We start from the raw sequence: 144,179 nt of genomic DNA, 5'->3' as shown, positions 1-144,179 counted from the left end.
TCCCACTATTCGTTTGTAAAAGAGTAGCCCAAGAGTTGGCGGTGGGTGGTGATGACTAGCTGCCTTTCCTCTAGTCTTACACTGCTAAATTAGGGACGGCTAACACAGATAGCCCTCGAGTAGCTTTGTGCGAAATTCCAAAACAAAGAAACAAACCAAATCTTCTGTTTAAATAGTTAAAACTAATCATCAGTTAACACCAAGATGTGAGAGAAAATGCTTTATAAATAAACAAATTTTATTATGTCGCTGTATGTTTCAGTTCATGCATCCCTACAGACTTCAGTTTGAATTTCGCGCAAAGCTACACAAAGACTATTTGCGCTATCCGTCTCTAATTTAGCAGTGAAAGACTAGAGAGAAGGCGGCTAGTCATCCCCACCCTCCGCCAAATTTTGGGGTACCCTTTTACCAACGAATAGTGGGATTGACCATCAAATTATAACACCCCCATGGCTGAAAGCGCAAGCATGTTTAGTGTAACAGGGATTCAAACCTCCAACTTGCAGATTACGAGTCGAGGTTCTAACCACCTGTCCATGCCGGGCTCTACCAACACATTGAAGGACGTCAGGAGTTTCTAAAATAAAGATTAACTTAGAGAAATAATGCAGGACAAACTTGGATTTCATGAAAATGTTAAACAGTACAGTTCAGTGAAAATTGAATTTATTATATCTTACGCTTTTCAATTTTTTTTTTTTTTTTTTTTTAAGGTGACAACAAAATGAAGCTTTGAACTCCTATGTCATCCAGATTTTCCAGTATTTAGCGAATCATTAGAGCGTTTCACTTAAAAAGATATGAAAACTAGTAACACGAATATCATATAGCAATCATTCTTCCTTTCCCAGTAGTTCAACGGTTTTGTTTGTTTGGAACTGAGCACAAAGTTACACAATGGGCTATCTGTGTTCTGCCCACCACGAGTATCAAAATCCAGTTCTTAGCAGTTTGAGTCCGCAAGCTTACTGCTGGAGGGGAATCTCAACGGTTTGTCTGCGGATTTATAACACTAAAAATCAGGTTTAGATACTCGTTGTTGGGTAGTTTTGTGTTTAACTAAGAAGGAACATGTAACAATTTCTTCTGTTAACTAACACATTGCTAAAGGTGGCTGAAAAGTTATTTGTTAATACCAAAGTCGCAAAATAACTTCTTGAAATAAGAAGCTTTTCGTAGAAATGTTTTGTGTCAAGGTTATCTTTCATCAACCATCTGTTTCAAACCAAATTTTTTTCGCAATAATAATTTACTTGCGTAAATTAAGGTTATTTAATTTTATTTGAATTTCTTTTAAAACGTAAATAAATATATAAACGCACGTGAGAATTTTGTGCGCTGTCTGTAATAAAATCGTCATTTGGTCGTTATTAAGCGCGGAACTACATAATGGGCTGTCTGAGTGATGGCCTCCTCGGGTATCGATATCCGATTTTTTAGCACCGTAAGCCTAAGACTTACTGTTCAGACCCGGTATGGCGAGATGGATAGGGCACTCGACTCGTAATCTAAGGGTTGCGGGTTCGAATTTCCGCCACACCAAACATGCAAGCCCTTTCAGCCGTGGGAGGCGTTATAAATGATGGCTCATCCCACTAATCGTTGGTCAAAGAGTAGCTCTAGAGTTGACGGTAGGTGGCGATGACAATCTGCCTTCCCTCTAGTCTTTTACTGCTAAATTAGGGGCGGCTAGCACAGATAGCCATCGTGTATTTTGAGCGAAATTAAAAACAACAACTTACCGCTCACAATTTATTGACTACCTTGTCACTACTGGTATTATACCCCGATTTTTACCTGTATATGCCCGAAAACTTATTACTGAGCTACGGGAGGGCTTTTAAAAGGAACTTGCATAAACGTAGTAAGGAAAACGTTCTTTTCACATAGTATCAAAACTGCTGCACTTTTTTCCGGTTTACATTATTTATGTCTTCAATGTCCCCCGCTAGTACAGCGGTAAGTCTACAGATTTACAACGTTAAAATCAGAGGTTCAATTCCCGTCGGTGGGCTCAGGAAATAGCCCGATGTGGCTTTGCTGTAAGAAAACACACAACACACGTTTCTTCAATAGACAAATATATCTATTAATAAAATTAAGCCTAAAAGAGATCGTTTGGTAAATGCTTAATTTATCTTGTAAGAATAAGTGATCTGTATTGTAATTTTAGACAATTAGTCCCACAAGTACACATAATTAAATAAATAAGAGGATTTAAAAAAACTTTAAAAATGTATACGAGAGAGCTATTTTTCAGAGTCGTCCTCTGGCGACCGTTTAAGAAATTATTTTGATGGATGTAGCAGGTGATAAGAGATTGAGATTTTGAATTTTTGAAGATGTCACCAGTAACATCATACATAAAAGTTACATAATTAATACAGGACATTTTCATTAAAGTACGGCTTTTAGCTATTTCTATTAAGTTCTAATTAATTATTAATAGACTATATTTTAAAAAAATCTTATACATATGAAAGTAGAAATAATATATTCGTTAAGGTAAATAAAATATTTTTGTAACGATTTTGAAGATTGAATAAACACCTGCACCATCAACGTGATTTTATGGTGGGTAAAAATAGCGGTTTTCTAATAAGCAAATATGATACTAAATTACGAATAGTATTTATTAGAAAAAAAAATGGAAATGCTATGACCTTTCAAAAAAGTATTCTATTGAAAATTTTGAGCCAAAATATATATATCAATATCAATAATCATGTAAAGATCTCAATTTTGATGTCCATTTAAGTTCAGTAATTCTAAAGATATTAAAATGTCCTTATAGAAGAACATTCTGGAAAGTTTCCTTGTCCAAACTTTCAATTATTGTCGTTTTTCGAGTAATGTTTGTTGTCACTGAAACTTCCCCAAACCATTAAAAGAATATTGAGATTGATTTCCGATACAATCACAAAATCCTAATTATTGTAATAGAACTTTACGAAACGTATTCTATAGTATGGACCGTGTGCATCCTAGAGTGTGGATTTCAGTTTCTGTGGTTGCGGCCACATGGACAGTACTTTAAGTTCACGAATAGTGAACAACCAGATAGACTTGGAAGACGTGTATGGATGATATTTTTTTTTGTCTTCACTAACATTGTGATAATTAAGCTGTGATTTCCGTACAAAGAACAACAATATAAAGTAATATTATTAAAAGATACATTTTCTTCATTTCCCGTTTGTTTCCGCCTAAACTGGTTTCAACCAGTTAACTATTTGTTAACTAGAAGATGACGTAAAAAGGTCGAAATGTTGTTCTGTACTTTATTTTAATTAAAGTTTTGAGAATACATTTTTACTTCAAGTGGGTTTCTAGTCATCACGAACAGTCTCAATCGATTTCCGTGGATGTTTTTCCAAGCTCATAGGTGAAAAAATAATTATAATTATCAATTGGAAATAATCAATCTAAACATTTGTAAATCCAGTATCACTGTATTAACCATAAACGAACATAGTAATAAAGATATAAGTATAACATAAGAACGAATCCCAAATAAAATTTATACCTTGAAGAAGATCTCATTGCAGAAGTTAGAACATCATTCATTTTCATTGAACAGACAGTTGCAATTCATTAAAGTTGTCATTCCTACACTCTACAACAATAACAACTATTTTGCTGCTTTATTTTAAAAAATACAATTGTTTTTTTTTCTTGGTAATTTTCATTGACATAACGACTTATAAATAAATATTTAAAGATGGTATGGCTGTAGTTCACAACTACGCACGGAATATGGCAATAAAGCTTCCTCGTTGATTTAAAAACAACAAATCTTCTGTGTCTCGAGTCCATGAATTAAGTACTCATGAAAAAATATATATTTTTGCGCATGTGCCTAAATAATTGCCTACAACAATTGGACGTATATTTAGTCCACCAGTCTCTCACTGCTCGTAGCAACAACCTGCATTATAATTAAGATACCTACACAGAATCTGATGAATTAAATTAGAACAGTTTTTTGAATTAAACATTTTATAGAATATTCCAACACTCTGATAAAAATATTCTGTTATTCGGTCTAACGATTTTTCACTAAAAACAGTATCAACGATGCAACTTTAAACAGGAAACATTTCACAAAGCTGCCATATTAAACACTCTTTAAAATCATGTTAAATTTGAACAATACGTTTCATACAGGTTCGGGCTCGACATGGCCAAACGTGTTAAGGCGTTCGAGTCATAATCCGAGGGTCGCGGGTTCGAATCCTGGTCGCACCAAACATACTCGCCCTCCTAGCCGTGGGGGCGTTATAATGTTACGGTCAAATCCCACTATTCGTTGGTAAAAGAGTAGCTCAAGAATTGGCGGTGGGTGGTGATAACTAGCTGCCTTCCCTTTAGTTTTACACTGCTAAATTAGGGACGGCTAGCTCAGATAACCCTCGAGTATCTTTGTGCGAAATTCAAAACAAGAAAAAAACAAACAAAACCATACAGGTTCAGGGTCTAAGAGCCTAATGAGTTAATCATAAACAAGATAAGTAAAAAAACAGGAATATTAAAAACTTTATATAAACACAGCTGAATTACTTAAATAAATAATGTGTACATTATCTCCAGCCATGTTTACTTACTGTTTTTACCATCCCTATTTGCAGGTTTTTAAATTCCAAATATTCTATTTATTTTATTTCTAACTAGTGGTAGTTAACTTTATATATTATGATGATAATAAACATAACTAGTAGTGATATGGTTTATGATCATTTCCTGTAGCTATTGACTATTGTTTGTATTACTTCGAGATGTAAAATTCTATGTTGTAGCTGGAAATTTATTTTAGTGTGTTTGTTTTCTTATAACAAAGCCACATAGGGCTATCTGCTGAGCCCACCGAGGGGAATCGAACCCCTACTTTTAGCGTTGTAAATCCGAAGACATACCGCTGTACTAACGAGGGGCAGGAAATTTATTTTAGAATATTCATCGTTTCTGTGTAGCTAAATTATCTATACATATAATACATCGCAAGGGGAATATATGCCTAGACAAAGAGACAAGCTCCACTAAGCGCTTATAAAATTTTACCAGTGTGTGTTTTCTTATAGAATAGTCACAGGGGGCTATCTACTGTGTCCATTTAGTGGAATCAAACCCGTGATTTAAGCTTTGTAAATCCGAAAACTAAGCGCTGTTTTAGAGGGGTCGATTTTACCTCAAGGAAAGCAGCCTTTTTAAATGAATAATATACGTCTAAAACATCACTTTAAATAAGTCTTTGTATATTTTAAAATAATTATTCTACGAATGTGTATAATAAAATTTAATATTATGTGTAATGAGTTTTCTTTTACACCTTCACTTTATACATAATGTAGCGGTTAGCTGTCTAAAGACATCGATTGTATTGTGTACAAAGTATTGTGTATCTGCACTTTACTGTTGTCTAATATTCATTTATTATTGGCTAGTAATTTCTATTTCACGCTGTATTTTTTAAAGGAACTCCAGATATTCGAAAGAAAACTAACTTTAAAATGTAATGATAACATTTTTACTCTATAATTATGATATTTTTTGCTTATTTATAATATACACGAAACAAATGAGCTTTGCAATACTCCTATGACCTCTGTAGTATCTTATAGTTCTTAAAAAAACGTTTAGGAGCAATACATCAAATCGTTTTTAACGAATTTTCTTATACTTGAGGCCCGGCATGGCCAAGCGTGCGACTCGTAATCTGAGGGTCGCGGGTTCGCATCCCCGTTGCGCCAAATCTGTTCGCCCTTTCAGCCGTGGGGGCGTTATAATGTTACGGTCAATCCCACTATTCGTTGGTAAAAGAGTAACCCAAGAGTTGGCGGTGGGTGGTGATGACTAGCTGCCTTCCCTCTAGTCTTACACTGCTAAATTAGGGACGGCTAGCACAGGTAGCCCTCGAGTAGCTTTGTGCGAAAATTCAAAACAAACAAACTTTTCCTTGAAAATCTAACATATGCGCTTTTTTTCTGAATTTGTATTTGCGTATATCCTTAAGAGTCAACGGTAAAGGTCGCAAAGTGTTATCTGGCCTGAATCTTTTCTGTTCAATGTGCTTGTTACCCGAACGTTCTATTAAGGTTTGTGCAATTCCTTGTTATCTATAGTGGTTCGTGTTGTATATGATATATAGTGACTTTGTTTTGTAATCAAGCAGATTCAGTCAGTTTCGCGTGCGCTGCCATCTATTAGTTATAACCAAAAGCACTTAGGTTAAGTATTTGATTAAAGGAATTGCCTATATATCTTATCATCACCAATGACGTTCCCGCATGTTCTTAAAAAGGCAAAAAATTAGTCTAGGAAGTTCAGCGATATTTATATAGGCCATACATTGGTAAAAGACTGTATGTAGACTAATTGAGACGTTCTATTTGTTTGTGGCTCTCTGTGTTCCGCTAACCTTTGGAATCGAAACTCAGTCTTTAGTGTTGTAAGTCTTAACAATTACATTGAACCTATGAGGCAATTGAGATGTGGTGTGAAAATTAATGATTTGCTACTCTTTATGTAACAACACTTTACAATGTACATAAATATATGTTGTTTTTATTTACAATTAATATTTATTTATTTATATGCTATAAAAACAAGCCACTGGCTGTTTCTGCACGAGGTTAACGAGTCGCAACAGTGAACCCGAAGATTCAGGGTTTGTAGTCTGTTGCTGATAAAACTATTTCTTCATTTTAGAGAAATAGGTGTGTTATAAGAGTAACAGTAAACTCCAACTTTACCAGCAGAAAATAGTTACTCAAACGTTGGCGGTGGTGCTCTTCATTTAGCCCATCAACTCCACATGGTTGTGTAGCTTCACTCAGAAATTTAGAAACAACCATCAAAGTTTCTAAGTAATATTCAGCAGCGAAAATCATTCATTGCCAGCCATACAGTATAGTGCGGGAGAGACTAGAGATTCGACTGAAAGCTTAATTATGGCTCGTACGAAACAAATTGCAAGAAAATCCGCGGCAGGAAAAGCTTCACGAAAACAACTGGCCTCTAAAGCTGCTCGAAAGAACGCCCCAGTCACAGGTGGCGTAAAGATACTTCATCGTTACAGGCCTGGAACTGTAGCCCTCCGAGAAATTATTCGTTACCAGAAGTTAAGTGAGCTGCTTAGACGCAAATTCCATTTCCAGAGACTCGTGAGGGAAATCGCACCCTTCCAGGTCTTCAAGACCCAAATTTTGATAACAGTATTTATTGCGCCATCTAGTCGCTAGAAAATAAAACATTCTGTCATTACAATTTTATCAGCTTCCCTTGCTAAAAAAAACCTATAGTTTGATTGAATTAATCCTAAAGATAATTCCTTCAAATGCTCTTATAGAAATCTAATAAACTGAGAGGAAAGGTTGCCTAAGGACATTTTAACTCTCTTTTGTAATTATTGTAAAAATAATATAAAATTTGGAAACTTTGTCTTTAGGTTAAATAATCCTTCAAAATGTCGTATACAAGGCTAAACTAGTAAATTGATTGTAACAAAGTAACTGTAGTGTTAATGGACACTACTCTAACGAATTGCGGGGCTGAGCGTCGTCTAGTGTTTATCATGTTGGGCTGCGGATAGAAGTTCCTGGAATTCGAGACGTACTTCCAATGAATACGTTTGCACTTTCAGCTGAGAACGCGTTATAAAAATGACAGCCAATCTCATAATTCAGCTAAAAAAATTGAACAAGACTCTTGTGACGGTTAGAGCTGGTGCATACTTGTCTTTTCTCTCCTAAAAGTATCTGACATTGGTTTTTAACCCACACGAACATAAGGTGTTGTTCGGGTTTAAAATTACTGTGGGTCAAGAACAGCTGATAGAGTACAAACCATGAACTGTTAATAGCTAAAGTATAACTCCAGAGAACAGCATGATCCCTGTAAATATTATGACAGGCAAAAATCAAACATAATTCTAAAAGCCCCTGATTAGTTACAAACAAAATCACGATTATGTTTAGGATAATTAACCCTCAGAATCGCAAAGTTATTCACCCTATAAAATTCGGAAATAACTGACACAAATTAAGACTTATTACATTGTAAGTGAATATTAGTGTTAACCCTTCTGTTGTTACATTTAACTGAAGTTTATGTTTATCATTGAAATTGTTCTACCTACGTTTTATTTTGTGTTGTCTGTGGAACTTTATACAGAGGGAAAGTAAATTACTATCCTTATAAAAGGCGCAGGTTTAAAAATGTAATAAAAACCCAATGTAAAAAAACGAAATAAACCTTATAATCTGAGTGTTTTCAAAAGAAACATTTTGTCTCGCATAATCCTAGTACTTATATCACTCGACTAGCAAAGTGTGGATGGCGGGTTTGAATCTTGTTCAAAACATACTATTCCTTTCAGTCGTGAAAACGTTATGATATGGCGGCCAATTCTATTTTTCGTTGTTAAAGAGTAATCTAAGAGATGATTGCAGAAGGCGTTGACTAGCTGCTTTCCTCTGAGTTATCACTGTTAAGGTAAAGACGAATAGTATAGGTAGCCACCGATTAGTTTTGCGTGAAATTCAGCGAAGTAAACAGTATACCAATTTGACGGATCATCGGATCATCAAAAGCTTAAAATAACTTTAAATGGTTGTTTTGCCATCTGTTTATTAAACAGAAATTGTACGCCACAAATTTAATGGAATTTAGGTTATCGAAGAAAACGTAAGTGCAATGATACAAAAAAAATTCAAACGCATGCTATTAGTCTGATTATATAGTGCCCCCCGCTAGTACAACGATATGTCTCCGGATTTACGACGCTAAAATCAGCGGTTCGATTCCCCTGGTGGGCTGAGCAGATAGCCCGTTGTGGCTTTGCTGTAAGAAAAACACACACACTGATTATAAAGTAAACGCTTGGAATTCAGGTTATTAAAGTAACTAAAAGAATGTTTAATATAACAGGAAATATACAATCAATTTTATTTCTAGAACCTAGGTTATAAGAAAATAAACAGAGCGCCACATAAACGGAATGGCTACAAGTAGCCTATTACTAAATTGTAGAATATCCAAAACAAAATACGTATCTGATAAATAAATACACGAAAAATGAATCGAATCAAGGTTTTCGAGGAAATTACAGATCCGGGTCTATAAGCAACTCATCACTAGAGACCAGGTTATCAAAATATATATATAGCTATCTCGAATGAATTATTTCAAGGAGTAGAATACACATTTGAGATTAGAAACCGCTCATTGTCTAGTACCCTAATTATCAGACAAAATACGCATTTTAATACTATAGATTGTCTACTATCAGGTAAAATACATAAAATACTTGATAAAGAAAAATTATAACAAAGAGTGAGACAACAGTTCAAAGTAACTTTCAAAAATGACGGTTTAACCCATTAACTGCTGATCCGCTGGATACGGTGCAGCCTGCCTTCAGCAGTTGAATGCGAGTGTACTGTATACGGTGTACAATTCGCCAAAGTTCAGCGCATGATTTAAAACAGTTGCAGTAAAAGCATTATTTGTTTGTTTTTAGTTAAATACAAAGCTACACACAAAATAAGGTATCTCTGCTTCGCCAGTATATTCCACAGACTTACAGGAAACCAGTAATTTGTTTCTTTGTTTTTGAATTTCACGCAATGCTACTCGAGGGCTATCTACGCTAGCCGATCCTAATTTAGCAGTGTAACACTAGAGGGAAGGCAGCTAGTCATCACCGCCCACCGCCAACTCTTGGGCTACTCTTTTACCAACAAATAGTGGGATTGACTGTCACATTATAACGCCCCCACGACTGAAAGGGCGACCATGTTTGGTGTGATGGAGATTCGAATCCGCGACCCTCAGACTACAAGTAACCTAGCCTTAACCCACCTAGCCATGCTGGGCCTGGAAAGGAGTGGACATCAATAGATAAACAATCTGTGATTCTAATTGTGTTAACTACAGATGTTTTTCGTCTTTCTTTTTGTTAATTTACATTCCTGTTCACTTGTCTATTATGGATGTGAAATTAGAAACGTATAAAAATATCATTTCAGATCTAACAAAGACACACGAGACGCAACTGAACAAATTACTACTACAAATGAAAAAAGCCAACACAATTTCACAAACACTTTATTCCTACCTACGTAAAACCGACTCACGCACACCGCAAATATACGGCATCCCCAAACCTCATAAACCAGATTGTCCATTACGACCAATAATGTCCACATTTCAGATCTATCCTTTGTTTCCCACAAACCACTGACAAAGAGACCTTTCGTGTAACACCAGAACTCGTCAGTTGGGCTGGACGATGAGTGGCTAAAGTTTCGCTGAAACACTCTTTATTTATTTACGTAGTATAATAGTTTAAACGTCACGAATTCTGAAAAACAAAAACATAACATGTCCAGTAAACATGATTTTTATCACATCTTTTATGCCTAAACCAGTAAACATGATTTTTATCACATATTTTATGCCTAATCCAGTGAACATGATTTTTATCACATATTTTATGCCTAAACCAGTAAAAATGATTTTATCATATTTTTTAATACTTAATCCAGTGAAGTTTTTTTTTATCACGTATTATATGCCAAATGACTTAAGTTTATGATGACTGTGTTATCACAAGGCAGAACAGAAGACGAATTTATATCGGATACTTTAGCGGGTACTGATAAGAACAAAAAAAGCCCTTTTTCATTAGCTATAAAGCCTCAAGTGAGTGAAGTTATCGGGTACTATAGCCTTTTATTTTATTATAGTTATAGGATATCAAGTTTCAGTTAGTGAGCGTTTTATTGGTCGTTAGTAAACTGTGGAATAAGTGACATAGTACAAACGTTTGACAGTTTACAATTTGTTATTGGCATGTTTTTTGTTGTTGTTGTTGCTGTTTAGCGATAATCAGAAGTAAAATTAATAGTAATAGTAGTTACCTAAAAAATTTATCATATTTAAGGTTATTGCTATTATCTGAGAATAACTATTCTAAAAGTATTTTTTAGGGCAAAGCCACATTTGGCTATCTGCTGTGTCTACCGCCGGGAATAAAACCCCGGATTTTGTGCCGTATGTTAGTTATCACTAACTCACCGCAGGTAACTAAATGTACGATATATTACATTGTTTTCAAATGAAGGAACTTTACTCGTTCATGGTTTCGGTCTATTTATTTTATTTATATGTTTTTCTTCATAAAGTAGGTTTGCTTTTCTTTGTTTGTTCTTAAGCACAAAGCAATATGTGCTGTGCTCTTCAAGGGTATGTAAACCCAGTACTCAGTGTTTTAAACCCTCAGATTTACCACTGAATCGTTAGGAAGATGTCGATTATTTTATTAAACCTTTGTTCCAACAAAATGGCTTAGAAGGAACAAATGGTGCGTAGTGCAATTTATTTGTTGTTCAGTTAATTTCTATACATTACACATACTTGTATATATAAACACAATGCAGTATCTATATATGTATATATATATATATATACGAAACAACAATTTAACGTTTTTTAAATTGTATGAACTTTCACGTAAACAACGTTATATTATAGTTATCCAAGAAAATATTTATCATAAACTCTAAGAAACATTTTAATTACTTTAATCCGCAAATTAAAGTAACGACTCTAACAGACATTTCCTTTAATATAAATAATGCTGTTACGTTTACTTAAACAATAAATTCACGTTAAGATCTCTGATCATCTGACATTAAGATCCGTATCCAGTTTAGAGCAACGAACATTACTACTTATTGCCGAATTCTTTTTGAATATTAAAGTATCTCGTTACATACTCTGTAATATATACCGTTACTAGCTTTTAATGAGAAGAAAAACATGTTTTATGAAAAACAGAAACGACAGGCAAACATGTAATTGATTCAGGCGGTAGTGATGTTTAATAAGAGAGACAAGTTCCAAATGTATTATATATATTTATATCCATCAATCGCAGCTGAGATAAATTAAATGTTTACTGTAAATGTCGCGTTCCTACATTTTTTCCCTTGTCTCTCTCGAGATGAACAATAAAAAGTACCGTTCAACTGTCTGAGGTTTATGGCATCGTAAGAAGAAATAATCACCAAATCAGAAAGCCTGCTAAATCTGATGCCGCTAATAGGTTTTGCTTCTTTATCTAACAATCGCTTGAGCATGTATTTTCCTCTTGTTGATGTAAAACAATCTCAGACCGCTGTAACCAGCGGCTCCAAACACCATTTGTGGTTTGTGTTAGGCCTGGGTACACTTAATTGAACTTGGCCGCCGCCTCGTCAGCTAACTGTCGTTAGTAGTAAACACACGTGATGGCGCTTCCGTCGAGGTGATGGTGGTCTTGCACTATGACGAGTTGGCGACACATGTACAGCTTGTTGACGAGACCGCAATTAGTGGAAACAGTACGTCGGTGGCGCTTTACGCTTGAAAACGTTAGTTGGAGGTGTGTCTCTTGTGCTCCCATGAGAAACGACCCAAGTTGATTGGCAAAATGAAGTAGTAATCCGTTAAAATATAATAATACACATCTGAAGTTATATCTATAATACGGGTTTCCTAGATCTTATCATGGCAACATCTGACATCGAACGTAGGCTCTGGGTTGAAGAAATTTAATCGTCCATCACAAAGACGGTTTTGTTTGGACGACGAGACAAAAGTTTCGTCATTTGTACTACAAGATGTCAGCTCACATTAAACAACACAATCTTATCTGATGATACACCTATTTCTGCACACAAATTAACGGATATGAATATTAACTAACCATATTTTTAAACACATTAACTTAAAGTAAAATCAGGCTCGGATGTGTCGCAAGTTTTTACAGTGTTGAAAATTCAGAGCTCACGTCCCGTTGCCACTAAAATGCGTGACCCACATTGGGTATTTGATAAGCTTGAGGTGGCATTACGATGCTCACACATCACTCCTCAGTCAGACAAGACTTGGGTGCCAATGATTAGCTGCCTTCTCTTTAATCCATCAGTTCACAATTAGTGACTACTATGCGAGTTCAGTTCTTGTGTATCTTCGCGTGAAAATCTGAAAAACGAAGAAACAAATGCATAGCGTTAACCTGGCATGGCCAGGTGTGTTAAGGCGTTCGACTCGTAACCTGAAGGTCGCGGGTTCGAATGCCTGTCGCACCAAATATGCTCGCCCTTTCACCTGTGGGGGTGTTTTAATGTGACGGTCGACCCCACTATTGGTTTGTTAAAAGAGTAGCCCAAGAGTTGGCGGTGGGTGGTGATGACTATCTCTTCCCTTTAGTCCTTCACTGTTAAATTAACGCAGATAGCTCTCGTGTAGCTTTGAACGAAAGTCGAAACAAGCATATGTGGACCCTAGCGGTAACGAACAGTATTAACATTGTAACGCATTTACCGCTATACTTTATTTTAGTACCTACGCTTGTTTCATTATAGCTTTCTTTCTTGCCTGTGACTTATATTGTTGGCTGTGTATTGCGCAAGTCCCACCTGTTCTCGAAATTAGTAGAAGATTCTTGAGAGTAAGAAGCAACAATATTTGCTACAGTCAGTATACTGTAGGTCTCGGAAGCTATAATCGTGATTAACGCCCATTAATCAGAAAAACTACAGAACTGGACCAGGAACGTTTGTATATTCCGAACATCACGCAACATTTAACTTCAGTAAATTAAATTCGGATGTTTGTATTTCTACGAGAACCTTAAATATCTTCGATAAAAGTCAGCTTGTAAAGATGCGAGGCCAATCAAGCTAGCTGATTGAAGCGAGGTGTGACAATTTCAATACGAGTTCATTTACTCATCGTAAGACTGATCAATAGACTGATAATATATTTGAGATTTGTTTCCCAGATGGGGCCCGGCATGGCCAAGCGTGTTAAGGCGTGCGACTCGTAATCTGAGGGTCGCGGGTTTGCATCCCGGTCGCGCCAAACATGCTTGCCCTCCCAGCCGTGGGGGCGTTATAATGTGACGGTCAATCTCACTATTCGTTGGTAAAAGAGTAGCCCAAGAGTTGGCGGTAGGTGGTGATGACTAGCTGCCTTTCCTCTAGTCTTACACTGATAAATTAGGGACGGCTAGCGCAGGTACCCTCGTGTAGCTTTGCGCGAAATCAAAAAACAAAACAAAATTATATTTATGGTACTACTGCTTCAGATAAAAATTTATTTAATTAAATGCTGCTCAAAAGAACATTATTTAAAGGGACTTGTTATAACCCTCACATCCAAAAGAAAGTAATAACAACAAATTACCACATATGGTAATCAAAGCCTTCTGAACTTCTCCAGTGTCTGTAAACACTTAAAAACTTCAAAATTCGATAGTACTTTTTTTTTTTAAACACAAAGGTAGCTCGATGTAATTTAGCTAAAATTTAGGGAAAATAACGAGCGCTTTTAAAATCATAGATACGTATAAGGTATGCTGTTTTACCAGAAAAAATTGTAGCTTGCACCTCACTTGCCCCCCTTCACCACCACCACCAATTTTTGGTGCTGGCGTCGCCACTGTTTGTTGTCACAATAACAAACATATTTGTCTCTAATGCCTTAAAATTCATGTAATACACAATTGCAAATTGTGATACAGGATAGGTTTTATATGAGCTTCTATTTCTTAGTACTAACTTGTAAGATTACTTATAAGTACAATAAATTATTTTATATATCATAAAGAGAGAAAAAGAACTTTTGAGAACAAAGTTCAGAAAATAGAAGAGGAGAGAGTTTGGTTTATTTATTTATTTTTGATTTCGCACAAAGCCAGACGAGGGTTATCTGCGCTAACCGTTCTTAATTTAGCAGTGTAAGACTAGAGAGAAGGCGGCTAGTCATCACCACCCACCGCCAACTCTTGGACTACTCTTTTACCAAATAATAGTAGGGTTGACCGTCACGTTGTAATGCCATCATGCTGAAAGAGCGAGCATGTTTCGGTGTGACGGGGATTCTAACTCGCAATCTTAGGATTGCAAGTCGAGCGCCTGACCTCTTGGTCATGTCGGGCGAGGGAGAGAGAAGAGGAACACATCATCAGGAGGTATATGATGAAAACAGAGATATATATCCTCACGGAGTAGGAGAGAGAGAAGGGGAATACATCATCAGTAGGTAATCACTGGCTAATTTATATCATTTGTTTTTCTTGATGACGAGAAACCCGTTTGAAATAAAAATATATCTCAGAATGGCTGGTATGGGTATTAACACTTTTACTGAGAAGAAGAGAACAGCGTTTCGACCTTCCTAGGTCATCTTCAGGTTAAGAAAGAGAGAGTTTGCAACTGACTGTTGACGTACACATGTCTTAGGAACGAGAGTATAAACGGGTACGAGATTATAGGAGGCGATGCAGGTGGATGCTAGGTTGCTAATTAGTATAGGTATAAAGGTGTTCCTTTATATTGCTCTATAAGTAGGGCTTCTTTGACTTTGCGTTTGTTTATATTTTCCTACTTGATATCTGGGTGGAGAATTCTGTGGATTCTCCAATATAGAAGTCGTGGAAGTTGTTGCATTGTTTTTATAAATAATGTTGGTGTCGTGTTTGTCAATTAGTTTTTACATAGTATGGACTTTAGTTTTGTACCTGGTTTTTGAATAAACTTGGTGTTCACTGAAATGTTGTGTTTTGTTATAAACAAGCAGGAAAATGGAAACCAGATTCAAAGAACAACACCAAAAAAAAAACAACACTTTCACACGTTTTAAAACACTGCAAATCTAATAAACAAAACATAACCATAGAAAACACACAGATACTAAGTAGGGAAACAAATATAAACAAACGTAAAATCAAAGAAGTCCTACTTAAACAGCAAGTAAAACCAAAATTAAACTAATATAAAGGAACACCTTTATACCTGTACCAATTTATAACCTAACATCCATCTGCAACGCCCCCTACAATCCCGTACCCGTTTATACTCTCCTCCGTAAGACATGTGTCCGTCAAATATCACATTGAAACTTCCTCTATCTTAACCTGAAGATGACCTAGAAGGGTCGAAACGTTGTTCTCTCCTTATCAATAAACGTGTTAATACCCATACCAGTCGTTCTAAGAAACATATCATTTGTTTGTTTTAAAACGTACTCTTGCTTTCTAAGCAACTGATTATATTTTGGTGAGAAACGAAGCTTCACATAGACATACGCTGCATCTGTCTGTCTATATATACATGTATATATACTAACTGACGTACACGTTCAACACACGAGATTAACAGAGTGGTTCAGTCTTGAAATAATGTCTCAAAACCGAAAGCTGAACCACCTATGGCACTCCCCGTGGGGCCCTAAAAGGACATGCCAGGTTTAGTGACAATCGGTGCAGTAGTTTGACAGTTATAAACGGACTCTCCTACAGTCACACAGACTTTTGTCAACTGATGGTTTAAATGAATGTGTGTATACGTTAATGCATGCGTTCTTTCGACGTTTAACAAATTGCACTGCAACAGCAGTAAGTAAGCAAAGTAAGATCTTAAAACGCATGCTGAAGTCATCTCTCGCACCATACATTCTTCATGGCTGGTAACAGTTTGTACTGGTGCGTCGCAATAGTTTGCAAGGCATGATAGTTGGTCCATATTTCATTATTTTTGTAATATAACTGGTAGAGTTACCCATTATAGATACGCTCTCTGATTACTTCAATAATATTTAATTGTAAACTTCATATTTAGTTTTATCTCACTGTGTCGTTTGTTTATCAGAGCTGGCCCGGTATGACCAGGTGGTTTGGACGCTCAACTCGTAATCTGAGGGTCGCGGGCTCGAATCCCTGTCGCATCAAATATGCTTGCCCCTTTCATCCGGGGAAGCGTTATTATGTTTCGATCAGTCGCACTCTGCGTTGGTAAAAGTGTAGTCCAAGAGTTGGTGATGATGATTAGCTGTCTTCTCTGTGTACCTTTGTGTGAAATTCAAAAACAAACAAACAATTAATAATATTATCTCGAGTTCCTTAAGTGATATAATTACATATATATGATTCTAACAAAGAAGATTTGTACTAGCTTTGTTTTCTAGTGACTTCTTAGGGGAACTTGTCTCTCAAACTGGCCATAAACTTTTAACTGTCTTAAAACTGGGCAACTCAAAAGCTGTTCAGCGATATATTATCACTTGAAAGCTCAAGGATACAAATATCAGTGGTTTTCTCGAAAGGTATATCAGTTTGCACTTGCATTAAGACAACTAGTCCCCTTCAAAACCTACTTTATGACCAGTTGTCACATTACCCCCCTCTTCAGTGATATACATCTAAGTGAAACCATTGGTATTTGTATGTATAAACCTTCACGCAATAGCATTTCGCTGAACGACTTTTAAGTAGCTCAAATAAAACTTTTAACTGTTATCTGTGTAAAAGTTCTGCTTTTTCTAACCCTTATTTCTTGAATGCCAGTAGCAAAGATTTTGATATGATGAAACTATTGATTCCTGTTGTCATGATAAAGTGTTCATAATAGTTTGTTTGTTTTTTTAATTTTGCGCAAAGCTGCGTGAGGCCTATCTGAGCTAGCCGTCCCTAAATTATCAGTTTAAAACTAGAGGGAAGACAGCAAGTCATCACCGCCCACCGCCAACTCTTGGACTACTCTTGTACCAAAGAGTAGTGGGATTTACTGTAACATTATAATACTCCCACGGCTGAAAACGTGAACGTATTTGAAGTGACGGAGATTCGAACCTGCAGCTCTCAGAATACGAGTCGAGCGCTCTAACCACCTGATCACGTCAGGCCGTTAATAGTCAATCAGATATTATGTTCGAGCTGAAATGATCATTTCTTCTCGAGGTAAATGTTTCGTCTTATCTTACACTGTGATCTTAAGTTTTAAATAATGTATGTTACTAATGAACAACCTATGTATTGGTGTTGTTTATTAACAGTTATTACTTTATGGGTTCTTTTTAATATGTTAAATTAAACAATCACGATGCCACCCACAAAATGAAATCCGTAAAAGACGACGCTCACATCCAAAAAGCAATTTGATCAAGACATACTTTCTAATGCACAATAATTTAATGTTTAGGAAGATTCCAAAATCTCCAGCCACCCCTCAAAATCAACTGGTATTTTCAAGTCTCCCGTTGCAGTTCCAATACAAATTTGTGCCTTGGAAGAAAACATCCATGTACAGGGTAAACCTGTGAAAGTGTTTCAAGATGTTTGGTCTAAGACAAACTTCATTCTTCCCCACTGAAACTTGATCCAGTGAAACTGTAGTAATTAGATTAAGCACGATTAATGATGGAGGAAACAGTTCTAAATACAGCACAGGACCCGATTATTCTTATGAAATACGATTAACCTTCGGTGCATGGATAACATCACAAATAAAATAAAATGGCGAAATTCCGTTTTAGGATTACAGGCCCAAAATGAGTGAAAATTTATCTGTCATAACGTAACCTGATACGAGCAAGTTTTAATCAGTGACGAATCCAGGATAATCTGACAGGTGCAGGTGAATAGAGGTCAGATGTTTAAGCCTGCATGGCATAGACAGGTGATTAGGTAGCTCGGCTCACCATCTGAGGGTCGCGGTTTCGAATCCCTGTCACACCAAACATGCCCTCGCCTTTTCAGCCGTGGGTACTTGATAATGTGACAGTCAATCTCACTATTCGTTGGTAAAAGTGTAGTCCAAAAACTGATGGTGGGTGGTGATAACTAGTTCTTTCCCTGTAGTTTTTCATTGCTAAATTAAGAATGGCTAGTTCGGTTAGCCCTCGTGTAGTTGTGCGCGAAATTGAAAACAAACCAAACAAACCCTGCATGGTATTGGAGTAACCAGCCGCTGATGGTACGAGTATATTACAATAATTACACTATGTAACAAAATATTTACTTTTTTTTGTTCTTGTGTAGAAAGTGTTATTTTCCAATTGCTTATGCCTGAAGTAAGTGGAAAAGACCTATTTTTTCTTCGACATTTGCTTTTATGACCCGGGTAATGAAATTTTCAAATTTATTTCTTTTCTAGAACATTCCAGGTAGATTCAGTGCTGAGTAGCTGATAGATAATTTTTCGAACTTACAAGAATTTTCAAGAACTTTCTAGAATGTTGTAGATAATTTTCTAGAACTTTCCATAGTAATATATATACAGGGGCTCACTACTCACAACTTCACTTTAGTTCTAGCTGCCTAAGTGAACACATAGACCTATCAAGAAGCTGCAAGCATTCTCAAGGCTCATTCTGCTATATATGTGGCCAATTTATCAAGAGAAGAGCAAAAAAGTACTCTGAGTGCATCTGCTAAAATGTGAGAAGCCTACAAAGCATATTTCAGCATGCCTGTAGGAGATCAAGGCATCTCATTTTACCTGCGAACAGTGCATTCGCTATTCCAAGAATTGGCGTGAACCCATTAACCACTCAAGCAATTGCTACTTCTGAATGGTGGACCCTTTCAAGCGTCGGGCAATTCATCTGCTAACATGTATCCGGACCTTCCATTATCCGTCGCTCCAATGCTACACTACCCTGAGCTCCCTGTACCCACTTTGCCAGGGAGAAATAAGTCATCCTTAGAAGAGAACAGCAAATCAGAAGAGGAGGTAGGCGTTGAAGATCCAGATTACAATTTCAGAGGTGCAACTGGTGAGAGAAACCCATACTACCCAAACCAAAGAGACCTCAATGACTTGATCAGAGAACTTGGTCTAACAAAATCGAATGCCGAGCTTTTGACATCTAGGCTCAAGGAGTGGGATTTGTTAGATGAAAGTGTGCAAGTCGCAAGTCAGAGGAGGCGTCACTGACATTTTTCAAGCTTCTTCACTGGTAAAGATGGGCCACAATGTATGCCACTTCTTCCCTAAGCTGCCTGAGGCAAAGATCAAAGCTGGTGTCTTCGTTGGACTACAAATAAAGAAGATCCTGAAGTGCACAGAATTCCCCAAGAAGCTCAGTAGGAAGGGAAAAAAAGCTTGGGGCAGTTTTGTCTCAGTAATTCGGGGTTTCTTGAGAAATTACTAGACCGAAAATTATGTGAAACTGGTTGAGGCTCTGATGAAGAACTACGGCAAAATGGACTGCAGGACGTCCCTGAAAGTCCATATCCTTGACGCTCATCCTGATAAATTTAAGAAGAACATGAGAGCATACTCAGAGCAGCAAGGTGGGAGCTTCCACCAAGATACACTGGCTTTTTAATGACGCTACCAAGGAGCGTATAACGAAAACATGATGGAAAACTATATTTGGGGGCTGATACGTGAAAGTGATTTACAATCGCAAATCTCTAAAAACTACTCACTTCTAAACATTTTTGTATAACTTTAGTATAAATACATGTAAATCTTAATTCATATGTTGTTTCATTCAGACCTTATGTAAATGAATATGTGCAAATTTGCCCATTTTTACATAGAAAATAGGTAGTTTCTAAATTTCATTATCCAGGTCACAAAAGCAAAGTTTGAAGGAAATAGTGGCCATTTTCTGCACGTTTACAATATATGAACGAAAAATAATTTGGTGTATACTTACACAAGCTTAATGAATTAATATTTGGATTGATGGCTAACTATTCAAATGCCCAGCTACGTTTAGCGCTCAAGTTTGTCAGATATTTAATAAGCAGAAAATTTTCAAGATTCTAAAGGTTATGTGTACATAAAAGTAAATAAATCGTGTGTTTGAGATTGCTTAACATTATAGTTTCCACGTGTAGATTCGATTGAAATGTTTTAACGGAAAATCTCACACATATCAGACCAGAAGTAAGCTTTAGTGACGGAACACACAGTATATACAAGACCAGGAATAATCTTAAGTGACGGAACACACAGTATATACAAGACCAGGAATAATCTTAAGTGACGGAACACACAGAGTTCCAGACTATGACAGGGCCGGATCACCGTTTTGTAGACCTGACACCAAATAAACGATTTGTGAGCCTCCATTTTTGCATGTTCTGTTTATATCCTTGTTGTTCGGGTAAGATGGAAATATTCTATTTATTAGTTTCTTGGATAAACAAATTCCTCATGAACTGTTGTAAACTACAGCTGAAGTTTGACCAGTCTTATCAGTGAGGATGAGAGAAAAGATTACGTCGAAGCCTTTGAAGGTCCTGAACTAACATTACTGTCCAGAATTCAAAGTACAAGTGAAAAACTGACAAAAGTTAAAGATTTTAAAAACAATTAATCAAGCAGAACAACATAACATGAAAATATATAAGCAGAAACAAAGAGCACAAATACAAAAGAACATACACACACTTTTCTACTTTTAAACGTTATAATGAAATTATTTTGAAGCCTCACGATAACATTGTAGTGAAAGATTACACGCCTGGCCATACTCTGTATGATAACTGTGCACCTTGACAACGGCCTATAACGTAGGTTTCATTGCTTAAGGCTCCGTAGTAAGGTTGTCATGCTCAAATCACATCCATCCTCCTGACAGCTTTCCATAATTAATCTAGTGGACGGGAATGATGTTTTTCCAGTGTCCATTTTAACATACAAATTGCAGAGAAATCCTTAGATGCTGTGTTCGAAAACATTACCAGTATGTCTCTATTTCATCTCTGACTTTTTGGGACATACAACAGTAGAATAGATATGCTACAGAAGTAACTTGTGTGAGCATAATTTGTGTTGCTTTTCCAGTCAAAGACCCTTCTTGTTTCTCTTATATACTGATGTCTGGAGCGATGGACAGCTATTTCCATTGGTTCTTTTGTTGGTTGACTATCACATGTTCAAAATGACATAATTTGCTTACTATGGATTTGGTATGACTTGTTGTAAACCCCTTTTAGCGTGATTCTAGTGCCCCAGCTTGATCATTATTCATTTTTTCTCGCAATGCCATTAAGTAAAGCGATATCTTCGTCTTTATAACCTGTGTATTCAAAAGGGCTATTACGTACTTTTCCAAAAATACGTCAATTTTTTGATGGTATCAAAACATACAAGCAACGCCAAACAATATAAAAATGTAGTTCTGATAAATTCCGTTTAACAGCAGTTTTATACAGGCTGTGTTTGTTGCGTGACTTGTTGATTTGTATATTAAAATTTGTTTTTGATATAACATAATTATCCATGTTGGAAGTGGTTGTGCCACGCTCCATCCGAAACAAGCAAGACACATCTATTCCTGTTAGTCCAACAAGTGAATCCCCCAGTAAGTCAAAGGTCAGATTACGAACTTACAACTCCAAAATTCAGGGTTCAAACACAAATAACTATTTGTATATCTTCACAAACAATAACCCTGTAACGAAAAACTCTCCAGACAAACAACACCTCAAATGGCGGACACACCGTCTGGTTAAGTACGCAGAGAATTTGAAAATATATTCGATTTATCACTTCCATAGGCCTAATTACATTCTTGAAATATACGTGTCTTTAATGAAAATTCAATGCAATGTATATTTTAAAAATTGGAATTCGTCATAATAGACCTCTTGTGAGTGTGGGCCTTGCGTCATCATTAATACTCACAGATTCAGGAGGAACACGTGGCGTGTAATACATCAGTAGTGAACTTTAATGATGGAATACGTTGCGATATACTAATATTTTTTCCATTTGTTCAAAAGGGGTAAACTTTAGGGATGGAACACTAGCAGTATGATAATATTTACATTTGCACTTGATGAGCTTCGACCTTTTAAACAGTGTAAACTTTGGGGAAGAAACACGTGATAATATGGTACTATTTTTATATATTATCAAGTTGGAATAAGTTATCTTATAGTAACGTTTGTGTCCAAGTCTTTTCGAAGCCTGTCTTCGTTAGCATGATGCTTGCTGTAGGCTTATTTAGATGTTATTATCTTATAACGAAATAGACATTTCATTTTAACTAACTTAACGTTGATACACGAGGACAATAAAACCACGTGCTAAGAGCAGCATGAGCTTATTCCTCACCAAAGCAAAGGGGTTAAGAATCCACTAAAAATTAATGTGGTTCTAATTCATTCGCATATGGCACTGAGATTCCTCCGGCGCGGCAAGCTTTGGCTCCCAGCGACCGAAATTACCCGCCCCGGCGCCACTGGTTCTTTTCCCCGCTTGTTTCCAGGGATGTTTGCGGTTCCGTAGAACCGAGAATGTCTTGACAGGAATAACTTTCAGCGTGATTCACATATGATTTTGATTTAACGGCATCTTCATTCCAATTCACTGCATTTATCCCCCACTACCGCCACCACGTCACTAGCAGAAGGGTAAGTTAATTGGAATTTCTCAGACTTGTCATTCCAGCTGTAGAAATCGTAACCAATGAGCATACACAGTTTTTCTTTGTTAAGAGTAAATTTAGCTACCGTTTTATCCTTTTTAGATGGCTGGCAAAAACTGTGGAAAATTAAATTCTTTGAGACTTTGGAAAGTTGATAAAAAAAAGACAACTGTTTCGTATTTCGCATCTTAACCACACGATGTAAAAACTGTACGTTGCGGTTTTATTATTTTACGCGAAGACACAATACAAATATTTGGTTATTGTTAAATCTGAAGCCACACAATGCTGTGTCTGTACTCTCAATGTTACAGGTATGGAAATCCAATTTTTTATTATAAATCCTCAGTGTTACCACTGAGCAACCTGGAATCATGGGTTCAGTTTTCGCTTATTCTGTATACATCCTCAGAACTCTCATTATGTTTTCCTGGAGGTTTTTAGTTCAAGTGATACCTTAGGTGGATAGATGTATAATGTTACTTGAATAAAGAACCAACCTTGGCAATTGATATCAACTTCCGATTAGAACGAGCGAATTTCTTAAAGCAGAACTAAAAACAGTAGAGTCAAGTTTTGCTACATTAACTTTTATCTTATTGTGTGTGTGTGGGGAGTTTCCTTATAAACTCAACAATATCTTATTTTGAGTACAGGTTTGTATATACAGTGCCTAACTGTTACAGGCGCTGACAAGTGGCCACCCATACCAGTAATCTTCTGTGTCACCTGTCTCATTTATACTGCTGACACAAACACGTGAAGTTCAAGCATTTTTGACAATATTTGAAAACTTAACTCAGATTAGAATGGCCCAGTTTTGTAGTATACCAGAATAATGCATATAAAGATCAATTCTGAAACTGGTTTGTTTTAGTTGTTATAGAAACAGTCGATGGTCCAGGTTATAAGAACGAGTTCATTAGGGACACTATAAAGATAATGTCCTTGGAAACTTCATGTTTATTCGTTTTAAAGCATCTGGATTTAAATTTTTAAAATTTAAAATTTACCGATGCACACTGTAGCTACGAGTTTGTATCCATAAAAAAGCGGACAATGAAGTTTGGTAAATTCTGTTAGTTTGTTCAGTGTAGATGTATTTGTAGGTATATAATGCTATGGAATTGTAACACAACCATGTGTATGGAAATAATTACATAAATTTGTTTAAGAAATATGTAAAGGTTGCAGTTATTTTTAATTGTCGTTATTTATCGGCTTGTAGTGGAACTTTTGCTATCGATGAAGAGCATTTGGTTTCTGATTTCAACAAAATCTGAAGCACAAGAAAATATATTGTGTAACGAAGCTGTCATTAGCACAAAGAGATGTGCTGTTCAAATATTACCTGATTCCCGGTATCGCTTCGTTCGATAATACGGTGCAGGTAAGTAATATAATTTTTAAAAACTGTGATATTTGGAAATTAAAGCTTGTATGTTGAAAACGGTTTCTTTATAGCTTAAAATAAGTTAATAATACACAACAACTATGATAGACATAACTCATACACATTAACCAATATATATAAGTTTTTTTTAAATATTTTTATTTTTGGGGCCACTGTGATCTAATAACTGGCGTGTGGAATTATGGATCTGTTGATTTTGAATTTAAATAAATAAATAGTTTTTGGCTTTTAGGGGCCGTGTATGTATTACAAGGGTAACAGTCAAATTCCACTATTTGTTGGAGAAACGTTGCCGGTCGATGCCCCTAACTATATCTTTTCCCCCAATCTCTCGATTCAAATTCAGATACGCTTAGTTTGCGAATATCCAAAAAAACAAAAAAAAAAATAAATTGGGCTTTATTTTACAATGCAGTAAATCCATTCAAAGCTCTGGGCTAAAACTGAAGTATTTTTATTGTTGTATGCAGGATGTACCTCGTTGTGGTTTTGTAGCACTTTGACATCTTGGATTTTTTCAATATCGACTTTTCATATCATCTCGTCTAGTATCATGATGTCAAAATATACTGATGTTCTTGAAACCAGGACAAAGCTGTAACCGAATCGAAGTTATTTTTATAAAAGATTACTTCATATAATTTTTCTGTTGGTCATTTATCAGAAAACAAAGTTCATGATTCAATATTCAGAACCGAAGGAAATGTTCCAAACGTAGGTTTTTTCTTTGAAACATTATTAAAGCTATAAAACTATTATAACATAAAATAGAGCGGATAACTCGCTTAAAATATTTTATTTAGATTTATAATAAACAAAAGTGCAGATTTTTAATGCTGTAAGTCCTTAGTAAGTCAGCAGGCGCAAGATAAATAAACTTAAGTGTATATAATAACATTTAAAATTTTGTCAACAGGAAGTTGCTATTATCTGTCTATAGAGTATACATGTCTAAAGGTGCTTAAACATGCAGATAAAAAGGCCTGGCATGGCCAGATGATAGGGCGATCGAATCGTAATCTGAGGGTCACGGTTTTGAATCTCCATCACACTAAACATGTTAGCAAATTCAACCGTGGGAGCGTTATAACGTGACGATCAATCCCACTATTCGTTGGTAAAATAATAGCCCAAGAGTTGGTGGTGGGTGGTGATGTCTAGCTGCCTTCCCTCTAGTCTTACGCTGATAAATTAGGGACGACTAACGCAGATAGCTCATATGTAGCTACATAGTTACACCGTTTTGTCTGCTCTTTTAGGGCTTTAAATCACAGAATTTGGGATATTTTATTTCATATTCAAACCTAGAAATTAGCCACTTACTGATAAAATAATACAATAAATAAATATAGTTCATCTTCGCATTTATACGATGACTCAATAACCGTCTTATTGCTTGAATAATAAGATAGCTGAACAAAGTTCACCTTTGCACCACTTCCTATTCATAAATATTAGTAAACCTGAAATGTAAGCAGAAAATAATCAAAGCAAATGATAAATTTAAAGCTTCGCTGCTTTATCTGAAGTTTAAAGTGTAATGGGATTTAGAACATAACCATAACCTATTTATTGGTGTGCTATATAAAACCAGAAATACCTTTAACAAAATTACAAGATCATTTAATTCACTGTTTTGCTGATTGCCATAACATCATGTAACAATATATATATATATATATGCGTATTTTGTGTTGTATTTTTTTATTCAGGATACTTGAGTTCATTCAAAAATATGTGCTGAGGTACGGCTTTTAGTTAATATGTGTGCTCAGGAATTGTTTATAGTTTACGTTAAAGACAGATCTACGTTTATTTCATAATACTTCTCATGCTTGTGAAAAACTGCATACATGAAAAACAAAAATATTAACACTGACTAGAATAAAAGTTCGTACCATACTTACTGATTCAGCTTGTCGGTGTATATGGAATCTAAACTAGAAAATAAATAAAAAACGTTTATATGAAAACCAAAACTTTGAATTATTAGAGACTTGTGTACATTGCAAATGTGAAATATAAGCAAAATATAAATGTTTGTATTCAAATAATAGCTTGAAATTTTTGCAAGTTTATTAGGAGTGTGATATATCCTAAATATATAATATAGATAAAAATAAACAGCTTGTGTGTGAAAATATCTTTTCGTTTCTTCGTTAGAACTTCATTAAAAGTGGTTTCATTTCAAGATGTGAATTAACAACATTCGAAAAAAGACAACCCAAAAAACAACAACATTGAAACAGAAAATATGCGACGAACGAGAATAACTTCTTGCCGTTTTTAGTATAAAGAAAGCTCAAAGCAAGGAAAAGTCCGCCTTTGATTAAGACATGGGCGGTCCTGAATGGTCGTCTTTTTCTCAAATAGAATTTCGACTCCGCCTTTCGAGAGATTTCAACTGAAGATGGGACAAAGACATTCACGTTACACGGTTGGCTAGCTGCAGCCCTCTTAAGGCTGTATTTTGTTTAGATATTGCGTCAAAGCTCCAGAAAAGGCGGGAATAGCAGATCTGTTGATAATACAATAAAGAGGAGGAGTTCGATATTGAGGCAGACTCCTTGCGCAACCGAATTTATTTAAAGATAGCTAAAATAAACATACAGATTCAGTTTAGTTTCGTCCTGTCTGACTTGAAAACAGTTCCGTGAAAACACGGAATTTGTTCTCACAAATTTCTAAAACATTCTCTTCTAACGAAAACACAAATTATATTAAACTGGCAAAGAAAAAGTAGATATATTCAAGGGACTGTATACACGCATATGCTTTTAAAAAGTTTGTTTGAATTTCGAGCAAAGCTATACAAGGGCTATCTGCGCTAGCCGTCTCTAATTTAGCAGTGTAAGACGAGCTTCTCCAACGAATAGTGGAATTTATCGTCATGTTGTAGCACACCCATAGCTGAAAGGGCGAGCAAGTTTGATATGACGAGGATTCGAACTCGCGACCCTCGGATTATTAGTCAAGCGTCTTATCAACCTGGCAACGCCTGGCCACTTTTAAGAAAAAATACTCTTTATTTACTTGAAATTTAGAATATAGGAGTGGATATGCTCAAAACATCAACCAGCGGCTTTCCGCTGTTTTTGTAATTACATTAAAATTTCATATTTTGATATTTTCATTGTATATTACCACGACCATGAAATTTTTATACAGATTTCTCTTTTTTCTCCGGATGAAATTATTCATTATTTTTTTCCGTTACAAACGGTGGACGTGGAGTACAGAAAGGTTGCAAACATTAAATAGCGTATTGAACGAAGAGGTTTAAAACACAAGCAGAGAAACCAAGCTATGTGCATCATTCTGTCTTGTCCAAAGCGTTCGAGAAAGGCGCTCAGCTGAAGCGCTCAGAATGGAGTGAGCGTAACGTAACCTTGGAAGGTGAAGTGAAAGTTATCTTTACTCAAAATTTGACTAAAACTGACTTTACAGAGCTCTTGTCTGATTTTTTTCTTGTGGTACTGAATGTTATGAACTGTTCGCATGATTAAAGAAAAAAAGCCAAAAACCTTAAGAAAAAGACTTTAACTTGTAACTTGTTTTATTGGCGCAGGAATCAGGGTAACAGGTGAAACGGATTCCTCCTCGATTTGTGCGGAGAGAGGCAGTGGTCAACTTTTAGTACAGGAACTCCTTGGAAACCAAAACAACGAAATTTCTATTTTTAAAGATTCTAACTTTTTATTCGTCAAGATTAAAAACACAAGAACATATATATTGTATAGGATCACTCTTATAACGCTCTTCAGATTAAATTGATGTCTAACAATTTCAAGTTCGTTGAAAGTCGCACCACACACATCAAGCTGAAAAAAAAGTTCCTATGCAACACTTGGCCCTTTATTTGTTTTATTTTTACTTTTTTGCTGTTAATCAGTAGTCATATTTGGAGTTTTCAATAATTCTGAAGTTCAGTGTTAAGTAGTTCTCATGTTTGTCTTCTTTCTGAAGTGCATTGTTGATGAATATTAATCACGTTGGAACTGGTTCAATGATTCTGAAGTTCATTGTTGATGAATATTAGTCATGTTGTCTGGCTTGATGATTCTGAAGTGCAGTGTTAAATATGAGTCAAGTTTGTTTCTTTCGATGATTATAAAGTGTGTGTTAAAGACGTGTACTTTGAATTATCCCAAACACGTTTTTTAAATAATTAGACGATAAATACATTTTATCTTAGGAACATACGACCGGTTTTCTATATTATTGGAGTATCAGCCCTATTTCATATTGTTGATCCAGAACCTGGTGAGATTTTAAATACACGTAATTATTGTTGTTGTTATCTAATACGAATCACAGGTACTTTTAGGAGCGTAACGTAAAAACTCAATGCGAAGCGATTTATCTGGGAAACAAATCTCAAATATATTATCAGTCTATTACTGTTAGATGTTCTAATAAAAGTTACAGAACCTCAGAAAAAAGGTTAAACATGATAATAAATTAAAAATAACTCGTCTTTACTAAATGTTTCGTCACATGTACTAAGCTATTCATTTAAAGTGGTGAGTGTTTTAAGTTTCTTACATATATTGTGAATTTTAAAGAATATAGTGACAGGTGATTTAGATTGATTGATTATAGACTACAATATTATTGGAAGCAGTCAGTTCTTTGGACGAAAGTTTCGGGAAATGAAGACGTTTCGGGTAATTTATGTAACTCCGAATAACGATAATGAACCTCATCTCGACTTTTCCTGCTATCTTCGTTACAAAAATTTCCAAAGTTCTTATGCAACTCACAAAAGAATGAAGACGGCATTGTTGAATTCGTCATGGTTGTATACGTAAAATAGCCACCGTTAATAAGATATAACAGTATTAATGAGAACTACGTGGTCTAAGATTAAAAATCATATATTCTTCTCTAGTTCTTGAAACATTAGTGATTACTAATAGTTATATTTCTGTACCCGCAGAACACGACTTATAACACAATTTATTATTAGATGAGAACTACGTGTACTGGAAATAAGAATTATATGAACCTCTTTAGTTCTTAAAATAAAACTTATCACCAATACGGCTATACTTGGATGTAAGGTTAAAAAGGGTGATATACTTCATCTTCAGTGGAAAATAACCGATGAAGCAACATGTTTCTTAAGTTGAACATCATAACTAGAACTGTGATATAAATTTGTAACTAGCTGAAACAGAGTTGTTATATTTTGAATAGTATTAGGGGATTAAGAAAGGTGTATTAACCTAAATACCATAATAAAAATGGCCAGTGTCTGTTATTCTATCCTGATTAAGGTCAGTCAGTTAATATACATGTAAATAACAAATAGTACTAGGTAGTCTCTCAGATTGACGTATTTAAGGTTAATAAGTGAACCTAAACTTCATGAAGAGGTCAGTTTCTTAGTGTGACTTGGTTATGTTCAATCAGTTAGTCTACATATCAAAATAGGTTCATCATTTGGTAATTAAGCCTAACACGATGAGATATTTGAAATTCATCATTACGTAGTTATGATCAGTCTGTCGAGAAAGCACCTGCGAAGTGTTTCTGGAATACAACTGAGTTTCCTGGTAAGCTTTTCTTTGACTCTAGTATTGTCATCATATAAATATTTAAGATACAACCACCCAACAGTGCAATTTAGAACAAAACTAAGAACGTTTAAAACACAGAGTAGAAGATAATGAGAAAACTATAACATCTTGCAATAAATTAAACATTTTAATCATTGTTTGAAGCCCCCTATCGTGCTTTATTATTTCTTATTTGTTTTATTCTTAAGCCTACTAGCAGAGTTAAATAAACGTATTTTTAAATGTGTGTATTTGATTTGTGTTTACTAAATTTCAGCCTGTTTAATCTAAAAACATAAGCATAATACCAGAAAATCTAAATGAAGCTATAACTTTTGAAGAATATTTTGTTATTTTTTGTGTTTAAACAATCGGAATTTGACTATTCTTGTTTTATGTATATTTGCTTCGTTATTCCATAAATATTGTAATAAATATTTTCCCTCACTTTTTTTATAACTTCTAGGGCAATAAATTATAACTTATCTGAAAACAATCCATGTTGTTAGGAAGAAAAGTGATAAACACGAATACGTTTCTAATTATAATAACTTACGATTAAAATCAAAGAAGATTGCGCCAGCTCAATCGAGTTTTACCAAATGTATTATCCGTTTCTGTAAGTGATAAAACATACGTCATCAACCAGTGGCGAAAGAAATTACTACGTTAGCTTGACTTTGAAAATGTAATTAAATGTGCGTTATGTATTTCTCCTGAGCTAGGATGAAAGTTTTAGATATACGTTTCCCCAGTGTCAAATATCAGCTTTTATATTACAAATCGCATACGTCGTTGCTATGTATACAATCATAAAAGATATAAAATATGCATGTGTTTTGACCAAAATTGTATAAGGGGATAAGGTGTAGATATAAGGCAAAAAATACGACTAGTATGGAAACCCTATAGTTATTAAAGTGTAAACATATACATCAGCTCCCTTGGTGTCACATGAAATAGAGAGATCAAAGTTTCAAGATGTAGGCGAGTTTACACTTGGATGGACTAGACGTCCAAGACATGCTACTCAGTACGGTGTGAAACAAATTGGTCCTTATAAAGTGAAAATAGGTTTGTTTTTTGTCATAGTGTGACTGATAAATCCCAAAAACTTCCAGCTGAGATGATACTCAGGAAATTAGAGGTAAGATACTCACATGAGCAGAAATGTTAACCATTTTCTACAAGGAACTATGGGAACCACCTGCTTACTCAGCTGAAGAAGCGGCAAACGTGTTTTAACCTTTATCAGATGAAAACACCTCAGAAGGATGACAATGATGTGAACAGTGCAGGACAGAATAGAAGACGTTTTGTCAGTGTATATAACACATAATAAAATTGAGATCAGTATTATCAAAAACAGTTACGAGTTTCTTACTGTAGGGAAGTTAGCGCAAGCAGTAACTCTGATGCATGGTTAGGGATTAAAGTATAGTCAAGGCAGACAAGAATACTATACTTGGCCGTTTCATAAGGTTATCTGGTAACTAGCATTTCATAGCATTTCAGACTAGCAAATTTGATCAAATGCTTCATTATTTTGTAGCGACCTGTGGGTCGCAAGCTAACTTTCCTTCACTGAACATGTCCGACCTTTCAACCGTGGGGACGTACAGTTTGATGGTCAATCTTACATTCGTTGGTACAAAGTAGCTCAAGAGTTGGCAGTTGGAAATGTTGACTAGCTGCCTTCTCTCTAGTCAATTACTTCAAAATTACAGACGGCTAGTGCAGATAGCCTTCTAGCATATTTGCGCGAAATTCGACAGGCAAACAATACTTTGTAGTGTATATAAAACAACTGGTTAATATCCTCTTGTGGAGGTTTAATGCTTATTACACGTTTCAATACTCTTTATGTATAATAGTTAATAATACCCTCATACATTTGGGTACTAAATATACAATACTTCTATTATTTGCTTAAAGTATGTACATTTTGAATTCAGAACAATATATGATTTCTCATTAAATTCAGATATCCTTAGATCTACATTTACTTTTATCAAATATATTTCTCTGAAAAAAATAATGACATTTTGGTACAGGCCCCTTGTTTTTCTTAATGCATTCTTCATATTCTATAAAGTCTTACATTCGAAATCAGTGTCATAGACTCGAATAAAATCGTGCAAAAACAAAATTTTCAAAAGTCGTCCAGAACATGTGAAAAACGTTTTTTTATCGTGAATTGATTTCTAAAAATGTCATCAAACGTCTTCTTAACAAACCAATCCTTCTTAGTTTAAAAGTATCCTAAAACAAGCACCGCTCGCGAATATTTTAGAAAGCTAAAAGAAATATGCAGCTTTCATATAGTTTGTGGATTACGAGAAGTTTTTCAAGTACCAGATACCCCCATAAACAAATGGTGAATTATGGGATACTCTTTCAAGCACCAGAGAATTCTTCAAATAGTTGTGAATTAAGAGGTACTCTTTCAAGTACCAGAAGCCACCCTTAGATTTTTATCGATTATGAGGCACCTTTTCAAGTACCAGAAACCCAATAAAGAAAATGCTTTCGTTGAGTAATACTAAAAAAGTATAGAAGGACCAATTCATAATACAGGCGATTATGAAAGTCAACTTTCAACAAGTGGACTTTGAGTTTTCTTTCTCGTTTAACTCAACATAAAAATAAGAAAACAATCCAACGCTTAAGTTGGAATAAAAATGTAAAAAAAGTTCTGAGTTCAAATTTCTCTATCTTGAGGTCAGACACTAATATAAACTCTTTTGATGACAAAAAAAAAAGACTACAACTTCAGCTCTACGTTAATTAAATGAATAAGAAATTAAATAACTGAATGCCACGTTACGTCACTAGGGAATTCTGGAGAAATCTGCGCTAGCCGTCTCTAATTTTGCAGTGTAAGACTAGAAGGAGAGCAGCTAATCATCATCGCCCACCGCCAAATCTTGGGCTACTCTTTTACCAACGGAAAGTGGGATTGACAGTAACATTGTAACGTCTCCACGTCTGAAAGGGAGACCATGTTTGGCGCGACGGTGATTCGAACCTCGACCCTCAGATTACGAGTCGAGCGCCTTAACCATCTGGCCATGCCGGGCTTTTTTGGAGTTGTATCCAAACGTTGCTTTCCACATATAACGCTCCTCAGTGGTACAGTGGTATGTCTGCGGCCTAAAAAAACCGAGTTTTCGATACCCGTGGTGAGCAGAGCACATACAGCCCACTGTGCAGCTTTTTGCTTAACTTCAAACAAAGAAATCTATGTATAATTTCATGTTGAATTTTAAAACATTCTACGGCATTTCTAAAATATACGAAGGTGTACCCTTCTCTTTCTGCATCAAAATTAAAAATCAAAGGGATTAACATGAATAGCATTGAAGGTGTAAAGCCCTCTATCTGTCTTGTTGAAAATTTTGTTCATCCGACTATTGCCACCTATGTCTGAAAAAATAACTTGTTAAGTTGTTAGGCTTGCATATGCGAAGTTTTCCTTAGATGACCAAAAACGAGATTAATTTATGACATAAGAAATTAATTTTACATGCAATATATTTTGTACTGAAAAACAACAACAAAAACATACAGAATTAAACTGAAAATAAATACAATAGATCACTTCAATATTCAAATAAAGGAACCAGAATAAACACTATTTGATTGGTGCTAGTCTAATGGTTATCTTATTGTTCTTTGTAATGTTTTAAAGAACTTCGTTTGAACACCTTATCACCTGACCGGTTCTTAGATATAGAACATATTGCTAAGAATACAGTTTATGGAGTCCCCTTGATAAAAATTAAAACATTTCCTTAGCTAGTATTACTTTTCTTTCTGCTAGTGCTTCTCATGGTGAATAGCTTTAAACCATTAGGTGTAATGACTCCTTTTTCGTGAACGTAAAAGTTATTATGTCTGGTTTAACATATTTTTTCATAAAAGAAAATAAACCAAAGGATATTTTACTTGCGGTATCTTAACAGCATATTCATAGTGTACAGCTTGACATTAATTTGTTTTTACATAAACATAAAAAAGTGATTATATATGTCTCTAAGGTTATGCTTCAAACAAAGGGATTTTTATCCTACTGTAAGGTTATGTTTAAATAAAGAGTTTATTTATCTCAACGTCTGTTTCATAATTTTACAATGAGCTATTACATGTGCTATCTTATTTTGAGCTGAAAGAACAGCATCCTCTTTATTGTCTCATCAAATAGTTGGATTTGACTGTCACTCTTATTGTGCACTCATGGTCCTAAAGTTCGGAGTAAATTTCTCGTGGCAACAGACCACAAGCCATAAACCGCTGGATTTACCACCTATGCACGCTAATCATTGGAGAACGGTTGAAAAATAAAAGCATACATTAATTACCGTTTGTCAACTGAAAGGCAGTGTTTACAAAAACAAACATCAGCAAACAATTTATTAAAAGAAAATGCATTAAGATTTACCTTCTTAAGGCATATCTGTGATTATCTAAGTCGTAATTTTTATGCAAAAAATATTTCCCTATTGGCTTAACGATAAAGTTCAGAGCTCATTCCCTCAAAGGACAACTGGCGGTAGTCCACTGTGCAGCTTTGTATCAAAACAAACAATAGTAGGGTTCATTTGCCACAATATTAACATAATAAGTATATTTTAACAAAGTGTTTACAGAGTTGTTCTTATACAAGTGTTGCGTGTAATTTAACCGATAACTAATAGACTAGAATACTTGTCTTTAACTTTGTAATTCAAATACATTAATTACAAGTAATTCCAAGATATAGGTCTTAGTTTATTTTAACAAATCCTGCCTTAATGTTTATTGCTTCGAAATATTTCTGGAGCAGCGTTTTCCAAACGATGGTTCTGGAACCCCAAGAGGCTACAGGTATATATTTTAGGGGCTCAATGTCGTAGTTTTCATTTTTTATGGTTCTGCAGATTTTTAGCAATATTTTAACTTCCTTCTAATTTATTAAAATCTATACGGAAGAAGTTAAGACTATATCTCTCTTCTGTTGAGCTACAATCGAAAGCACCGTTTTCTTCAAAACAAGCGAAGTATCATTAGTTTCAGTTAAATTGTTTTTGTTTTCAATTTTTTTTAATAATTATATTTCCATTTTACTGGATACTAACTGTGAACTAATGACAGTATCAGAAAACCAGACTGAGTTTACAGTAAGCATATTAAATACTATGTGTTACAGAAACATTTTATTTTTATTACATTCAACACGTTCAAGAGCTACTTTATTTTACACAATTTTTTACTGCTTATAAAGGGTTCGCTGCGAAAACTATTATTACTCGAGAGACTCACGAAGAGAAGTTTTGGAACCGTTGTTATAGGATATTTTTGAAAACCCAATTTGAAATGGATTACCATTTATTTCTAATATTTGTATACAGTTCATGTTTATGTAACCGATGTTATGAAATGAAGACTTAAATTTACAGAGATATTACAGACTGCATGAACAAGTAAACTATTCCACTTCAAGCCGGGAGGTCAGCGTTATTTGAAAAGTATTAACAATTAGACTGTTATATATCGAGTTAAAGGTTAGCGTTTGATAGAATGTATTAACAAATAGAATATATATTCTATCTCGAGTTCAAGGTCAGTATCATTTAGAATACATTAACAACGAGACGCTTATATTTTGAGTTAAAGTTAGCTTTTGAAAGAACGTATTAATAACTAGCTAGACTGCTGTATCTCTAATTCTTGTTCAAGGTCAGCGTAATTTAGAGCTTATTAATAAAGACGCTGTTACATCTCGAGTTGAAGGTCAGAATTTGAAAGAACGTATTAACAGCTTGACTATTATGTCACGTTTGACTGACGTGTGCCGTAGAGACCTTGATTTCTCTGAAAGGGGGCGTAAGGCTGCCTGGAAGGGTCATCACTCTATACAGGAGTATGTTGTTTGTTAGTCAGTCAGAAGAAACAGGAATGATGTTCCATAAATGACATTTAGCTTTGCAATTTATTCTGTCATGACGTCACTCAAACGTGCGCATGATATGAATCACGAGAAGAATTATGCGCTCTGTAAGCTACAACATGAACTTCAAAAGCAAAAATAACAGTATTTGTTACTCTTAATTTTTGTTTTATTTACTTTTAAAACAGAAAACCTTTGGAGATCCTGTGAAAGTACATCTAGTAATATATACTTAGTACAATATAAAACACACCAACGAATACCAGGAAAGTGTATTGTATAGACCCTGATATTATACACCTATAATAAGATATCACACACAAATAATACCAGAAAAGTGCCTTTTATAGACCTTGATATTACGTAATTATGGCAAAAAGTGATATTTTATACTTAGTACGCACAAGAAATATCAGGAAATTGTCGTGTTTGGTCCTTGATATTCTATGTCCAAAATTAACGACGTTTCTTGTAAGTTAGTGATATAAAATAATCAATCATAATCAATAACTGCTGCTTAACCTTCTGAGGAATATTCCTTCCTTTTCCGATAGTGTTTGTCGTGGAGATATACCTATATTTAACCAAAGACATCTACATTGAAGTGTGAAAAACAGTCACACTGCAGCAGCATCCCTTTTGTGTAATATTCAGACATTTTCATAGAATAAAGTTAACCTAACTTATAGCGTAAAGACTTGATATTATTTCAACTTCATGAGAATTAAGTATATAGTTGGAATCTTAAAGCACTAAAGTATTTCATGTGTACAAACATGTTTTTCACACGGTTGTGTCACTTATCACACAATAGCTACAGCAAATAACAGTAGGTACCGGGAGAGTCAACGTATTATAGAAGTATTTAACCAGGAAAAGTTTTGGTTGCTATTAAGCGCAAAACTACACAACGGACTATTTGTGCTCTGTTCATCACGAGTACCGAAAGCCGAATTGTAACGCATATACCTGCAGACTTACCGCTGAGCCAAGAAGAGAAGAGTACCAGAGAAATGTTTAAATTTTCTTGGGGGGCTTTGTAAATATTCCTTCACGTGGGATCGTCATTACTGTTTTAATGGGTGAAAATAAACGTAGGTGATAGTATATAGTGCATGTCAGCAGTAGGAATAACAAAAATATATTTCTGTTAACATTAACGCCAAAATGTTCATATTTATGTCATGAAAATATTATATCATGATAAGAAGTTACAACACATTTTAAGTAATTTTTTTATTTTATCTGTAAGGCTTTTTGTCGGTCCTTCTACATCTTTGTCTGCCTGTCTGTATTTCTAAAAGATATAAAATATTAGTGTTGACTATATACTAATTGCTCATAGATGTAACATGCGTTGTGTCTCTTCAGGTAACGGTATGATAGTATTAGTATTAATTATCTATCAATTATTTACAAGTGTAACATGTTTAATGTCTCTTCAGGTAATAGTATGATAGTATTAATACTAATTACATACCAATTATTTACAAGCGTAAATCTAACTGGTTTCAAATCAGTCTAACCATTTCTCTTGAATTAAACTAGAATATTTATGTGTATATATATATATATAAACAATGTAAAATGAATGTGTCTGTTTAAGAGTTAAACATAAAGCTACACAATGGGCTATCTGTGCTCTGCCAAGCACAGGTATCGAAACCCTGTTTCTAGCGTTGTAAGTCCGCAGAAATAGCGCTGTGCCACTGGGGGAAAAATGGATCAATCACTGTGAATTAGTCTGAATTAACTTAGGTCAGTTTAAATCAATATGAATCAGTTTAAGTCGGTATAAGTTACTGTGAATTAACTTAAATCAATTACTGTGAATCAACGTAAAATCATTATGAATCAACTTAAGACAATATAAGTTACTGTGAATCAACTTAAGTCAATATAAATTACCGTGAATCAACTTAAATCAATACGAATCACTGTGATTCAACGTAAAATTAGTGTGAATTAATGTGCGACAATCAAACAAACAAACAGAGCTCCAGCTTTCAAAGAAACCAAGAATGTTTACAGTCGTACATTTATATTAACTATAACATATCACAGCACATATTAGGTATAAAGTGCTATAAAACATAACATGTTATCTAGCTTTTGATAAAATTATATCCTATAAACTGTTCATAGAGAAGTATCACCATTACCCAACATTACAACATATTTCAGCTATTAGATAGTTGATTTGAAAACAATAATTTGCGTTTTACGTTTGTATTATTGAGTCACGAAGGAAGTCGACATACTTTTACAGTTATTTTTGTAAAGTTAGAAAAGAATAGGGAACTATAAAACTGAAAAGTTTTTACAACTTTTCTAACATCGGTGAGTTTATACAGCACGTATAAGAGAGAGGCTGTATTTCGGATATAATTCGATAATGTTGTCATACATATACAGTTCTTTAGGAAGGAGGAGAAAAACCCTGTAATGTAACGTATGGTATGATATTATACTTTAAATTAATACTCATATACACGTAAAGCCAAAACTATAAATAACTCATAAATGAGTTCTATTATATAAATACATATTTACAACGAGTATCAATGGGGTAAAGAAGATAGTATCATTTAATGATATGTACGAATTACCATCGTAAGAAAAATAAGCTTTACGAACAGATATTCCACAAAATTTTGTTTGTTTACTTGTTGTTCATTGCACAAAGCTAAACAACGGACTGTGCTCTGCCAAAACTGTAGTGGTCTTGTTTATTTAGTAAGGTAAAAGTACGTTCTAAATAATTGTGGTCCTCTTTATTAGTGAAGTACAAATATGTTCTAAATAATTGTGGTCCTCTTTATTAGTGAAGTAGAAATATGTTCTAAATAATTGTGGTCCTCTTTATTAGTGAAGTAGAACTATATTCTAAATAATTGTGGTCGTCTTTTTGTGGTCCTCTTTATTAGTGAAGTAGAACTATATTCTAAATAATTGTGGTCCTCTTTATTAGTGAAGTAGAAATATGTTCTAAATAATTGTGGTCCTCTTTATTAGTGAAGTAGAAATATGTTCTAAATAATTGTGGTCCTCTTTATTAGTGAAGTAGAACTATATTCTAAATAATTGTGGTCGTCTTTTGTGGTCCTCTTTATTAGTGAAGTAGAACTATATTCTAAATAATTGTGGTCCTCTTTATTAGTGAAGTAGAAATATGTTCTAAATAATTGTGGTCCTCTTTATTAGTGAAGTAGAAATATGTTCTAAATAATTGTGGTCCTCTTTATTAGTGAAGTAGAAGTATATTCTAAATAATTGTGGTCGTCTTTTGTGGTCCTCTTTATTAGTGAAGTAGAACTATATTCTAAATAATTGTGGTCCTCTTTATTAGTAGAAATATGTTCTAAATAATTGAGTGAAGTAGAAATATGTTCTAAATAATTGTGGTCCTCTTTATTAGTGAAGTAGAAGTATATTCTAAATAATTGTGGTCGTCTTTTGTGGTCCTCTTTATTAGTGAAGTAGAACTATATTTTAAATAATTGTGGTCCTCTTTATTAGTGAAGTAGAAATATGTTCTAAATAATTGTGGTCCTCTTTATTAGTGAAGTACAAATATGTTCTAAATAATTGTGGTCCTCTTTATTAGTGAAGTAGAAGTATATTCTAAATAATTGTGGTCGTCTTTTGTGGTCCTCTTTATTAGTGAAGTAGAACTATATTCTAAATAATTGTGGTCCTCTTTATTAGTGAAGTAGAAATATGTTCTAAATAATTGTGGTCCTCTTTATTAGTGAAGTACAAATATGTTCTAAATAATTGTGGTCCTCTTTATTAGTGAAGTAGAAGTATATTCTAAATAATTGTGGTCGTCTTTTGTGGTCCTCTTTATTAGTGAAGTAGAACTATATTCTAAATAATTGTGGTCCTCTTTATTAGTGAAGTAGAAATATGTTCTAAATAATTATGGTCCTCTTTATTAGTGAAGTACAAATATGTTCTAAATAATTGTGGTCCTCTTTATTAGTGAAGTAGAAGTATATTCTAAATAATTGTGGTCGTCTTTATTACTGTAATAGAAGTACGTTCTAAATAATAGTGGTCCTCTTTATTAGTGAAGTAGAATTATGTTCTGAGTGATTGTGGTTCTTCTTGCTCAGTAAAAATGAAGCATGTTTTACTATTTGTTTTTATTGTTAATTAAGAAAGCAGAAATATCTCCTAAATTGTTGTTAGCCTTTTCATTTAGTTAAACCGAAATAACTTATACCTATCTTTGTTCTCGCTACTTAGTAAACCAGAAGTATATCTCAAATAATCATGTTCGTTTATAGTTATCCTAGAAGTATATTACTAATAGTTATTATTCTCTTTAGTTAGGCAAAGAGAACCATGTCCTAAATAACCGTGGTTCTTTTTTAGTGAGTGAAACAGAAGTATGACCTATTCAGTTGTTTTCCTCTTCCGTTTGTAAGGAATTTTATTCTAAGCGATTGTCGTCAACTTTAGTTACTAAAACAAAAGTATATCGTAAATAGTTACAGTTCTTCTTAGTTAATGAAGCAGAAATTTATTCGAAATAGTTGTTGTCGTCCTTAGTAAGTAAGGCAATAGTATATAATTAATTGTTGATTTTATATTTAGTTACTAAGACAGAAATATATCCTAAATAGTTGTGATCTTGTTTAAAAAGTAAGTAAGAACTAAGTCTCAAACAGTGTTTTTTCTCTTCAGTTAGCAAATCAGAAATATATCTTTAATAGTTGTTGTCCTTCTTAGTTATTAAAGCAGGAGTATGCTCTAAATATTTGTAGTCCTTAGAGCAGTGTGTCCTAATTAGTTATTTTTCTGTTTAGCTATTAAAAGCAGTAGCAAGTCTTAGATACTTGTAGTTTGCTTTAGTTAATATTACAGGTATATTTCTTTAATAGTTGCTTTCTTGTTTAGGTAATAAAGCAGAAGTGTGCCTTTAATAGTTGTGATTTCTTTTAGTTGATAAAGCAAAAATATGTTCTAAATAGATCTGGTTATCGTTGCGTAGTAAGACAGAAATGTGTTTGGTTTATCATAGTTATGCTCTAAATAGTAGATGTACATTTTGTTGAAAAAGTAGCAAGTCCTAAATAGTTGTAGTCCTCTTTAGTTAAGCAGAGGTATGCCGTGAATAGCGTTGTCCCAATTGTTTAAAAAAAGATCTATTTCGTAAATAATTGTTGTTGTTTTTATTTAATAAACAGAAGTATTTCACAATTAGTCCTTGTCCTGTTGAGTTAGTAAAGTAAAATGTCCTAAGTAGAGGTGCGTCTTATTTAGTATATAGCAGAAGTATATCCTAACTAGTTGTGGTGCATCTTATTTAGTATATAACAGAAGTATATCCTAACTAGTTGCGGTGCGTCTTATTTAGTATATAACAGAAGTATATCCTAACTAGTTGCGGTGCGTCTTATTTAGTATATAGCAGAAGTATGTGCTAACTAGTTGCGGTGCGTCTTATTTAGTATATAACAGAAGTATATCCTAACTAGTTGTGGTGCGTCTTATTTAGTATATAGCAGAAGTATATCCTAACTAGTTGTGGTGCGTCTTATTTAGTATATAGCAGAAGTATATGCTAACTAGTTGTGGTGCGTCTTATTTAGTATATAGCAGAAGTATATCCTAACTAGTTGTGGTGCGTCTTATTTAGTGTATAGCAGAAGTGTGTGATAACTAGTTGTGGTGCGTCTTATTTAGTGTATAGCAGAAGTGTGTGATAACTAGTCTTATTTAGTGTATAGCAGAAGTATTATTTTATTTATTATTTAGTATATAGCAGTTGTGGTGCGTCTTATTTATTATTTAGTATATAGCAGAAGTATGTTTTTTATAGTTGTTTATCTATTTTCTTAATAAGACAGAAGTAAGAGATAAATAGTTCTTGCCTTTTTTAATTGATAAAACAGAACATTTTGTTAGTGAATGAGTAGAATGCTCTAAGTAGTTTTGTTCCTCTTTATTTATTATAGGAGAAGTATGCCCTATATAGTCATTGTTATTTCAGTTGGTTAAAAAGTATATACTAAATAGTTACGGTCATATTTTGTTAGTAAAATAGAAATATGTTATAAATAGCTTTCGTTTACTTCCGTTAGTGTAGAAGAAGTGTGTCTTTACTAGTTGTTTCCCTGTTTGGCTATTAAAGCAGTTGCACGTCTTAATTAGTTGCGGTCCACTAGAGTTGACGTAACAGAAGTATGTCATAAGTAGTTGTGTTCCTCTTTAGTGAGTAAAGAAGAAGTATATTCCAAAAGGTTGTTTTCAATTTTTAATTACTAAAGCAAAAACATGTCCTAAATAATTTTTGTTCTCTTTACTTTGTTTTCTGCTAGTACAGCGGTAAGCGTACGGATTTACAACCCTAAAATCAGGGGTTCGATTTCCTTCGGTGTGCTCAGCAGATAGCCCGATGTGGCTTTGCTATAGGAAAACACACACAGTTTTCTCTTTATTTAATCAAAGAAGAACTGTACCCAAAATAAATATGTAGTTGTGGCCGTCTTTTTTTTAATAAACAGAAGCGTTTCCTTAATAGTATTTGTCCTCTTTAGTTAATAAATCAAAAATTTGTCCTTAATAGTTATGTTTTTCTTTGGTCATTAAATAAGAAGCATGCTCTAAATAGTTGTGGTATGTTTCAGATATTTGTGGTTAATGAAGCTAAAGTACATCCTAAGTAGTTGTGGTCCTCTTTATTTAGTAAAACTGAGCATGTTTTACATAGTTGTGATCTTACACAGTAAAACTGGAGTATATCCTAAATAGTTGGTGAAACGGCCGTATCGCCTTAATAATTGTCTTCCTTTTTAAGTACTAAAGCAGAAATATGTCCTAAATAATTTTGTATCATTCACTAGTAAAGTAAAACTATGTCCTTAATAGTTGTTCTTTTCTTTATTTATTAATGCGTAAGCATTTCTTAAATAATTGTGTTCTTCTATATTTAACGAAAGAAAAGTATGTTCTCTTCATTCAGTAAAACAGAGGTATGTACTCAGTAAACGGTGAGTGATCTTCGCTCATTTGTAAAAAAACACCAGCTGTAGTAGTGTAAATAGATCACGTTACTCTATATAGTAATTAACCCTACGTGCACGGGTTGTGGTCAAAGCTCACATGCCATGACCATTCACAGACTGCCATTTAATTTGGTATTGTGTATTTCAGGACAGGGTTGCGAACTATTCATTTTACCATATTCTGTTAACTTAGGAACAGTTCGTGGTAGAAGACAGTAAATACTGGGTATAATATACTGGGATACTGAAACAAAATGTGTATATGCGTTTCGGAGATTATATTACGTATTATATTATATTATATTTGTCATAAAAATACAAAATCTAAAATGAACAAAATACTTTTATTCTTCACATGAACATCGTATTTTATTGTCTTCTCAGAGCCTGAGCTCAGTTGACGGTATTGCTGCACAGATCATTGTAAATACGAATACACGTTTTTGATCTGTCTGATTTTTCACCGTAGAATTTGGAACTACAGTCAATATTCCTCCTCCAATACGGGGTCAGTTAAAGCTGATCATTGTCTTCAGTTAGGTCGTTGCATTCGACTCTTAGTAAAATTGGAGTTTATCAAAAGTTGGTGATAGTCCTCAAAATACATTAAAGCAGAGCTGTTTCTTAAATAGACTATTCGTTTACTTTTAAGCAAGACGACGACGTATTAAACATATCATGTTCCTCTGTAGTTAGTCAAGTAGCGACATACCATTAAGCAGGCGATAAGTTTCTTATGAACGCTACAATACTTACACTAAATAGAATTGTCTGTGGTTGTCTATTAGTATATGTTGTTACTAGTTGTTATAAGTTATCAGTTACACACAGATGAACGAAGTAATAATGTCTGTCAAAGTTCAGAGTTATAGTTTATTGTTGATTTTCTTTAGCGCTCAGCTACGTGAATTACCCGGATCCAAGTGTCACTCAAGCTAAATAATTAGGTTTTATTACTAATTCTATTGAACGATCACCTATTTAAATTGTCGGGATTCAAGTATTTATCAAGGTAAGCCATTATACTTTATTATTAACTTCTTAGGCACTCAAGTACGTCATTTATCCGGATCTAAGTTATTGGACAAGTTACATTAGTATACTTCATTACTGAATTTCGTGAGCTTTCAGTTGCATTTGAATGACTCAATTTCACATATATGTAGGGATTTTTTAAATTTTTTTCCTTATCATGATTCTGCAAATATTGCACTAAACAAACGTTTAGAAGTACGTAAATCACTTTAGAACATCCAAAGCGATATGGGAATATACCTGAGTGCTAGGCTATATCTGGATTGTACATGTGCATTATCCACAGTGAATTTTTGTTTGAAGTTAAGCATAGAACTATACAGTGGGCTATCAGTGCTCTGTTTATCACGGATATCGAAGGTATCGAAACTCCGTTTCTAGCGTTGAAAGTCCGCAGACGTACCATTGGGTCACTAAGGGGTGCTTTTGTGTCATATATATATATTATTATTGTTTATAAAGAGGGCTCAACTATATTTATATTTCTCAGGTTCAATATGCGTTGTACTTTATCTTCATACTTTGTAACTGTTTCACACGTGGATGGCTTACACGAGAAAGACACGGATTGTCGACTGTGTAGTTACACCTTATCATTAATGCTCTTGGCTAATTGTGGCCTGTTAATGTTATTTTAACTGCAAGTTTTTAACGTTAAAGAATTTCAATGACAGGAAATAATTTCACTGTACAAAACTTCTACCATTCTGTAGCATGCTCCAAAGTATGGTTTTGTAATAGTGAATTAATTTCGAAAGTTATCTTATAAATACAAGCAATAACTTGACTTACTTTTAAGAAGTAGTTGTGAATAGAGATACCAAGTACTTAAGAAAGTACGTATAATCTTATGTAAAAAATAAAAACATGCTTGAAAAATATATTAAGTTTTATTAAGGCTAAGACAATGTACTTAGTACGGTGAAACGTTTAGCAATGTAATTCTAAATTTCCGGGTTTTGTATTTAATATAATCACGAACTGATTACCTTCTGATGTATAGAGTTCTGTATAATAATATTTACGAGTCTGAATAAATCTGATCATATATTCTGTAAAGATCATATTTATAGAAATTCTTTATCTATTAACCATCTGTTTGACAAATTCACATTTACAGAAGTGACTTTGTTACTGTTCGAATTTCTTTCTCATTTTGTTGACTTCATTAAACATTTTAACTGTTTTTTTGAAATTCGTAGTTTTGCATATTTATATTTCATATGGTTCAGAAATGTTCACTTTTATCTCTGTTTAGGCTGCTACTCGAAAAAGAAACGAAGTTAAGTTTGTGGTTTAGACTGAAGATTCAGAAGTTTGACCTTGTTTGTCTAGGTTTGTTTTATATTGATTCCTCCCAGCTGAGCTCCATGAATTCAATGAGATGTTCATCCGTTAACATAACAAGAAACAGGCCGCAGGAAGTTTCCTAAAATCTAATTTATCAAAGCTCTTTATATCCAAAGCGATGACGTTGATGAAGTAATATAGCTACAAGCTTACATCTGGCAAATGCTTATCTGAGGTTTGTTATTTGACTTGAACAATGGACGATTCTTTCACAAACCAGCTAGAAGAACGTCATTGTAAAATGATATTCCAGCGCTTCTCTCTGCAAATGGAGATCCAAAGGAAGGGGAAAATTCCACAGGCAAGAAGTGACAAGTTATAAGCATGTTTTCTGTTCAAGAGGCATGGACACTTGCACAGCTTGTTAGCATGTCCTCCATGGTTGCACAGTAGAACCATCTACAAGTTCCGAAAACGTTCATAATGTTGAAAACTTCCTTGGTCTGTTGAAACCAGCTGCTACGGTGTATCCGCTCAACAAGCTTGTCACTACTGAGGCTCTTGCTAACGGGTCTGCGACGTCTTTTACTACGCGCCCGAGCATGACGTGTGACCGATGTTTGTCAAAACTTTTGCCGTCAGCTGAGAGCGTGAAGGAAGCAGAATTAGAAGAGCTTACCGTACTCACGAAAGAGCAGAAATACCACTAAATCGAACACTTGCCATAATCTACAGTTATTAGGGAAAACAGAGATACAAGAGACCACACAGTCAAGTCTAAGGTAAGATTGTGTAGTAGGACCTGGAGGAGTTATGTTTGCTTGCTTAAGTCATGTACTTTTTGTCCTAAGTTTAAATGTTTTTATTGATCCGTTTGCGCTTTTAAAAGAAAGAATCACATGTTAATATGATGCGTTTAGTTTCTTAGATAAACTTTTGAACATGTTTTTGACAATTAGAACATCGTATTCTAATTGTATTGATTTATATAAATTAAAAGCTACGATTGGTTAAAGTAAGTTAAAATTAAGATCTCTATGTTTAAATAATCATATTTTATAAATCTCAAATATTGAAGGGAAGAGTTCTGTACCAGGTTCATCCAATGTGTGCTTTGTTCAAGATACCTTCCAACAGCCATTTAAAACAAACGCACCATATTCTCCCTTATTTTGAATATATAGAAATCATCGTTTGAATTATTTGCCATGTTTTAAGGAACCTCTTCAACGCTTAAAGTAAGTTCTTTTATCCATGATGTGAGAAATGTTTATTTGTGATTTCAAATTATTACTGTTATTTGTATAAGAAAAAATCTATAGCAACTAAATTATAAGACTGTTACTTATGTATTTCTTTTGCTACTGCTTCTTGTGGTTTGGAGGAGACATTTTCTCTTCCAATTCTGGTCCTCATTGAAGTCGTTTCGAAAGTATAAGAAGAGAACGGATTTCCACGAGAAACAATATCAATGTGACAACAACGTTGCCAAATGTACTTTGAAAGGATTCCTCCATATGTAGGTAATGCCGTTATATTTCTAGACTGCAAACTTTGCCTGTTTTCACCAGCAAAATTAAGATTGAAACAACAAAGTTTCAGAAACGACAAATGTTTTAACAAACAGGGCGTTTTTTTACTTAGAACAACGATCTTTGTTTGTGTTGGAATTCATCACCTGCTGTATTCCTTTGTATATATATATATATAGACTATATAAGTTAAAATTACCACAGGAATTTGGCATTTCCTGTTTTCGTTTACTGACAGATTTTGGGCTGAAAAAGCATAGTATATAGAGCGCGCTACAAGTCTTTCCACTGTAACGTACAGAACTTTCCTCTTTATATTTAACCCCCTAGTAAACAGGGAGAGAAATTAATTAAATCCCGAGTTCATTTTAGAGGTTTAGAACATAAGTATTGTGAATCCGCTAGAAATACAGCTTATATGGAAGGTCTAGTACATAAAGAGTATTAATTCACCAACAAGCCAGTTTGTATGAGAGGTTAACATACAAATTGTTAATGTATTATGAACTCAATTTGCAAGCATAACCAACATGTATATTACTATTAATCCATTGAAAACCCAGTTTATTTCAGAGGTTTAATACATAACCATGGTTCACCTACTAAGAAGAACACAGTTTATTTAAAGGTTGGTTAATTTTAAATAGACACTTCTGAAAGCTACTCATAGAAACATAAAGGTTTTCAAAACATTTTAAGTACGTCTAAATAGCACAAAAATCACAGGGCAAGACTGTCTGTGTGGCTTACTTTCCTTCATTTTTAATATTTTAATATAATTCAAGACTCACAGTCTGTTCCACTGTAAACTTGTAGTAACTCTTAATAGTGTGTATTAGTATTATAATTAATTTGTCTGATTTACATTAATAATAAATGCCTGATATTTATTAAATAAGAGTGCTTGATATGTATTAATAATCAAATCTTGATCTAAGAATCACAGACTGTTCCACTGCAAACTTGTAGTAATCGTGCTCTACGAAAACTGAAAATTGTTACTTTCAGAAGTCCTGAATAAATTTCGTTTATTAACATAAATTTGAGAAATGCTATCCATTTGAAGTTTAATTTATAGAAAACATCTACTAGGTGTCGTTCTTCATTTTGATACGGCTTGCATAACACTGGATAATTTGTCATTGCCCATAACCCATTAGAGAATACTTAAACCATTGTTGGTAAAAGTTTGGGCTTCATAAACAAAATATTGTTTGCAAATACTGGATAATTTGTTTGTTGCCCAAAACTCCTCAGAGGATACTTAAACTATTGTTGGTAAAAGTTTTGGCTTCACAAACAAAATACTGTTTGCAAACTTTAATCGTTACTTCTTCTAAATCAGTGTTTCATTGTTTCACTTTCAGCTTTTTTTCTATTTAAACAGGATGAAAAATAAGTCTCACAGGAGTAAGAAATGGTAGCTTAAAAACCTAATAAAGGTAATGGTGTTTTGTTCTGGGTTCATCTCAATGGTTTTCTAGTGATACAATTAAAGCTCCAAATATAATTTATTCTTTATAAAACAATGAAGTGTTGACTTTAAAGAAGTTCGTGTAGTATAGTAAATGCTTCAGTTTGGGTGATGTAGTTTTCTTTATCTTTAATAAACGAGGAACAAACGCTTTATTTTCTGCTCTTCAGTGGATGAAAAGTGTGTTTGTGTGTTTTCTTATAGCAAAGCCACATCGGGCTACCTGCTGAGTCCACCACTGTACTTACCACTGTACCAGGGTGGTACTGTTTGAGGAAATACAAACAGTTTCATATATTAAAGTAAGATACTTTAAAAAATCTATCTTACTACCCTGGATTTATTATATTCTGGATGTCAGGTCTAGACATACCCTGATATGTATCAAGTAACAATTGTAATATGTATTAATCATCAATGCCTGGTACGTATTAAGTAACAATACCTGATATGTGTTAAGTAACGATATATAATATGTATTAACAATAATTGTATAATATGTATTAAATAACAATGCCTGGTATGTATTGATCATCGATGCTTGCTAGGTATCAAATAACAATACTTGATATGTATTAAACATCAATGCTTGATAGATATTAATCATACATGCCATGTATGTATTAAATAACAACGTCTGACATTTTATAAACATCTAAGCCTGATATGTATTAAATAACAACGCCTGATATGTAATAAACATCTAAGCCTGATATGTATTAAATAATAATGCTCGTTATGCGTAAATCATCAATGCGTATTATGCATTAAATCCATTTTACTGTTATATTGTATAACTTATAACTTTATTTTATAAATAAATTTTATTTTATTTCTGTGTTGTCCAATGAAAACCAGTCTTTTCATCAAAACAAAATTCTGTTTTACATTTTGTTTCAATTCACGTTCAGAAACAGTTGGTAATATTTGTACCTCTGTATCATATATTCTGTTTTTAAAATAAACTTGAATTCTTTTTAGTACTATTAAAATATGTTCTACTTATTTGTATATAAAATAAGCTTTGTGTTTTAGTTTGTAAGTAATAACAATTGTATTTTGCATACATACAGTGATTCATGTTTCCATGAATAATATTTAAAAAGAAACTTTTCAGAGGTTGGTAATAATTAGTTGACACTTTGTTCAACGAAATATTTGGATTTTATATTTTAGACCAAAGGATTTTTGTAATTTAGTTTATTTACACGTTACAATGATGACTGAGTTTTACATAATCAACTGAGAAAGAAAATATTACAAATTAACTGAAATACACAGATATATTTTCTTTAACTTAACGGGCACAGGACACTTGAATATTAACCCCCTCAGAGTCCTCTGCGAGATGACTTGAAAAGTATCAATACTGAAACACAACAAGTAATTAAATTAGCTGTGAAATGTAATGAAATATGTGAATCTGATAAATGAGATATTATATGTACAAAAAATACGGATAATCTAAAACTGAAATAACCTCCATATTTATACAGATCGTAACTTGATCTCAAACTTGATTGAAACCCGTTAATACATGAATCAGTCTTGAAATAGCCTCTCTGACATCACAACACCACAACTTTAAACTGTATCATTATACATTTCATAACGTGATCTTAAACTTGCTTAAATTCTTTTAGCACATGAATCATTATAATTTTTTTAAGTAATAAAAACGATTTCATATGAAGGTTAAGTGTTGTCTAAACACAGGCTTTATACAAGCAAATGAACAATTCAACTGCAGTTATATTGTGCTTTCTGTAAACGATTATGTTAAAGTTGTTATAACATAACTTTCATTGTGCACGTTGAGCACAAGAAGACACAACCATGGATATCAAAACAGCTTAAGTAAACGTTTCGAAGACTCGAGTATCATTTTGCGTAAAGCTGTTTGTTAAAAACACTATTTACTTATATCTTGTTTTACAGGTGCTGTATAAGTATTAATGTTTTGAGTGATTTGATCCACATAAAACCTAGATATTTTTCGTATAGAGTATTTCTAGGACCATCATAAGCAGTTAATTAGAAAGGATGGACCACAGCATTATAGTCGAGGACAGCCTTTAGTAACAAAACTGAGAAAGGAAGGGCTAATTCGAACAGAAGAACCCCAACCTTCGAGTGGTTGTCAACCGGTCACGTCTTATATACAAACATGTAAACTGAGAGCTTAACTCGAAAAAATGAACCATAGCTTTATAATCGTCATAAGAGGGTAAATCTTTAGAAACAACCTTCAAGAATGAAGGGTTTATTGGAAGAAACGGACCACAGCCTTCTTGTCTTTATCGTAAACCAATCAGTGAAACCTCAGAAACTGTTCTGAAAACGAAGGGTTAGTTGCTATTTTCTGGTGGTCATCAACTGGCCAAACTGAATACAACATTCTATACCGACGAGAATCTACACTGAAACTGTAACAGTATCAGAATTGTATCATTCACTGAAGAATAATGCATCTGATTTTATACCAAAACAGAACAAAGACTATCTTACACAACTTTAGTTATCAGTTAATCTTAGCAAATACTATATTTTGTGTTATGGTTTCGTGCCTATTAATCAAACATTTTATAGAATGAAAATAATTCAAAACAAAGGTGAAACAGACAGTTCACGAAAGCAGTCAGCATGACCATTAAGTAAGCAGACGGTCAAGTATATATATATGTATATATATATATCAAAAGAATAAGTATATATATATATAAGTATATATATTGCATTAAGACATAAAACTATTCAAATATCATTCTTTCATTAAGGTCTTTCAAACCATGGTATTAACTGGCAACTGATGTTAACTAAAAGGTATCTTGTTCACAGTTTACCTTCATGAATTTGACATTTCTCTTATTTTTCACATCTTGTTGACTGTTACTGTTTTTATATCTTTACACACAAATAAAATCTCAATAAAAGCCCCTCCATTATTGTAACCAATCCCTCTATATAATGATTTGGTTTCTATGTCTTTAATCCTCATTAGGCCACAGGTAACTTACAACGCTAAAATTTGGGGTTCTATTCTCCTATTCCATCATTTGGTAGATAGGACACTTAACTGACAACTTGCAGATCGCGATATCTAATCCTTACCCTGAACACTCTCGTCTTGAGACTGTTATAACGTGATGCTCAGTCCCATTATTCGTTGTTAAACGTTAGCCAAAGAATAAATACGGGCGAATGGCTTCCCTCTAGTATATCACTTTAAAAATAGGGGCGGCTAGCTCAGATAGCCCTAGAGTAGTTCAGCTTCAGATTTGAAAAACAAGCAAACAAATCTGCTTTGATCAGTTCTATTTTTTACCTTGATTGTCGTAAAATTTATTCAGTGTAAAACAGTGTGTGAACCTGAACCTTACCAGTAGTGGATGATGTAAAAACAAATTGACAATCTCAGGGTTACATTATTGTGAAGTATACTTTAACTGTAATAAAAAATAGTCTAATTTACTGAAGATAATGGTGCCATCAAATTATCTTCAATGATGAGAAAAGTCACTTATAAACGAAGTGGGTTTTCTCTTTATCCACTCACTTTCCATTTGTAATTATTAATTTGCCCAACAGTATAATATATATATATATATATAATGATTTGCTTTAATGTGTAATTCGAGTGACCTAAGTTCACAACTACACTAAACTGTGTCATTTCACGATCATCACCGAGTCAACCATACTAGGTAGTGGCCAATATATTTTGTTTTTATAATCCTACGATTGAACACCTATTTAGTCTTATGCGCACGTCCTTGTGCAAGACATTTGGTATCTAATTGAAACGTCATCGGACTTTTAAGTACGTGGGAAGAGAGAAAATGGCGATAAATACATATATGACGAAGTAAATAGTTTTGACTGAATATTCAGCTTTACTGTAACGATTATTAGAGAACCAAAAACAAGGTCACTAGTGTAACAACGGAAAAATGAAAATTGGTCAGTTGCCCTTTATGTCCTGAAAGATGGCTTGGCTCATGAGACTTGTTAAAACGCGAAAAAATTAAAAGAATGGGTGAAGTTACTGACCAGGAGATTTGTTTTCAGTTAGTGTTCTATTCAGCTATGCTTCTATCTTATTCCGCGATATAATATTAGTCGTTAATCTGTTTCTTTTAAACCTTTTGATAAATTTTATCCATCTTCCTCTTCCAAAGGCCTGGCATGTTCATGTGGTTAAGGCATTTTACTTGTAATTTGAGGATCTCGTGCTCAAATTCCGTCACACCAAATATGCTCGCCATTTCAACCGTGGTGGAATTATACTGTGACGATCAATACTACTATTCGTTGGTAAAAGAGTGGTCCAAGAGTTGGCGGTAGGTGGTGATGACTAGCATCTTTTTCTCTAGTCTATCTCTTCCAAATTAGGAATCACTAGTGCAGATTGCCCTTGTGTAATTTTCACTAAATTCAAAGCAAAAAACCCTCTTCCAAATTCTCGTTATGCCACCGAAGAGAACTGCCAAACTTCCTTTTACACTGTTCCGTTTTATTAATAGTTATCGGTAATTTAATTTTTTTCTCTGTTTGTTTTGTTTACTGTTCCGTTTTATTAATAGTTATCGGTAATTTAATTTTTTCCTCTGTTTGTTTTGTTTACTGTTCCGTTTTATTAATAGTTATCGGTAATTTAATTTTTTTCTCTGTTTGTTTTGTTTTTCTCTTTAAGTTTCCACATACCTAAACAAATCCCAAATCTCCTGATCACAAGGCTAATAAAACTACATGTCAGATTAGATTTGAGCACAGAACAGTTTCGTTCTCAATCTTTGATAGTTTGGATAAACTTACTATCAAACCTAGAATTACCATATTTGTTTTCTTTTTCTTACCTTGATTAACTATTTTAACTCTTAAAAAGAATTGTCCAGTAATAAAATCTTAAAACGTTCGGAGAAATATCTGATAGTTTTTAAATACGATCAAACTAAAACGTATTTCAAACTGTTTCATTTTGATGAAAAGAAGACACTTTATACATAAAAAAAGTAATATTACACTTCTGGAATGAGAAATACGAAAGTAAACATTGAATTGTTTTACAACTATGTATATAAATCATGGTATTTACCATATAGATTTAAGCTGACGCTCTAAAAATCATAATGGAAATATTTTCAGTAGTTAACAGATACGAATAAATACAATCTCAAATATTATTATTCCTATAGGCTCGATCTCACTGAAATAGTTTCCAATCATGAGTGCACTTACTACCACATTAAACTTTCCACAGTTTTCCTTCCGGCTTATCCTACTGCTCATTTAAATAAAACAAAGAATAGAAATATGACATCATCATTTCATGAGCACAATAAATTTATTTATATAAAGATAAAAGGGAAACCTGCTTTAAATGTTAATATTTTGTATATAACTAGCTGGAGTACCCGTCCTTTGGACGGAAGTTATGTGAATTAGTGATTAAATGTTATCTTAGGATATGAAAAGTCGCTTCCCATATATGTATTGGTATAAAACACAAAAAGCCTATAAAAAATGTAAAACACAAAGTACAAAACTGATCACTTGTTTGTATCTCCCCACAAACCCATTGAACCTCCAAGGGCAATTTTGTTGAAGATCCATCCGCACTAGGAGAAGTAGTTACATGGACATGCAACAGACAGTATTATTACATTTATATAGATTTACAGGAAAACAAAATTTACTTACGTTTTATATACTTCGTTATTTTCGTTTAATATATAGCACTTTAAGAAGTAAAGTAAAACTTCCATTAAAGTAAAATCACGGAAGAATTGCACAACGGAGGAAAAAGAACTAATTTTCGGATTATGAAGGTTAAGCCTATTTCATAAGCTTTAACCTTATGCAAAAGAACTATGTACCATAGTGATTTTATATGATCCTCAAACAGCTAAAGACATACAACTTCAAAAAGTTATTTTTCGCTCTTAAACTTACCTTATCTAATAGAAATATATAATATGTTACATCTTATATCATGCTCAAACAACTTGAAATATCTAGAATTTCGTTTACATTATAATATCTCTGAAAAACATTATTTGCTATAGCAATATAATCTTGGTAGAAAAAAATCTAACCTTACAACTAAAAAAATAACTATTTAAAAATTATTATCTTTTGAATAACGTAGAAAATTAATTCACATTGAATTCAACTTTGTTTTCAGGTATTGTAACTCTATACAACAAAAAGTAGAAGTGATCGTTTTGTTTATATAGTATACCTATTTTTACAATAATTTCCATGTATTTAATAACAAATTGGTTTCCAGTAGCTGAACGGTAAGCGTAAGGGCTTATAAATCTGAAATTTGGGATTCGATCCCCGCTTCGGAATAGTGCAAATAGTTTATTATAAGGCGTTTATGCTAAAATTAACAATAATATATTTGAAAGATATAAAAACGCCTAACAACTAAATTTTAAATCTGTGGACTTTCTCTTTTTTCGAATATATCAAGATAATCCTCGAATAAGAACACTATTGTGTTCTTGTGGGACAGCGGTAAATTTACTGACTTACAATGCTAAAATCCACGATCAGGTTCCCCGTGGTGGACACAGCAGATAGATTGACGTGACTTTGCTTTATAAAACGAATGAACAGCACTAAGCTGAAACGTATACGAAATAATTTATTCCCAGTACATTATTGGTAACAAGTTACCAAGTTAAAAATACATATTTTCCATGATTCAAGTCTGTTTTTAACAATAAACTCAAATCGTATATCATCATATTTAGTATTTTATGAATTTTAAAGGATTTTATTTGCAACTTATGACAAACGTGATATGTCTTAGTGTATTTTATTGTAAAACACGTAATCGTGATATTGTCGTATTTCTAGCATACTAAAAATATTGCAAGTACTGTAAAAGAATGCCTGTGATTTTAATTAAATTATTAATCCATTGTAAGGAACAAAGATTGGCAAAACTAAGACTTAAGTGTCATCGTAAAGCATATTTTACTTGTATATAAATATCAATACGGCATAATAGGTTGGGAATCGAAAATATACTAGTGATAATTTGTTAAAATGACTTACCATCAAAATTTGTTAACTATTTAAAAAAAATTGTGAACAGAACATCAAAAATCATTAACTCCAATACACGATATACATTAGGCCTCCTTCCGAACATAATAGTTAAATATGTCATTTGGCAACTTAATGTTTTTTTTAAATTATCCAGTTTTCTTGGCTTATAACTTGTTCGTACTAGTTCGCATAACAAATTTTAAACTCTGTTAAGAGTTCCTTCAAATAAGTTATTTTGAGAGTGTGTAACCTCTTTGCACATATGTGTACTACAAGTACTCAGGTACTGCACTACCACCATGTGATAACATTCCTTCTACGGGTTCGTACCACAAGTACTCAGGTACTGCACTACCACCATGTGATAACATTCCTTCTACGGGTTCGTACCACAAGTACTCAGGTACTTCACTACTACCATGTAATAACATTCCTAGAGGTTCGTACTGGAGGAACTCTGATACTTGACCATATTATTACCATGTTATATATGCAACCTCTTTGTTTTCCGTTACTTGTGCCAACTAATACTAGTGCCAACTAATATTACGTTACTAATATTAGTAAATGTTTTGATCCTAACAGTTTTAGGTACTGTACAAACATGGGTAAAGATAGAGAAGAACATTTGTGAAAGATAAAGGTTTTGGTCAGACCAGTATTAGGAATTGTACAAACATGGGTAAAGATAGAGAAGATTGTTTGTGAAATGTAAAGGTTTTGATCAGACTAGTTTTTAAGTACTGTACAAACATGGGTAAAGATAGAGAAGAATGTTAATGTAATGTAAATGTTTTTGTCACACCAGTTTTAAGTACTGCTCAAACATGGGTAAGGATAAGAAAGAATGTTCCTGAAATGTAAAGGTTTTGATCACATCAGATTTAGGTATTGTGCATATATATTGCCCCCTAGTAGTTCAACGATAAGTCTAAATGCTTTTAATGCTAAAAACACTCCAGTGATCGGCACAACACGGATAGCTTACAATGTAGCTTTGTGCTTAACTACAAACAAACGATGTAATAAACATAATCTATGCCACATAATACGGCAAGTTCAGCTGTATCCTTTACATTTCTCTCATTTATAATGGAAATGGACATTATTATCATAAATATTATTTGTCCATCAAAATACATCAATCTAATTTACCCATCAAAGTATATCAATTTTCTTAAAACGTCAATACTGTTTAATACCTTGTTTCTTGCCTTCGTGAAAGGATTTGGAATAAAAAATTAATAATAATTAATAAAACATTAATTTAAAAGAAACAATTTAACCACATTTTTATGAGTTTTGATATGAAAACCTATCAGTCTATAGAAAAGCTACTGTTGTAGGTAGATTGAGCCATCGCCCTTATCAGGTCAGGTCGAGACCTTCAACCATTTTTGCCTGCAACATCACTATAAAAAATCGAAACAAAAAGATTAAATCCTAATATAAAGGCAATGTGGCATGCTTTGCCCATAGCTTGGGTATGCGTGTCCTGACGTTACTGTGCCCGAACTGAAAATTCGTGGATCATGGTTCTTGTTTTGCCGCAACTTTGTGGTTGTGTCCGTGATGTAAAAAGGACGGTAAAATCCAGTTATTCCAGAAAAAAAGAGTAGCCTATTATTTTGCAATGGATACTACTAACTAGCTATCTTTATTTTACTCTATCAGTTCAAAATTAGGGAAGGATATGCGTAGATAACATTTATGTACGATAAACAGAAACAATAAACACTTGTTATTGTTTAATATATAGCACTCAAACCTTCATAAAAGTGCACCACAAAAGCACACTAAAAATACTGTGTGATGAAAAGCAGATAATTGAACCAAGTTTTATCACAGTTATTGTGTTGTATCAAAATTGCTATTGTTTCCTTCCGTACAACGTGTAAATACGTGGTGGAAATTAAGAGGTAAACTTAACCTTATTTATGAGGATCACTTTAAAGACATATATGATCATAAAATAGATTCTATATCTGGAGTTACGTGGTTATGTTTACAGTAAACTACCCAGTTTAACTTAACATATTAACCATTTAGCTTTCTTTTATATTTTTTTCTGAAATATTTGTGCTTCACCATTTTAGTTTGCCAAAAATAAAAAAGTAATAGCAAATAACAATAATAATAAATAATATAATAATAATAAAAATAATAATCTATACAAAAGCTATAAAATCATACAAACCATATAACTAGAGCGCTTTCGAAAGGTGGACCGTTAATATTCAGGGTTCCCTGTTTCTCCTTCTTGTTATCAGGTTTTATCATTTTGTATCAAGACTTATCGAACCTACGTGTTTTTTTTTATATCATGAATTATACAAAAGCTACTTATTTCAAATAGGAATCTAGAAATGTACATAAATATTACTAATTTTTCATAAAACTTTAACGTATCTGGTATAGTTTTATGAAAATTAGGACTTTTCATGTTATGCTGTTCTATGCAACAAGTTCACTAAGCATCAGTTTGCTTCATACGAGATTTTCTCCGAAATACACTATTATATGCAAAAAGTTCCTTAGTCGTTATTGTTCTCACCCTAAATTAACTCACCAGTTTTACCCCATACTATTATTATAGCGGTAATTCAAATCTGAATCAAAACGTCACTTTGTATTTCTAGTTATAACTAATATGACCTCCTATTTGAAGAATCAAAGAGAATTATTATTTTGGGTTTTATTTTAATTTATTTTGACTTCAAACACATGAAAGAAAAAAGCAATATTTTATAGATTTATGAATCACTTTTATAAGGATTCTATTCTCAAAAAGGTCTTAAGATATGGAATGATGTACTTCCTGCTCTTGGTTTAAATAGAACAAAAAATGACATTTAGACCTCTTGTTACTGGCTGAGCCAATTACAGCCACTTAAACTTGTCTTTGTAATATTCGTGCGGGTCCGTTGTAAACAATATAACCTAACAAAGACTCTCTTAACTAACGTTGTTACGATTCATCATTGGAAGACTATCAGCACGTGGCTTTCAAGAAGACGAGAGACATCTGCGCGTGCATCGCGGTCAGTTTGGCTTTTCGGAGAAGAATAAATCAAAACATGTTGTCACGGATATGTATTTTGAAACCATTTGGTCACTCTAGAAGAGGTGGATGACATGTTTCCATACTATTTAAAACGCAGGTAATTTCTGCTTTGCTGTAAAAACAACACAAAATGAAAGAAGAGCTACATTGTGGATTTACAAAGCTACGAGTCATAACATTTTAAATAGAAAAAAAGGCATACTTATGTACTTACGATTTGCAATACATTTCGGCTAATTAAAAACTTTTGAGCTTATAACATTTTCAAACTTCTAAACTTTGGTTAGAAAGAAAAAAATGAAATATGCCCACCAGTTTCCGTTAACAATAAAATTTCTTAAAGAGTATCACACGCGGGCAACTTTGATCAAACTTTTTAAAACTTCTAAAGACATGGTAAGCTGAGCACAGCCTCGTTCCTTTACTGTTGTCATGGAACACCTTCTAAAGATGTGGTAACCTGAGTACAACCTTATTCCTCTATTGTTGTCATGGAAAATTCTACAGATGTTGTAGCCTGAACAGAGCCTTATTCCCCTATCGTTGTCATGGAACGCCTTCTACAGACATGGTAGCTTGAACCTAGTCTCATGGAACACCTTCTGCAGATGTTATAAGTTGCAGTCCATCTTTTTCGATACCTGTGTAACTTTTAAAAAGAGAGAAACGTCATCGATTCAGTCATCAGAGAAACAACTACATCTTGAGAAATGTAATTCTAAACTTTCCAGCGATAAAAGCTATTTCTTTGTCGATTTATTTGATGTCGTGTTGTTTGTATAGTAGCTGAAACTTAGCATCAATCAAACCGTTTACTTAAGTGGCTCTGGTGATGGAAACAAATCCTCTCTCAAGAGTCTACTAGCTTAGAAGTAAACATTAAGCAAACAATCTTACCATTATACGTTCACTTACACCACATTAAGAGCTTTGTGTCTGTGTACGGTATGAGTGTGCAGTTAATTTAGTAAAAGCATATTAAATGGTAGTGGAAGATTATGTGCAAAATATAATTTTGGTAAGTTTGTTTTTTAACTTCTTGAGGTTTGTAGGTGTTAATATCTGTGCTGTGCCCACTACAAATATTAAAACACACGTTTTAGTAGTGTGAGATCTCAGATGTACTGCTGAACCACTAGGGGCATGTTTGCTGATGAATTGTTTGTTGATAAGCGCAAAACTGTGTAACAGGCTATCTGTGTTGTGCTTAATAAGGGTATTGAAACTCGGATTTTAGGGTTAGAAACCTCCAGATTCATCACTGAGCCAGTGTGAAGCATTTTTAATGAGGCATATAAAGATAACTCCCTGATAATATTGTTTGTATTTACAAAAATAACCGAACATTATACTATGTTTCTCAGATACAAGACTGATAATTACAACCTCATTCGGTGGTAATATAAATACTTGGATCCGCGTATAATTGGAAGGGGTTGTTACGTACTGTATTTTATGTGTTTAATATCGAAAACTAACCTTAATGGCACGATATGTGCCATTATATATATATTGATTCAGTTTTCACTATAAGTTAATAAAATACACGATTGTAGCCGAAGTGACACCTTATAAGGAAAAATATTTTTTGTCTTACAACTGATAAAATATTAACGAATATTATAGCATTCCATTTAAGACATGCAATAGAAATGGACGCAAAAAACAACAACAAAAACCACTTATACGTTAATACATCATGTGTTTGATTTCAGTATTTTATTTTACTAGATTATTTAAAAAAAACAAAGTACGTTTATGGGGTTGAAATATTAAAAACCGGAGAAATATAACTAATATGTTCGTTATATTAAACTTAACAACACCACAACATGACTACAGGACAAATGTTAGATAGGAACAGTAATAAAAGTGCACCACAAAAGCACACTAAAAACTTTGTTCTTTTGTTTGTAGTTAAACACAAAGCTACACAATGGGCTGATTCTAATCTGCCTACCACGGGTATTAAAACCCGGTTTCTTGTGATGCAAGTCCACAGAAATGCCGCTGTGCTACTGGGGGGCCACCTAAAGGCATGAAAAGGCTTAATATGTAATATTCTTTATCAGCAACTGAGATGTGTTGAGGTAGGAGGTATCAGCTGTGTTGATAAAGAACTTCAGTCCTTAGTTGTGTTCATGAAGAACTTCAGTCCTTAGTTGTGTTCATGAAGAACTTCAGTCCTTAGTTGTGTTCATGAAGAACTTCAGTCCTTAGTTGTGTTAATAAAGAGCTTCAGTCCTTAGTTTGTTGATAAAGAACTTCAGTCCTCAGCTGTTGGTGGAATAAATAATTGTACTGTAGTTTTTACATTATTATTTTATAACAATGTTGAACCATTTTCTTTTACTTCTATTATGTAGCTCATAGTAGAGAGCTTAGAATTATAATTACTTATACAGGGTGTTCGGAACGTCACTGTGCACTTATATATTTATTAACAGACAAAACTGCACAGTGACTTTCCGAGTACCCTGTATAACAAAACCAATATAACGCGTAAATGAATATAGTGTAATCTTATTTTTGTGTAGCTTATCTGAACTGCTTATCACCCTTCGTTATTTAAATCCTATTTGTTAATAGTTATCAAAAGAGAGCATTGTACTTTAGGGAAACTTCGAAATGTGTTATGAAAGGTAACTGCCTGTTATATATTTATTAGTTATTTATTTATTCAATTTCTCGAAATTCTAATCGATGATTGTCTTCGCTACCCATCCCAATTTTGAAGTGATAGATTTAGAAGCAGCTAGTCAACATTATCCACCGCTGACGCTTGGTCTACTCCTTTACCAAATGTTAGTCATATTATAACATCTCATGGCTAAAAGGACGAGCATGTTCGGTGACGAAATTCGAACACGCGACTCGTCTATTGCAAGTCAAGTGCCCTAACCACTGGGCCATGTCAGTCTGTCTGTTATAAAACAAACATCTTACTTGAAGTCATTGTGTTGCTCGAATTTAGTAAATACCAAAAGAAAGGACAAGCTCATCACGCTTGTATAAGTTTATGTTTAGTAAGATAATATTTAGGAATGTGATTTAATTATGTAAAATATTACTTAGCAACATGTTTTAATTATCCAAGATACCACTTGACAACGTATTTTAATTTAAGATGTCTCCTAGCAACATGTTTTAATTATCACAACGTATTTTAATTTAAGATATCTCCTAGCAACATGTTTTAATTATCCAAGATACCACTTGACAACGTATTTTAATTTAAGATATCTCCTAGCAACATGTTTTAATTATCCAAGATACCACTTGACAACGTATTTTAATTTAAGATATCTCCTAGCAACATGTTTTAATTATCGAAGATACCACTTGACAACGTATTTTAATTTAAGATATCTCCTAGCAACATGTTTTAATTATCCAAGATACCACTTGACAACGTATTTTAATTTAAGATATCTCCTAGCAACATGTTGTAATTCAGTAAGATGCTACAGTGACTTGTTGTGATTATGTAAGATACCACTTAACAACATCTTATAATTATAAGATACTAATTACCAATATGAGTTACTTGTGTGAGACACAACTTACAAATACGATTTAATTATGTTAGGTATTACTTAGAAATGTGTTGTAATTATATAACTTAGTAACTTGTTTTCATGTGTTATTCCACAACTCTAATTTTGAATTATCTTCTCCTAAACACAGGTTTATCTTTTCAGTGGTTACCAGCAAGTAATTTCTTGTTATATGTTGGTGAAAATATAGTTACAGCCAAGATTTACATTATAGTAAATGTACTTCAACTGTGCAGATGCAAGTATAAATATACGTTGGAAATATATTGGCAATAAACAGTAAATGGAATAGCGAATTTGATCCGAACATTAAAGAAGTTTCTTGAGGAAATACTGCTTGTTTAGCTGCTCAACCTGGCTAATGAAGATAGTCTAATGTTAGTACCTCAACTGGTTCTTGGGAAATGATATGTTTGTAGAAGGACATAATTCGTGTACCTCATCTGATTCTTGAAAAGTTTTTTTTTTGTAGAAGGACTATGGTCTGTGTGTCTGATCCGGTTTTTGGGAAGATACTTTATCTATGTACCTCTTCTATACGCTATAAGCTATGCATCTTTTCTGGATCTTTGGAAGGTGCGGTAACTGTATACGATTGTAGTTTTAAATAGAATAACATTGCCGTGGTTCTTTTAAATTCTGAAATTTATCGTTTTTTCTCTGCTAAATTAACACGGAAAGCTTTCACGATTTTGTTGTACTTTACGTCTGTTTGTTGTATTTTATTAGCTTTTTTAAGGTTAGGTTATTGGTCACTTTTCGAAATTAGAATAAATAAGGTGCCTCGCCGATACAGCGGCATGTCTACGGACTTACAACGCTAAAATCAGGGGTTCGATTCCCCTCGGTGGACTCAGAAGATAGTCCGATGTGGCTTTGCTATAAGAAAACACACACATAAATTTAATAGGTCGCTTTTTATCAAATACAAAAGGTTACGGGGCCTGGCATGGCCAAGCGCGTAAGGCGTGCGACTCGTAATCCGAGGGTCGCGGGTTCGCGCCCGCGTCGCGCTAAACATGCTAGCCCTCCCAGCCGTGGGGACGTATAATGTGACGGTCAATCCCACTTTTCGTTGGTAAAAGAGTAGCCCAAGAGTTGGCGGTGGGTGGTGATGACTAGCTGCCTTCCCTCTAGTCTTACACTGCTAAATTAGGGACGGCTAGCACAGATAGCCCTCGAGTAGCTTTGTGCGAAATTTCAAAACAAACAAACAAACAAAAGGTTACCAATAGCATATTTATTGTTATTACTAACTAAATATCTTTAGTTCATAATGGTAAAATAAAAAAATAGCGATTGATAATCTGTTTATTTTTTATTATTACGAATATCGTGGTCATGGTTACAATCACGTAAGTGTAGTTTTAGATTAGTTACTCTTTTTTCTGCTAAATAATAATAACAAATTCGTATGTATATAAATATATAAACTAACTGATGTTTGTTAATAAATGTTGTTAAAGAATTAATAATTAGATAATTTTAGTTGTACGTGTTTATAAGCTAATGGGCCCGGTATGGCCAGGTGGTTAAAGCACTCGACTTGTAATCTGGAGGTCGCGGGTTTGAATCTCCGTCACACCAAACATGCTTGCCATTTCAGTCGTAGAGAGGTTATAATGTGACGGTCAATTCCACTATTCGTTGGCGGTGGGTGGTAATGACTAGCTGCTTTCCCTCTAGTGTTACACTGCTAAAATAGGGATGGTTAGCACACATAGCCCTCGTGTAGCTTTGAGAGAAATTATAAAAACAAACAAAACTATAAGCTAATGATCAATACAAAAACAGATAAGGAGTAATCATAGCCTTACGGTAAGAAGTTAAATTTACGAATATTTCTTAAAATATGTTTTTCATTTTATGAAATTTTGCATTGTGTGTATTTAATAAGTTTGTGTATTTTTACACGTAAGTCTTTCTCACTGTTGTTTGTTGTGAGATATGTTAGTTTTCCAAGAAAATACTGACAAAACTTTCACTGAGTTATTTCTCTGCACATTTGCATAACTTGACTACTTGTTATTACAGAACTGTCAAATCTATTGTTCCTTTATGTACGGTGTTGTACGTATATTTACATCATTAAAACTCTTGTGCGATATGTTTATTCGTACGAGAGTAAAGCTTTACAACGAGCTATCTTCGCGATGCCCAATGTAGGGATGGATTGAATCCTAAATGTTGGCGTTACAAGCTCTCAGTCTTAATACTCACACCAGCACGTTCCAGTAGCACAAGGGTATCTCCCCGAGCTTACAACGCTAAAAACTGGATTTCGATACCCGTAGTAGGCAAGGCACATATAACACATTGCGCTTAATTACATACAAACAAATACAGCAATACTGACGCTATTATTTTAATTTCCAGAATTTGTATCGATATAAAACGTTTGTTAGTACGGTACGGAGTTTAAGATTTGACTTTACATTCACTCCATCTGAATGACAAGGATGTTTGATTAATGTTGAAGCTGTTTAATAATGTTATCTTGGTGAGTTAGATAATAATTTTGTTAAGGTCCGTAACATTCTGCTGTGTTTAGATACTGACATCACGGAAAAGTTAATATTACTGAAAAAATATCAAACAATTTCTCTTCAGTGAAAAAAATTACTTTAAATTTAATACATAAAGTTTCGACTTCAGGCCTACATCAGATAGAAGAAATTCTGAAAGAACAGTTAATATATCTTCTTCAATAACCGTTAAATATTTCGAAGTTTGTCTTGAGTTACTAAGTGATGTAGGCCTAAGGCCGAAAATATTTGTATTGAAGTTGGGATTATAGTGTTTGAACTCAACTGTGTGATATTTTTCTTCACTAATATTAATTTTCCTACGATAAGAACTCACTTTCTAACATTTCGTTCAGTTCAAGAAAAATTAGTTCTGATTGTCAATGTCTAGTGATATTAAGTGATGTTATTGACATACAGTTAAGTCGAATATTTACAATTTATTGAGCGATTTTAAGAAAAACGTCTATGCGTATAGAAACAATTCTGAATAAAGAAGTATCATGGGGTGCTGGCGAGGACCATAAATCGACCGAATGGGGCGATATGTGGGAGAGAGGTTGATTGTTTTTAAAATGAAGGCTTAAATGAAAATATTTTGTGGTATTTTAAAAACTTTTATCTGCAAGTTAAGCCTTCACTCTTGTGAACTAATGAGATACTCAAAATAAACGGCCTTATTTTCATTAAAAAAAGCTAAAAGTCTCAGGCTCTTTTTCCCGCCGGTTTCCTGTGTTCGTATTTTGTTATATACCTTTTTGTTTAATAATTGTCAATATTACTGCTTATTATCCATAAACGGATGCCTATTTCACTTCTAGAAAATATAAACAGATCGATGACATCAGCTTAATACATTACAAAGCCATAACATAGTTTTAAAATATTCTTAAGATAACGTTTAACAACTTATGTACCATAAGCTATACAAATTATTCAAATAAAAATAATTGGAGAGCTGAATGTTTTTTAAGTTTTGGAAACCCAGAAGTTTTTCTTTTATGCAAATGAAGGGAAAAGAAATAGAACTAAACATTAGAATAAACTTAGATAAATTAGGTGGAAAATTAACTTGTAGCGTTCCCAAGGAATAAGAACAGTCATTTCATAACTTGAAGTCCTCCGGGGGGAGAGTCATCGATAAGTTTCCAGACTTACAAAACTAAAATCTGTGCTTCGATTCCAACGATGAACACCGAGCAAATTGCCTACTGTATAGCTATGCGCTTAAAATAAACAAACATCAACACCAACATAACTTTTCGTGCCGTTTGATTTGATCTGGATTTGAATGAATTATATTCATGTTCACATCTGCCCAACTTCTTCCTTTCGGGACAGGTCCCGGCCTTTCTTTCCACTACTGCCTTTGCCTCCACCCAAAACATTTAGAGAGACATCCTCCACCCAAAAAGTCAAGAATAATAACGATAATTAATTTATTAAAATAATTATAAAAAAAAACCACCACTTAATCTTAATAACAATCCACGAAAGGGGACGAAGAGGAACCACAACGTTCCTGAACACCCCAGTTGGGGAGAGAACTCTTCTGATTTCTCTCTCTCTAAACTGAACCCCTGCCACGTTAGTTTAGTTTAGTTTAGTTTACCAACATAACTAACGGTAAGCTAATTTGAGCAGTTCTTGATTATTGAATGTTAAACTATAACATTTTAGAGTCTGACCTTATGACTGATGCATACATGTCATAGGAGCGGCATCTTGTAAGTCCAGAAACAAATATTATGTCAAAATGTCAGCAATCTTTTGAACAGTTCCGAATCTTTAACCAAATCTTATACAACTTTCACTGTATCACAATAAACATGATGGCGGGAAAATTTTTATTAGTTTGTTATTCAAAGTTGGGAAATTTAAAAAATGTTGGAGCTTGTGTAATTCAGGGGAGGGCATTTAAAAAATGGTGGAGCTTGTGTACTTCACTAAAGGCATTTTAAAAATGATGGAGCTTGTGTAATTCAGTGGAGACATTTTAAAAATTCTGGAGTTTGTATAATTCAGTGTGAACATTTTAAAAATCTTAGAGCTTATGTAATTCAGTGGAGACATTTTAAAAATTTTGGAGTTTGTATAATTCAGTGTGAACATTTTAAAAATCTTAGAGCTTGTGTAATTCATTGGGGAATTTTCTACCTTTGACCTTGAGCTTGTCAAAACAGATGGAGTCGAAAGAATGGAAAGATTCTGGGCTTTTTAAAATAAGTTTATAAAACGAACGTATTTTATATGCTATGGAAACTAGTTCTTATTCATAAAAGTGTCAGTTTTATAAAATACATATTCATATTTCAGAACATGAACAATAATATCTACGAATGCGCGGATGTCAAGTTGAAATTACAATTCATTTATCTCCCGGTGAAGTGGAACATGCGATTAAGTTAGTTTCATTTTCACTTAAGTCAGAGTTGAAACAAAAACAAAACCTTTTCGCGTTTGAAATGTTACCTCTATACTTAGCACAGTCAAATATTAGATATATAGAACACCAAACCACTAGCTAAGACAAAAAGTAATGAATGTTACGGTCACTCGTAAGCTGCTATGTAAGTGTCGTCTTATATACACATAAGATAGAATGTTCTTGTAAGTGTGGTCTTATATATACACGTAAGATAAAATGTTCCTAAGACAACAATATTCTTTTAATTCATCGTAGGCTGTATCCTAAGTTTTTTAAAACATGGTTTAAAACTGTCCCTAAATTAAGATATTAGAAAATATGTATTTATGGGTGGTAGAATTATTCAAGCATCAGATATATTTAATAAATTTACCATTCTTCTGCACGTGGTCCTTGTGTCCAACAACAAAGTGGAGATACAGAGAAAATAGAGTAAAAAAGTTAAACAAATTTTTGATTATCTTCACACCAGTAAGCGTCCAACCCCTCGTGAAAGAGAGAGATCACACGCCCTACACATAGTTTTTCAACAGACTGTTTCTACTTTAATAACATTGACAAAACATCAAATCTTTGTTAATGAGAAAGAAGTAGTAAGTTCACCAAGAAATTATAAATCTGACCATACAGTAGAAAATATAAAGCTTTCTGAAATAGAACGTAGATCACTTTGTGTAAATTATAAAGTAACTGCTTACTTTCAGCTAAGCAACCACACATTTCTTCGTGGTGTACTTTGCACCTCAGTTAGTCTTTGGATCATGCCTCATAACGTGTAATTTCTCCGAACCTTTCTTTGCAACGCTTGTGCGCCGGCATATTAATGAGATTTCCCATCTGTGGATCGGGTTGCCTGGGAACGGATTCAGTACTAAGACCAGCCCTCCCACCGGAAACAAAAATCTAACGTGGGGGCAAGAAGACTTGAAGTAGCGGTGTCAGTCAAAGGCGCTTGCTGTTGTAACTGTAACCGTGCTGTCATTCTTCTGGGGAGTTTACCGCCTTCAAAGTGGCAGAGACAAAGTACACTTTCCATCAGTGGGCTCCATTTCGGTTACACTCACCAATAGGCTTCACAATTCTACCTTCATCTACGAACTCGTTTCAACTGGAACCGGCGAATGATTGACGGTCGAGAGCTAAACAACACATCCAATCAGCTATAGTCTCTCTTCGCAGCTGACACTCTGTAGGGATGAGGACCCGTGTCGGCTGTGTCGCGATCAGCTTAGGAAGCGCAAGAAGTCACGTCCTAAAGCCCACAGCATGCATGCAAGTGGAAGGAGCTGTGTGTTGAGAGGTTATAAGTTAAGCTTCCTTTCTAAACATTGTGCTTGTGCACGAACATCGTACTGATACACAGCGGACTAATTGTAAAGGTGGTAGGAGAAGGCTTGTTTGCATGTCCTACAACCTCCCCACTGAGACGATCATTTACACAAACCACTGTCCACGCTTTGTTATTTTTGGCTATTTCGTGGTTACACCAAATTTTGAACACCCAAGTTGATCGAGATTACGACTAGTGTTTGTGGAACATGGGTAAGTGAGTTAAATATCTCCAGTCATTTTTAAACAACGAGATTTAGCCTTAAGTCTAGCTAAATTTCTTCAACACTATTAGTTAAAAAAAAACAACACAATTAAACCACAGCTTACAGTCACAAAATTGATAAAGCAAACGGTGAATTAACTTTGTTTAAAACTAATTTGAAGCGTAAAGAGTACGAAACATCAAGGAACCAAACAGAAGAAAAAACATTATTTTGTTAAAATATGAAAATTTAAACCTTAAAGATCAGTACGTTTTAGAAACAAAGAGGTGATGTTCAGTAATTCTGTTAGCAGATGAAATCTTGCAGCTTAAACAATAGTTCGCTTAGAAATCAACAAAAACAAGCAATAATAAATGCGGAAAATAAGAGCGAGTGTTTTTTAAATAAACACAAAAGAGTTATGTAGTTGAAAAATAAAAAAAGTTGGAAAGCAAACAACAGTAAACTCAGGAAATAAACAGAAGACAAACAATTACATTGTTTATAAATAAAAAAGAGTAAGTAATAATTTACTCCGATATTGACAAAAGGCAAGCAGTTACTGTGTTGGTAGGGTGTAATGGTAGTACATTCATATAACAATCAGCATATAAAATAATTTATGTGAAGTTGGTAATGCACAGTAAATCCTCTTAGTAATATTTGTTGATATTATTTTCCAAAGTAATCTGTAAATTCGTGTTAAGTATTATTTATGTTCCTGTTAATTACATATAATTATCATTGTTCTAGTCAGTGAACCAGTCCAGAGTTTTGCAAAATGGTCATTGAATACTTCAAATGTTTTATGATGGCTTATAGACATTTCTGTACCAATTCATTTATTTATTTTAAATTACTTTAAATTGTTTTATTACATGTTAATCATCATTGTATATGTTTTGGTGAAACAACTAGAACACTTGCTATGCTTTCTTTGCTATAAACGTCTACTTTTTTGATATAATCATAACAATGTTCTAACGAAATTTATGAATGTGCCTCTTGTTTCTTGTGTATTTCTGATCATATATAGCTCACATAATATTGTTACCATGGTATCTTAATTGTTTGGATAGTAAATACTGTGATACGTTAACCGCTCTATTTTAAACCGTATTTGTCATGCATTTGAATGCTAGACTGGAAGTTAAACGTCTCGTCATGTGCAGGGTTTATATAAGTGTCTAACACAACCAAGTTAAACTAGTTCAGTCCACAAATAACAAAACAAAGGTGGAAGGTGGTTTGTTTCTGATAACCGTTGTTGCCTTACAACAATATTTCACTATGAATTTGGTATCGATTGTCATTCTTGTAAAGCTTATTTCACAAACAAAATTCAGGATTGTTTTTACGAATATTATTTAAAACCATTTTAAAAAATAGATTTCCTAGACGTAATGTTTGTAAGAAATATATACAAGCTCAAAATATATTGCAATTAGAAAAAAAGTGGACATAAAAAATCAAATAACCAGCATGCGTGACACCGCTCTTATTCAATACGACTATTAAAAGAAATTCCATAACTTAAAGATGAAGCTTTCAATTTTAAATCGTAAAGTTAATTAAGAATATCGTGAAGAAAAACCACAACGTATTTAAAATGAAAACAATGTAGATTTTTCTTCGACATTTTGAAAGTTTAAATTTGAGCTATTAGGTCAATTCTAAAATACACATCAGTATTCTATTATTAAATATGATGTAATATCGTTTTCTATACACTTATCCTCCTGTGTTTTATTCAATGATGTACACATTGGTAATAAAACTGATCCAAACTTAGGTTATGAAAATACTATATGCTGTCATCTCAAACAGTTTATCTATCTGTCTTCCTGTTTATTCTTCCATTTTCGCTCTCTGTCTATTTAATTACCATTGAGTGCGTATTTTGAATATTAATACTTGTATAAATTGTACGTTTACTTGATTTTAACGCCTTACAAATATAATGAAACGTGGTATCTAATAATAAGTCTAGAAGATTCAGGCATCAGTAAATGTCTGACACATTTTTATGTATTCACACTCACATGAGTTTACATATTTGAAACTTCCGTTGTCTGCTGTGAAGCCAAATGTTACTTACTTTTAAGTATCATTTACCTAAATTACTGCTAAATGTGTTTTTTATTCTTATTAAAAAAGAGAAAAAAGTATCGTACAGTTGATTCTAATAATAACAAAATTATGTATTCATTACAAGCTGCTTATTGCCATTGTAAAAATAAAAAAAAACAAATACACATTAAATTCCAGGCCTAGTAGTCAACTGACGTATCTTATCACAGTAGACAAGTGGTGAATATTCGAATACAGACAAGAAGGGTGGCAATCTCTTTATTTAAAGGTTAGGTTCCATTCCAGCGTTCGGTACTGGGCAATTTACTCAAGAAACGCATGCGAAACAAATTATTCTAAACATATTTTTTTATCTTCATTAATGTCACTTAGTACTCTTTAAGTATGTGTGTTTTTATTAAGCATACAGCTACACAATGTTAACCCACCGTGACTATTTAAACCCTAATTTTTAGCGTTATAACCCTAGCTCTTCAGACTTATTGCTGAACCATTGCGATATTTTGTTTAACTATGTTTAAATATATCTTAGTAACCGGTACTAAAGCTGTCGTATTTTTGTGTATTATTTAGTATTAAGCTGGCGTTTGTTTGCACATCTGTCTATATGTATATGTGTACGTACACAACACTTTATAACGAAAAACAGTAGCTATTATTTACAAGTTTAAAGGAACGAAAATTTAAAACAATTGTAAATTCTTATACTTAGTGCTTTCCTGGATTCAAACAACAATATCAAACGCATATAAATGAAAAATCCAATTAACCAGTAGTAGAGAACACAGTTTTTTACATGAACACTTATCTTTTGGACAACTGAAGAGCTATTCCCACATATTTTCTTCTTGTGGATCCTACACGTTTTAAGACATCTTCCTACACACACTAAATTATCCCCGCTTGCCTCCCCACTTCTATTTCCCTGCAACCTACACTTGTTTTAAAATTATGTGTATTAACGCACAGAAGTATATGCCAATAATTATGCACTTTGTACTTTAAGATATTGATGTCTTAAGATAACTTACTACTCAACCAATTTGGCTAAGAATTTCCTACTTTTAAGTGTTCCTTACGTATGTTATGTATGTAACTTGGAACCATATTTATTGTTTTAATAGCATTCTTTTCATTGGTTTGATTTGTCTTATGGTAACTCAGCTACTCCCCGTGGATTTTTATAGAACTCGTTTGGTCTTTATTGTGGAATACAACCACTCCGGCTCTATTTTAAAACCTGTTTGACATGTTTTGTGCCATATCTCTTATTCCGCGGAGAACTATTTAAAAAATGCTTAGCTCTCTGTTCTGGCATATCATACTTTTCTGGAACCCTTTTAGAAACTGATTTGATGGGTTTTGTGGCATATCAGCTACTTCTCATGGAATTTTATAAAATAAAATAAGTAAACACGAGACTTTAGTTATATTAATTTTATCTATTAAGCATAACTTGAAAACTTGCCATATATAAAATCAAATATATTTTTCAACTATTAATATTACCATTTTTACAATATAGGTTCAAAACCTCTATAATTTAGGGACAGAATGTCGTATTTAAATACTTGAAATAATACTTTTTTTCTTAAGTATCGACATGGCGTAATTATTGCACCCAACAATCAATAATTATATTCTTGAAAAATATTTTGTGTTTATTCAAGGCATCTTTGTTCAGATTTTGCATGATATTAAAGGAAATGTTCTTTGTTTTGAGATACGGAAAAAAATATTTTGGAATTTAGTAAATATCTATTCCAAGAACATTATATTTGCGTTTTATAAGGATATATGTATATATATATTTTTTCTTTATTCGACCTTAATACTATCTAATTTGGGAATCGACCACTTAGGTAATTTGAATTAGCCAAGAAATATTACAATCGGATGGATGGCGGTGACAGCGACCTTAAAAAGCAAGCATGTGCGAATCAAGCGCTCTAACCACCAGCCCTTGCTAGGACAGCATATATACGTATACAAGCCTAACTAAGTCGTGTTAGTGAGCTCACTTTGTGAAATGTGAATATATGCACATTGATGATGCGTCAGCCATTGGGGTCTATCAACTCTATTAAAGCTCACAAGATCCTCCACCACTTCATTGCTTACTGTAATAGTAATACACTGTCATACCAACTGACCGTTTAGACAAGACTGGATAAAACTTCGTATACTTAAGTAGAAGATGTTAACATTCGATTTGATTTTATATAAAAAAGTAAAAGGAACAAAATACATCAAATTAATATCAGAAATAGAATATTAGAAGTTCATTACAAATTAAGGCATTTAGAGTTAATTTCAATCTTTAGCTAATGATAATAAGGCTGGCTATAAAGTAGTGCACCACGAATTGTATTCCATGTGTGTGACGTTCTCGGTTATATTACTTAACATTTCACTATGAATCACACTTGGGTAATTATTTATATTACCTAACATTTCACTATGAATCACACTTGGGTAATTATTTATATTACCTAACATTTCACTCTGAATCACACTTGGGTAATTATTTATATTACCTAACATTTCACTCTGAATCACACTTGGGTAATTATTTATATTACCTAACATTTCACTCTGAATCACACTTGGGTAATTATTTATATTACCTAACATTTCACTCTGAATCACACTTGGGTAATTATTTATATTACCTAACATTTCACTATGAATCACACTTGGGTAATTATTTATATTACCTAACATTTCACTATGAATCACACTTGGGTAATTATTTATATTACCTAACATTTCACTATGAATCACACTTGGGTAATTATTTATATTACCTAACATTTCACTATGAATCACACTTGGGTAATTATTTATAGTATTATGAATCAGATTTATGTAATTATGTAAAGAAAGATGTGGGCAGTGTGTTTGTGTTATGAATAATTTTCTTTGGATTACTCCTGTTTCTCTTTTCGTTTTCGCCGTTTTTAGTTTGGAGGCGAAGTTTGAAATTCTTCAGAGCTTCTTCGTCTTCAGACCAGACAGAAGGCAGAAGTAATTCGTAGAAAACTACTAAACAGTCTCGAGTAATATGATAAATATGAATACATTCGTGAACAATTACATTAAGCGAAGTACTTGATTAGGCACATAGATCCAAATCAAAACTAGTAGTTAGTATTTTGAATATATCAGCGAGATTTGTAGACACAGTCTGGGGAAGTAGAATCCGTAGTTGAACAGGGAATCATCACTGTTCATACAAATTGTTCTAAATCTATGAAACTGAATAACCAGTACACTATACACATTTACCTGAACTGATAAAACAAAGGCGGTCGGAAGAATCGTCAAATGTAGAACATACGTTTGCGTCTTTTCTCGTAAACTGTAGGGAAAAATCTGGGAGCTCCAATTTAAAATTTTTAACCAAAGTATTCTGTGAATTGGAATGTGTTGAAGATGTGAATCCGTATTGGTCTCTGAAAAAAAAATTAACAGCTGGGTAAATATCACAGTCAACGGAAGATAATTTAATTTGAAGAAAAGTGACTATCACTAATGAAGACTGCAGTAGCAATTGAAATGCAGCACATAAAGGTGTCCAATATAGTCCATAAACACCCTCTCGATCAAGAGCTCGTTAAGGCTGAAATGGACAAATATTAGCTTTATAAAGGTAGAAAGTATTACGAAACACTACAATCCCCAGTAGGAATTTACTGGTAAGCTTAAGAGCTTATAACGTTAGAATACGAGTGTGTATTTGTGGGTCACAGATTGTACCTTTCTGTACACACAATTATATGAAACATCGGTAAAAGACTTGACAACACTCAGAAGTTTCGTTTCGTTACTTCTCCAATTTATGGTTGTAGAAGACAAATGAAATTGCATATTAGGACATCAAGAATGTTTTGGATAAGCTATTAGCTTTAGCTGCCTTTTAACCTGAAGATATGCAAAACGTTTCAACTAACACTGTAAAACAGCGACACTTGTGTCGAAAAACTGTTACACATTCTTGTTGGAAACTATATTAGGGAATTAAAAGAGATGTTGTTAAAGTTGTTATCCGAAGAGTATAGTAAGGTTACTGCATGAGTTCATATAGTTAACTTTCTGTTGCACGCTTTGTGAAAATAGATTTTATTTCAGTTTCTTACTTAAATAGGACTATATCGTACAGAACGTTTTTTTTTTTTAATATATTTAGATAAGTTATTAATGAAGATGTTACCTGGAAGTATTGGTTTGGTTGGTTTTGAATTTAGCGCAAAGCTACACGAGGGCTGTTTGCGCTAGCCGTCCCTAGTTTAGCAGTGTAAGACTAGAGAGAAGGCAGCTAGTCATCACCACCCACCGCCAACTCTTGGGCTACTCTTTTACCAACTAATAGTGGGATTAACCGTCACATTAGAACGCCCCCACGGCTGAAAGGGCGAGCATGTTTGGTGTGACAGAGATTCGAACCCACGACCCTCGGATTACGAGCCAAGCCCCTTAACCGCCTGGCCATGCTGGGCCTACGTGTAAGTAGTATTTTTCAATTAAGGAAAAAATAATAATACGTAATACCTAAGTTTGTTTAGACACGTATCAATAATTAAGAGTATTCAACTACATATCAGTAGTAAATAAGTTAAGAGAAGAGAAAAGTGTAGGGGAAATTCAGGACTTTCTTTTAACAGTTCCATATTAATTAAATAACAAAACTTATATTCTATTAAAATATTGGTTATTAGTTACATTTTTATGCTATAGTTATTGGTATACCGTGATAATAAAGTAATTCAATTAATGTTTGAATGTAACTCAATAAAACCTCGTGAAATACGTAAAAAAGATGCTCGTGACGAAAGAACTACGTGCTTTATGCAGATTTTATCTGCTGTGTTATGTCAACTGCTTAAGTGATTCGCTAATATTTTTATTCGGTGTAATATTTCGGTTGTAACTTAAAATGTTTACATAGATTTGACTCAGTATCTACTTTAGTAGCCCTTGATACTGCAAGGACGTTTATTGAACATTTTTATTTCGGTTGTTTATTCAGGTTGATATCTGATGATATGTTGTATGCACGAAGAGGACGTTTCTACAATATTCATTAAGAAATGCTTGAAACACGAACTTTGTTATTCGTATGACTTTACGCAAAATTAGATTCCAGTGTTTCATCATTCAAAATGGAAATTATGTAAAAGACGTGACACTATCTATATATCTCTAACGTCATAACCAGAGTATCAGACGGTCTGTGCTGAAACCATGACAGCAGAGGCCTACGCATCAGTCCGGGGTGGCTGACTCTACTCTGCATGGGTGGTCACCAAGTGACAACTACAATAATATGTGTTTAAATAAAGCCAGCCACGAAAGCTGTGTAACAACTGAATATCTGTGAACAGTTTCTTTTAATAAAAGTTTTAATTGGTACATTTTATGTCTTATATTTAATGATTAAGTACAGCGTATCGTAATATTTGATTGAATGTATAGCATGGTATAGGTTTTCACCACCCACTTTCGTTATCTGTGAGCTGACTAACTGTCACGTCTTCTTAGTTCAGAGAAGGAACATTATAAAGTAACGTTTTATGCGGGGATCACTCCAGCTTATCAATTAAGTAACAATCCAATTATTGTTTTCTTTTATTTTGTAATCGGATGAAAAAAGGTCGGTTTGTATTACATCTTATGGGTTTCTTTAAAGTACTTCAACGAATACCGTACTTTATCGTTCTTAAGTCTTAAATTACCCAGTCACATTACTTATTAAACAAAGTTTAAATTAGGCTTTTGGAAACTGTCTGGACCATGAGAGATTTTTTACTTACAATTCACAAAATGGTAAACGAAGAGCTTAACAAACGAAATATTCTACAACTGGTCCGGTCTTTAATCGACCTGCCCCCCGCTAGTACAGCGGTATGTCTCCGGATTTACAACGCTAAAATCAGCGGTTCGGTTCCCCTCGGTGGGCTGAGCAGATAGCCCTTTGTGGCTTTGCTATACGTAAAACACACACACACTTTAATCGACTATACTTGCTAATATATCACACTTAATAATTGATCACACATACTAATAGACCACATGTACTAATGGATTATACTTTCTAACAAATCACATTTACTAATAGATCACACTCGCTAACTGTTACGTATTATAATTTATATCGGACGAATATCCGATTTAATTTATTATGTTACGTATTACTATTTCAAATTACCCGGAAATTTTAATTTTAGTTTAGAAGTTAATTAAATGTTAATTTATATATCAAATTTATGATATTTGCCAACAAGATTGATACACAAAATTCTCTTTTTTAACAGAAATATATTTTAATATACAAGCAAAAAAATACAATTTACAATAACGGTTATTATTTATAATTACTACAAATGAAGATTTATAGTCAAAAGTTTTACAGACTTACTAACAATACAGTCTCAGATTCGGTCTAGGATTGAATATTTTATCAACGACCCAGGTCCACGACGAACAAATTAATTGTTTGTTGATAGACTTATACACTTCTTTTTAATGCTAGCTAGCTTGAAGCACCCCTGACTTTTTTGTTTTTGTTTGTTTTGCCGAGGATAATACCAAATGTCTTCGTAGAAATACTAACGTTCGAAGTAATTCACTGAAATTGAATTGTCTGTAAAGTTCGAAATCTATAAACGTTCCTGGCCCAATTCTATAGTTTTCCGATTAATAGGCTTTAATCACAATTGTAGCTTCCGAGGCCTCTGTCATACTGACTATAGCTGGCCAATAATAAATAATAATACCTCTTCTGTCTCTCGGCTAGTCGCTTTTTATACGAATTACACGAGTTTATATAAATTTCAACAATATTTTAGCATGCTTTCCTAAAACATCGTTGATCCTTACTTTCAATAATCTTCTATAGATTTTGAGAACAGACGGGACCTGCGCAATGCATAATCAATAATATAAGTCACATTTAAAATTGAAAACTATACTAAAACAAACGCAGGTATTAAAATAAACGTATGACGGTAAATCCTTTATACCTCCCTCCTTAGAGAATCAAGAATACACGTTTTTTGTTATTGTTTTGTAGTTAAGCACAAAGCTACACAAAGGGTTATCTGTGCTATGCCCACCATGAGTATCGAAACACTGTTTTTAGAGTTGTAAGTCCGCAAATATACCGCTGTGCCACTGGAGGGCAAAATATACATTACATGCAAAAATGAAAACTATACTAAACAAGCGTAGGTGTTAATATAAACGTAAAACAGTAAATCTGTTACACCTCTCTCCTTAGAGAATTAAAAGTGGCACTAGACAATTTCTAAATAAAATATTGTGTGTGTATGTACACATTGATAACAAGCGTAGGTATTAAAATAAACGCGTAACGGTAAATTTGTTACACAACAGATAACATTTGCTAATAAACCACACTTGCTAACAGACCACATTTACCAATAGATCATACTTGCTAACAGGCAACATTTACTAATAGATCATACTTGCTAACAGACTATATTTACTAATATATCACACTTGGTAACAGACCAAATTTACTGATAGATCACACTTGGTAACAAACTGCATTTACTAATAGATCACACTCGGTAACAGACCACATTTACTAATAGATCATACTTGCTAACAGACCATATTTACTAATAGACCACACTTGGTAACAGACCACATTTACTAACAGATCATACTTGGTAAGAAACCGCATTTACTAATAGACCACACTTGGTAACAGACCACATTTACCAATAGATCATACTTGCTAACAGGCAACATTTACTAATAGATCATACTTGCTAACAGACTATATTTACTAATATATCACACTTGGTAACAGACCAAATTTACTGATAGATCACACTTGGTAACAGACCACATTTACTAATAGATCATACTTGTAAACAAACCGCATTTACTAATAGATCACACTCGGTAACAGACCACATTTACTAACAGATCATACTTGGTAAGAAACCGCATTTACTAATAGACCACACTTGGTAACAGACCACGTTTACCAATAGATCATACTTGCTAACAGGCAACATTTACTAATAGATCATACTTGCTAACAGACTATATTTACTAATATATCACACTTGGTAACAGACCAAATTTACTGATAGATCACACTTGGTAACAGACCACATTTACTAATAGATCATACTTGTAAACAAACCGCATTTACTAATAGATCACACTTGGTAACAGATCACATTTACTAATAGACCACACTTACTAACAGAAGAGGTGGCATTTGTCTTTTTCTTTCTTTAGTGTTTGACACTATTGCTGGTCCTTACATTAACGAGTAATATTGAAGTTAGTAGAAATAATAGAACAGGTTCGTCAGCTTCTATGTTTTAGAATTTCGGGCATAGCAACACAGGGACATCTATATTTTTGAACTGAGAGACTGGAAGGGTGTGTGTGTGTTTTGTTATAGCAAAGCCGCATCGGACTATTTACTGAGTCCACAAAGGGGAATTGAACCTTTGATTTTAGCAATGTCAATCCGTAGGGACAGACTGGAAAGAAGCACCTTGTCAACAGCACTAGTCGTAGTCAACTCCAATCGAATGATGAGATTACATCGTTATTCTTGAAGCACGTTTATGGCTTCAAGTGCGAAAGGTTTTTCGCGGTAATGGGGCGCAAACCATAGCACGTCGACCCTCCAAATATTGACGTTTTTATGTATCGTTCACTATTAGTGTGGCTAACGTATTTCATCATTTTAAAAAAATTATGTGCTTTGCTGTTACAGAATTTGGGTGAAAACACTAATTTTTTTATGTTAAATAAATAAGAAACTTTAGAAGTAATTAGTAAGATTAATTGCTATGCTCACGGTATTTTTGTTTAGATGTGTGTATGTGGCTCTAAGTAACTGACACGCTATCAGTTTAGAAGGTTAACTTTCAGAAATCATTCGAGGCCAACTTTTTAAGCCGTAACTGAATTTAGAAGAAAAAATTCTGTTAAAGTAAGGAAAGAAGAAGATATTTGTACGGATAAAAACAGAATTGTGAATAATATACATGTAAAAACAATAAACAGATTTATGTAAAAACGGCTCGTTTGGGTTCAGAAAATTTTTTTATGTAGAGGAGCAAACAACGTTTCGACCTTCTTCGGTCATCGTCAGGTTCACAAAGAAAGAAGGAGGTAACTGACCGATAGCTGACCACATGTTTAAAGGCGGCTGTGTAACTGAGTGTAGGAATGTAGAGGATGTGCTTAGATGTTTGAATATATTTTTTCGTATAGGTATAAAGGTGTTCCTTTATTTTGGGCTTGAGTTGTTGTATAAGTAAAGCTTCTTTAATTTTGCGTTTGTATATGTTTGTTTCTTTATTTAGTGTTTGAGTGTTTTCTATGGTTATGTTGTGTTTATTTGATTTGCAGTGATCGAAAACGTGTGAAGGTGACTTTTCGTGTTCTTTGAATCTGCACAACCTCCTTCAACCATGTGGTCAGCTATCGGTTAGTTACCTCTTTCTTTTTTTGTGAACCTGACGATGACCAAGGAAGGTCGAAACGTTGTTCGCTTCTCTACATAAAAATATTTTTCAACCCAAACCAGCCATTTTTACATATATATTTTTCCCTACAAGAGGGTTTTCTCGTCATCACTGATTAGAATTATGAATACGGGTGTTAATTATTTCATCTCTTACTGATTGCCACATTTGTTAAAATCCGAATAAAAATCAAATCACAGCATGTTACTTAGTGATCTCTTAAATTGTCGTTGACTTGTTGTTTGTGCAGACCCCATCTTTGCTGTTGTCGCGGTTATCGAACCCGGAATTTTAGCCTTATAAGCCCTGGAGCTTATCAGTGGAAATAATATCACATATAAAAAAGGTACCAGAATAATTCAAGGTGGGAAGAAGGAAGTTTCATTACGTAAAAGTCATAAACATACATTTTTACGCTATTTTATTCTGATTTGGATAGAAACTATTATCATTTTGTATTTTTGTTGAAGCTATTTTTACAGGCGTTACCATCAATGGAAACTTCTTTTTTCCTGAATTTTCCATAAACATCGTCATTTTGTTAACATGTTTATAAATTATTAAACTAGTCTTTCGTTTTTCGTAATTAATGTATCTTCTTATTTACGGTTTATTTGAATTAATGTTTTTTGGGTTTTTTTTTACATGCTCATATTTTCTAATTATCAGATAGGAATATAGTACAACGTGTTAAGGTTAAACACTAAAAGACTGCAAGCGACGATCTGCTATATCGTATAAGTGAATTTTGAAAATCCCTGATTAAAAAAAAAATATATATATATATATATAATGTGCGATGGACAAGACCAACATGCTGAATTTCAAAGATGGATAAATACTTGCTGGTTAACACTAATGAACATACACGTCGTTATATTCTGGTTAAGACTAACGAATACAAATATACTATTTTCTGCTTAAGACTAGTGAACACACGCATGGTTATATGCTGGTTAAAACCAATGAACATGCATGTGGTTATATTATATGCTGGTTAATATTATTGAAAATACAAGTATTTATATTATATGATGTTTAATACTAATGAACACACACACGTGGTTACATTATACGTTGGTTAAAACTAATTGGTACACACGATTATTGTTATAAGCTGTTTAATAATAATGAACACACACGTAGTTCTGCCTTGGATAAGGTTAATTAGCGTACGAGTAGTGATATTATGTGAAGACTATTTGACGCAGACACAAAATTATATTATGTGAAATACACTATTAATTTGACACACATTTTGTGATTGATAATGTTCATAAATGCGCACGCACGCGTATATACACACACACACACACACACAATTACGTCACGTGCTTTATAATTGCCGCTAATCTCCTATCAAAGCAAGTTATCTATATTGGTAAGAGCTAAACGTTAACCTATTCACTGACCCTTTCTTACCTTTATGAGTAAAATACTTTGATTAATTAGTAGGTTACTCCTGCTGTTAATGATGTATTTGTCAGTAATCCCATTAATATTTCACAAGATTTCGTCAGCTAAGGAGATTTAAAGGCCTACGCTAAGCTAACAATTCAAACCAGTCCTCGTAATAATAAATGTATATAATAAAAATAATAAAGATATATAAATATATATTAAACATTTTAATCAGTACTGTTAACGAAACTAACACTTATAATTTCGTATAATCACTTATGCAGATCTTTGTTGTTGCTGGCGCTGTGGTTATTTGACTCGTTTCAAGAATAAGCTTACTGGACCGCCAGTTTTGTTGAATAACAGTAAAGTTAATTCACAGAAAATAATAATAAATAAACGAATACCTGATGATAAAGATAAGTAATAATAATATGTTATTAATTCGTAACAAGAAATCTAAATTTACCAGTGACTTCAATAAAATTTATAATAATTAATTATTTACTTAATCTAGTTCACACCATAACAGTTGTTATTCATGGTTTGGTTTGTTTCGAATTTAGCACAAAGCTACACGAGGGCTATCTGCGCTAGCCTTTCCTAATTTAGCAGTTTAAGACTAGAGGGAAGGCAGCTAGTTATCACCACCCTCTGCCAACTCTTTAGCTACTCTTTTACAACAAATAGTGGGATTGACCATCGTATTATAACGCTCCCACGGTTGATAGGGCGAGCATGTTTGGTGCGATGGGGATTTGACTCCGCGACCTTCAGATTACGAGTCGAGTGCCTCAACCATCTGGTCATGCTGGGCTTGTTATTCATGAATACTGATATTATAAATAACGACTAATCGAGTGTTTTTTATTGTTACTGTTTTTTTTGCTTCGTGTTTTATTTGGCGAAAGGCCTCTTAAACACTGGATATAATAGATGTAGCGTAGTTTTCAGAATAAACTAAATAATATAACTTACAAAGCACGTTTGGTGTTTGCTTTACACGCTATCACCGATTTCCTAGCCTTCGAAAAATGGCCAATGGGGATATGCCTCTATATTCTGTGGTAAATACGACCAATAGAAACACAAACTCATGGTTATGTTACGTGGTATACAAGACTGATGAACGCACACACAGTTATATTATGTTGTACGTAACACAAATGAGATAATATCATATTATGCTATTGGTATTTTGATGGAAGTACGCACATAAACATGGTTGAATTCTATGGTGGATAAAAACCGATGGAGGCAAATTCTTTTCAAAATTTCTTGTTGAATAAAATAAAGGAACTTACAACCATGTCTAAATGTTGTGATCTGTGAAATATTGTACAACCATGTCTAAATGTTGTGATCTATGAAGTAGTGTACAAACACGAGCATCGCTATTTGCTGTGACGATCTAAGTCAGTGAAAATAAGTATATTGCTGTTTTTTTTTGGTGACAATGAGTACCGAAACCATCTAGATACGTGGATGTATTCTATAATGAAGAAGTCTAATGAACACAGATAAGTAACTGTGTTCTATGATGAATAAGATTAGTGAATATAGGTACAGGACTATTTGCTGTGGTGACCTTGATTACCGATCCTACATACGTAGCTGTATTGTATGATGAAAAAACTAGTGAACATAGTATTCTGTGGGCAATAGAGCAGAATAAAAAAGGTGGTATGTTTAGGTCATCTTGCTAATTTAGGCATGTAGCTTGTATTAGAAAACGGTTCTGTGTTGGTAAGAAGTTAAAGTTCTGACTTTTTTCTTTTGTGTTTGTATGAAAAGTTATATGTTGAAAAGACTGGATATTTGTGAAACAAATGTGTGTTGTGTTAAAGAAATTAAAACTGATTGATTTGGTTGTCCAGTTTTTACTATGTTCGCAACATCTTTCATGCCCGAAGGCGCTAACATTACAAATGTTTATTGGCATGTCGACAAAGAAACTTCCCTACACTAATTGGCTGTTATAAATAGATGGCACAGGAATTTCTTAAATTGTAGATTTTAGACTTCGATAGAAAAAAGAAATCAGTATTGAAATAAAAAGATAGAGGGCGAAACTGTTGTGTGCACATAAAGTTCTAAATTTTTAACAGAAAGAACTGATGCAAAAATCTTTAAGAAAGTCTCCTGAATATTGACAAGATGGTGTAATATGGCGTTTGTACACTGTTCTATTGGTTTTCTGGAGAAAAGGCGTTGTAAAATTAGTCCGTTCAACGTAGGAACTACTTTTGTTTTTGTTATTTGTAGCAAAGAAGGCCAAGAAAAGAAAGAAAGAAGGATATTATGTCATAGATGAGAAAGGCTGTTTCAAACTTCAGATTCAACTTCTTAAACTGACAGGAGAATGTGCTGAAGTCAGTCTCTTGTACGGTTCTGATAAACAAGTACAACAGGGCTATCAGTTAAATACCACAATCCCTTGCGTGAATTTTGAGGAACCAGACGACCACAGAAGCATGATGAACTACTGGCAGAACTTGCAGGGAAGAATGAAACTGAAAATTAGTCTTAGGATTATTAGTCACAGTACATTTTCGTGCAACGCCCACATTCATGTCAGTTACCAACGAGAATGCTACTGTATTTATTAGATTCCCGTGAATGGTGCAGCAAAAGGTTTAATAATTCTGCGGCAGATATTTCATCAGAAGCCGTTTTATTCCCAGGATATTTCCAGAAATAGATTTATTTCTGTAACGCTATTTTATATATTTTTTTAGCAACGAAGCGCATCCCTTGATTCACTCTAATAACAAAAATGCTATCTAGTCAGAGAGAGAAAAATAATTCTACTTTGGTGGCGCACATAGCGGATCATTAAGAAATGCATAGCGTTTCTACAAGTTATAATTACTTCTAAATGGCTATTGAAGTAGACATGAGAAATAAACATTGACTTTTCTTTATAAATGTTTGAAGAATTCGATAGCATGTTTCTATGACGCATCTTTCAAGAAATTTTGCGAAATTTTAGTGTGATCGCATTTTCATGGGGACTAGAAGTATTCCCCGAGTTTTTGCGATACACTGCTAAAAAATAATCTATTCTATGTAACATGACAAAAACCATTTATAATGCCAGTCACTATCATCTATTAATGCTTTTAAGCATGTTCAGTCATCGTAAACGTCAGTGATCTGTTGTTTATTATGCGCCCATAAAATAACATTTGGTAGACATGACTTACATGATTTACAGTTCAATATGAATTATGACAATCAGAAGCCTCAACGAAGATTGTTTAATACAGATGTTGCAAGCTTCGAATCAGAAAGTGATCCTCGACCACTAATATGAAGGAACTGCTTTTAAGATTTTTTTATTATGTTTGGAATCACTTGATGGAATGTGATGCATCTTCGAAAAGAATCCCATAGATGTTAGATAGGATGAGTTTGAAGACCATTCCATTGACTCAATGTTTTCAAGGAATTCGTCAACCAATTTAGCTAAATCTGGAGTTGATCCATTAGTTTTTGTTAGCATAAGGGTTGTAGGATGTGGTGCTTATGATGTGTAATATCAATATTACCATTTTGCAGGATGCAAAAATTGGTAGGTTAACAATGCTTATTGTTGCTCAGACCATACTTCCACCACTACCAGATTTCTTTACTAAAACGCAATATATCTGGTTCCAGAAAAAAATTAAATTCAATATATGTCTGTTGTTCGGCTATAAAATCAAACAACTCATCTCTAAAATGATATTACCCCACTGGAAGTGTTCTTTACATCTGATTCAGTCTTGTAGTCTGTACCTCTACGAGTGCTATGTACCAATATCCACAAATAACGGTTGTCCGTGTGACGTAGGTAATGGAAGCAGTTCCACATCATGCTAATAAAATGTTGAATCTTATGGATCCAATTCGCAACAACCTTCTGTGATTGGTTGGCTTCAATTTTCCGATGACTCTCTACGGATATAACAATAAGATGCCTTTTTATTTTTAGACCTATTCGTAGTTCGTGAAAAATTTGAATTACGTATCTAAAGTATGTGACTAACTTCAAAAGGTAGTCTAGAATAAGCTGTTTGAGACAGTAAATACACAAGATGACCACGTTATTAGGAACTATATCTAATATAACTGTGACAAAATCCGCAAGATGTTGGAACACGCTAGAAGTGGTTTTTCCTGCCGTTCAGTTATTAATATGATATCTTATTCGTGGAATGAGGTAAGGAGAGACAAGAGATGGCGAATATTTTTCTCAAGCTCATTCTACAGATGCTCAAGTGAATTTAGATCTGGAGATTGTAGTGGCCATAGAAGATGCCTGAAACCTCCGTCGTGTTCCACAAACTACGCAAGTGCGATTTTGACATTGTGGATGGAAACATTGTTATTTCGGAAATAGCTGCCCCCATCGGGATATAATGAAGTATTGCTGGATGCATTCGATCAGAAAATATCCTGCGGAAAGAAGTGACATTTGTCCTATCACCGAAGGGAACATATTACGCCAAATTCACATACTCCAAGCCAATATTTCAATACTAGAAATCTGGATATTCGGGACTACACAAGAGGGCGAAAAAGAGTTTTTTTGTGTGGATTTTGCCAAATTTTTTTGTTCCATCTGTGCAAATAAAGGTAAAAAATGATTTATTGTACCACATATCTTTCGTCACTTCTTATAAGGTCAATGCCTGTGCTCCTCACACCACTAAAGGCGATTTTCTTCTTGCTAATAACCGAATTCAGTTATTTATGTAATGATTTCTCACATCTATAGTCCATTCGTTGCACCGTTTTTCGCGAGATATGTCTGCCAATCGGTGTAACCCATGCACGGAGTGTTTGCCTGTTGGTATCACTGTTTGATAATGGTTGGACTTTACTCTCCAGTTTCTCTCATTATGCAATCGCGGTCACAATTCTCTCTCGCAATAAATATTTTATTCAACTTTTTCCATTGCTAATAAAGTTGAATGACCAATATCTTCGAAGAGCCCACCAATGAAACTGTGTTTGCCACTGATTCGCCTGCTAAATGTGTGCCCAGTAGGATACTTCATCTGAACTCTACAACACTTTATCTTTCACCATATCTCTAAGCCTGACTACAAACATGTTTGTCCCAGTGTTGTATGGATCACCTGACACATCATGTGATCACTCTAATTTCCACATGTAGCTCAGGCCATGTCCAAGTATGAAAAAGGAAGTAAATCCAAATGAAGTGGCCATCCCATGTATAATATTGGTTATACGACTGATATCTTACATCTCACACCGTATTTATAAACATTAATTGAATGAGTGATTGACATTATAATGGTTGTGTTTTACCACAGCTGTAACATTAAAAATTCTGAACAAACTCTTATTTCTATAAAAGACATATTAAAAGATAGTAAGATACATAAGTTTGTTCTTTATTGTAAAAACGAATGTCTTGGAAAAAGCTTAATTTTAAAAGAGATAAGAAATTAATTGCAAGGATTGTCTATTTTTCTTTAGTGATTTAGTAATTGTATTATACTTATTAAAACGTCTCTAAATATGACATGGCAAGACTAGGTGGTTAGGGCACTCGACTCGAAATATGAGGGTCGCGAGTTCGAATTCCCGTTACACCAAACATGCTCCTCCTTTCAGCTGTGGGGGCATTATAATGTACGATCAATCCCACTATTTGTTGTTAAAAGAGTAGCCTAAAAGTTAGGGGTGGGTGGTGATGACTAGCTGTCTTCCCTCTAGGTGTTACACTACTAAATTAGGGACGGCAGCGCAGATAGCCCTCGTGCAGCTTTGCGCGAAATTGAAACAAATAACCGTCTAAGTACAATTAGAATAACATAGTGCAGGTGATTTGTGTGGTACTTAGTGTAAAAGCCACATTGAATTATCTGCTATATCAACCATGGGGAACAAAATCATGCAATTCAGTATTGAAAGTCCGTGAATTTACCGGTAACCCACGGGGGATTTATGATTAGTGAAATGTTTACAAATGGGTTATATACTCTTCTTACTCTTAACAAAGCACTCATTGGGAGCGCGTGCTTTCCAAAACCGTGAAGCTGTTTTTAAACTTTGTTGCTAAATTTAACTATACTGAATTTTGACCGGATCCAGTCTTGTATGTAAACGTATTTACCGCTTCAACTATATCGATATTCAACAGCGACACCAACACGTATGACTTGACATCTAGCGGCGACAGAAAGGTTTTCGTCTAGTTATTATAAATGAGCGAACACTAACATAAGTAAACAAACACACCGTTGGGTTATGTGTCAACTGTAATCCAAGCAGTACTAGTTTTCGACAGTATACTCGCTTCCAGTAAGCCTAAACAGAAACTCTGTTAGGTGACTAGGATTTCGTCCATGTGCAGGGTAACAGCTACTGAGACAAGTGTGAGTTAAGTTCTCAACCGTCCTCCCCTATCTGCGTTTTGACACTACCAAGAATAAACAGGGCTTTCTTGCGGGTGAATAGTCCTATTTGATAGTGATAGCCCCTTTGGTTAATTCTTAAGTTTTGACACCTGATCACTCGAGGAATCCCTAATTTAAATAAACACCATCTGGCTCTCGTCAGACGTCATTTTTATGCTGTTTTTTGTTATTTGTTTTAGAATGGGCGATTTGCTTCTTATAATTATTAATTACGATATAATTCAGCAGAATACTGGTGGACGTCCTTGTTGATAGGGGCAGTTTATTTGGTGAATTAGTGATTAGACAGGTTAGAGAAAGAACCGATAATTTAGATAAATTTAATATTTTAGTAAAACACGCGGTTTTCTGCAGCTATATGCTCGCTAACCTGAACTTACACTTTTGGAAATCTTTCTATGAGGATATTTAAATAGGAAAATCAGGATTCAAGTCTTAAGGATTTTAAATAGAGGATCCTAGCGAACCCTTCCGAAATAAAGCAGAACTGGGAAGAAAGTGGGTTATTGAATATTTGACGAACTGCTACTGGAGAGAACACTGAGGTTCATTAAACGGTAACTGTACGGTTGGAGAGTTAAACATGATCTTCTATGATAACACTATGTAACACAAATTTTGTTCCTGGATAGTATGTGTTATTTATTAACTGCTTATGTTGTAAAAGTACAGAAAATGGCCATTATTCCCTTCAAATTGTGCTTTTGTGACCTGAATAATGAAATTTAGAAATTAACCTGTTTTCTATGTAAAAACAGGCAAATTTGCACATTTTCATTTACATAAGGTCTAAATAAAACTACACATGAATCAAGATTTACATGTATTTATACTAAAGTTATACAAAAATGAAGAAAGATGTTTAGAAGTGAGTAGTTTTTCGAGATTTTCGTCTGTAATGTAAATCACTTTCACGTATGAGCCCCCAAATATAGTCTCCCATAATGTTTTTGTTATACGCTCCCAGGTCATAAAAGCAAAGTTTGAAAAGAAAATAGGTCTTTTTCATTTACTTTAAGCATAAGCAATTGGGAACAAGAAAAGCAAAAATTTTGTTACATTATTATGAACATGATCAAATAACTGTGTAAAGCTACGGACAACGTTTGTAAACACCTTGTCTTGATTCGTTTATTTGTTGTCTATCGCCCAAAGTTACTTAACAGCTGTCTTTACTAGCCAATCCTAATTTTGAAGTGAAATAACAAAGGGAAGGCAGCTAGTCAACACCGCACACACACACCGCTAACTTTTGGTTTACTTTTAAACAATGATTAGTGGGACTGAGTAAAGCATTATAACATTCCAACAGCTGAAAAGGAGAGCATATTCAGTGATTGGTATCAATCCTGCTGCCTGCAAATTGCGAGTTGACAGCCCTAAGGTCCATTAGCTTTAGCAGGTTCATATTGTACGAGTGTTGTGTTGATTCGTTGAACGAAGGAGTTTAATAGACGTTTACGAAAGCAGTCATTAGTCTCGTCTCATTTGAGACTTTCAGCTGAAGATTGACTGAGAATCTGATGATCCCTGATTCGCATCTCACTGCTGAAAAAAAGTTCTACACTTTAATGTCATGGGTGCACTACACGAGTGAAGATCAAATCTCGCTATTCGGCCAAACAAGAGTAGCCCTAATGTTGGCAGTAGGTGCTGTTGTCTAGTTGCCTTCCTTCTGGTCTGTCAGTTTGCAGTAAGGGACGGTTAAGTACTCAGAACTTAGAACATTTTAAACAAAGAAACAAACTTCCTACATCTCCATATCTAAGATCGATATTTTATGTCAGAATATTTCGCTCTTCCAGTGTCTTATAATAATGGTCCAAGTTTTAAGAAATCTTTGTGGTCTCAGAGCAAGAACATTTCACCGAAAGTTATGTGTATCTTGTGTCACATTAAATCTTCAAAATGTTTTTAAGAAAAAGTAATTTAAGTGAGGTTAAACCTAACCTACTTTACGAGAGAGTGAAGAGTTTGTACTGTGAGTTTAAAGTGACACCTAACGGTCAAATCTGCCAATATCGCTTTTAATTCTAATTATTTTGACCTGTTTTAAAATTTCTTCTGACAAAGAAAAAAAAAAGGAAAAAACGAAAAGAGAACAGAAAAAGTTTACATACCAGCTGAGAACGAAGAAGAGAATTTTGAACATAGCGATGTTACAGTCCTTTAGTTTCTGTTATGTGCAGAATCCGTCCTGTCAACTTCTTCGTTGACCTGCTACGACCCAAGTCTACCATGTGCTTGACTCGCCTGCCTCGAGAAAAGTGATCTTGAAAAACCCTTCCCGGCTATCAACTGCCAAGTCCTGACTAACATAAGCGTCTAATACTAGAGACAAAACCCTCATTTATCTGCCTCGCCGCAAAGGAAAATGCTAATTAATACTGATGAATGGCCCGTTTTGCTTTTTTTGTTTTAGTTGCAAGACAAGAGGGGGTAAAAAAACATGATTCGTATTTGTTTCTGAAATAACGTTACCACGATTATGTTACATTACACAGAATAACGTGTTACGCATGCTAAGACTGGATGGAAGCTCTACTCCGAAAAGTTCAGTCTTGCTTTACTGCATTGTGAAAAATTTTGTGATCAATTCGTAAACAATGAATATTGTGTTTATACACTTGTATGTTCGTATGAACATAACAACACTTCAACTATTATAATAATAGTTACAGTTCAACTCAGAACAGTAGCTTGCTGAAAATAAAGTACGAATAACACACTTTGAACACAAAACTCAAATGAGAATGGATTAGGTTAATACAGGGGGGACCTCCAGACACCATATTGTAAACACAAACAAAGATTACATTGGGTCAGGTTAGTTCATTCACAGGTTATGTAAATATCGTGCTGTAAACGCAAAAGTAAATTATAATGGAAGGCTAGTTCTCCGAATACACAATCACCACACTGTAAATAATAAATTAAATCAGAGTAGATTAGGTTAGTTCAGAGAATATTCAGGCACCGTACTGTACAGCTAGGGTAATCAATATGGATTAAAGTAATTCACTGTGTATCTAGATACCACACAATAAATGTAATCTTCAATTATAATGAATTAGATCAGTTTAAAGAACATCCAGGTACCACATATAAAATCAAATTTATATTGACTATCCAGACATGACATTTTAAAGGCAAACTTAAATTAGGATGGATCAGGGTAGTTCACTAAATATTCAGATGCCACATGGGTTAGGTTGGGTTGGTTCGTAGATAAACAAATAAAATAACTATTTTATCTCGTAGCAGGTGTCCAAAGTTATTTTTATGAATGCTCGTTAAACATTAGTTCAAATGTGCAGAATGTACTACTCATGTATTAAATGCAAAAAGCACTTTACTGTGCACTAAAGTCACTATTCTTTTGACGCCGGTTTTAGCTTATCTGTAGCAATCGGGAATAAGAAATCTTGAAATCAGTTAGAGCTTAGGACTGGAAACAGACTTTTATATTTCTATAAGAAACATTAATTAAACACGATATTCCTAATTTAGAATTATGTTATAAGTAACAATATTGTTGTTTGTTCAGTCTCAGTTTAAAAGAATAAGACCGTGTAAAAAGTTTTTTATACGTATACGACTATGACATAATGAAAAATACACTTCACATTATTTGGTTATTGTATATGTTAACTTAAAGCATGAAAATATTTTCATAAGAGTATTGTCTTTAAATTTAAGTGTGAGCCTGTTTGTTTATCGGGCTGCGTATCTGAGAATCAGTTGTCCGAGACGTGATTACGCTGAATACATCTCACACTTTCAGCTGTAGACGAGAATGCCTGATGATTTATCAGTTCAGGCCATGTGCGTGTAAATGTGCCGTTCGTGTTAAAATGATAAGTACTTTTAGATAATATGTCTGAAAGTTATGTCGCATTTTCTGTAAGATTTGGCCAAGGTACTGAATATAAATTATTCCTTTTTGCATTATTATGTCTGATCAAAACAACCACGTTAGGATAAACAGGACAGCCGTATATATGTGATATCAAGAAAAGAGCCAAGTTGCATATGAAAGTAAAGCCGGTAAATATAAAGTTAAAAAAAAAGGAAAAGTCAAATAAAAAGGGTTTGTTTGTTTCTTTTGAATTTTCGTACAAAGCTACACGAGAACTATCTATAGTAGTCGTCCCTAATTTAGCAGTGTAAGACTAGAGGGAAGGAAGCTAGTCATCACCACCCACCGCCAACTCTTGGGCTACTTTTTTACCAAGGCATAGTGTTTTCGATTATCATGTAATAAAAAGTAAGCAACATGAAATCCAAACGTTTTGCTACGATATTTACAGACATTACTTGTGACTTAGTCATGGCTATAAAAGAAAACATGTTATAAAGTTCTATTGAGAAAATATTTAAAATACTATTTCGATGAACTATTCGGACGATCACAATATTGGCAGTGCTACAGCTTACATGACAGAAGTGCAGCCAAGCTTTCCCTATCTTTCACTATTTTGCATAACTGTGGTCTTTCTTTTTAATATCACATCTTTATATGATTGACTCCATTATTCTGACTTTTCTGTTTTTTTGCCCATATCAAATTATATAGTCAAACGTCTCTACGTTTTGTTTTTACAAGCGATGTCACTCATTTCTATCACTTTACAAGGTGTGTAAGATGTTTACTTCGTGAAACAACAGTCTAGAAATTTTTTACATGGAAACTAATATATTTTGTACATTTACGAGTCCTATTAAGCAAACTGCAATAATGCGTCTCTATGTTTAAAATTATTACATGTTTTTCGGTTAGATTTATTATTACACATATTGTCCACCAATTAAAATTTGTTTTTGAAGTAAATAAACTTTATTTGCGTCGTGGTTAAAATCTTAAAATACTGCTTTAGTCAATTTATCAATTATTTACTCACTTTGATGCTTGAGAAGAGAGAGCATAAATGATTAAAACAGCAATGTGCTTAACACTGTCTGAATGATCCAGTGAGAGAAACCCTACTGATGGGAAGAATATCATATATCCATGACACAAAACTACATCATTGAGATAGAGCACTTTGCTTGCAACAGTGTCATTTAGAACATTTGGTTTTTAATAATGTCAATTTTAAACTTCTACGTGTCTTCTATCAACTGTAAAATATGGTTATTCAAACACTTTATAGTGTATTATATTATTCCTATAAGAAATCTATGGTGTATTTCTCGTTGGATTGCCCTTCATAACAAATATAAAAGGTTCTTTAATGTGGTATGTTATTTTAAAATTCATTGTAAATAGCTCCCTACCATGAGTTGGATTCCAGCCCCAGCTGTCAGGAAAAGCTATTAATATAGATGCTGAGTGTTAGACCACTATGGAATTTCCTCATCTGAAACTTTCCACGTGCCTCTAGATCCTGAAGCGTCAGTTTCGACCTAGTGTATGTGGAAAGCAACTCACCTAACAGTTATCGAAAGATATTCGTACAAATATTAATTCACATATATAACAAAACCATGGATTTGTTTTCGTTCTGGTACTTCTTTGTTTACTATATTATATGCTTTGTATATTGAACACGTTCACAATTTTTGACTGCTTATTTCTCTTACTCTAAAACAAATATAAAGCTCTCGTTTCCAATGTGATGTAACAGTATTTGGTCTTTTCGGAAACATAAGAATTTTCGCATTCCAGCACCAGTTTGGAACAGATGTAATAGTACCCAAGAGTTGGCCAAGAGCTCAGGTTTTTATTTAGTCATGAAATATCACTCAATTCTTCTAACTGGAGTCGTTCTCTTGCCTCTAGTTTGTCTACAAAAATAAAAAAATAAAAAATAAATTGAACTTTAGTAAACAATAAAGTGTCAACATAACAGTCATAACCAATGGCAAAGTTAATTATTTATTTTAACAATTCAACTGTTAGGTTTTACTTTAATCTTATTAATTACATTTATTACTTGTACATTAAAGAAACTTCAACGTTAAAACATACTTCTCTATTAATTTACCTGGTGAACTCTATTCGAACTGTTCTAGAACAGTATCTGATTTTAAAATGACGGAAAATAAATGGGAAGGCACATCCTCAGAAGGAGTATTTTCTCAGACAGTGTAGTCTCGAGCTGTGACCACCCTAAACACAGGCTATAAAGTTAAAATAACGTTGTGGTAAAGCTAAAACAAACACTTTCTGAACATATTCAGTGAGAATAAGTCTAAATAACTTATTTATCTTGATTTATGTTCATTTATTTAAAAAAATCGCTCGTATTATGTGATGTTCGTTGCCCTGTTCAGTTCTTTTTTTGTCTGTTCTTTATTATGATTACAGAAAAGTTTTGTAAGAAACGTTGATTTGCTTTTATTTCTATCCAGTTGTGTGTCAGATCTTAGTAATTTAACCTAATCCATCACTTATCATTTTTATATGTTTCCCACTTAGCCTAAATAATTATTATTGTTTTTTAGTTGTTTTGGATTAAAGTTTATTGATTGTGCATTTGTTTGTTAATTGGATAGGTGAGTCTGCTTATTTAAAAAAACCTTGATAAAAAAATAACAGTTAAAAATTTTTACATCACAGAATCTTTTATCATTCGTTTATCAACGATATTCGACGTTTGCATCCTTAGAAAAAAACAAGCAAAAAGTAGTATTTGTAGCAAAATTAATATTATTATAATCTCATCTCATTTCATTTCAGCCATAGATTAAAGTCAATGGTATATATTTACTACTTGTTAGTGGTTCTCAATTTTCAGGACTTCTTGTGTTTAGTGTTACCTTTCGTTATGTCTTATCTTTATGTCTACCCTGAAAACGTATATAGTTATTCATACATGTATATCTACCTATTTCGCTCATTGTCTATGTACGTATATATGCATGTTTACACCTATAGCAATTATATTTAAATATATATATATTTGCATAATGTATAAGTTTATATTATGTTTGTCATCATATCGAATTATGATTAGGAAACAATTTTGTTATTTACGATTGCACTCTTAAATTATTAAACTAATGTAGGATACAAACTACTAATGATACGATTTGCGCAACTTGTAAACTTCATTAGGTCGGGTGTGTAGACGCACAGTTCCGTGTAAGGTCTATTTCTTTCTTTTTGTTTACATCACACGTGTTCTGTTTTGAACTGCATTTTTTTATTATCATATTAATGTAATTACGAGGATCTCATTTCCGTTGTAAAATAGAAACAATTTAATCACTTCCGGTCTCCACCACCATGTGGCTTTAAGAGTTTTTTTTTGTTGTTGCCTTTGTTGCTGTTTACTTATTTGTTTTCAAACATCAGTCGTAGATAATGAGTAATTTCCATTCTACAAAAAAATATATTAATTTATGTTTCAGACAAGTGTCTTATAAGTCGAGTTACGGAACTAACATAAATGGGTTTAATAGGAATAACCCAATTCAACCCCAAAGAGCCTCAATCTGAAAAGCGCGCCTCTGAAAGTTTGTAGTTGGATTCGTTTTTGTTTTCTTTTTATACTGTTTTGTCTTCGTGTGTGTGTTTGTGTATTTTTAAAAAACTTATATTTTTCTGAAAGAAACATTTTGACCATTGTTTTTGAAATTACAAAAAAAATTATTTCAAGATAGCTATGTATAATTATTTGAGATTAAAAGATGGTAAAAAGATAAACAAAATATGATGAACTTATAAATTATAATGATAGAAATGATTAGCTAGACAAAATTTATATAATATTATAATATTAAACTGAGGTAACTAAACAAGCACAAAGTCATAAACGAGATCAAGGTGTTCATATTGTGAGGTTCAATTATCTTAATAATTAAGAACGGATTAAGACCACAGTATGGCTACTGGCAATTTCAATTGTGTGCCTCCGTCACAGCATAAATTCTTTTTATATTGAAATTTATTTATTTTATTATTTGAGGAACAACCTTTTGTGAAATATAATGCTTTTAAAATGCTAAAGTTTGCAATTTAAAATACATATCTAAGAAACCTATTACACAAACAACTTCCTAACTGTTGATAAAGTCATAACTGCTCAATACCCGTTAGTCCTTCTAAACGGGGCGGGCCAGGCCTGTCGGTTTGAGTTCTTGACTGCGAATTCGAGTGTGCTTCTTTTGGATTTGCGTTAAATTAATTTAACGAATATTTTAATATCAAACAGTTGCGTATTTTAATCCAGAGGAAGCCGTAAGGTGGAAACGTTGATTTGAAAATTATATATTCTTTTATATTTATCTGGAGTGTAAAGATTGTTTTTTTTTCTTAATTTTTATCACAATATGTTAGAGGGAGAGAGGTGCCAAGCTGGACATTGTCTTGTGAACCATTAGATACTGTGTGCTCAGAGGCAGCTAATTACTATTTATTTTGGTTACTCCGACCCTGGAAATACAAACTAAAAAAATTAGTTAGGTATGTTACTGTGAAATTCAACAATGGTAACTAGAAAAAAACATTAAGTATGGCACTGAAGAAGTTGAATAACCATAACACATACAGAAAATTATTATAGACAGACAAATTGAGGTATGTTACTGCAAAATATAGGCATATCAATTTAGAAAAAAATATTGTAAGATTAAACTATGTTAAAATACAAAGAACAACTAATAAGCCAGACAAAATTAAACATGTTATTGGTAGTTTAAACAAAGTTAGAAAAGGCACATAGAAGACTATCACTTCATGTAAGTTATGTCTATCATTAATAAAGTACGGTTGCAATACAAAATAAAAATGATTAGCTAAAAGCATTGTACTGTAACAATACGAACATAAACTGATTAGTTAGACAATTTTAAATACAATATTTTAAAGTTAAGCTAAGAAAAAGTGAAAACGTAATTACTAACCAGACATTGTAAGTTTAAACTATGACAACATTACACACTCTTACTGATTCATGTAACAGTGGGTATAGTATTGAAGTTCTAAATACCGTCGCGTGAAAATAAAGAAGAAAAGTATATAAACCACATATCTACTCCCACTAACTTCATTTCGCGCCATAGCAGGGTTTAATATGCCAGTTAAAATTCAACATGTAGTGTTATGGTCTAAGTACTATATATATATCATTAGTTTTTAAATACATCGTCTGTTATGGTGTGAACCAGATTAAAAGAGTGAGTTATAATTATTAACAACCCATCTAAATATTTACCTATCGTGTTTATACGATAAGAATTAGTAGCATAACATTATTTTTTTATTTATAATTTTGACATCGATTATTTATTTTTAATAATAATAATTATTCAAGTACCTTTACCATCATTCACAAGAACTGCGAAAAATTAAACTACGGTCAAGTGCAAACAGAATATTTTTATATAGACAAATTTTAAGTATAGTACTGTAAGGTATACTAAAATAATCATACAAACAAAAAATTATCAGCTAGAAAAATTTACGCATGGTATAATAATGTTAAAATACGATAACGAAACAAATAAGAATGACTAAACAGATAAAATACAAACGGAGAATGATTAGTTAAACAGAGTTAACTAAATATTATTGTGTGAAAAAATTGTGAATATTTTAACTTTTCCTTTGCGAGTTCGATTTTTACTCCTTTGGTGCTGTTCAAAATAATAAATTAAAATTCTTGCATTAATTAAAATTTTAAAAACTAGAAAAAGATATTATTTGATGCTTTAAGTTCGTAGTTAAACAAAATGGAAATAGCCTTGGACTTTAAATCAGTCAGGTAATACAACTAAGGAAGTGAAAAAAAAAGTTAACAAGTTTTAGATGTTTGTTGATGTTAACAATTTTATGTCAAAAAAGAAAAGATGTAATATAATTATCAGATAGTTTAAAATATTAATTGACACGAAATTAAGCTTCAGACTTTTCAGTTATTTACAACAAATTTAATTTCATTTGACTTACAAGGAACTAGTTCCGATACTTTGACAAATAAAAGAAGAGGTCTTGTGAAAAATACCTGTCTGTGACCATTACTGATTGAAGAATTAATATTGTCCCATACTGTTTCAGACAACTCATTTGATCAATCTGTATGACAGACGGATTTGAAATGTAAAACTCAAAATAGGTTTCACAAAACAACGAAACAAAAAAATCATTGCTATCTTTGCTAAATATCGCACGTCTTATGTCTATGATTTGTCCGATTAACTAAAACTTTTTAGATGTAGAGAACTGCTATAATGCAATATTTTCTCCTTTTAGAATGGAAGTGATTTTGTTATACGTGAAGATTATGTCAAAACTTGCGTTTCAAAGCACTTAACGACAGTTTAGTCGTCTCTAAGTTGTGGTTTCGACAACACTACAATAGGGGGACGTCTAACATCAGTATCCAAAGATGTTGCTCACCAAGCGAGTACGTTCAAGTAGAGCGCATTCTCATAGGGAGAGGGGAGGGAGTTGAAATGTCACCCATCACAAAGGATCGTCGCTGTCAACACAGTAATCTTGTCTCACTTACACTGCTGAGAAATGTTCTCATTTTAACTTTACTACCGAAAAGGAAAGAAAAACCACGAACATCGGTAGTCTACTTGAGTGATGAAACATTATAGAAAGATGAACTTTGGTAGGGAAGGAAAGCTGCCTTCGTCTTTCTTTCTGAAAGTTAAAGAAAGGAAAAAGTGAAAAATTGAAAACGAAAATTAGGATTTTTGAGATCTTTCATCAGATACGTTTTGGCTCATTTCTGATGTACAGTCATTCTCTTGTTTATAAAATTCTCTTTTTATCTCTAAATGATGATTTCCAGTGTTGAGGAACAAGAACCGATGACTCAGTACATTTTAAAAAAGCATTTTTAACTTATTTTACTTAATGTTTCAATCCGTTGTCCCCTTGGTAATATTTAGATTAAGTCCAGCCATGCTGAAGTGTTACCGGCTGCGTAGTTACAAAAATAAATTATTGGACTCACATTATTAAATTTAATTGTTTCAGCGTTAGTATTCTATTGGATCGCCATAAAGTATTTAGATCAGACACCCTTGCTATACATGTGGGAATATTTGAAAATATGTTATATATGTAAAAAAATATGCATATAACTTTTATACCAAAAATTTGAAAACCGATTTATTTGTAGAATTATTTTTTACCTTTCTTACACCTTACTTAATGTACATTAGCCACCGCACTTCCGATTACTTAAAAATATTCCAGAATCGTTATTTGTCTATCCGCTATCAGCATGTCGTTTCACTAGTTTTTGAAACATATTTTTCTAAACTAATCATGCACGAGCTGGCTTGTGATTCTCCTCAAATAGGATCTACCACAAAGCAGCGACTTTTCACTAGTTTCAAAACTGAGAAATCTATATGCCATATAGTAAATAGTCTTCTTACGTGTTAACTTGTATCCTAACTGTGGCACTTGCCACGTAGAATCTACTGCAAGGCAGTGACTTGTCACTAGTTTCCAAACTGAGAACTTCATGTGGCATATATTGAACAGTCTGTATATGTGTTGATCTGTTTACTGTGTTGCTTCCCACTTAGAATTTACTGTAAGTTGGCATGTCAAGTTATTTCTCATTATTTTTGTATTAGATCTGTTATAACGTAGGTTATTCGCTAAAAGATGATACAAAAGTCATGAGCACTCATAATGTTTTTTAATTACACCATCACAGGTGTTCGAATGAGTATTGTTGACATCACCACTCTGCGTTACAACAGGATCATTATCAGATGTTCTTGCAACTCTAGTAACACTTTACTCTTACAGCCATTCGAAATGAACATTGTTCATATTACCACTCAAAGTCACTATAGGATCAGTACCACAGGTTGTTACATTGTTAATAACACTATAAATACCCTTATATCCGTTCGAAATGTACATTATTGACACCAACGCTCAATATCATAAGAGGACCACTACCACACGTTCTTGTGATGTTAGTAACACTACACCAATACAGACGTTTGAAATGTAGATTGTTGATGCCACTGCTCAATGTCACAACAGGATTAGTACCACATGTTCTTATAATATTAACAACAGCTTAATCAGCAATAGTAGCTAAAGAAAGGGTTTAGGAAACAAAGACATGGTTGAAAAAAATCAAAATAAGAACATCTTGGTGTATGTCTCTTGGATCCACATTTGTAAGAATGCAGGAAGAATTCTGGTTTAAATTTAAATTCTCTTTCTACACTTTGTTTCATTTGTATAAATACCTCGTAAGATTTATCTCTTCTACTATCCCTAAGATGTAAATTTAAGGCACTGTTAATTTTGTTCACTGACATTAGCATTATTAGAAAGTTAGATTTTATTTTCGACGTCGTTATGAGATATAAAACTAGAAAGTTTTTCTTGTTTGATAATAATTACTTTGAGTGTAATATTATAGCCAAGCTGTTACACCCGTAAGAAATGAAGAAACAATACAGAATAATTGTTTGATAGTTTTCTAGAATCATGGCCCGGCATGGCCAAGCGCGTTAAGGCGTGCGACTCGTAATCCGAGGGTCGCATGTTCGCATCGCCGTCGCGCCAAACATGCTCGCCCTTTCAGCCGTGAGGGCGTTATAATGTGACGGTCAATCTCACTATTCGTTGGTAAAAGAGTAGCCCAAGAGTTGGCGGTGGGTTGTGATGACTAGCTGCCTTCCCTCTAGTCTTACACTGCAAAATTAGGGACGGCTAGCACAGATAGCCCTCGAGTAGCTTTGTGCGAAATTCAAAAACAAACAAAAAAACAATTCTAGAATCATTATAGATTATTTAAAAGCCATTTTTAAATGTAAATTAACTGTCCAACCACTCGTCAGGTAATGCAGAACTTTATAATTAAGATTTTGTAAGTTTAAGTGCTGTAGTTTTCTTGATTTAATTAAGAAATAACCTTTATATTTATTTCACTGACACATTTTTTTTTTTAAATGTAGAGAGCTCCTTATAACTGCTTCTCCAGTTATATTCTTCTCTAGTTTTCTCCTAACGTTAATTTTCTTTTAACACTAAGATTAACTTGAAAGAATATAGTTTATCCAGCCAGAGTGGAAGTCAAGTTATTGAAATGTGTTTATGCGAGTTTGATATGGTTTTAATGTTAACGATATTTGTTTTCCGAAAGATCAAAGTTTGAAAGTTATGTCTTTTCTCAAGACATTATAAAACTAATGAAAATTGTACCGTGTTTCATCAGATTAATCAATAACCTTATGACAAAAAAGGAGAGTAACCTACTAAAAATATCTTCTTTTTTATCAGTCCAGAAAGTAATCTACTAACATTGATTTATTTTTATCATTCAAGAAAGTAACCTACTAACAATTTATTTTTACCAGTAAAGAAAGTAGCTTAATATCAATGACTTTTTACCATAGCAGACAATAACAAATTAAGAATAACTTATTTTTAACCATACCAGACAATAACCAATTAACAATAACTTCTTTTTTATCAAACCAAATAGGAACCTACTATTAATGACTTCTATTTACCAAACCAGATGAAAACCTACTGAAAACAACTGCGTTTTATCAGACCAAATGGGAACCTGCTAATGTCTTTTTTTTCTCATAAGATCAGACAGTTATTTATTTAAAAGACTTCTCTTTCACACGAATATAAATGAGCGCATACCAAAACATTTTTTGCTATACCAGCCAATAGCATAAACAGTTTTTTTCTTTTAGACCAGACTAAACAACAACTTTTTAACATGGTATTTGAATCCAAGAATATTTATGATAAAGATCGTAATAAAACTTTTATACTAACGTTGTTTTTTAAGTTCGTACATGTTTATTGTAAAAGATCTCATTTGTCTCTTTCTTCATAAACCTTTGTGAGAGTTTCCTTCTTATTTAATACACTTGTAAGAAAAGTCTCACTGGTAATAATATTCTTCCTACAGAAACACAGACGTACGGAGAAGTGAACCAGTTGGGAGGTGTCTTCGTCAACGGCAGACCGTTACCCAATGCTATAAGGCTGCGGATCGTAGAGTTAGCGCAGCTGGGCGTGCGACCTTGTGATATAAGCCGCCAGCTTCGTGTGTCCCACGGCTGCGTTTCCAAGATCCTCGCCCGCTACCACGAGACAGGTTCCATTCTGCCTGGTGCTATCGGAGGTAGCAAACCACGAGTGACAACACCAAAAGTCGTAGCGTATATCAAAGACCTTAAACAAAAAGATCCAGGCATCTTTGCCTGGGAGATACGTGACCGGCTGCTAGCGGATGGAATCTGTGACAAGTACAACGTGCCTTCCGTAAGTAGCATCAGTAGAATTCTCCGGAATAAGATCGGCTCGGCGGTGCATCATTTAAACGGACATTACCACCCGTACGACAGCTCGAAGGACCATCGACATATCTACAGTGCCATTTATCCGTACCCCTGTGCTCCAGGACCACCACCACCACCAGCTCCACCACAACCAGGTGCTCCCTTGTCCCAGTCTGCTAGTGGTACCTTGAGCATGACATCAGGAAAACTGATTAACCACAACTCTAACATACCAACTGTCACTCCGTCTTTCAGAGGATGGCCTACATCTCATGCGGTGTCCGATCTTCTCAGTCATTCTATGAGTTTCCGTCCACCTCCACAACCAGTGTCCATGCCATTAAGTGGCCAGTTTAGCCAGCTGTCTACTGACCCTGCTCAAAACTACAATTATTATATGTACCTACAAAATCATCAGAACAGTGTCACCGCAAACTCTCTCTCCCCCATCATGCACGGCGTAGTCGCTCCGAATTTGTGTCCTACTTCCCATTCAGCTGCCATATGACTTCTGACCACCAGATAAAAATGAATAATCGCAAAACTAGTCTTCGTGATTCATATCTTTAATCAAAACTTTTTAAAAACAGGGTAATAGAGTATTATATGTTTCTCTTTTGTTTTTGTTTTTTTTCAGAACACTTCTCCAGAAACTGGCGCGAAACGCTTGAGAAGAAACTAGCACAATGTTGATATAACACTGCACATTTCTTGCAGCTATCCCAGGTACACTGATCTGATTCGCTCATTTCCTTCATCTTCAATCTCCGCTTCATACAAGTGCTAGTGAACTGAGGTCTAGAGAACCATCACCAGAAACGGAGGCTATTGGAGTGTGTATATATAGGGTTCAGAGTTTGTTGGAAAATATAATAAAATATTCACATATAAAATCTTGACACGAAACATTATGTCTTTAAACATCTACGTATTTCGAAACTGCCAGTTTTATAATTTCTGTCTTTAATCAGACATTAAGTTCTGTTTATATCTTCAGTAACGTTTCACTCACAACGTGGATGATCTCAGTATTTCTACTTGTTATAATGATTAGTGTTTAAAACCGATCTCAGATCCCGCCCGTGTTTAAGACAAAAACAAAAATATGGATATTCTGAAGAGTGAGGTGACCAGGTAATAGTTTCGTTTTAAAACACAGTTAACACTGCGTAAGGTCTGGATATGCTTCAGACTATGGGTCGAAAGAACAGTATAAACAGCTATTGAAAATAAAAATAAAACGTATGCGTTAATATGAAGCTCAGCTCTGAATAGCTTACTCTGAATCAGTAGAATATCTGTGTCTTCACGATGAATATATTGTATACCTAGCAGTAATGCGTAATGGCCTTAGAACCTAAAACTTTATTTCCTACCTGGAATTTTAATTGTTTTAAGGAAATATTAAAGCTTCATTTTCTTAATATTTAATACTTTAGGTATCGTGCTGTATGCAGAGAAAAAACAGAATATCTACTGCAAATATAAAATTGTAAGCAACCTTAGAATGTTAAATATGGTAATACTGATATAGGTGACTATAAAACTTCTAGTAAGACAACTACGAACTGTTTTCAGACATTTTTTCAAATAATAAACAAATTCAATAATATATAATTAGAATGGAGAACGACCAATCAGAAATATTGAAGCCTACATAATTTTGTCATAATATCACCAAAATGGGAAGTTATTCCTAAGATTTATTACTAGCATGTTAATTTTTCTATTTCCTGGTATTACTAGTTTTTATTCAATATATTTGGAAAAAAAGCGGAAGTTTCTATTTCTTTCAGATAGGTCCAAACTCACCACTTCTTTTACTATTTAATATCGAAACGTTTTACTTTGGTTAGATGGCCTTGCAATCTAGTAGAGATAGAAAAACAATCGAAAGATAAACAATTCTACTGCAACGTTATCAAGACACTTGTTCTGTACAACATACTAAAAAATAACCAAATTCTGAACAGGTGAAATGGTGTTTTTCGGGTGTGCAGAAATCATCTACTTCGAGAACTATATGAGTCTATAAGTAATGTATCACCAGAAGAAGCGTGATTTATTACTTTTCAATTGAATGTTGGGTTATCTGAAACAGGACGGTACGCAGTTTTCCAAAGTGATAAATCTCAAACATCAAAATTCGATTTTTGGTTTTTACTATATTACTTGTAGTAGTATAATTAAAAACTTAAGATGGTGTTTTAAGTAATTTTGAATGTACGTGGTAGGTAGGTGTTTAACAACATACACAAAATTATATAAAATCGAATCAGGGGGAAGTAGCTTTAAGGTGGGGAGGGCAAACAAAAATTCTCCAACTTGACTTCGGGGATCTTCTGTACCGTAGGTCAGTAACTGATATTTTGTGTGAAACTTTTGTTATTACTTGAACAGTTGAAAACCGTTAATGGTTTAGTTGTTTGTAATAAAATAATTATGTAACTTATAAAGCCAAAATAAGGAACTTTAATTTGTTTCGCCTACTTAAAAGGTCACCTAATCTTCCTCTTGAATATACGTGCAAGTCGGTTTATCGCAACGTCAGCAACAGCATCTTGAATCACAGCATACATCAGTATTAGATTTGCATTACACCTGATCGTACGTAGCAGCTTTAATTGTGTTGAAACTTTGTCGGTAGAAGGTGGATGAAGTGAACCGATATTTGTAAAGTGACGCGGAATAGCTTTTACTTGAACAACTGTTAGTTCCTATGGGAATAATAATGTGCATGCTTAAAGGTTAACTAACTTTGAAATATTTCTTGAGTTCTTAAAGCTAAACTTTCTAGTGGCCTAGAATTGAAATAAAATACAGCAGTTATTTATTTAATTTTTCATTATTTTCCGTAAAAAATTTTACCTGGTTTTAGTTCGTGCTGTTTTCGATAAATTTCGCTAAGATTAATAAACTGATATTTTGTGTGAAACTTTTGTTATTACTTGAACATTTGAAAACCGTTAACAACTAGTTTCGCATTCCCAAATTTTTATTTTTTTCGGGTCTTTAATATGTTCTAGAAACGTAACAAATAATCTATAAATGAAGAAATCCGTCTCCTACATTTTTTTTCCCTACTTCATGATATTTCGGAATATTTTACTAGACTATAGCCTATCCAATCCCAGTTTCCGAGAATCAAGAGTTTACAGATAAAAAAATCCGTCGTGTATGTTTTACAAACACAGCTAGGAAGTTGTAAAAAAGTACAATCACGTTATTACAAAGGAACCGGAAAGCAACACGTGTCGCATCTTCAAGTTAAACTTTAAAATCAGAAAGGTCTGTATGGACTATAACACTCGAAAAAAGATAAAAGAAGACACATTTCATACGTTTTAGTTGTGTTAGGTATACACTGACCATAAAAAATGTTCACAACTGAGTTGGATTATATGTTCACAACTGTGTAGTCTTTGTTGTTTTCCCTGTGACACAATTTTACATGTTTTATATTTGTCCATAAACTTGGAGGCGTACTTAACAGTGTGAGCTCTGAACAAAGTGACCCAGTAACCAATATTATAGGATTATAATACATTAATAGACAAGTAGATTAACATACGTCTCACCAACGTCTCAGTAAGAGAAAAACATTTGGAGACTTTAAAGTTAATATTAATTAAGATAGATCTTTGCGTTAGATGGCGCTTTTATACACTTTTTTATTTCTTAAACCAGATTGTCCTATTCTATAACTATTTTTTTTGTAAAGTGTTTACAAATATAATTTATTAAGTTGATTAATTTCATGATGTATAATTCCTGCCTCACAATTTTAAAAGAATCTTGATAACTATTGCTATAGCTGTATCTTCATGCTGAATATATGTATAAACATTGCTAACAGACGATATCAAGTTTGTACTTTGAATTTCGCAGTTTGTAAGAGAATGTTTAAATTCCACTTGAGAATACTTTCATTTTTATTTCAGGGACGATTGTTTTTTGTTTGTTTATTTGCTTAGGATATTAAAATATTTTGATGTTTGTAAATAACGTTTCGGTTTTTGTATTTGCAGAACGAGGCTTAACAAGTTTAAAAATAAGAGCCGATTATTGTCATTGCACTGTCAGCTTTTGCATCAAGATTGTAAATAAAGACAATCCTGTTCTTACTCTATAAATTTCAAAAAGAGACGTTGTGTGTTTTTATTTTTTTTACGATCATTCGTGTGTCCAGCGCAGTACCTTACAATATAAACCAATTAAGTAGAGACGACCTTATCTTTTACTTAAAAAAAACCTTGGTGTTTGAGCCTATATATCGTTTTCAGTAGTATGTTTTAAAATAACTTGAATCTGATATAAACGCATCATTCTGTAAAAGATACATACCGAAGAGAACCCATATGAACAACACACACACATGCCAGTTGATATCCCTCTTTTATATGGAATAAGTTAAAGTTTTAAATTTTCTCTCGAGGAATACATTTCAGTTAAAACTCTTACGGTTTTTACTTAAATTTCTCTTACTTACTAATTAATAGTGATTATTCATTAATAAATAATATATATAAGTATTGTATATCGATATACACTCTTCCCTACTTTCACTCAATTTTGCAGTAATTTTTTTCCGTTGACGCTGTGTTTGCTTCACCCGCGTCGAAATAGAATAAGACCAAAGAACTAGCTTTTTGGTTTACGAGTTATTCCGAATAACGAACAATTTAATTAAATATACTAATAAGCAATAAAATTACAAGTGGTAATGTTTGATTTTAAAATAAATAAATAATATGAACAATTGCAATTTACCTATCTAATCCAGCTTAGACTGTTCTGTCTTGCATATTGCCAATGTAAATATCGTTTCAACCATTAATATGCCTGTTGTGTCCCAGCTGACCTGAAGAACCTTTGTTTTGGTCGAAAGGTCTCTTCGACACTGGTTATAGTAGATATAACGTGGTCTACACATTATTATATATTAATATTTACTTACATTCAGATGTTCTTATCCATTATTTACTGTATATATACGTTCAATAACAAAACATATACCTGGAAATTATAAGATTTTTTGTTTGCTTAAGAAATAAATAACTTTTTTTTTCAAACATCAGATAAAAAGAAACTTGAAACACAAAAGGTTAAAAGAATTTCGTTAAAATCACTGGTTAAAAACCTGCCACATGTATCAGTAAAAAAAGCTGTTAACCTTAATTACCTAAACTTATAACTTTTATGTGTTTAAAAAAATCTCAAGCCACGGCTTTATACGGTGGTATATGGTAACTACCATAAGCCTTTTTCCACTAACATTATCTGAATATGATAAAGTATGTTTCTAATATGATACGATAGTGTTTTTTTAAGATATATTTTTAACCAAACAATGTTCTTTAACATAAAAGATACAGTCCTACATATACTGAGGTATGAAGTATTTGTTACGATCAGATATAAAACTTTGCCATGGTTAATAGCCTAATACAATAAGTTAAGTTTATAGTACAAATGAGTTAAAAGGAGTGATTGTTACAAGATACTTCATACAAATAAATGTGCATTATACGCTTTGACTGACAATCTGCTGTTGTGTTGTTCCCTGGAATTTTGAGGATTGTTTGTTTGTTTGTTTTTGAATTTCGCACAAAGCTACTCGAGGGCTATCTGTGTTAGCCGTCCCTAATTTAGCAGTGTAAGACTAGAGGGAAGGCAGCTAGTCATCACCACCCACCGCCAACTCTTGGGCTACTCTTTTACCACCGAATAGTGGGATTAACCGTCACATTATAACGCCCCCACGGCTGAAAGGGCGAGCATGTTTGGCGCGACGGGAATGCGAACCCGCGACCCTCAGATTACGAGTCGCACGCCTTAACACGCTTGGCCATTTCGAGCCCTTTGAGTGAATATTAGTTTTTAGCATTAAACTGCTAAATCAAGGACTTTAAGTGGCAGCAGGTTTTTTTCTTTTGTTGTTGTTGCAGTAGTCCGAGCTAGTCTAACTAGGACTTGAATAAACTAACTATTCCAATGGTTTCAAAAAGTTTACCCAGGTTATATGATCTTACTTTATTACAGATGGTTTTACCACATTTTACTGCCGTAATAAATCACTACCGGCCCATTTTACTGACATAGCAAATCACTACCGGTACATTTTACTGCCGTAGTAAATCACTACCGGTACAGTTTACTACCATAGTAAATCACTACTAGTACATTTCACTGCCGGCAGATTGATGTAACTATTAATATTCCATTTTAAGGTTTTTCTGTATGTACATAAATTATATTATCGGAATATTATAAAAGCAACATTACTGTGTGAATAAACCCTTGAACACACTAATTATGGCATAAAATTTATACTCGTGCAACAAAAATACTAGTGAATGCATTTATTGTATAGTGATATACTTTTTTCCCAGCAGGTTGTTCAATTACTTTATTATTCTATTTTTATTTGTTTGTTTGTTTTGGAATTTCGCACAAAGCTACTCGAGGGCTATCTATGCTAGCCGTCCCTAATTTAGCAGTGTAAGACTAGAGGGAAGGCAGCTAGTCATCACCACCCACCGCCAACTCTTGGGCTACTCTTTTACCAACGAATAGTGGGATTGACCGTCACATTATACACCCCCACGGCTGGGAGGGCGAGCATATTTAGCGCGACGCGGGCGCGAATCCGCGACCCTCGGATTACGAGTCGCACGCCTTACGCGCTTGGCCATGCTAGGCCTATTCTATTTTTAATCAAGTTTAATGCAATAGTTTATTAGTTCACTGTAAGTTTTAAGAATGAAGTTGTGCATCGAAAACATGATTATTTACACCTATGTGGTATTTGTTATTCTTTTAATCTCTGAGAATAAAATTATGCTTTAAGAGCATAATTATTTGCCGGTATTGAAATGTCGTGGCAGTCAAATGTGCCTTAGAGGTAGAGTCCTGTATATCTATCAGCGTTGGGCGAATTATAACAGTGGTCTGTGTAAAGCTAATCTGTCAGGTTGAACTAAGGACCGGCCCTCCTGACTATTAATATAAATTAAACACATAGTTTTAACTTACTTTAGAACAAAGTTCTGATTATTTAGATCTGTTGGAGGTTTGGGCTGGTCCAATAGCCAAGTCATTAGGCCACACCTATCTCACCCCCAAGTCCGCCTTTGATGTCTATTGTGCTCATGATATTTGTTCTTCGTTGTTTTTATAATGTACTGAAGTTTGCATTTTTATAAAGATTATTGTAATATTTAGTATAATTTTCTCCACGGAGTCTTTAAGTGTTTAGTGTTTATTAACAACGATTGAATTGTGCTATGGCTTGAAGGGACTGGTCTTATTTTAACTTTATAGAGTTTACGTGTTACCTGTATGTTTTCAGAGAGAATTTCGACAGAAGAAAATAATGCTGTGCGTTTATAATTACTTCACCTCTTATTCCTGGGGCCCGGCATGGCCATGTGGGTTAAGGCGTTCGACTCGTCATCTGAGGGTCGCGAGTTCAAATCCTCGTCGCACCAAATGTGATCGCCCTTTCAGCCGTGAGGGCGTTATAATGTGACGGTCAATCCCACTATTCGTTGGTAAAAGAGTAGTACAAGAGTAGGCTGTGGGTAGTGATGACTGTCTGCCTTCCCTCTAGTCTTACACTGCTAAATTAGGGACGGCTAGTGCAGATAGCCCTCGTGTAGTTTTGGGCGAAATTTAAAAACAAACAATCGCATTATTGGTGTTTTTTCTATTTTATCAATTGTTCCTGATACCAACTTTCAAGGAGAGTTCTTTGAATTGATGGTTCTTTCCCTCATTTCTATTAGTTCTTCTATATTACAAACCTTGTTTATCCTGAAGTGTTGGAAGTCATTATTATACTTTTGGCATGACTTGATTTGTAATTGTTGGTATTACTTGATGTAAACAATTGTTGGCATGGTTTCATAGATATGGTTGGCGTGGTTTGAGCTGTAATTGTTGGCATGATTCTATATATAATTTGTTGATATATGTAATTGTTAGTATGGTTTACGAATATCTGTGGATTTTTTATGAACTGCTATGGTATATGATTCATGTGATCACAACATATAGCAATGGGGATTTTTTGTCTGTTTTTAATATCTCTCGTGCACCAGCAGTTTATTAAATAGTTCATGAGTTTTAGATTCTTGTCTGTTATAGTCTGTGGTCTCATTGCTTAGCGTATCGTCAGCTTATTAAGTCTTCGATGGGTCTTGGTGTAGCCTGTCTGAGGATGTTACATTCAAAATGTTCCATGTAGAGACTAGTGAGTTGTGAAAATACATGGACGGATTAACTGATAGTAAGAATTTTCATATTGGAATTAAGTTGTATTGATATGGAAGTTATGAATAACATTATTGTGAGTTCGTCATCTGGGTAAATTTCTTGAGAGGTATGGTATTTTCTAGCTGCTGCCGGTGTATCTATGACATTTCAAGAGTTGCTATGTAAGTGCAGGGGTTCCCAAACTCTCATAGTACTGATGCATCCATAGTGTTTCAAACGTTCATACGTTAGTGCAAGGGTTCCTAAACTCTCCTAGTACAAGACCTCCCAGAATATTTTTCTCATTCTTACTGAGACACTCATTCAACGAACCCGTAGACACTAATACTTTAACAGCATTTTATATCTTGTATATCTGCGACTCCTACCCTCGACTCTTCCCTCCTGCTTCCCTCTTTGGAAAGCCCTGAGTTAGTGAATAGGTTGGATGTATCGAAGCTGATAATTCTACTTTATCGGTAGTTATTTTATAGTTTTTGTAAAGTGGGCTAACTTCCTAACGCGTGATGTTTTACTGATTAATTTTTGGTATTATGTGTACAAGATATCTAACTAAAATAGTAAATATCTGCAGCTGACAGAGAGGGTAATCTTACGTGAGAAATTTTAGCTCGATCACAGATTAATGGGTTGATAGTGTTAGTAATTTGACTGTTCTATTGCAAGTTTGTTTTTAATATTTCTTAAGGAGCTAGTTAATAATAAGATATAAACTACGCACAAAGAAAGAAATCGTTATATACCAACCTAACATAGATATCAACAAAACTTGGATATCACTCTTGAAACTGTTCTAGTTCTTGATACAAGAGAGAGTTGGTTGTACACTGGAGAGAAAACACATGATCAAATCCATACACTTGCCACTACACTGTCCATCATAAGATACAAAATTAACAGTAATTATTGGATAACAATAAAAACAAAGTTTTGCCCTAAACGATCAAATAGATTGGTAACTACAGAAACGTCACCGAACTTAATCCATAAATTAGATAGGGTATTTTGATCCACCCAGTTCTAGTAAGTACTTGGGTTTGAAGTTACGAAAACAGCAACTTGACAGAGGTCAAACATTAAAAGTTAAGTTTTTCAAAGCCTTCTTGTAAAAATAAATTTCTTGTCGCTCTGTTCCACCTGTTGTTTTCTCAAGTTTTTTTTAGACGTAAGTCACACAGAACGAGACATTTGTTTATAACAAGATATATTTCTAACAAAAGATAAAGTGATTTCTCTTGAGATATGTTCATAACACAGACCACAGTTTATAGCCATTTATGGTCTGAATATCATAATATCGCATTGCTTCCAGAATATTGAGAATTTTACATAAACAGTCAAGCCTTTCACTTATAAAAACTATTTTATTCTCCACATCCAACATCTGCGTTCGTTCTTTTCCAAATATTCTCTACATCAGACGGGTAGAAGAAACTTTGATTTCTTGCAAATACTGTAATTAATTCTAAGGGTGGCATTGACGTTTTTGGACACACACAAACACGTGAAAATTGAAATGAGAAAATCTCAAGTAGTTTTATGACCCACAGGAACACAAAATAGTCGATTATATACATAATATATGTTAATTTAATTACTATAACTCCACATATTGTAATTTTCTAAGCCTCTATTTCTAAGAGATGAGCCCGGCATGGCCAGGTGGTTAAGGCACTCGCATCCCAATCCGAGGGTCGCGGGTTCGAATTTCCATCACACCAAACGTACTCGCTCTTTCAGCCGTAAAGGTGTTATAATGTGACGGTCAATCCCACTATTTGTCAGTAAAAGAGTAGCCCAAGAATTGGCGGTAGGCGGTGATGACTAGCTGCCATCCCTCTAGTCTCACACTGATAAATTAGGGACGGCTAGCGCAGATAACTCTCATGTAGCTTTTTGCAAAATTCAAAACAAACCAATCTAACAGATGTTTCATTTCATTCTCAGTATTGTGTTTGTTATATATCGATCAAAAGTTGCAGAATTTAACAAGGTTGATTATCGACACTTGTTAGCTCCAAGGTTTAAAAAGTTAGCATAAGTATAATATAGAATATAGAGAAAATACTTGGAAAAATATTACATGTGTATAATTCTTTATTGAGATTTTTTTACTTGTGTTTAATCCTACATTGTGACTTTTTATTTGTATTTAGTTCTATATTGTGAATTTCCCTAGAAAACCGCAAGTGGAAGTAACAATATAAAAGTTCCAATTCGTTCTTCCAACGTTTTGTTTTCCTTAATTACGTCAAGCCGTATGTTGCAGACAGAAAATAATGAATTATTCTATATAATTCGCAAGAAACAAAGGCAGATCCTGAGAGCAGTTTGATTTCCGCTGCACTGAACAGTCTGGTAAGTAGATTAAGAAGTAACAGAGAAACATAAGAAGTTCATCTATATAGTCTAGTGCGAAGTGAAGACTGGCATTTCTATTTATCTTTGAAGTATTTTTCACATTCAGCAATTTATCTAGGGCTCAAGAGACAGCGAAGATTTAGTATGAAAAAAAGAAAAAACAGCGGAGCTGGTTTAATCACCAGAAAGTTTCTCCGAGCAGAACGTCTGTCAAGTTACCCTCGAGATAGTTCTGAAAAATTAAAAGAATTCAGTGTCGTAAAAACTAACTCATCCATATAGTCTTGTCGAAATAACAGATATATTTTTTAAAAATTATATATCTTTACATATTACAGGAAAGACCAAACAATTCAATTAGAGACTCAAACTATGGAACAACTGTATATTATATAATGTCTTGGAACAACGAAAATTATTCGCTAGAAACGCAGTGTAAATCCAGTGATTCCAAAATAAAACGTTGTGTACTTTGTAAATTATGTTCTAATTACTTGTGAGCATTTTTATAAGACAATCTATATGATTTTTGACAACAATCGTTTATAGGTGACAAGGTTCAATGCTTCTAAAGCGACTTCTATAAATATATTGTATTAATAACAGGTACAACACGGCAAATTGCTTGTTGATTACTCGAGGGCCGTTTGCGCTAAATGCCATTTTGTTTGTTTGTTTTTGAATTTCGCGAAAAACTACAGGAGGGCTACCAGCGCTAGCCGTCCCTAATTTAGCAGTGTGAGACTAGAGGGAAGGAAGGTAGTTACCATTACTCACCGCCAACTCTTGGTCTACACTTTTACCAACGAATAGTGGGATTGACCGACCATTATAATGTCCTCACGGCTGAAAGGGCAGGAATATTTGGTGCAATGAGGATTTTAACCCGCGACCTTCAGATTACGAGTCGAGCGCTTTAACCATCTGCCATTTTGAAGTGGAAAACAAGAATAAATAGTAGTCAACTCTATCCATCACCAAATTTGGAGCTACCCTTTAACCAGAGAACAGTGAGATTAATTGTAAGGTTATAATGCCCTCTCATTTGAAAGGACAGGCACCTTCAGCGACAGGTTTCAATCCCGCGAGTCCTACAACTTTCAACTCGAGTGACCTAATCAATAAACCATACCAGGTCATCACAGTTAATGATTTTTGAAAGAGTCTTTCATTTGTCCTAGATAAAAGTTTTGTATTGATATACATTTCATGACCGATAAAGCACTGGTTAATTTAAACCAGTATTATTGTATAAACCTATTATCTAGCGTATGCTAATAATGCGACAAAAAGTGAGCAGTCGTATTAGGTAGTGTAGTAAAAAATCTTAAAAGTGAGAGACAATATCATGTAGAATAGTAATAATCTTACAAAAAGTGAACATAACCATAAAGTTTAGTGATAATCCTAAAATACGTGAACTTGTCGTCTAGTTTACCAATAATCCTTTAAAGAAATTAACAAATATATTATTTAGTAATACTTTTACAAAAAGTTAGCACATATATTGTGTAACGTAGTAATATTCATTTAAAATATAAGCGAGCATATCATGTACGGTAGTAATAATCCAACAAAGAAATAATGGTTACGTAATATAATTTATCCCGGACGAGTCTCCGATATATTACGTTACGTATTACGATTTCAAATAGCTGGAAATTTTAATTTTAATTTAGAAGTTAATTAAATGTCGACATGTATTAATATTACAGTTACCAATACGATTGATACGCACAATTTTTTTCTTAACACAAATATATTTTAATATGCAAACAACAATACAATTTATAATAACGGTTATTACAAATAATTATTTATATACAAAAATTGTACAAACTCACAAACAATATTCCGTCTTCTATCTGGTGTAGAACTGAACATTTGTTCTACGGTCCAAGTCCAAGACGAGCAAATTAATTCTGAGTTAATATTGCTACACTTCTCTTGACGGGAAAGCAAGTTATCTTCATCTTTGGTTGGCCTCATGCAGTTTATAAGGTCACTTTTTACTGACGAAGATATCTAGTGTTATTGTAAAAATACTAACGTCTGAAGTTGATTCATTGAAGTTTATAATGTTCGAAATTTATAAACGTTCCTGGTCAAATATCTGTAGTTTCCGATTAATAAGCGTTTGTCACAATTATAGCTTCAGAGGCTTATAGTATACTTATTGTAACGACCAAACAGTATTTTATTATTGTCTTTTGGCGCGTCGATTTATAATCTTTAGGCAAAGTTCTATAAAGTACACTTGGCAACAATATTTGAAGGTACACTAGTGCTTTGGTTGTTGTTGTTGTTTTGAATTAAGCACAAAGCTACACAATGGGCTATCTGTGCTCTGCCCACCACGGGTATCGAAACCCGGATTTTCGCGTGTAAGTCCGCAGACATACCGCTGAGCCACTGGGGAGCCCAGTGCTTTGGTAAAAACATATATTTCTGATTCTTATTCTCCAAAATATTTTACAAATCTAAAGAGCAGGTAGGAGTTTTGCAATACACATTTAACAATATATGTTACAAGCATTAAACTGAAACAAACACAGATATTACGATAAGTGTATAACAATAAATATTAATACGTTACAGTGAACATTTTGTTCGACTAAATATATCTGTATATATAAATACATATTTTTTTTAAATATTGCTTAAATGTAAAGCTCTTCGAGGGCAATCTGCTCTAGCTGTCCCTAATTTTAGCTGTGATAGACCAGTCCAGTGGTTCTCAAACGTTTCAGGCTCACGTATCACTCTTTGTTTAATATTTTAAAATTACAAACACAGGCATAATTTAAAAAAAAACAAAACCTAATAATAAAAATTCATATTTTAACATTTACCATCAATGCGAAATATGTGATTGTTTATTTCTGGTAGAATTAAAGAATACGTGGTGACATTTTCTGTGAAGTTAAAAAAAAGAAAATACTGTGAGTCTATGTAGATAAAGGTCAAATATGTGAGTGAGGAGATAAGTATGTGGGCAGCTCTGCAAACGTTTATTACAAATTTTATTAATTTGTTTATGTTAATTACGTCGTATACTACCGACATTAGCACCGAATAGAGGGAAGGCAGCTAGTCGACACCAACCACTGACAACTCCGGGGCTACTTTACTTTATTCGAATAGTCCGTCCGTTTTATAATTCGCCCACAGTACCCCAAAGTGTATAGCGCGATTTTTCTTCTTGTGGTTTTAAGGCGGTAAAGGTGCGCGAAATTGTGAACCTCCAATCCACAATTATATGGGCCACACTTGATCAAATAAAAAATATAACATAAAAATTAGTGTTAGATGTAAAGGTAATGTTTTACGAAATGAAAGACAAACTGTAGAAAGATATGCTGAGTTTTTATTTTGATGAATCAGCCGTAGTGTATATCATACTTTTTTTCTCACTAAAATATAAATTTAAGTGAAGAAAAGATAATGTAGAAGCATAATCTATGTTTTTATTCGCTATTCCCACTGTAGCACAGTGTCACAAAATTCACGGCTCATCAGTGCTGCTTGGATGAACGGAGCAAATAAATGAATAAAACTTTATGTAATGGTGAAAGGATTTTTCAATAAAACCAAATAAGATTAATTTTTTTTATTTTAATGTTTAGTTGTTTTTAGACTTAATAATGAAAATTTTAAAACTGTTCACATTTGAATGAATAAAATGTGGTTATATTCTGTAAATGCTTCAATTATTAATAAAAGCATTAGAGCATTTGAAACTGATTTCTACTATAGGCTTAGTAATTTTCACAATCAGTTAGTTTTTTACAGCGCTCTCTTTGTACATATCAAACTAAAAACCCTGTACTGTGTTTAAAATCAATGATGACACTATCCTGAAACGAATCAAAAATCACAGATAACTTATTAATAAATTATTATCTGAAGTAGACAACAACAACCCTTTACAAATGTATAAATAATATAAGATAAAACTTTAAAATGTCAGGTGATCTAGTTTGCTATTTATTTTATTTCAAAAGAAAGATGCTACTTTTAGGTTACCTACACTACACTGTGTCCACCACAAAGATTGAGCGCTAAGCCTACCGCTGAGCCACGGAAGATACGAAACAAACCAATCTGATGTATTTGCAAGAACAATTACATCTAATGTAATAAATATACATTAGGGCCTGTTATGATGGTGCTATTTGCCATTAATGTTACATTTACTTGTGATTCTAGTCAAGGAGGGAGAGAAAAGATAGAACACTTAAGCATTACTATACAAAAGTTTCATGTTAGAAATTCTAACATTATCCATCTTCCCCACTGATAGCTAGTAATATATAAATAATAAATAAATTTTCTGAGACACAAGGTTTTTCCATGGTTTACGCTATTTGAAAAAAAAATTAATTTCATCTGCCCTAAAATTACTGACTTAATTTTTATACCGTGCATTAGCGATGAAGTCCACGATGAAGTCCAATTAAGCACAAAGCTACACGATGGGCTATCTGTACTCTGCTCACCACGCGTATAGAAAGCCGATTATAAGTTCTCAGACATAGAACTATGCCGCATAGATCGCATAATTATACGTCAGAAGTCGCACAACTTATAGCTTCTAAATTCTTTCATTTTCGTACTTCGATGTCCAGGTTACAGCACAGAATGTTCAATATTATAAAGCTCCAAAACATGATTTAAAAGTTAGTAGGTAATGAGAATATGATACACATTGATAAAGTATTTAAAACATCGTCGTGGAACATTAACACGGTCTCACAATAATGAGTTGGTCACTGTCTTTGTATGTTTTTATCGAGGTACAAGTTTCCGACTACCACACTTTCTTACATTCTCTGTTTTTACAGTCTCTGTTCTCTCTTTTTTTAATATTATATCCAGTAGATATCAATATCAATTCACAAAACAAAAGCATTTAGGCAGAATACAACTGTTCGATTACTTCTTTCTTGGATCTACTAACATCATGTGACACCATCACACGAAGAAATATTGCAGCTTATTAGAATCCAAACGCTTTCCTTTCAATAAGCCTTTCGTTTCTTCTTGACTTGGTATAGCCAGGCAGTTATGGCGCTCGGCTTGCAATCTGACGGCTGTGGGTTCGAATCCCCGTCACACCAAAAATGTTCGCCCTTTCAGTCGGGGGGTCGCTATTATGTAACAATCAATCGCACTGTTCGTTGGTAAATGAGTAGCTCAAGAGTTGGCGGTGTGTGGTGATGACTACCTGACTTCCCTCTAGTCTTACGTTGCTAAATTAGTGACGGTTAGCACTGACATCCCTGGTGTGGCTTTGCGCGAAATTAAAAAACAACAATAAAAAACTCAGTGTTATTATTATTAATAAATACATGAGATTCAGAAAATGTTGTGTCAACATTTCTTCTTGTATAGTTGTCGGCCTGGCATGACCTGGTGGATAGGACACTCGATTCTCAAAAAACGGGTCGCAAGCTCAAATCCAGTCACCATGCATACTCGCCCTTTCAGTCATGGGCACTATTCTTTGGTTAAAGAGTAGCCCAACAATTGGCGATAGGTGTTGTTGACTATCTGCAGTCCCTCTAGTTCATTATATCTATATTAGGGACGATTAACGCAAATAACCCTCATGTAGCTTTGCGCGAAATTCCACACAAAGAAACAAAAACCTAGTTATAACTCATGTTTCTTTGCAAACATTTACAAACTAACTTCTTCTATTTGGCTGTTATCTTGGTATTGTACGTTGTGATCTGTATACTTCTGGTGCGTCATTAGTATCGTCATAGCTTTCAAAGAATGTCTTTTAAACAGATAAAAAATATTAATCTTCATTACTCCATTCAGTTATCACTACTAAGTTTGTAATCATCTCCAAACTATCATTAATATTTTAATCATAATACTTTTTGCCCTTAAATTCATTTTACTGACTGTAACATTCATTTAAAAATATTTTGGAATAAATTTCATATAAAAAAGCTCCAGTTTTTTATAGATGTGAAAGATTGTTCAATGTTATGTTTGTTTTAGAGCAAAGGAACATTGGGCTGTTTACTTTGTCCACCGTAGGACTCAAACCCCTGGATTTTAGCGTCCTAAATCCGTATACTTACCACTGTCCCATCGAGGGACATAGTGGTATGCAATAGGAGATATGACTCAGTGGGTAGTTGTGTATTGCATCATCTAAAAACATTTGTTTTTGACTCTTGAAACAGTGTAAAAAAGTGATGATAAATTTGTGTGAAATCGCTCATTTACTGGCTAAATACAGCGGAGTCTCAGTAGCTGTAAGTGAGATAAATTGTAAAACGGTAATTAGGAATCTTCTAACCAAAACATTCATGAGATCGCAAGAAGTTTGATTCAAAATTGTTCAGGAAAGTCAGTTTTAAAGGTTAAATAGAGTTCATTATCTTGTTGGTAATTCTAAGCGTACAATGTTGTCTTTTTACTTTTAATGGATTGTTCAGTACGAAATAGATAAATATAAAGCAGATGAGCTTATAGCTTAGAAACTGTCCATAGATGGTTCTACATGAAACAAAGTTGTAACTGGTAAATCTAAATAGACATTTCTCTACGAAATAGAAAGCACTGTAGCTTTAGCAGTTAAAGGTAGATACTTCTGTATGAAATAAAGTTGTAGCTTAGCAGTTATCGTTGTGCATTTTTTAAGGAATAAAAGGCCCGGCATGGCCAAGCGTGTTAAGGTGTGCGACTCGTAATCCGAGGGTCGCGGGTTCGCATTCCCGTTGCGCTAAACATGCTCGACCTTTCAGCCGTGGGGGCGTTATAATATGACGACCAATCCCACTATTCGTTGGTAAAAGAGGAGCCCAAGAGTTGGCGGTGGGTGGTGATGACTAGCTGCCTTCCCTCTAGTCTTACATTATTAAATTAGGGACGGCTAGCACAGATAGCCCTCGAGTAGTTTTGTGCGAATTTCAAAAAACAAGGAATAAAAATTATAACTTGATAGCTGTAGCTAGTTAGTCTATACGGAATAGATAAAGCTATAATTTAACAGCTGTAAATGTATGGTTCTGAATGGAATAAATAAAACTTTATCTTGTTGAATCTCATTTTGCACAAAGCACAAAATTTTATATCCCAAAAATTTCGTATATAAATAATTTTATAGAGGATACACTAAACTCTAGTTTTATAGCTGTCACTAGAAGTTAAAGTTGTAGGTTATCAGCTGTCAGTACTCAGCTGTGTACAACAACTAAAACTACTAGTTTTATATGGAGTATATAAGGTCTTCTTCGACACAGTAATTTATAACAATAAGTTAAAAGTGTGTCATAGCTAAATTTAATGAATGAACTTAAACAGTAAATTATTGAAGTTGTAGGTTAACTGTTCTCAGCAACATATTTAACATTAATATAAACAAAACACAGATGTAAACTGAGATGAAGTAAAATAAATATTAAAAGTAAATAAACTAAACCAAAAATTAGCAACAAAATCTGAAAAGTAACCAGCGAAAAACAAACAGCATCTTAATTTTATAGGTTTATGTTAAAACTGAAAATGTTATAATATTTATTTTTAAGTGAATGAGAGATGTAACGGGTGTTATACTTTCGAGCAGTAGTAGTTTCCAAATGGTTAGCTTTTTTATATGGTTTATGCCAATTCCATAGGAAAATAAGTTAATACCATAAGCATACCGATAGACATAAAATTCCCAAGACATTTACGGAATAATAGAAAATAGCTTCTTGAGAAGTTATAGCAGTAAAGGGGATGTGCAGTGAATAAAACATTTGGATGTTGCAGGTGAAATGTTCGGTAATTATCGTGTTTGGAAAGTCATGAGTTTAGAAAGTGTGATTTGTCGTTAAGATGAAAACAACATATGATAAACATCTTCTGCAATATGTAAAAAAAATTGAAAAATTTAAGCAAGAGATAATTGTGCGTTTGGTTTCACCACATGTTAAAAACATGATAATAGAGGGCAGCATAATCAGTGATGTCGAGAAACCCACTTGTTGAGAAATTTATATGAAAAAACGGCTCGTTTGAGTTGAGAAAATATTTTACACAGAAGAGCGAACAACGTTTCGACCTTCTTCGGTCATCGTCAGGTTCACAAAGAAAGAGGTAACTGACCGGAAGCTGACCACATGTTTGAAAGGGGTTGTGTAACTGTGTGTCGAAATGTAGAGGGCGGTATTAGATGTTTGAATATATAATTTTATTTATTTTATTATATTAATATAGGTATAAAGGCGTTCCTTTATATTGGTTTATTTTGGGTTTATGTTGTTGTATAAGTAAGGCTTCTTTAATTTTGCGTTTGTTTATGTTTGTTTCTTTATTTAGTATTTGAGTGTTTTCTATGGTTATGTTGTGTTTATTTGACTTGCAGTGTTCGAAAACGTACCTTTATCAAAAAGGTTTACAAAAAGACCTTACAAAAAGAGACATTAATTCCATTAAAAACCTAAAACAAGACAAAAACATAAAAATTCTAAAAGCAGATAAAGGTAACGCTATAGTCATAATGAACATGAATGAATACATCCAAAAAATGAATAACATCTTATCAGACACGAACAAATTTAAACCAATACACACAAATCCAACAAAGACACACGAGACGCAACTGAACAAATTACTACTACAAATGAAAAAAACCAACACAATTTCACAAACACTTTATTCCTACCTACGTAAAACCGACTCACGCACACCGCAAATATACGGCATCCCCAAACCTCATAAACCAGATTGTCCATTACGACTATTATATGAATCGTTTAATTACAATCTTGGTAAATACATAGCATGGGCATTCTCTAAATATGTAACATCAGCCAGCTCATTCATCAAAGACTCTTTTAATTTCAAGTCTAATCTAAATCAACTTAATCATAAAGCCTTAATGGCCAGTTTCGATGTTATATCCCTCTTTACAGAAGTTCCAACCACTGAAGCCTGCAAGATAGCCTTAGAACTCTATATCCGAGACCCTAACCCAACTATAGAAATTCCCAGTAACCAGTTAGCAACCCTCATAGAATTCACCACGATAAAGACAAACTTCATGTTCAACAACCAAAACTATATACAAACAAATGGCCTAAGCATGGGCAACCCAGTATCACCAGTTCTAGCCAATATTTTTATGACACAAGTTGAAACACAAGCAATTAACACAGCATTACATCCACCACTATACTGGTACAGATATGTAGATGACACGGTTGCGGGATTCAAATCTACAGAACACATACTTAATTTTTTCAATCACATTAACTCTATACACCCCAACATTAACTTCACATGTGAACAGGAAGAAAGCAATCAAATATCATTTCTTAACCTCAAAATTACAAGAACCGACACACAATTCAAAACAGAAATCCACCGAAAAATCACCCATACTGGACTATACATTCCTTGGGACTCAGCACATGAAACAAAAAAAAAAACTCAACATACTAAGAAACCAAATAAACACAGCCATAAAACTATGCTCACCAGATAAAATTAACGATGAATTAGACAAAATAAAACAATACTTCATCAACATCAATAAGTTTCCTCCACAAACCGTAGAAAACATTATACGCACACACCTAGACAAAAAAGCAAAATCAACCACCAAATACAGCTCACGAATCAAAAAACCACGAAACCATATACTGCTGTATACCATATATTCCTGACATCAGCAAACAAATAACCAACATTTGGCAAAAATTAGTAACAAAATATGACATTCCAGTTAATACCAAATTTATTCAAAAACCAGGCACAAAACTGAGGTTTATACTATGTAAAAACTACACTGACAAACACCACACCAACATTATTTATAAAATACAATGTGATAACTGCCACGACTTCTATATTGGAGAAACAAGTAGAAAAATGGAAACCAGATTCAAAGAACATAAAAAGTCACCTTCACACGTTTTCGAACACTGCAAGTCAAATAAACACAACATAACCATAGAAAACACTCAAATACTAAATAAAGAAACAAACATAAACAAACGCAAAATTAAAGAAGCCTTACTTATACAACAACTTAAACCCAAAATAAACCAATATAAAGGAACGCCTTTATACCTATATTAATATAATAAAATAAATAAAATTATATATTCAAACATCTAATACCGCCCTCTACATTTCGACACACAGTTACACAACCCCTTTCAAACATGTGGTCAGCTTCCGGTCAGTTACCTCTTTCTTTGTGAACCTGACGATGACCGAAGAAGGTCGAAATGTTGTTCGCTCTTCTATGTAAAATATTTTCTCAACCCAAACGAGCCGTTTTTGCATAAAAAAAAGAGGGCAGCATAGTCTGTTATATTTTACAATACCGAAAGTGAGAAAGTTTCATAATTATGTTTCGAAAACATCATTTTATATCCTTATCCATCACGCTTACTATAATGAAATATATTCGAAAATACTCATGTTTTACCATTTGAATAATAAATTGTTGTTCCATAAAATGGTAAAACTGTAAAAGTTTTAAGCGAGTCTGCAGTTATTTTCCGTTTTAGCTGGGAAACATTTAACCTCAAGCACTAAATTTGTCTATTAGCCATAAGAAACTACAATATAATATACAAAAAACAGGAGATAACATTGCACAAATGGATAACTTTAAATGATATGAAAATAAGCATTCGCGTATTAAGTTCTATCTTTTAAAAGAATATCAGTAGTCGAAACAGTTAATAGGTAAAGATATAACCCTTACTACCATTTCAGTCATCAGAGGCACTTACAAGCACTTCACGTAAAAGCACTTAGAGACATATCAAACAAATTAAGTAGATATCTCATTGTTCATTGTATGGACCACATTCTACTGAAAGTTATTGAATTAGAAGCACACAAAAATATTTTATCATTAAGTAATGTTTTGGACTGTTTTATTCTAAATGTTTCTAGAAATTTTGATTATTAATATCTACATCTTTTTATCCAGAGTTTAGGAAACAATTTGAGCGATATATATATATATAAAGTTAGGTTAGAGTTTGGAAAGTTAATGCTGTTTTTTCTTTTTGAGAAAATTAACGACTTACTTCAGTGTTTTGAATATTAAGTTTGTGTTCTGACGAATTTATAAAGGCACGAAATGAGGTAAGTACGTGATACTGCTGTTTAGGAGTGAGGTTAGACCTGTCGGTGAAAGTTGGTTAAGGAAATTGAACTAAACTTGATGTAAAACGATTTCGTTCTCATTATGTGTTTTCGACTTTGCATTATTATTCTTTACAGCGCAGATAGCTCTCGTGTAGCTTTGAGCTAAATTCAAAAAACAAAAAACATATATTTTTTTACCGAGCAATCAAGAAGAAACCACCCAACAATAGAAAATATTGTGATAACAATAACGTAGATTAGCTGTAAAAGTATCACTTAAACTTGAATTCTGGCAGCATGAAATGAACCAAATAAAGTCCAATAAGTAAGAAGAGTTACAAATTGTCAGATTTAAATTAAAAGCTGTGAGGTGTTACTCTCTCTCCTTGTCTTTATGGGGTGTTTTCCGCATGCGGTCTCGTTGTTGGTTAACACCATCTTCAAGAAGTTTCAAGATCTTTTGAACGTAAAAAATAAAACAGTAAAGCAGTGACCGATTTAAACGATAAAATCAAGAGGCTGACAGAGTAATATGGTTTTATCATAATGCAAATAAAACTTTTGTATGTTCAGAAGTGATTCAGTCCTCTCAAACATAAAACTTTATGGAGTATTTTAAAACTAGTATTTAATATTTGTTTGCTGTGAAGTTTTTCTCTCTTCCAAAATTTAGTTTCATTCTTTAAGCGGTAAAGCTTCAACCGACTTCACAATTATACTTGAAAGACTAAAATTAAAATAAAACTAACACCGCAATTGTCCGCACAATTGATATACTACGTCTAACTATAACTGAGCTAAAACTGATTTGACAATACAACATAAAACTATAACTAACCACACAACTATAAGACTATAGCTAACTACTAAGACTAAAATTGACTTTAACTGAAAAGCTATAACTGACTACCAACCGTAAGTGCTACTAACTATATAATTGTATAATTAAACCTAACAACAATTGAAAAACTACAGTTGACTATAACTAAAAATTATGACTTATTTCAAGTAAAGGACAACAGCTCACTACCACATAAAATTATGGTTAAATACCACTAGAAATCTGAAACTAATTACTCTGAAGTGTTACAACTAATTGAAACAGGAGGACTACAATAGTAACACAGCAAATAAGAGACCATAAGTGACCACTACGACTGCCTTAAATTTGAGGACTACAATTAGTAACACTACTGAATATTATAAACGTAAAAACTAAATCTGAAGTGAAAGATTATAACTGAAATACTGCGGTTATTTATATACACATACACCTTTAAAGTTATAAATAATTTCGAGTGTATAATTACAACTGAAAAACTACATTTGAGTGCAAATAAAAAATAAGACTGATTATGGTCAAAAGACCATATGAAAAACTAAGATCACAAGTGATAAACTTCAACTAAAAATAGAATTACAAGAATAGCACTAACTACACAGCTGTACACTTACAATTCAATACAGTTGTAAAACTACAATTACTGTTAACTACTATTCACAGATAACAATTCACTATGAAAAGTTACAACTGATTACACAAGTGAAAAAAAAATGCTGGTTATATAAATTTTGTATTTATAGCTAACATCAAGTTAGATAAAGTTAATAAAGACAATCTTTGCATTTTTCTTATTTTACTGAATAATCCAAAAGAGCCCACCAAACGATAAATGTTGCTACAAGAGTAATAATAACTAACAGATGTATGGAACTACAATCAAACATGAATTCAGTTTAATAAAATTAAAAACTAACAGATGTGTGGAACTATAATCAAACATGAATTTAGTTTAATAAACATAAAAACTAACAGATGTATGGAACTACAAACATGAATTCAGTCTAATAAAAAACTAACAGATGTATGGAACTACAATCAAACATGAATTCAGTTTAATAAAAATAAAAAAACTAACTGATGTATGGAGCTACAATCAAACATGAATTCAGTTTAATATAAACAAAAACTAACAGATGTGTGGAACTACAATCAAACATGAATTTAGTTTAATAAACATAAAAACTAACAGATGTATGGAACTACAATCAAACATGAATTCAGTTTAATAAAAATAAAAAACTAACTGATGTATGGAGCTACAATCAAACATGAATTCAGTTTAATATAAACAAAAACTAACAGATGTGTGGAAATACAATCAAACATGAATTTAGTTTAATAAATATAAAACTAACAGATGTATGGAACTACAATCAAACATGAATTCAGTTTAATAAAAACAAAAACTAACAGATGTGTGGAACTACAGTCAAACATGAATTCACTGTAATAAAAATATAAAGGTAGTAGTTATAAGTTGGCTTGGTTTGTATTGAAATTTGTACAAAGGTATTCGAGAAATATTTGCACCAGCAGTCCCTAATTTAGCAGTGATAGAGTAGAGAGAGGGCAGCTAGTCAACATCAACTGACGTCAACTCTTGGACTATTCTTTTACCAACGAAAAGTGAGATTGAGCATTAAATTATAACGATCCCATGGCTGAAAGAGCAAGCATGTGTTGTGACAAGAATTCGAACCCGCCATCTACAGATTGCAAGTCGAGCAACCTGACTAACAGGCTTCTAAATTGGCAGGGTTACATTATAAAAATTAAAGCTGTCATCTCTAGAAGTACTACAGTTAAGAATATAACTTTACTTTCACATATAATATTGAAAGGCTAAGAAATAAAAAAAAATATGAGTAATTTTAATAACAACACTACATTTCATTAAAAATATTTTGGGTTATACTTATCAAACTAAGTTATGAGATTAGGTTATACTTATCAAACTAAGTTATGAGATTAGGTTATACTTATCAAGCTATCAAAGAAACTAACCTCAGAATATCCCATCCTTACAGATCTAGTTTTGGTAACTTCCAACAAAACCTGCGAAAAATCGTTTGCATTTTTATGGCTTTACCTTTTACAATGCCTCCTGCTAGTACAGCAATAAGTCTACGCTAAAATCAGGGATTCGATTCCCCTTGGTGGGCTCAGCAGATAGCCAGATGTGGATTTGCAATAAGAAAACAAATACCTTTTACAACAATTAATCACAGACAAAAGCAAAGAATATTTGAACAAAATCTACACTAGATCTTGTTTGTTTAGAATAAAGCACAAAGCTACACAATGGGCTATCTGTACTCTGCTCACCCCGGGTATCGAAACCCGGATTTGAGAGGTGTGAGCTCGTAGATACGCCGCTAGGGTGCACACTTGTTCTCCTCTTCTTTTCCGGATATTCCTCTTTTTCTGATAGCATGGTTTTAGAAAAGGAGATTCATGATAAACCACATTTAAATTATTAACTTATAGATATAAAACTAATACATACTAACTAATTAGCCTGCAGTTATGTTTTACTTGTTCGATAAGTTTACGTCGTTTTTATTCGATTAACAAATATGTGACGAAGCTTATAACCATTACATTCTACGTGTGAAGACTGCCAGATCTCATGAACAAAGAAATTACAGATTTTCAGGAGCATATACAACCTTTTTTACGTTTTATGCACAAATGTAGCCTAGTTTCATCTCGTAATTATTGTTTAGGCTTTTATTAGGTGTAAATATAATTCAAGCGTCATTTGAATGTAAGGCTTATTCCATATACATGTACTTAAGCTATCTCAACTTTATTTGTAACAAACTTTCGAACGCATTCACGAGCGCTCCTTTCTGCCAGAGATCGCTTTAAATTTAAACAACTAACTGAGCGGCAATAATGAATAATATTACAATACATAACGTAGAACAATGAGTTATGATAAATCTACAAGGCAGATGGCAGTGTATACTAGTACATGAGGACAAAAATTTAATTATATAACGAAATACTTTTGAAAGAAGTAAACAATTTTAAACATTAGATTGCAACAAAACAAACATATAATTAATTGTATTTGTCAGAAGATATTAGTTTTATATTTGTTATATTATCTATCATTCCATTCTATATATAGTCCTTCAGAGGTGTTCAAAAATTTAAAGAGTATATAAAACGGCCTGGCATGGCCAAGCGCGTAAGGCGTGCGACTTGTAATCTGAGGGTCGCGGGTTCGCGCCCGCGTCGCGCTAAACATGCTCGCCCTCCCAGCCGTGGGGGTGTATAATGTGATGGTCAATCCCACTATTCGTTGGTAAAAGAGTAGCCCAAGAGTTGGCGGTGGGTGGTGATGACTAGCTGCCTTCCCTCTAGTCTTACACTGCTAAATTAGGGACGGCTAGCACAGATAGCCCTCGAGTAACTTTGTTCGAAATTCCAAAACAAACAAGTATATAAAACTAGTATTGTCCATTGTCGACGACGCTTTTCGCTCAATCCAGAGCTCATCAAGTCAGCTGGAACACAGCAAGTACAATATTTTTCAACAAAACCTGCGAAAAATCATGTTTCGCCAGCTAGGAAAAGGCTTTCACATGATATCAGTTGTTGTTGTTACTATAGCTTATAATGGCTTATGGTAAGCTTGGATTGAGCAACCTGTGTCGTCAGCAATAAATGTGGCGAACATATTATTGTTGGAATACTTCTAAGTCTTGGATATACCCAAGTGGATAAATAAAAAAAAATTAGTGTAGAAAATAAAATAGGTATAATACAAATGCTTTATGACAATTACAACTAATAATATTCATTCCTCACAAACTTAGAAAAGATGTTCACACCGTATCAAAACAAACATACAATTAATAACTAACTACTTATAAACAATTACTGTAATTTACACGACACTGTTTTTTAAAAACGAGAGTTAATATAATCATGAATAATTGTATTTCAAAAACCACTTATATCTACTTTATCAAGGTTAGGATTAGTCCTAGTCCAGAGTTTATTTTTGTTTATTTAAACATTTCTTCTTTTTAGATATTTCCATACTTCTCTCTCAGTATTCTCTTATACAACGTAATCAATTTTTCCATTGTTATTACTTTCTACGTTTTTTCCGTATATGGTTAAAACTGTAGCTTCTGATGTGTCTCGCTAATTTTCAAGTTTTTAATTACTGTTTTTTTGTAAAACTAAGTGTAGCATTTATGTATTTATGCATAGCAAAAACTGCAAAATTACATATTTGTATTGTTTATATTCGTAGGTGATAAGAGACGAATAAAAATAACTCATAATATCAAAAATACTTATAAAAATATATACACGTAATGAAATATTTCTATTCACATCGGATGTTACGTTTTCAATCCCATTTTCAAGCACCTCGTGGCTGCGTATTATAGTAAAAGAAAAATTTTCTGAGGAGCTTTTATGTCTATTCTCATGTTATTCTGTATTCTCATAATTTATTTTGTACATGTTTTTGGAGTTAGTTTTAATGTAAGTTGTGTAATTAAATCCAATGTAAGTGACATAATAACTGCAATTCATTAAATAACAGCTTCTCTTGAGGTTAACTCTAGGTCATATGCACAACCCGGACCCTAGAAAAAAACCCCAACAACATACATACATAGAAGATTTCTTTAGTATTGTAGAACTCGCCATAACTCGCCAGAAGGAACGCGACATTTAAATGTGTTATGGTCTTGTGAGTGTCACTTAATAAGAGAGACAAAAAACGCAGCGTCGAGTGAAACCTCCGAAGTCAGAGAGAGAGAGAGAGCAGCCAATAATCGCTCACACGTGATGGCTACATAGAAGAGAAGGCCATGTATCACTTGCTTCAAATGGCGTTAGGACGGGAGACGGGCTCCGACAAAGCCATGCCTCCTCCAAAGGTTAATAAGTAGTCACCGACAAAGAAGGGTAAGAACATTCGGAAAACTCCAGTCCTAATTTAAGTGTCGAGTACAGTGAAACATGGAACCCTCAATGATATCATGTTACAAAACTCAAACTTAAATGAAAAAAAAGAAATATGTGTGTGTGCATATAAAGAGCTAAATCTTTCAGGAAAATTCTGATATAAAATTGTGTCGTTTTTTCAAGAAAAATAATTCTACCATGATTGTTGTTATCAACCGCACTTTTTATTGCACAAAGCTACTCAATAGGCTATCAGTCCTCTGCCCACCACAGGTATCGAAACTAGGTTTTTAGGGTTGGAAGTCCGCAGACATACCGCTGAGCCACTGGGGCACTTCGAACTTTTTATACGTATTAAAATACTGACTGAAGCTACAAAAATATCAGTTTATCACCAGGTTTTAAGCAGACCTGACTGTAGTCGGTAAACAGAGAGATGAGAGAGTAATCCTTAAAAACTGGACCACCTCACCTGTATCCCTCTAGCGGGTAGTACGAAAACGCCAAAGAGCAACTGTTCATAATTAATGTTGTAGATTTTTTAAAATTTCTGATGGAAGAACGTGCCAGCTTTTCAGTTCTTTCGTAAATGTACGTTTTAAACCTAAGGCTATATTTTGAGAGAACAATATTTCTCAGAAAAGCAAATATTTATTACAAACTGTGATATAATTTATGGATCTTTTATTTGTGCAACATTATATTACAAGACCGACAAGAAGTTTAAATAAATATTTCCTTACGGAGTTCCAGGAAAAAGAAAATAACAATATCTCAACTGCAAAGTTGTATTATAACGTATATACAGATAAGTAATGTACAGGCTACGATTCGTTAGGAAGAGGCATTATATACCATCATAAACAATATACCATTCCAAATCGAGTGCAAGTTCTTCCACGTACGGACCTTGAGCAGATGTAAAGCACCTTTAGAACACAGGGATTGATGTCGCACCCTTGTTCTATTCTTCAAAAGTTGTTCTGCAAATGTGGAGAAGATGTCAGTGCTTGTTTCGTTCGCTCTCTCCTTTTTATTGTGGGTTGGCTTAAAATTTATAATTGCTCGGACAACTATCTCGTAAACAATTTGATTTCGTTGGAAATATCACCAAACTTTCATGTGATAAAGAACACTTAGTTTTAATTTAAACCAGTTGTTAACAGCAAACTACGAAAACATGTCAACTTATTCCATAGGCTCAAATTGCTTTGGTTTCTTGACTTTTCCTTGTATTAGTATTAATTACTAGATTTAAATTCCAATAAGCCATTACTTGGAAACCGCGTATTCTCACATAACTAAAAAGTAGCTCGCAACAACTAAATAAAAACAAAAGTATCTACAGTGGAGTGCTGTAATTCCAAATTGTGAACTAAACAACTTTATATGTCTATCCGCATGTAGTTCTTAATTGTTTCTCATAATGTGATGGAAAAACTTTTATCTTTATGGGTTATCGATTAAACGTTTTCACAAAGAGCATTCACTTCTTACAAAGATGGATCATTGAAAAAAAAAACACTTCAATCTTCGGGTTTTAAAATTGCAGTTTCAGTACAATGCTACATAATGCGCTATCTTCACAATGCTCACTGCGGGTAATGAACCTCTATTTTAGTGTTAATCACCCTCAATCTTTCTACGGAGCCACTAAAAGGGTGAGGTGATTTTGGAAAATTCTCTTAATATGAATCTTCTCTGAAACATAATACAATATAACCTTACGATAACTGCAAATCGAAATTTTTAATTTCAAGTGGCCGATCACTGATTTGACAAATTAATTCAGAATATGATAATAATAAAATAAATCATAAGTAGAAAGAAGATTTGTTTGTTTGTTTTTCGAATATCTCGTAAAGCTACTCGAGAGCTATCTGCGCCAACCGTCCCTAATTTAGCAGTGTAAGACTAGAGGGAAGGCAGCTAGCCTTCACCACCCACTCTTGGGCTATCTTTTACCAACGGCATAGTGGAATTGGCCGTCACATTATAACGCCCCCACGGCTGAAAAGGCGAGCATGTTTAGTGCGACGGGGATGCGAACCTGCAATACTCAGATTACCAATCGCACACATTAACCCACCTGGCCATGCGGGACTACCGGAAGAAAAGCTCTCCGAAATCGTTGTTTATGTATTTGGTTACAGAACTAAACAATGTCTTTCATAAGATTCAAAAATATATTTGGTTAATGAACTTAATAAAACTAAACTACGTACACTTTCGTGGTCTGTACGTAAAACATTTTGCCACTAACTTAAATACAACAACACAGTTGCTGAAAGATAAGGACGGCCATTTTGAAATATTGAGAATCTCTGATGACGTCAGTTGGTACGCGTGCGCATAAAATGATGTTCAGTTTATAAGGTCCATTTCCAATTTTTACCCAAAGTATAAAAAAAAATAGATGTAATTATCTTTAATTTTACGTAATTCAGATTAAAATTTGTTATGAGAGATATTTATTATTGTAACTAAAATAACTACCTATATCTTTAGAATGCATCTTTACTGGCTTTTAGTACTTGGCTTTAACAGCTTCGTTAGGATCGATTGATAATTTACAAATTCGCTAATAACAGTGTTAAAACTTAGTTTCAACAGCTATTAAGCCACCAGCATAGAAGTGCTAAAAATACATTATTCATTTTAGAATATTTACAGCTTATCCAAATATTTCTATATGAACAACATAATATATAATATATTTTCATATAAGGAAAGAATTATTTTAAATTATCAAAAATTAATGTGCTTTATAAATAAAAAATTCACTAGGGTAGAATAGTTAGTTGAACATCATTTACATTCTAATGCTACATTGATAATTAATCTGGAGAATCAACTAATTTCAATTTTCTTAATTCTTAACGTAACTTATATAAAATGTCAACTTTGAAGCTCTGAATCTGATTACAGACAAACAGATTTTAATACAGACAGACCAAAATTCAACGAGATATTAACGAGATTCAGAAACGAAGTGCCTCCAAATGTCACAGTGGTATGTCTGCGTACTTATAGTGCTAGAAACCGGGTTTCGATACCAGTGATAGACAAAGCATAGACAGCTCTTCGTGTAGCTTTGTGCATAATAACAAAACAAACAAACAAACATAATCGAAGGTTTCTTTAATATATTATATGTCCATAATTGTTAACTTTAAGACATTTGTTGTTTGTTGTAATGCGTTTTACTTAAAGTTTATCGTTTGTTGAATACCATGTTTGTTTTTTCTGATAATTTACATACTACTTGTAATCTCTTGCATTCCAAGGTTGTTTTTTTTTAATCTAAGGATTTTATTTTACTTATAACCAGCGGAATTTCAAGCTTCTTCCTAATAATTTGCATGCTGGTCTTAGTCTGCTGTATTTCAAGTTATTTGCTTAATGTTTTGTGCACTGCTTGTATTTTACTGCTTCCCAAGCTTTCAGTCAGATATTTGGCAAGCTGGCTATAGCATATTGTATTCCAAAGTTTTCTACTTTGATGTTATGCAAACTACTTATAGCCAGTCGTATTTCCAAGTTTTAGCTTTCTCGTTATCTTTAGCGTGCGTAATCTGAGGGTCGCGAGTTTGGAGCCTCGTCACACCGAACATGCACGTCCGCTCAGTAGTGGGGGCGTTATAACGTACGGTCAATCCCACTATTCGTTGGTAAAAGAATAGCCCAAGAGTTCGCGGTGGGTGGTGATAACTATCTGCCTTCCCTCTAGTCTTACACTGCTAAATTAGGGACGGGTAGCGCAGAGAGCCCTTGTGTAGCTTTGCGCGAAATTCGAAAACAACAAACAATATTTATTTCTGGTGTTTATTACAGTATATGCACTTCAGATACTGAGGAAAAGCCAGCGGATTCTTTCGTACTAACATTTACATGTTTTATATCTTGCAATATGTTATACGTACATTTAGATTTTTTAAATTTATATTATTTACATTTAGTGAACAAAAGAAGTTGATTAATGATGTATTGCGTAATGAAAAGGTTTCATACACAGAATATTATAATTGATCAAATTGCGAAAGTTTATTGCAAAGTGATGTTGGTAGACATATATTGCAAGCTGAAGGAATTTGATAGTCATAGTGTTCATGTGTTTAAATGAATCCTACTCCCATTAAATACTTGAAGCTCTTGTTAAGTTATGGAAGGAATCCAAAAGTTAGTTCAATATTTTCGCTACTTAAAAAAAATAAAAAATCTGTAGAACCACACTAAGATTTTACAAATTATTCTTGTGAATTCAACGACAGATAAGACAAAGATGTTTTACATGCTAGTAAAGTTTAAGGGAACTCAAATAAGTAACGAATGTGCCAACTGCTCTCAGAGTACTGTAATAATATTAAGTCCAAGGATTGGACTTGTGACTGTGTGAAAGGTTTTTAGAGAATTGGGTTTGTGACTGTGTCAAAGGCTTTCAGAAGATTGGGTTTGTGACTGACTGAATAGTTTTTAGAGGATTGAGTCTGTGACCGCATGAAATATTTTTGAGGATTGGGTCTGTGACTACCTGAATGGGTTTTAGAGGTTTGGTCTGTGACTGCGTGAACGATGTTTATAAGACTGAGTCTGTGAAAAAGGGAAAAAAATAGAGAGAGATAATGATACAAAACAAATACTAATCGGCAGTTCTCCTTTTTGTTGTTCTTGTCAGACCCTGCATGGTCAGGTGGTTAGAGCGCTTGACTCGCAGTTTGAGGGTCACGAGTTCAAATATTCCTCACACCAAACATGCTCGCCCTTTCAGCCGTGAGGGTTGTTATAATTCGATGAACAATCTGTCTATTTGCTGGTAAAAGAGTAGCCCAAGAGTTGGTAGTGGGTGGCCTTCCTTTTAGTTTTTCACTGCTAAATTAGGGATGGCTAACGCAGATAGCTCTCGTGTGGCTTTGTACGAAATTAAAAACAAACCAAACCTTCTCGTGATAACAGTTTAATTGAAGCTCACTTTCAGAAAAGCGAATGACGTCATATCTTAATATTTGTTTGTTTTGTTTATCTGCTTACATTACAATTTACAGTCTTAACATAATATTTACTTTATACCTCTTACCAAAAAGTCCCCTACTGGTACAGCGGTAAGTCTTAGGATTTACAACACCAAAGTCAGGGATTCGATTCCCTGAGATGGACTCAGCAGATAGCCCAATGTGGCTTTACTATAAGAAAAAACACACCAACGAATGTACTAAATTAATTTAAGTATTTAAGTCAGCAGCTATTGTTTTTGTGATTTTTAAGTAACAAACACTACACTATATATTTATTGTTAATCTGATTAAAATTATTAGTTTGTTTGTTTGTTTTGAATTTTGCGCAAAGCTACATGAGGGCTATTTGCGCTAGCCGTCCCTAATTTAGCAGTGTAAGACTAGAGGAAAGGCAGCTGGTCATCACCACCCATCGCCAAATCTTTGGCTTCTCTTTTACCAACGAATAGTGTGATCGGCTGTCACATTATAATGCCTCCATGGCTGAAAGGGTAAGCGTGTTTGGTGTGACGAGAATTCGAACCCCCCACCCTCGGATTACGAGTCGAGTGCCTTAACCACTGGCGGTCAAACCGTTTAGTATATCGAATGTAATTATGTTTTGACTTATTCGTTATTATTATAAAGACTATTTTCCAATTTCAGCTTAATATATGCAACTAGGACTAGCCTAAATCGCCGAACTCCGTAAGATTACAGCTGAAATACAGTTAACATGGAAAGCTCCCAACTCATCAAACAATATACTCTAATCTTTGCAAGTAGGAACGTACGTAAAACATAATTAATCAGCTAAATGCATTGTGGAAATGATGTTAAGCTTTGTACACAGTTTCCTCTGATTGGCAGTCTTATTTTTTAAAGAAAATGTACAAATCAACAATCTTATACAAAATTGCTTCACGATAAAATTTGTATTAACCTGAGTTATAAAAATAACCATTTTCTGGGCGTGCCTTATTGGTTAGCGTATCTGGCTATGGATCAGGTTCGAGACGTGGTGATGTTTAGAGGATTGTATTTGTGACTGTGTGAAAGTTGTTTTTAGAGGATTAGGTCTACAACCAACAGCCTGAATGGTTTTAAATGACTGCGTGAGTGTTGTTTAAATACACAGATTTGTAAAAAAGTGGCAATCAGTCCCTTCGTTCGGTTGAGACAGGAGGACAAAGTCCTTGCGGTGATTAATGTTACTGGTTAGTAGTTAAAAAGTTCAACATCATATAGTTTTATATCACTATACTTAGTCAACATATTAAAACGTAAAACCCATTATGGGCAAAAATATAAGAGAATGATTGAATACCTGAGACTTTATTAATGAATATTTTAGGAAATAAATATAATCGTCTGAAAATAATATCTTACAAAATTCCCACGGATTGATGAAATCAGGTTTTTAATGATCAAAGTCATAGTTATGATACCAATATTAAAGTGGGTACACACAACGTCTTTAACAGTGTTTTCTGATGTAAATGGAAGATTGATTAAGTGCGTTAGTTGTAATCTGAATTAAATTTACGCAGATATGTATAAATACTTACTATTAGCACTACATCTTTCTGAATACTAAATATTAATTAATTCCATTAAAAAGTAACAATATATATCTTGTATGACACAAATTTATTAACAGCTCTAATATTAATTAATTATATGAAAAATAATACAATCAAATTTTATAATCGAAAAATACGTTTTGATTGTTATTTGTCATAATTTATTTTGAATGATGTGGTTGAGGTTAGATGCACCATAATCACTTTTAAAAACAAACGTCAACTGGGTTGTAACATATTATCACTCGGACTTAACAAGCCTGTCCAATGATATTAACTTCAGTCATTGACCAAAATCTAAAAGCGAGGTTTTCCCTTGGAATCAGATATTTCCCACGTCTTTAGGCAGTCTTAGTAATCATTGATAACAATTGACCTTGAGCAGCTGCGCACAGAAATAGAATTTAGTAATCACATAACTGTCAGATAAACATCGACCAACACGCCCCTCTTTAAGTCTTACAGATCTGTGCTCTTCCTCAGTGCCTTTCAGATTAACTGTAATATGACTGTATTTCCACAATTATAAGGCTCGAGTGCCATTTCACGTACAGCATAATCAAGATTAATTAAATATACAGATATTTAGAGTGGTTGTCACACGATAGTAGGTTGTTAAAGAAAAATGACCAGCGGGTGTATAAAAAAGCATTCTTAATTAAAAAATACTACAATTAACTAAAAACGAATTTAAAATCTCACGGCACATTATGAAATTTGAATACATTTTTTTGGAACTAGTGGGTGTGTTTCAGTATAATTATAAATTTATCAATGTTTGCTTCGCTTTACTGTGTGAATGTGTATTGTTAAAAGAAAATAAAACTAAATAAATACATAAATATTCAAAGAAGTATTTGTTTACCAATACTAAATGTGAATATCACTAAGCCATCAGACGTTATAACATTTTAATTAAACTATTAGACCGGCATGGCCAGATAGTTAGGGCGATCGAATCGTAATCTGAGGGTCACGGTTTTGAATCTCCATAACACTAAACATGTTCGCCAATTCAACCGTGGGAGCGTTATAAGTGGTCCATCATGGCCAGGCAGTTAAGGCATTCAACTCGTAATCCGAGGGTCGCGGGTTCGAATTCTCGTCACACCAAACATGCTCGCCCTTTCATCCATGGGAGAGTTATAATGTGACGGCCAATCCCACTATTCGTTTGTAAAAGAGTAGCGCAAGAGTTGGCGGTGGGTTATGATGACTAGCTGTTTTCCCTCTAAGTCACTGCTGAATGAGGGATGGCTAGCACAAACAACGCTCGTGTAGTTTTAGCGAAATTAAAAATCCAAACAAACAAACAATTAAGCTACATATTATTCAAACCCTGCTCGGCTTTACTGGATCAATCTGTTTGTCTTGGAAGTCTGGACATTAAACAACAAGATACTCAGTTTCGTCTACCAATTAACAATGTGGTCAATCACCGACTACAACGCATTTTGCTCATTATGCAGCTTTAAGCATTAACAATTTAATAAGCATTAATAAGCATTTAACAAATAAGCTACATATTATTCAAACCCTGCTCGGCTTTACTGGATCAATCTGTTTGTCTTGGAAGTCTGGACATTAAACCACAAGATACTCAGTTTCGTCTACCAATTAACAATGTGGTCAATCACCGACTACAACGCATTTTGCTCATTATGCAGCTTTAAACATTAACAATTTAATAAGCATTAATAAGCATTTAACAATTAAGCTACATATTATTCAAACCCTGCTCGGCTTTACTGGATCAATTTGTTTGACTTGGAAGTCTGGACATTAAACCACAAGATACTCAGTTTCGTCTACCAATTAACAATGTGGTCAATCACCGACTACAACGCATTTTGCTCATTATGCAGCTTTATGCTAAATCAGGCAAACAGTTGCTAAAGTGATAATTACGTATTTATTCAGACACAATGGAATGAAGTATTATTATGTTTGTTTCAGCTGAATGAGGAAGTAGAATTACAATTGCTGCAATCTTTATGCTTGTGTATTACATTTGCATTTTTAAGCATCATAAGACTTTGAACTTAAAATGAAAACGTTGACAAATGTAGAACACCTCATTTAAACTGTTTAAACAGTCAATAATCTCTTTGTTGTAAAAATCTAATCATTATTGTTAGAATAAGGCATGTATAACAATGAATTATTTTAAATAAGAATACCCTATTTTTATTTATAATTTCTATTTATTACAACATAAACGTACTATTGTTGTGAAAGTGCCCTTTGTTTTATTGGTTAATTTTAAACCTGAGGAATTTTGTCACAAGAGACCACAAGATACAGCTTGTTTCACTGAATAGGTAAATGTAAGCACAGTGTCACAATCTAACTGATGTAATCTAATTAAATGTATACATAGTGTCGCTAGTTAACTTGGGTCAAATGATGTAACCTAACTAATTGTCTTCACAGTGTTCAGTTAAATGATGTAACCTGACTAAATCTATACACAGTGTCGTTAATTAACTGGAGTTATTTGATGTAACGTAAAGGTACGTACACAAAGAGTCAGAAGTTAACTGAAGTCAACTGTTATAACATGACTTCATGTATACACGGTGTCACAAGTTAACAGATGCAACTGATGTAATATAATATAACTGAACTTAAACACAGTGTCACAAGCATACCTTTAAGACGATGTCATTTCAAAGATAGTTCGTCCAGATGTATAAATGCCTAATATGCAAATATAAATCAACACAGACCCTCAACAATCCGAATGCAGTTAGTGTTACGGGTGGTTTAATGATGCTTCAGTGTCGTAAGTTTCACGAGTCTTGGTGTAATCCAGTTGAAAGTACCCACAGAATTAAGTTACCTTGGGCTAGATGACGTAATTCAAATGAATGCTCTCATGGTGTGACAAATTTCTAGGGCTCACGTGGTGAAACTTTACTCAAAGTTGATATACTATTATAAGATATGTGTGGTTAATCGATGCCAACTTTACAACTAAAAGTCAATGTTGAACCGCATTCTTGTAGCAACGACTTGAAGTCGCAAAAACAAATTGCTTCCAGTTAATGAGAATAATTTGTTTCTTTAAGAATTTTTGCACAAAATTGCACATAATTAGAGGGAAGGCAACTAGTCGACAGCAACCACCGCCAACCTTTGGGTTACGCTTTTCTGATAGAATAGTTATATTTCACTCTTATTCTGAAGAGCAACCACATTCCCAAATTGTGGAAAATATATTTGTTGCAAAGGACAGCGAACCAAGACTATAGATTCACAGTCCTGGTACAATAACTACTTGGCCATACCTAGCCCTAAAATACCAATATACAGAATGGGATGTAAGTGCACTCTGGAATCCATCACCAAATTAGTATCTCGCATGCCCTGTTGGTTAGGGCGCTCGACTCACCATATACTGGTTTAAATCCCTGTCCTCGAACATGCCCTCCATTTCAGCTGTGAGGACATTATAAAACGACGGTCAATCTCACTATTCGTTGGTAAAAGAGTTGATGGTGAGTAATGACGATTAACTGCCTTCCCTTTACTTTATTTGTTTGTTTGTTTGTTTTTTGAATTTCGCGCAAAGCTACTCGAGAGCTATCTGCGCTAGCCGTCCCTAATTTAGCAATGTAAGACTAGAGGGAAGGCAGCTAGTCATCACCACCCACCACCAACTCTTGGGCTGCTCTTTTACCAACGAATAGTGGGATTGACCGTCACATTATAACGCCCCCACGGCTGAAAGGGCGAGCATGTTTGGCGCGACGGGGATGCGAACCCACGACCCTCGGATTACGAGTCGCACGCCTTAACACGCTTGGCCATGCCGGGCTCCTCTACTTTATTACTGGTAAATTAATGCAAATAACCTTAGAGTAATTTTGAATGAAAACCAGTCTCAAAGTTGTCTCGTTTTGTATCTTAGCAACAAAACTATTCTTACTTATTTGTTTGTCTAGTTGTTGTTAAGCATAAATTTACGCAATGGATTCTCAGTAATGCGTCCACAACGGGTATTGAACCCCGATTTTTTAAAGTCATAAGTTGAGAGACTTACCACTGAGCCACAAATGGCTTTCTTTACTGAACCTCTCCAGAGCTGGGACTGGTTTCCCTAAGATGAAAGCAATATATTTCTTTCGCAGTACCAAAAATATTACTGTTGGTTTCAAATTAACCTTTTATATTTGATAAGAAAGTTGAGAGAAATCGTTTGTGATTTTCTTCAACGAAAACGAAAATATGAATATGGTGTAAAGTTTTGAGTATAGTGATTGGAATGTCAGTAATCACTGCTAAGAATTTTATCACTGTTGTTCTTTAATGACAGATATCCTATGACGTAGGTACACATCTTTCTAAAGTTTCTATAATTAATGTGTGTAAATAATAAATATAGTGGCGCCGTCTGTTACACAACATTGAAATTAAATAAGGAATCTATTCATAATGTCTAATTTAAGTTATCGTGTAAGGGCAAACTCATATTACATTTGCATTTGTTTTATGTACAATATATGAACAAAGATGTACAGTAGTGTAGACTTGGGATTGGTAGAATAGAAAAAAGCAAGTTTTTATTACACAGATTGTGAAACTCTCTTAGAAAAGAGAAGTAATTTTAGAAAACCTCCTTGGGTGTCGCATGTGTAATGCAGAGTCATTGATATTCCTTATAATGCAAAATGTGTTGTAAAATCATACAGAGTTTTTGCACATTCATACTTAGTATTCGCCAACTACGCTGCAAATTCAGGACTTTTGGTGTATACAATAATATTACACTTGGAAAATGACGTTTGAATCACGAGAGTGCTTCATAATATGGATCGCAATAAATTATATGAAAGCTTATTAGAACGTTAGGGCAAATAAAGAGTACCTTAAAGTGTAAAGATTTAGTCCAAACAGTTCTTTAAAATGTTCAATGTTTAGTACTTAGTGCTAAGGCTGTACACATATAAAAAATGCACACACAAAAAGTCCGCGTGTTATACCTATAAGGAAAAAATTTCCACTCAAAAGGCCCGACATGGCCAGGTGGGTTAAAGCGTTCGACTCGTAATCTGAGGGTCGCGGATCCGAATCCTCGTCGTACGAAGCATGCTCGCCATTTCAGCTGTGGGGGCGTTATAATATGACAGTCAATTCCACTATTCGTTGGTAAAAGAGCAGCCCAAGAGTTGGCGGTGGGTGGTGATGACTAGCTGCCCTCCCTTAAGAACGACTAGCGCAGATAGACTTCGTGTAGCTTTGCGCGAAATTCAAAACAAACCAACTCAAAAGTTAGAAGTCCCCTGCTAGGACAGCGGTAAATCAACGGGCTTGCAACGCTAAAATCAGAAGTTCGATTCCCTTCGGTGGACACAGCAGATAACCCGATGTGGCTTTGCTATAAGATACACAGGCGCGCCACTTAGGATGATCAATTGTTCATGAGCATACAAAAGTTTTACAAGTAAACCCTGTATAATTTATTTAAAAATTGAACAAATTCACGCCATTTTTGTTAGTTCTTCATGATGAGTATATATCATTCAAAAATGGTAATAACCGGTATATAAACAAGTTGGTAAACTGGGTTTAAGCGTACACTGCAGTCCAGTGGTATATGTTTCTCTCATTTCTGCTTGATGACTTCTCCCTCCCTATCGACCACAATTTCCTTTCTCAGACGAAACATTTTGATCTGACAAACAAAAAGAATGTAGACTTCAGATACTTTAATTTGTTAATCAGCTTCATCGCGCCATCTATAATACTTCATTACAATGTAATTTACCTGGTACTTAGACCTCTATTGGTTTCATTTCACTAACATGTAAATACTTGTTTTATATAATCACAGAGTGAGAACCAGTTTGTTCTATTGGTATAGCAGTTTCTGATATTTCGGTATCTGAGTCCGTATTTACTGGACAATAACATGCATTGAAGTTTTGTGTTTGACTATAGAGTATAAACAAACTAAATCACTGACTGGCCACTGTGGTCTAAACAGTGATATAAAACTGAAAAATTTAAAGATCATGCTTGTGTTTCGGAACACCTTCACATAAGATATATCTGTAACACTAGAAATGGTTGTTCGCACCTATGGCAACTACTTGAACACCAAACTACTTTGTCCCTAGCCATCCATGTAGCCAGTAACTATAAAGGTCAACGGCTTAAAATCCCCAACCATCTTGTTACAAAAAAGTGTGATATTTTGTAGATGTCTAAAATTGGTTCCTTCTAGAAGGATTACATCACACGATTTCTTTCCTATTTTACGTTTGTAAAAGCACAAAATTTTAGCGTTACTAAAAAAAAGGGATATCTGTCGTAATGAACCATATCGGTAAAGTTATAGCAAAAAAAAAAGTGCTCCAGGACAGACTGCCAGTCCCACACTGGAGATAGTGAAGAAAGTTAAACAGTTTGTCACCAGATGTAACCCAAGAACACAGCGGCCAACACTGCAGTCTCTTAGAACTGTAAACAAGATAATTTAAACGTATTTTAGTCTCACGTGAACATTATTCAGTGCTTATAAATATCAGGTATGATAATAGTTTTCGTTTCGGTTTAACATGATTTTTTGTGGAAATTTGTTTCTCTTTCACTTTAAAATATTTTTACTTTTTTAAACAGCAAAAAAGCTTTCTATTTACATTTTTAGCAGCTAATTTCAACGTTAAAAACAAAACAAAAGATTCCATATTATATCGGGGATTGGACTCCCAATCCAGGATTCATGTTTCAGGACCTCTTTATCCGCAAAATTTCGCTACAAAACTTTTGGGCCACAAGTGTACTGTTTGGTTATATACAAAAGTCACATAAGAACAACAGGCGAGTACTTTTAACTAAGGCCCAGCATGGCCAGGTGGTTAAGGTGCTCGACTCGTAACCTGAGGGTTGCGGGTTCGAATCCCCGTCACACCAAACATGCTCGTCCTTCCAGCCGTGGGGGCGTTATAATGTGACGGTCAATCCCACTATTCGTTGGTAAAAGAGTATCTCAACAGTTGGCGAGGGGTGGTGATGACTAGCTGCCTTCGTTCTAGTCTTACACTGCTAAATTATGGACGGCTAGAGCAGATAGCTCTCATGTAGATTTGCACGAAATTCAAAATAAAGAAACAAAATTTTGACTAGTTGCCTTCCTTATAAATTTATCAGTTTGAAATTAGGGATAGCTAATACATAGGTAGCCCTCGTGTAACTCAGTGTAAAAATGAGGCTATAGTTTCGCACACCTAACAAAAGTTTTGCTTTTGCTTGCACATTTTAATACCTAAAAATTTTGTCTCTGTAATGTTTGTCTTACTTCATATATCAAGTGATAAGTACACAGGTGTTTCATACGTAAAATTTCCATTACAGTTTTTGTTGTTTTTTTTACTATGCACTTAATAAAGGTCCCCTGATGACTCAACGGTAACCTTAAGAACTTTATAAAGTTAAAATTCGGTCCCAGCAGCGGATCACATTTCAGGTAGTTTACTGTGCAGTCTGCGCTAAAACCCAAGGCAAAACAAGTTCCAATTAATATTCGATCGATTCAGAACGTTTCCTGTTACAAAAACCTTGAATTAAATTCATTTACAAAAATACATCCGACTTTAATAGTCGATGGAAAGGATTTGTTTGTTTAGAATTAAGCACAAAACTACACAATGGGCTATCTGTGCTCTGCCCACCACAAGTATCGAAACCCGGTTTTCAGTGTGTAAGTCCGCAGACATACCACTGTGCCAC

General features: G+C 33.8%; 1 protein-coding gene and 1 long non-coding RNA gene across 6 annotated transcripts; one reads left to right on the top strand and one right to left on the bottom strand.

Annotated features, from left to right (window-relative positions):
* The first annotated feature begins 45,476 nt into the window (after positions 1-45,476).
* LOC143225616 (paired box protein Pax-1-like) lies at positions 45,477-113,543 on the top strand. Of its 5 annotated transcripts, XR_013013955.1 has the most exons (5): positions 45,477-46,247; positions 46,850-46,988; positions 101,961-104,686; positions 112,790-112,968; positions 113,090-113,543. XR_013013955.1 is itself a non-coding variant. In XM_076455373.1 (3 exons), exons 2-3 carry the CDS (start codon positions 46,958-46,960, stop codon positions 102,839-102,841), a joined length of 912 nt encoding a protein of 303 aa, XP_076311488.1. In that variant the 5' UTR covers positions 45,477-46,247; positions 46,850-46,957; the 3' UTR covers positions 102,842-106,475. The 5 variants fall into 5 exon arrangements, 3 of the variants coding, with proteins under 3 accessions (XP_076311488.1, XP_076311489.1, XP_076311490.1); XR_013013954.1 differs by lacking the exons at positions 112,790-112,968; positions 113,090-113,543 and adding an exon at positions 104,831-106,475; XM_076455373.1 differs by lacking the exons at positions 112,790-112,968; positions 113,090-113,543 and having other exon boundaries at positions 101,961-106,475.
* LOC143225618 (uncharacterized) lies at positions 58,220-90,377 on the bottom strand. Its single transcript, XR_013013956.1, has 3 exons — positions 90,213-90,377; positions 74,022-74,188; positions 58,220-59,246 (listed from the first exon to the last, which is right to left on the bottom strand). It is a non-coding gene; the product is annotated as an uncharacterized LOC143225618 (long non-coding RNA).
* Positions 113,544-144,179: the final 30,636 nt, after the last annotated feature.

The sequence above is a fragment of the Tachypleus tridentatus genome, chromosome 9 (genome assembly GCF_004210375.1).
Source record: "Tachypleus tridentatus isolate NWPU-2018 chromosome 9, ASM421037v1, whole genome shotgun sequence".
In the NCBI taxonomy this organism is placed as follows: Eukaryota; Metazoa; Arthropoda; class Merostomata; order Xiphosura; family Limulidae; genus Tachypleus; species Tachypleus tridentatus.
Note: the sequence above shows the minus strand (reverse complement) of the source record. Positions and strands in the feature narration are given on the sequence as shown.

Excerpts from the sequence above, each read along its gene's own strand:
- LOC143225616 (XM_076455373.1), top strand. The coding sequence starts at position 46,958 with ATGTACTTTGAAAGGATTCCTCCATATGTAG. Across the intron at positions 46,989-101,960 it reads AAGGATTCCTCCATATGTAG|AAACACAGACGTACGGAGAA; the intron begins GTAATGCCGTTA and ends TTCTTCCTACAG.